We start from the raw sequence: 144,179 nt of genomic DNA, 5'->3' as shown, positions 1-144,179 counted from the left end.
AAGGCGGAGCAGGACAAAACGGCGGAGATGGTATTAGCGGAGTGGCATGCGGAGCAGGATGCCGCTTGTACTGGTTCACCGGTAGCTACGCCCGCTATCGGTGACACTAGTCGGCCCTCGAGTCAACCGGCCCAAGAGACATTAAGTGGCCCAGATTCGGACTCGCCAATGGAGGACTGTGCTTCCGCCTTAGTAGTTGTGGCTAAGGAGTCCTCCGATTGGTTTGATGAGACAAAACACGCCACTGATCTCATTGACTCGAGCGGCCCTTCCACCCTGCCCGCAGTCGCCTCCACTATACCGGACACGATGGTCGCTAGTGGACCTCCTGTTCCTTGTGACGAGGAGCTAAGAGGTCTGCTAGGTCGTAGGAAAAGGGGAAACACCGCTAAGGGCCTGAAAAGAGCCGTATTGGGAAAACATCGCAGGTTATGACACCAGACACCTTATCCCTCGTCACCCTTAATGTGAATGGGATGAGGGGTACCCCAAAAAGGCGACGGATTTTACAGTTCTGCAAGTTGCTCCAAGTGGATGTGGTCCTTTTGCAAGAGACCCACATATCTTGTGAGAGTGATGTTCATCTTTGGTCCTTGGAGTGGGGAGGAGGCCTTTATGCCTCCTTTGGATCAGGGGCATCTTGCGGGACTGTAATTTTGGTGTCCCCAAAACTGTGTCATTGTGTGGGAAAAGTGGAGAAAGACCATGAAGGTCGGGTGGTGTGCATACACTTAAGGCTCACGCGGGGTGAGTTGGTGGTTTGCAATGTGTATGCCCCCAACCGGCCAGCATGTAGGAAAAATTTCTTCACGGTGTTGCCATCCTTTGTACCGGGTAAGGCAAATTGTATCCTTGGGGGGGACTTTAACTGTGTCCCTCACTCTGCGTTAGATAGACGTTCGAGGAAAGAGTCCCCCAATTGTACCACCGGCATGATTGAGCTAGGCTTGTTTGTCAAGCACCGAGATCTTGTGGATGTTTGGAGGTCCCAAAATCCCCAGGTGGTTACTTGTACGTGGCATAAACCAGATGGAACAGTTTCATCCAGACTCGACAGGTTTTATGCCCCGCGCAAGTTTCCTCGATCTCGGTGCTCGATTATTTCATGTCCTTTATCTGATCATGACGCTGTTGTTTTGCGCTTGCAGCTGCCGGAGTCCTTTCATGTGGAGAAGGGACTTTGGCGGCTGAACACGGAAATTGTTAAAGAGCAAAACTTCAAGGAGCAATTTGTCGAGAAGTACAGAGGATGGCAGTCCCTCAAGCCTGCTTTTCCCAATGCGTTAGTCTGGTGGGACGAGGTCAAGTCCCTCATCAAGCAGTTCGCAATAAGGTATTGTGTTGAGAGAGCTCACCAACGGAGATCCATTCCTTGTGCAATAGAGCAAGGGATGGTTCATCGTCTGATCTGCATGCACTCGGAGTGTTTCTCGATGAGAAACTGCACGGAGCCCGAGTGCGTGCCAGAATCCAGTTTGTTGAAGCGGACGAGAAGCCCACTATTCGTTTTTACCGGGACGACACCAAGTCTGTGGTTGACCGCAGAATAAGGGCAGTGTGTCATCCTGGTGGGGTCGTCGTGGAGAGCCCGCAGGCAGTCCTAGGGGTATTTGGGTCGTTCTTTTCGAACCTGTACTCCAGGGCTGCTGTTAGCGAGGATCTCCAGGAGGACTTGCTGTCTGGTATAGACAAGGCCCCCCCTGAGAGTAAAAATGATAGCTTGGGCTCCAATCTCTCCGTTGGTGAGCTCTGGACAGCGGTAGCAGCGATGAAGAAGGGAAAGTCCCCCGGTCCCGATGGCCTCCCGGCAGAGTTCTATAGGACCTTCTGGGAGGTCCTCGGTGGGGACTTGAGAGATGTGTTCGCTACCGCTTTCCAGTTGAATTACATGAGCCAAACACAGCGGGTTGGAAATATTGTTCTCCTCCCAAAGTCAGGAGACCCTTTGGACCCTAGAAATAGGCGTCCAATAACGCTGTTAAATGTGGACTACAAAATCCTGGCCAAAGCATTAGGAAATCGCTTATCGGACGTGATGCCGGATATTGTAGGTCCTCTCCAGACTTGTGCGAGGCAAGTGTATTCAACATAAACTCGATGAAGTCCCTCATCAAGTTCGTGATTTGCCATGTGCACTGGTCTCACTGGACCAGGAAAAGGCCTTTGACATGGTAGATCACGACTTCCTGTTCAGAACCTTACAGTCCTTCGGATTGAACTCCGTATACATTCGTTGGGTCTCGTTACTATACAAGGACGTCACAAGCATTGTCACTGTTAACGGATTAACTTCTGGTCCCTTCCCGGTTCGAAGAGGAGTCCGTCAGGGTTGTCCCCTCTCCCCGTTGTTGTATGTTCTCTTCAGCGAAACGCTTAGTACCTCGCTGGACAGATGCTTTGGATTTCGACCCTTCAACGTACCGGGTGGGGCTAGAGTTAAATGCGTGCAGTATGCCGATGACGTCACTTGTATTGTGTCGGACCTCGCCTCCTTGAAGCCTTTATCGAAGGTTTTGACCACCTTCCAAGAGGCTACTGGTGCCAGACTGAACAAGTCCAAGACCAAAGGGCTGCGATTGGGAGGTTGGCGCGGCCAATCTCTCCCGTTCGATGCTACTTGGTCAGATGTCATGATCAAGGTAAATGGCATCTGGCTAGGTTATGGTGCCCCGGAGGCCACCACTTGGGCCGAGAAGGCTGATCAGGTGGAGGCAAGGCTCGACACATTCAGTCACAGGTGGCTCTCCCTCCCTGGGAAGGTTACAGTTGTAAATAGGTTTATTGTTCCTCTCCTTTGGTATCCTGGTACGGTGATCGCCGCACCGGATCATGCCTTGGTGCGACTGGAGAGGATCATTTCATTTGGGGAAAGCGCAAACCAAACCTTGCGAAAAGGACCGTTCTGTATAAGACCCCCTTGAGCGGTGGGCTTGGTTTTGTCCACCTACCATCTAAACTGCGCTTTCTCCTCTTGAAAGGTGTTTTTGTTGCTTTTGAAAATCCTTCGTTTCCCTTTGCTTTTTTTGTTAGGTACTGGGGTGGGTTTCTTTTTCGACACCACTGGCCCGGATCCTTTTCCAATAACCGGCCAAAGGCGACACGCCCTTCTGGGGTCTATACTCAGATTGGTGACTCTCTTCGTAGAATCAAAGAAGAGGGTGGGCCACATGTTCTGCTGAACGTGGCCCCCTCTGTGTTATACCCATCATTGTTTCGTTCAATGCTCGCGCCTGTGTGCCCGTCGGCTTGCTGGACCGCCATCTCTCCAGATGTGTGGCGGTCTGTGTGTTGCAAGTCACTAGATAGCCGTCTCAGGGACTTGGCGTGGAGGATTGCACATGGGGTCCTCATCACTAACCATTTTCGCCTAGTCAGGTGGCGATTAGGTGATGGGATTTGTCCCCGTGTGGGCTGTAAAGCCATCGAGACTATGCAACACCTTTTGCTGGAGTGTCCCTTTGTCCGGTTGGTGTGGGATTGGTTTCACGCCTTCGTTATTGGTGTTATTGGTCGCACACAGTGGGCCATTAGTAGTGATTTTGTTTTGTATGGTTTGTTGCCCCCCGTGTGCCCAACCTGGGTTAGGGATCTGCTGTTGTTGTTTGCCGCTGTCATCAGGAGACACATCTGGAACAGCAGATGCCGCCTAGTTTTCGACGGGGACGTCTGGAGGGCAGAGGATGTTGTCCCCCTCGTGCAGAGTGACATCAAGTTGCGCATGGAGGCGGACCATGCACGGCTTCCCGACACTGCCTTTCGTAGACGCTGGCGCAAGCCCGTCGTCTACTATCGGGACGGCGTACCCCGGATGAAATTTTGAGTTAATTGGTAGGTGTGGGGGCTGTGTGGTCGTTACATATTATAGGTTGGTTTAATTTTTCTCTTTGTGGTTTGGGGTTGGCTTTTTGGGGCCTGTTTGTAGTGTTTTATTTCTTTTGCTTCTGTTGGCCTTTAGGTCCGTGCCCTTTTCGCGTCACGTTAAACGCTGCGTTAGTGGGAGATTGATGGGTTTCAGTTGTTGCTTTACAGACTGGGTTTGTTTTTGGTTTTGTTGACCTTTGGTCCGTGTCCGTTTCTTAGCACGTAAAAAGCACAAGCAGCCAACCTTAAAATTACCTATTACCTATAAAGTTCCAACATAAAATACAAGCTTTGGCCAATGTTGGCCCATTGTAACAACAGCATATTGGACTAACATTGATTTAACGTTGGCCCATTGTTATGACGTGTTGGGCCAACCGTTATACTACAAGCAGCCAACCTCAAAATTACATTTTACCAATAAAGCTCCAACATTAAATACAACCTTTGAACAATTTTGGCCCAATATGTTGGCCCATTGTAACAACAACGTTTGAGCTTAACGTTGGTCTAACATTGGCCCATTGTGATAACAATGTGTTGGGTTAACGCTGTTGTAATGTTGACCCATTGTTAGGACAACGTTTTGGGCCAACCGTAAAACTACGAGCACCCAATCTTCAAAATATATTTTACCAATAAAGTTCCAACCTAAAATACCAATGTTGGCCCAACATAATTGTGCTATCTGGGACATTACATCTATTCCGCCAAACATGTTTTTTTCACAATACAGCAAACAAAAATAATGCGGTGCAACACAGCAACCGAACAAACTGGAGGGTGTACCCCATATCAAATAAAGCCCTGCCCTACCGACCATGAACGGTCTCCCGTAACACGGTCGGTCCAGGTCTGGAACCACTCCCATAAGTTTACTACAAAGCAACAATGCCAAAAAACATGAGCGGTACTCTCTAAGCTGTCACAGCCGGTCCTTGGGCACAGTCCATCACCCAATCGCCAATGATATCTTTTTAGGTTGGTCACCAAGGCACTGTGTGCAATTCTCCATGCAAGATCACGGAGCCTGCAACCATTCAGCCTTGAATGCACGGAACGCCATACTTCGGCAGAATGACGTCCCTGGACAAAAATTGCATTCAAGGCCCTATCCCGCAACGAACTGTGAACGAGGGCCGGCTGTGACAGGTCAACAGGGGGCAACTCAATCAGAGCGGAGCAAATGACACGCACCACCCTGTTTGGAGTACTACTATGCGGTTCTCCGCAACGTATGTTGACTGTATCCTTTCAGTACGCCTAATCTATGTCAAACCGAAATGCGTACTCGCATGTTTGAATGTATCACAGATTATGCAAAATTCACTACTGTTCTCGGTAAAAAAATAACCTTTAAACTGGCCTAACACGGTACCAGCACAACACTGAAGTACGTCAATGTGGGAGATGCACGCAAGGTACGTGCAAAATGCGATCTGCTTTGAAAAGAAATGAAACTGACCAGAGCACGCTTCGATATTTCGGCTACATTTCTGTCAAACGAACCATTGGATTCGTAATCTATGTTGAAACGAGTTATGCTATAGTCCAAAATATGGTCATCTATTTTTACTTATTGGGCTCAGTACGTCAACTGACTGTAAACAGTTCAACACAAGTGAATATGCTAAAACTGTAGTAATGTTTCACCAAACATGCAGATATAGATATATATATATAAGCATGTATTCAATATTCGGTTACAAAAGTGTGACATCGATGCTCAAAAATGAAAAGCATTGGATTGTTATTAGGGCACTTTTATTTCAAAGTTGAATACATAGAGAAAAACATCAGCAATTATGGACATAAAATTTTGGACCATTTACTCTTACTAGGTGAAATGTTAACGCGTGTGACTCGGTGTCCTAAAAGTATTGGAATTTCAATTTTCTGAAGACTTACATAAGAATCAAAGATGATGAAAGCAAGAGATTGAAGCAAGAACAAATAATAAGAAATTGTCATTTCTGTAGTACCCTCTTCAATTTGAATAAACATGAAAAAAAATAGGACACCATAACATACGTTAACAACACAATGTACTACATATACAATAATGAAAAAAAGAAAAGTTTGCCAAAGACAGGATTTAAATAGCATATTGAAAGGCACAATGAAGGTGTTTGCCCTCACAAAAGTTACTCAATGACACAATAAACTGTCCCTAAATATAATAAAAAGCTGTCATGGACCTTGTTACGTATGTGATGGTGGACACCAAAATACAAATTAGACGATGCTCTGAAGTAATATCATCACACTGATGTTATGTTGGACACCAAACTGTAATGAGAACATGCTCTGAAGTCATATCACCACACTGCTGTTATCATGGACCCAAACTACCACCATGACACTACTGTTATGATGGACACTGAACTATGTTGAAAAGATGCTCTGAAGTACTGCCATCTCACTGCTGTTATTATGGACACTGAACTATCATTACAAGATGCTCTGAAGTACTACCGTCACACTGCTTGTTATGATGGACACCAAATTCTTTCGAAAAGATGCTCTATATTGCTACTCTGAAGTACTAAAGTATTACAGATACAAGTCAAACGTAAACCAGAATGTTAAATGACTTAGTGATTCCATGCCGAATATGAAAAGGGACTTTGGATTTTGCAACATCCCATATTGCTGACCAGAAATGACCAGAGGTGCAGTGGTATTGAAATATTGATTAATGCATGCCTTTACATATAAGGATGAAGTTCAAACCATATTTCACTTCCTAAGTGATCATATTTATTCATATTTACTTCTAATTGATTCAAGGAATCTTAACATCTATGAAAAACAATAGCGATCAAATACTTGCCAAGGGCTACATATATAAAAATTTTAGAATTTACCAACTTCACTTCTTGAGATATGGCATTTAAAACGATTTTAGACAACTCTGTCGAACTCAAATGACCTTTGAAAAACAATAGGGATCATCTACTCACTAAGATAGAGTGTTTATGAGCCGAGGCATCACACACAAGGAATCACAAATAGTTTCCTCAGGTTTGACATCAAATAGAACATATAAAAAGGATCAACAATGAATAACATGGGAGAAAAATGGCTTTAAGTAACTCCAAAAGGGATGAGAACAGAATTTGGTTCAATGTTTAACTGCACAATAGTTTGAAATTTACTCGGTGAAACTTGAAATATGATTTTCCTTATTTAAATTGATATGGTTCTACTCGAAGATGGTTTTCGATGATGGTTAAATGTGACTTCTTAAAGCGAAACTGTTCCCTTTTGTTGGCGAGATCAGGAAAATCTATCTGGCATACCACATTTTCACGGGGTTCCCAAGAAACATCTCTTTGGGCTGGCCAATTGTAAAGGTTGTCACCGCATCTTTTCATAAAATTGACATGGATGTCGTCTTCAGATTCTTGAAGTACCTAAAGTATTGAACAAGAAAGGAGCACAAGTTACATTTATATGAGAACGTAATGGTTTCTTACAAAGAGATCATGGTAGTCCCTGTTTATAGAGTATAATTTTACACAAAGTTGTTTTAACCGGCAAAGAGATTTTGTTTTCACATCGTTTTCAACAATTACTGTTAATACTCCCTTTCACACAACATATAGTTGCTAACCAAAATATTTCCTTTTTCAAACTTATTGGATAGGCAGACTACATTTCACTTGAAGTTTACAGCTGGTAGTTGAAAAGTACCCTTTTTCTTACCTCTGCCAAGTACACATTACATGACTGTTTCCCATACAGTTTAACCGCAACAAAACTGCCTTTCGCATAGGTATAGGTAGGCTTGGTTTGACCATTGGCTTCACTGCTGTGAAATAAAAAGAAGAGACAGGAAACCTACAGTAAGTACAGTTACAGTGTGGTTGTATCATCACTTGATGGTACAGAAGGTATACTTCAAAGAATCAAACTTATATGTTTATTCACTTTTACTAACCTTGTTGCATCAGCTTCTTGACCATCTGCCATTTCCAGACTCAAACCAGATTTCAGGGCATAATTACTTCTCTTTCCAACAAAGGTGGCATCCTTACAATTGACATACTTTCCACTAGTACATTCTGAACAAAAACAGCTTCTTTCACATGCAGTAACAACACTAGGTGCTATCCCGATAAAACAATGTAGGGCTCTAGTTTGGGGAATCGGCTTCAGGTCATTGTTACGAACCATCCTAAAATCTGTTACAACTTCTCCTTGCCTCACAAAGAAGAAGGTTCTCTTTGCATGTGAATGTTCTTGGACATCTCTGGGAAGTGACAAGAAATTCTGACCATACTTGAATAGATCATGGGCATCACGGATAATGACTTGTCTACCTTTGACAGCCACTGCAGCACATTTCTTCAGAACCCCAATCTCTCCATCACATGGGCCCTTGCCATGCCGGCTACCAAAGAAATGTTTTTCGACAGGAAATCCGTAATCTTTAACTCCATATGAGGCATCATTGAAAGAGCTTTTGTTCTTGTATTGAGAACCAGCTCCATCAGAAAAATGAATCTCTCTATTAATTTGCACTCCTTGACGAGAAATGTGTTCATTCGCTAGGGTTACAAAGTGATGCACAGCCTTATGGTCATGAGATCTATCATCAGAAATAAATACCATAGACTCTCGTGTTACTTCTGAGCACTGATCATCTGGGCAATGATAATAGGCCACTATGGGATGTATAGTAGCTTGTTGGTAAGACCAGTGAGCAGATTGAGCTTCATCTTGGAAATGGCAGTTGTAATTCTGGCCATAATCCATGCAAAATAAAACCCATGAATGAGGGAGATTATTTCTCAATTTGTCAAACTGCATTGCTTGCCATTTAGCGTTGACAAGGTGTTTAGAAAATGGATCAAGCTTTTCTTTGAGGACATCAGTGAGGTCAGACAGAGAGGCTTTTTTCATTAACAGTCCCATTCTTTTCCCCTTTTCCTTCATTTCTAATTCCCAAGACTTCCATTCAACTGGGGCATGTCCATGAGCAGCAAGAAGAGAAGCTACGTGGGTGTCCATTCTACCAATGCCGCACTTTTCACAGGTCCTGTCAATACATTCTTTCCTCGGAACATTGTTCACGTAGTTGCATAGCGTCAGATCAGATGCTGCGTACTTGTCATGAATGATAGCACCTTTATGTCCATAGTGGAGAGCATTCTTATTGAAAGTTTCAAGAAGGAATGAAATGTTTACACAATACTCACAGAGACATTGCATAAGCTGAGTCTTTGAAATTGGTTTTGTCTTGGCAGGCCTTAGCTTGTGGAAATGGCTGAAGGAAATGCGAAATCCCGGGTTCTCTCTCTTGAAAATCGTGAATGCCTGTGCAGTTGTACATTCCATTACTCTTAATGGTGTCTTGCCACGAACTGGCATTTCACGAGAAATATCTCCACGATTGTAGAAATCTGTGGCCACTTTGGCTTTTGTTGTAGAAAATGCATCGGTCCTGTGCTTTCTTAAGTTCTGAAAGTGTGGAAAATGTGGCTTCTTCAAATAGTTCCAACTGAACCCCAGCTGTTTGTGAGCAGTCCGCTTGTTTACTTTATTCTTGATTGCCGTGGTTACATGTAGGAGATGACGAAGTTGCGAGTCCCGTTTGGTGCGAGTCTTCTTTAGCTCTTGGACCACAGACTTCACAGAATTTTCTGCTAGAAAGTCGAGCCTCTTCTTTTGTGATGGGCTTAGCACTAACCTTTGCTTTAATGCAGTCTTCTTCCTTGGGGTGGCATTTTTCACAAAAGCACTAACCACTTCTGCAAACTTTTCTGGATCTTTTGGCAAAATGCGTAAAGATCGTGACACAGCTTTCCTCTTAGCAGTAGATGAGGTAAATCCATTGGTTGCTGGAACTGTCAAACTTCCAACTGGTGTAAGTGCTGCCTTCGTGGCTGCATACTTAGCCCTGCGTTTTTCGTTCATTCTCCTTTTAGCTTGGGAAGACATTTGTGCTCTTTGCTTTTTCTTTGATAGGCACCACTTCTCTTTCTGCATCTGTCGCTCAGCCCTTGTGACCTTTTTCTTAGTTGCTTTAGTCGTGTTCTTTCCTTCACCTTTCTTCCTTTCTCTATACCTTCTTGCTCGCAATCTATTCAACTCTCGATCATTTGTTTTCCCATCCTCACTGCGATTTAACCTCCACAGCTTTGCACGGATCTTTTCATGGTATTGATGGGCATCATTCTTCTCTTTGGACTCCTTCAACCTGAGTCGGTATTCCTTTTGGTATTCAGCCCCCGTTTTGTTACATTTTGGTTGTAAACATAAAATTTCCTCTGACAGAGAAGGGGGATTAACCTTTGTACCTGGTCGCAGTTTCATTTTGGTAACTGTGGGAATTAATGCAAAGGATTGATGTGCTCAATATAATGCATCAACATGCAAAGTGTACAATTGGTCACAGCTACCTTTATTAAGAAATCATGCTAACATTGTTTTCACACTTTCAACCTATGATGAACCCAAATGACCTGAAGCTGAAACATTCTATATGCTTAGTACTGGTTTACTGACTACCAAGTATTGGATCAGTAATGGTCTGGCTACATAAAGAAAAAGTAGTTTCTCATCACCACATTGCTCAGATTTATACTAGCACCCCCCCCCCTTTTTTACCAGCTCTCTACCGACGACTGCGACACTTCTTAAACATCAAGAGGAACTACTCTAAAAGCTTGGTAAAGAAGGACTAGTGATTTTGTTTTACTTTTGGAAAAAAACACTGCAAGGTAACACAACCGATAAGGAACCTCTGCATATGACATCTTTTGCTACTACGTATTTATTATCTCCAATATTTAGGGCTTGGCTTTATCCAGTCAGGACTATTATCACACCTGCACCAGAAATATGCTGTCATGGTTTACCCAAAAAAATTTAACCCCACCCCCCCCAAAAAAAATCCCACCTTTCTTTCTGAAAAACGTCCATGCGAAAAACAGTTCAACTTTTGTGTGCTTGGCCGTACATTTGTCACACTGAAACACCATAAGTTACTGCGAGAGCAGTTCACGATAAACGTTTTGGAAAAGTACGTAGCCTAGCAGTTTGTTTACATGCTATATACATCGCTTAACTGGACCCAACACTAATCTAATGACAGGTCAGACGGAAGTGTCTTCACTAACGTACGTTAATTGTCAGGCTGCTATCTTCTGCCCTAGAATTGTAGTCTTAATTTGATGGGCTTTCAAACATTCAGAACGATACAAAATGGTAAAATAACCGTGCTTTATTAGAATTGTTTTGTCCCCTAAGTTACAAGAAGATGATGAACGAACTTTTTAACGTTCGTTTGTTTGGACACAACAACGCTGTTGTCTAAGCATAACGTACGTGAAGAGGTGCTTCTTTTCATCTTAAAATTGATATACTTCATTATGTAGGTGATGACCGTTAACACAAAATCACATGATTACTTGAAAATTATATGAGGAGAAAAGTTTTTTCGCCACACTACCTCGAAAATTGGTGATAGTTTGAAAAATTTACGTACGTGATGTTTGACACCATTAATGCAAGCGATTTCGGTGTCTAGACATAACGTACGTGAGCCTAGGCCTAAACTTCCATCGCAATTCATTAACTTATCATGATTTTGCCCAGAAATTACAAAGTTCCTTGCTTAAGTGAATAATACATCAAACGACTGAAAAAGCTAACAGTTATGTTTCAAACATGTACAAATTCCTAACAAAAAATGAAATGCGTTTAACGTATTTACGACAGGACACGAAAAACATTTGCGCTAATGGTGTCTAATATCACGTACGGAACGACGAGAGTGTAATCTATCTTAGAATACCTGGCGATTTATTATAAAGAAAAAGCTGCCCTTTTCCAAAAAAATGTATGCACAGTTAGAACGGCTAGCGTTATTCTAGGCCAGTTTCTGGCAGTTTCTTGAAAATTATTTGAAAAACTATAAAGCTGTCTTACGTGCGTTATTAAGAGACACGATCAGTGCGCAAGAACTCAAGAAAAGGTGTTAGCAAAAATTACGATTTTTTGACAAATTTTAACACAATCCTTCCATATTTGTGGAAGTATACAAAGATGGATATCTTACCTTGCTCTCCTCATCAAGATTGTAAGCAGATGGATGACATGTCTTGTGGTTTAACTGGATTTTTTTTAGCACCGAAGATATTTTTAACGTACGTGATACGATAGTCAAACCAGGACTACACACGCAATGTTACACCTATACAGTTGTTTTATAGTTCAAGCGGACAAGTAAGTGTAGCGTGGGTTACCATCGATTGATTGAACGTAGATTGCTGATTTATCAATAAATTTCACTGAAGGCATGTCGTAGAACAGTGCCGTTTAACGTACGTGACGATTTGGACACGAGAGTTGATCTGAATTTTGCGACATCGATTATTAATCGTGCTTTGCGGGAATTTTCGTGGAAGTACTACTAGGGTTTATCTATAAAGCGTGTGCTCATAGAGATGAACTCGGTAGAATTCCGACAGTGAAACAATACGTGAACATGCAAAGTAAACGTACGTGACGCACTTGGACACCAACCATCACGTACGTTTTCAAGAATTACCTGTGCATTTTATGACATGATAATGATCAGCTGCAATCAGGATGTGTACTGATATGTATAAAGTAGTGTGAGTTTCGTTGAATTTTGCAAGAATTGAACAAAGGAATAACGGAAAGTGAAAAATATATCGCGAGGTTTGAAACACTTTATTTTATGTCACAATTTGGGGTCGAAGATACATAAGTGATGTGAAATTAAATTATACATAATTTTTTTGGGAAACTTCGAAGTTTTATGATATCACATGGAACACTGTACTTCCCACAGAGGCGAATTTAAATCAATAAAATGTTAAACAGAAGCTTTTATAAGCCTTGTCAAAATTAAGTACAATATCTCTCCAGTATCAAATAATAGCATATATATATATATATATATATATATATATAGATAGAGATAGATAGATATATAGATATATATAGATAGAGATAGATAGATAGAGATATATAGATAGAGATAGATAGATAGAGATAGATAGATAGAGATAGATATATATATACAACCAACTGAGCACAGTTAGCTTTTTTTTCAAAAACAATTGGGACAAATTGCCTAAAAGGCATACACCTCTTTTTCCTTCTAGAAGTAGGACTTTCCCGTTAAAGGATTGTAATTTGTAGCCGCTTTCAGCCAACCTTGACTGTGGAATGGGATTTGCCTTAATGTGAAAAGTTCCCTCCTGCACTCACACCTTGAAAAATAACATTCATAGAAACAGTATTGCTTGCAAAGGTTGTAAAGTTAAAACTCCCCTTTATTTAACGAATAATTTAACTGAATTTCTGTTACTAAATATACATTTTAACATTCGAAACCATAAGATAAAGAAGCTAAAATAGTGAAGAAAGGCTTATTTAAAATGGACATGGTATAAATACATATATGATGCATTACACTTATTACTTATCTAATAGACTGAAGGATACTGGTGAACAATTTGCAATTGGGATTTGGTTTTCAACAAATAATACAGAAACAAGGCAAATTTTTGAAACAACTTCACACAAGCATTTTAAGCATTGTAATCAGGTGTCCCTTTTTGTGTATCGGTTCCTTCTCTCCAATAGGGTCCTTGATGGGGACTTAATTGTCCTTCCTGATCCTTTTTTCTACAAAACTAAACTAAACTGTATGTACTGTATGTACTGTAACTGTTCCAAACTTGGTTTATCTCCCCGATAGCTCATCATGGATCATGGTCCACAATCATATCGCACCAAGAGAAGAAAAATCAATGATGAAGTGTTAAACTACAAACAAACAATATTAGATGAATCTTGCTGGCAAAATAATTTCTCTGGACCAATAGATAACACCAGGAAGGACAATGATAAATCTTTACATATCAAGGAAAAAAGGAGCCAACTGCAGCAGTTGCATAAACTGGAACAGTTGTCTGAAAATGGTGTTGCTGATGGTGTTCACAGTGATTTGTTCCAGACCTTTCACTCAGATGTTGATGAACTATATTCTGACTCAGATGGTGAAATTGATGGAAGTGATGAAATAAATTCCACACTGAAAATTGAGCTTGGGCAATGGGCCTCAAAGTATAATATTTCTCCTGCTTCACTCTCTGAGCTCCTTGTCATTCTTCAAAATGACCATCTGTCACATTAGAGTAGATAGGACAGTGTATTTTACTATTGGTAATGATAAGCTTGGTCATCTTTTGCATGAATGAACAAGCTGTTGTGTATTAAAACTTTTAATCCAGGGAACCAGACAGATCTAGTATAATGATGCTGACTAGGTAGTAGGAATGTGTCAGCATTATAGGGGCAGGTATGAATAGGGAAGGCTGGAATGTCCAGGTGATCCTATTGTCTGCGCTAATAGATGCGACATATTTTCTTTACAATGGACTAGCTATTACATGTATAGGCTAGTGCTGAACAAACACATCACTCTTAGCTAAAACACCATGCTGTGAGAGTCATATGATTTCTATATGTATATCTCTTGGTAAGGCGCCCGATTTAATTTTCCGTTGCAACACATGGCATGGGATTTATTTCACTTATGAAAACCTATATAAGCCGGGAGGCCAAAATGTTGTGAATTTGGATTTCATCATTTGCAAGAATTGTGTTGGGAAAAGTCGCCTGGGTACCAGAATCTTGATAGAGTCTGAGGAGGGCAGCTGTTTGTTGGCAGTATTGGATGCTGACCTGTATCGCTACAGCTGTACTACGGGGCTTACCAAGGGACGTCAAATGTGATATAATTGTAAGTAAAACTTTGACATAAAGCATGTATTTACAGTAAACATTATTTGGTTAAATATTGCTGTAAGGGAGAAACAATGTAAAAGGGTTTGTAATTGTTCTATGAAATTCATTTCCATGTATGCATTATTTATGGCATTTAGGTAATGAAAGTATAGCATGCATGAAAAGAGATAAATTGTGTTAAATTAGTGAATTTACCGTAATGAAAGATATTATTTTAATGTGCCGCGCCTAGTTTTGAAGTTGTACGACATGTGGCATAACATTATTCTACAAGCGTATAAAAGTAAAGTTATTTTTACGTTAGAAATGAGTTTAATGTAATTATAAAATTATTTAGGTCAACTTTTGCAATGACCAAAATGATGTATAATTTTTAGTAAATGATTCCATTTACTAGCGGCTTGAAGTTATTATTTTGGAAATATGAAAATCATCTCAAAATTGGTTGAAATGAAAGCATACATATATATATTGCATTGTGAATTGGAATTCAAAATATAAAAGTTTTGGGTTCTTGCTTATTTAATACAGTGCCACTTTTATATCCGTTTGGGATTCAACGAGAATAACGAGTGACTTTCATCTTACTGGGATAATCAATCCACACTGACTGGTGTAACATCTTATACTACTGAAGAGCGGTAGAACTTTATGATTGTAACATCTATAGTTACGAGAACTGTCTCTTACTGAGAAGCATTGGACACTGGAACATCGTGGAATTTTGAACTTTAAATATTGTGTTCACAAGTAAACTTGTTCTCAACTACTGGTAATATCGTATTGTAAAATCAACACTATTGAGGTATGAGTAATTACGTAGTTTTTCTGGGGCAAACAAACTACTTTAGTATTGAGTAAATCATACGTTTTGGAAAACAACCAAATTTTGTCTGAGCACCTAAAACATGTTAAACTCCTGTAAATGGTTTCAACTTTGTGAAGTATCTCAATTCCATGCTTGCAGCAGGAGAATATTAGAATCCATGGTATTATTGACTTAGAATTATATTCATTTATTTATTTAAGAAAGAAGAGACTTTGATGAATTAAATTTGTATTATTAAGATTACTTGGATGTCTTTGTGAATTACTTAATTGTACTGTGTCTTTATATCGGTCGGATAGCCTCCATTCGAACGCGCTAAATTGTACCCCGCTCTTGTAGGTGACACCATCCTGACCTTCCAAAAGACCCTAGAACTTTACTACGCACGCAAACCAAAGTGGACACAGCAATTGTCTCAGGGGGTCAATATTACCATGTTGGGATTGAGAATGGAATTACCTCTAATTTGAACTCAAGACAAAAGTCCCTGAGTTGTAAATACAAAACAATAACGATGCATGTAAACTGATGGTTTACCTCTATTCAAAAGCTGAAACTCGCAGTTTTGGCCCATATTAGGTATGATCACTACATGTGAGAGAAAGTGTCCTTTTGTGATTGGCTTGTACTATGGGAAAAGGAAACCAACTGATTTTGAATTTTGGAATGAATTTGTAGCAGACTACAAAAATGTTGAGCAAAATGGTATTCAAGTTCAGGGAGAAAAGCTTACAGTGGTTATGACAGCAATCATATGTGATGCCCCTGCATGAGCCATGGTCAAAAACATGAAGAGTCATAGTGGCTACAAAGTAACTTTCCCAGAAACAGAAGCAGATCATCGCACTGACCAGTCATTTAGAAATATGCTAGATGAAAATCATCATCTATGGGAAACTCCACTATCCCAACTTTCATTGGGTATGGTATCTAACTTCCCTCTAGACTACATGCACCTAGTATGTTTGGGAGTGACACGCAGACTGGTGAAGCTTTGGTTGAAAGGTCCACTAAAGACAAGACAGAGCCCTCAACTTATCAGAGAAATTTCTGCAAAATTGCAATCGTTGAATGGTGCTCTACCACGTGAATTTGCTCGCCAACCTCGATCTCTGAATGAGTTTGAACGGTGGAAAGCCACAGAGCTTCGGCAATTTCTTTTGTACACCGGTGCAGTTGTTCTTTACAGAATCATTCCAAAGCCATTTTAGGAAAATTTCAGGCTTTTATCTGTTGCTATGTTTATATATTTGAGTCCAATCAACTGTAGCAGTTACTCTCAGCTTGGTCACCAGTTAATTTTTACTTTCATCAAGCACTATGCAACTCTCTATGGCAATGACATGATTACATACAATGTACATGGACTTGTGCATTTGAAAGAGGATGTACAACAATATGGTGCATTGGACAATGTATCCTGTTTCCCTTTCGAAAGTTATTTGGGACAGATAAAACGAATGGTTAGGAATGCAAATTACCCCTTACAACAAGTTATTCGACGTCTTTCTGAAAACCATGTAGCATTTCCTACTAAAAGCAAAGAACTTTTTGAGTAGCCCCACAATGGTGGACAGATTCCTGAGACCATGGTAACTTCCTCACAATACAAAGTACTCAACCTTCCAGATTGCACTATCAAAATATCTATGGGGGACAACTGTGTTAAAATTGGTGAAGAAATTGTTCTTGCCAGAAACTTCTTTGTCAGCGATGGCACCAAGTTCATCTTATATGAAAAGTTTTGTCACAAAGAAATTTTTTTCACATATCCACTGGATTCCACCAAACTTGGCATATTCAAGATCAAATTACTCAGTGGGAAACTAGAGTATGCCCCAATCTCAAGTATCCTGGAAAAATATGTCCTTATTCCTCGGAAGAAAAGCTTTGTGGTAGTGCCACTCCTCCATTTTTGAATTTGTACCGTACCTGATCATGGCTATTCATTATCATCATTACTGTCTTTCAGCATGTCTGATACTCAAACTTTCTTGGTGTAGGAGTCATTCCATCGCAATGGAGAACTGGCAAAAGAGAATGCTTCTGGCCACCATATAAATCTTCCACAAGGTTTGAGAAGGCAGTCAAGTCAGTGGAAGCCCCGCAAGCATCTTGGACGAGACATACCATTCGGGTTCTGTCAACAACAGGTATTGTAAACAACAATTAATTCAAATGAAAGTGTAAAATGATATGCAATAACAATGTTTCTTTCATTAACATTATGCTTTGTGGTTACTTTGATGGATCAAGGTGCTACAAAGACCACAGTATCTCACTGTATAGTGTTGTACATCTCCACGACGTACGAGATTAAAACCTTTCATTTACAGATAGGACCATACCACTGTATAGTGTACAGTAGTTTACTACTTCATCACAAATGCCCACTATCAAGATTTTTTTCAATTGTTTCATTTCTTCAGGTTCCTATGCACGGGCAATGATATTATTGACAAGGGCTGAGGAGACTTCAGACTTAGCTACTGAAAATGAAGATGAGAGGCCATCAAAACGCAGAAAGTTGTAAGTGTCCAATATATAAATATGCTAATGTTCGATTTAAATATACCAAGCAAAACTGCTACAATAATAAATGCAGGTTATACTGTACATTCCAAAATTACCATCATTGATCTTTCTCATAGAGATGCTGACAGTGAACATACAGTACAGTCTCACTCAAACAACTTAAACCAAAAGTGCCATCCTTACTGACTTAACAAGTATGAAACTCAGAAAGTTCAGTAATATTTTATGAACTCTAGCTCCATATTTAAATTGACCTATAATCAGCTTAAATCATATCGGACATAAAAATCCCATATGTTTAAATCAGACACAATACTCTCAACATGGATGTTATGGTAAAGGCAATTTCTGTGATGTACTTACTCAATGTCTATTTCCTTTTCATACTCATAGGCAAAATCGCCGGTATGTGTCTTCCTCTGACGACACAGAAGAAGAAGCTGAGAACTTCACCCTGCCTCCACCGATTCAGCCATTGGTTCCCCTCACAACGGCATTGACCTCCAATATAAATCCTCAATCACAGAGGCCAAATTTTCCTCATGCTGTCGTATCACCAATAAGTGCAAGGCACTCTACCGGGTCTACCCAGTCACTAGCAGGGTCCAGTCGGAACATATCTCCCATGTCAACCCCAGATTTGATTGTTAATGGTGTGTAGTACCGTAAATTTAAACAAAGCATTGTACATGATCTGCATTTGTAAAGGTTCAAGTACTGCTATAATGCACATTTGTTTGACCTGCTGACCATGCACTGGTGACTGGTAATGTGGCAACCGTGCAAGCTATTACTCCAGTTACTGTTTACTAAGGCTAAATATTTCTCTCTTTTTCTTAATTACTGTGCTTCTGTGCCAGGAATGCAATGTATATACAGTACCAGTCTGCTATTCTCACATTGCACTTCCACTTCAAAGTGACTACTTTTAACATCGGATGTTGCTTTTACGAAACTTTCTCTGATTTTGTCTCTTAACAGCAACTCAGAAGAAGATCCTTATGATTTTGGCAGAAATAAAAGCTGAAGTAAGGGACCTGAAGCGCCAAACAGTTGCAAATTCCCATTTAATTCAATCCCTTAAGACCTCCCATTTGGATTTGGAGGAACTGCCAGATGATGTAAACTTGCCCCTTTCATCTGTTCCACTTCTGACAGCTCTGGATGAACTTGCCCGGACTGATGTTAATGTGGAGAAACGTTTGGTAATTGCCCATACTTTGTCCTATGTAAGAAGGAAAAATACATACACTATATATAGATAAATAGGTTGTACTGTATGAAATAAGAACTCACCACTTACTAAAATAGCTTAGCAAATAACGAGGGTGCGTAAATTATGAAATATTTAGCAGACTCGTCAACTCTCCCGGTTTTAGCGGGAGACTCCCGGTTTTTACCCGCATCTCCCGGTTTCATATTCTATTCTCCCGGTTTTTTAATGTTTCATCACTTGCAACATTTCTGAAAATAGCCAACAATTTCCTAGAACAAGACAGACAATCGGTTAAGTCTCAAGCTTGATGGGACTCTATCTAGCATACTAGCCATGAAGTTACAGTACCCAGAGTCCACTGTTCCCTGTTTCAAATGGAAGGCTACTAAAGAAACCCTGTAGAAAGCGAAGTCAGCTGCTGTAAACTACAACAAGAAACACTGATTGGAAGATTCTCTCACTGTATTGCATAAGTAGACTAGGGGCCTATACTTATTTAGGAGTATTTATATCATTTCAGTTGAAAATGACGAACCTGCCGATTTTCCCCTTGTGCTCCCTATTTTTTGGCCATGAAAAATGTTATTCTCCCTATTTTGGGCTGAAACAGGTTGACAGGTCTGATTTAGTTAACCTTTTCAATTGAGCTACATTAGCCTAGTCATTTACCGAACCTTACACGTACTATACTATTGAAAAACCTATACTACAGTAATACATACCTTATCAATGGTACTGTAGAACCTTGAAAATTGTAGTGCCTGCACAGTAAAGTATTCGTTACTCGATAGTAACGGCATGACTTCTTGCATTGTTCTTGCGAAGTCATAGAAGTAGTTGTTGTCGTTGTACGTATAGACAAAGTTGGACAGTTCACGATATAATTTGGAGCATTATTACTTTACACGAATACAGGATGTGGAATAAGCTATTGATTTATGGTAGATTGTGTCACTCACTGTCTCGTGCACGTTTCTGGTGTAAAATAAGCATGCTGGAAAAAACGTCAAGTTGGAGCTAGTTGGAGCATAACGCAGTCCTCAGAAAATTCTGGCTTCCATGAAGACTCAAAGATTCACAACTGTTTTCTTCGACATTTTGACACTGTCGTCAGTAGGTGGGCAGATCTTGTCCGTGGCAGTAAGGAGGATGCTGCAGGAATTGATCCAAAATAATGTAGCCATGTGCATCAATTGGACAGGACAAGGGGAGAAGTTGGCGTTTAAGGACCTGTTCCTTCTAAAAGTTTTAGAAAGTTCGTACAATTTATTGAATATTTGCTTACTTTACATTATGTACGCCTTACTTTTGGCAAAGCTATTTTCCCGTATCTATTTGCTTTATTGTAACGAGAACGTCCCCGGCATCGCTTTCGATTGATAACGGACAGATCCACGGCCAAGAAATTCATATGTGCTTCACCTTCAATACTAAGATTATAGCATATGCTATAATTTGGGGCCAATACAGAATACCCTAAAGCCCGCAAATGAACTGACGAGCTTGCTCCGGTACGTGGGAGCTGCAACATGGGGAGCGAAACTCGTGGCTCACACACTCAGGAAAACTACAGTACCTGGAATTTGCTGGTTTATATGGTTGAAGTTCATATTAAAAGGACGAAATTCCCTTTTCTCTAAAATATACACACACACGATGTATTATTATGAAGAACTTACCTGCATGTTCTTTCAATGTAAGGAACTAAAAGTTTCTTTTTGACTTTCTTAATTGTTTTAACTGTAGAAGCTATAAGGAAGAACCAACCAACTTCCAACTCCACTGCAGTGGAAATACAAAGGGAATTTGTAAAATTCTTTAAAGGAGCCTCTGATAGAGAGGGGGAAAATAAAAGCCATGTATACATGGCTTTTATTTCTGCAGATATATTAAACTGTTACCCTTACATTGTTACACTCTTCATAATTTTCTTGTATTGCAGAATCTGCTATGTTCCTCACGTCAGTTACAGCCATGGATTCACTTCATGCAATTGAAATCTCAATTTGTGCAGTTTAATTGTTACGATATGCAGAATCTGTATCATATACTGTATCTCTCCCCTGTGATACTTTTTGTAAGAATATTTGGTTGTCATACTGAGTTTTCCCTGAAGAGAAATACTCTTCAGTCGTAGTCGTAGTATTGTTTAATTACATGTGTATTTAACGAAACTCTAGCTCATAATGAGATGTAAAGGCCAACAATGCGAGGTACGGAATGATCATGATATTCCGAGCAAAGGGTTCAAGTTCTCCAAAGTCCCTGATATTAATGCCCTGGTATAAAAAATACAAAATTCGTGTCCCTGTATTACCAAATAAGTGGTGGCCGGGAGGGAGGGTGAAACGTTCCGTTTGTAAAAACATGTTTTCTCATATCGTATCAATCCGGTTGCAAAGTCAACATATAATGTACTGAATTTGCTTTATTCTTGTTGAAACAGCTTTGTGATGGTCCCACAGTATAATTAAGCAAAACATGGAGGGAACGTCGAGCGTATTGTTCCTTTCTACACTGTTTCTATTTCGGCGCACTGTGGGCGTCTTCATTAGATATTATGATGGCAAGTGTTTTAATAAATTTGCTTCACTCTTTTGCTTTATCAAATAATTAAAGTTAATTGTTCATAAATGGCTAAAACAAGGAAAATGCATTAAATTCATAAACTGTCACAATGTTATTTCAATGCTCCTTGTCTTATGTTTTTATTAAAATTTTGCTTTCACTTAACTGTCGTTATATCTGGAATACAAACTTCTAAAAGTTTTGTTGTCCCCTACAGTGTTTCCGGATATTCAGTTAATAAAACTTTTCGAAAATGTCCCACTTAAACGTCCCACAAAATCTACACACATGCAGTGACTAGTTTCCAGCTGGAAATGTAATGCGAATTCCATATTTCATCAACCGTCACAATTTTTGAAAATAATCTATTTGACTATTACAGCGGGGTCTCAGTATAAATATAAAGTATAAATGGAAGAAAAAAATAATTGAAAGACATCGGCATACCACCGACAATACACTCAGTATACGACTGTGGACGAGCCTCGAATTGCGGGCGGTCCAGCGGCGTGCCACCCCAGGGCTGCTGATTTGCCGTCGGCCAGCCGCCGGCGGGCCTTCTTTGAGCCGCCGGTGGCCCGGCGGCGTTTACGCCCGCGGTCCGCCGACTGCCAAATCTACGGCGGCCCGCCGGCTTGCTTGCTGGGCAATACCAACGTAGCTGTAGACCATATATACAACCAGCTGCAGCAGAGACAGAATGTTCAGAAGTACTATTTTGACCAACATGCCAGAAGATCAGAATTGCCTACACTATCCAATGGGCAGAAGTCCAGAATTTTGGGTCCAGGCACAAGATTGTGGAAGCCTGCTACAGTTGTTGCCAGAGCTGGAGGTGAACGATCTTACGTTCTCCAGAGCCCAGAGGGGAGGTTGCTCACACGTAATCAGCAGCATATCAGACCTGACCTTAGCGAGGCAGAGCAAGTCACAGAAAACAGTGAAGACATCCCTAACAAGGCAGATAATACCGACACAGATACACTGACTACAACTGGTGTAGATGTACCACCATCCATTCCCAGCATCTCACCTCAACAAGAGAGCAGTCCTCGACAACCTCCAGCCATGCGACGAAAGCGTAACATTCGAAGGCCAAGGGGGCTTGAAGATTATGTGATGTAGTGGCGTATTTCATATCCATGTGCATTGGATTTGACCTTTTCGTTTTTTATGTGAGGAAAAGAGACCAAGGAAATGAGAAAAATATTGTTTTATCAGGGACGTCATCCTGTCGAAGTATGGCGTTCGCTGCATTCAAGGCTGAATGGTTGCAGGCTCCGTGATCTTGCATGGAGAATTGCACACGGTGCCTTGGTGACCAATCTGAAAGGTACCACTGGCGATTGGGTGATGGACTGTCCCCGAGGACCGGCTGTGACAGCTTAGAGAGTACTGCCCATGTTTTTTGGCATTGCCCCTTTGGTTTTGAACTTGTGGGAGTGGTTTCAGTCCTTGACCGACTGTTTAACGGGAGACCGTTCCTGGTCGGTAGGACAGGGTTTTGTTTTATACGGATTAGATCATCCAAGTTTGTTCCGTTGCTGTGTTGCAGCGTATTATTTATGTTTATTCTGTTGTAAAACAATTATTTGCAGGAATAGATGTGATGTTGTTTTTAGGGGGAAATTTGCCGGTTGGCAGGCAGTCCTGGAGGCGGTGAAGTCTGACATTCGCCTTCAGGTTGAAGGCGATTTTCGCCGTTTATCTTGGCCGGCCTTTTTTGGACGGTGGTGTGCTGGGGAAGGGTGTTTTGTTTCGCTGCGTGCTGGTCGTTCTTTTGTAGTTGTTTGAATGTTGGGCGTATTGTCTCTGCAGGTCGGTGGGCGTATGTACTTTTTTGGCTCGCTTGACCTGAGTTTCGTTTGTAAGAATGGGATGGTTCGGTAGTGCCGTTTGGCCGTGACGTTTTGTATCCCGTACGACGGGTCACGTAAAAAGCACTAAATATTCGTATATGACAGGTGCGTTAACACTTATGTATTTCTTCATCCAGCTCGCGTCTGAATGAACGTTAAGGCCCACCCACATTGTTTTAACCGCGCCTATATGTCCAATCGGTTACATCCCTATGTTCCGACGTCTCTATGTTCCGACAAATTGTTTGGACTCATTTTTTTCGGACCCATTGTTTTGTGACCCAATTTTTTTCGGGCCCATTTTTTTGGACCCAATTTTTGGACTGTTACAGGCTCCCATAGTTTACTTGTGTGGGTATTCATAAGCTTCTATACTCAAACAAAGGACGGGTAATTAGGCTATAAAATTTCTGTTGTGGTTGGTTGAGAGGGTTAAAATATCTTTTCAGGGGAATTTCGCGCCTGTGTTGTTAATATAAATGTAAATATAGATTAACAACACAGACATACTGTATATACTTGTAAGTTACCACCTCACTTGTATGCCATTATCCTTGCGGAAAATTTCACACCATGACTGCATGTGGTCGACCAAATGCAGTGATGGTGTGTTTTGTTATATTAAAATTTAATAGTGTATCAGAATTTAATATGTTTTCAACAATTTTCACTCAAATTATTAATTTTCACAGTGTGGATGCAACAGAAGCAAATGGTGTAGGAAAAATTGTGAATGACGACCATGTGTCACCAAATTAAATCATTGTCCCGGTCAATGATATTCCACATCGGTGCTTGTTCGCCAAGAAGGATATTGCACCTTACACAGAACTGACACTTCATAAAGGTGTAAAGAGCCTACCATGAAGAAAGAAAAGTAAGTTATTTGTTTAATGAATATAATTTTGCAACACAAAGAATGCCGTCTCCGACTGGTATATTATTCAGAATTCCTCAAGTGTGAAAAGTCCATTATGGTTTGTTATCATTGAAGCACTAGACTTGTCATTGTATAGTAGTTTAAATGACAATAGTACAGTTCTACATGGTTACCCACTATAAAAAAATTGTAACAAAACCATTTATTATCTGCCCCTAGGGACAGTTTAAGACTACACAGGAATCAATCAATGCAGATGAATCTGAAAGGCTGCCAAACCAATTCACAGCTGGTGTTCATGAACACGGTGAACATCCATCTCTAGCAGGCCACACATTGTGCGCTATCAGATATGTACAGTACACCTATATATAAATTTGAAGACCTACAAAAGAAATATTGAGCAATAAGTATATGGCAGTTCTATAATTACAGGAATGATGACAGTCCAAATAACATGATGCAATGAAACAGAAACATGTATACTCGTATAATTTTAAGGAGCCTAGAAGAAGGTGAAAGTTGGATCCACACCGTTCTCCCCAAGTCTATGATGGCGTTTCATAACTGTACACAAAACTAACTCCACCAAAGAATTAATGTGTATCTATGTATATCTTGTATATGTTAAACGAGATAGATAAACACTTAAAGGTGTGTTTTGTTGTAGAATGGAAACGAGAACTATGAAGCTTCATATGACGATACTTACAGCTCTTGTTGCCAGATATACACAGTTGTGTATACACCTTTGAGTAAAGACCTTTGTGGGACAGACATAACTACATGCAAACAAATGTTACTCTCAGCTCTTGTGGGAGAAATCATTTTAGGTGTGTGTACATCATTGTTAAGCAAAGCCCTTTGTGGGACAGAAATCTAACAACATATACTGTATAATCAGTTTCTGCAGCTCTTGTGGGCCAGATAAGCATCTTATGTTAGTTGTGTGAACCTTCAATTATGATAACTAAAGGCCTTTACGGGACAAATATAAGAACATACCCGTATGCATTATGTCACTGCATCTCTTGTGCAACAAATATTTCTACATTAAGTTTAAATACAAGCAACTACTGTACTAGTATGTCTCAACACCTATGTGGACCAGTGATGTAAGATTCGATCTGTTACTTACCGTGACATTTTGAAGAAGGATGAAATGAATAGAACCACAACCCCCCCCCCCCCGCGGGCCAGAATCACACAATTTAGGATAAGTACTTATCCTAGTGGAATTATTCATTGAACAACTCACAAATGTCTTTTTATTTCTAGGTTGCAGTGCAGTCCTGAAGGCTCACAGGAAGAAGCACAAAATGAATCTCAACGCCCTACAGTGATGATTCCTTCAGTCTCAGTTATGGAAGTAATTTTACTGCAGTTGTTCATTCTGGTATACATTGCAACTGAATTGTTCTTGTCATTCTCAGTAGACATTTTCCCATTTTTCAAAAGCATACCAAGTTAAAAAGACACTGTGATGAGACCCAAAAATGTCTACCCCGTGAAGGTCTGAAGGGGGATGATAATTTATCCACACCCTGCTAGCAACTTTTGTGATGAAAAAAATTAATGCTGCAATATTTGTGTGTGTATAACTTTTATTTCTTAAACGAGATAGATATACACTGAAAGATGTGTTTAGTTGTAGAATGGAAACTAAAACCTTCAGGAACGAGCTGTCAAGCTTGATATGACGATACTTACAGCTCTTGTTGGAAAGATACACACAGTTGCATCACATACATCAAATAGGACTTGTTACTTATATTTCTTGTGGCACAGATGATTGTGTCTAAAACTGTTAAAAAAGACATTTGTGTGATAGAAATATAGGTCTAAACCAATTGATGTATCATTGCTTATAACACACTTTGAGGACAAGTGACGTCCTCACTGCCACTATACCACATTGATGGGCAGGTTCCTCCAATTCCCACTAACTTTCTCTTAAAGCAAATATGTGGTCCACATTATAACACAAAAGTTAGCATTATATAGTGTGAGGATACATGGAAGACTCATGATTAGCAACGGAACTTAGCGATATTCTTCAAAAGGATGAAATAAGAAATATGTCAAAGTAGAGGGCTATAAACATATACCAGATTGCAAAAATTGTTTTACACTCAAATGCTGCTACCCTCATACAGGAAAAAATGAAGAAAAGCTCTTTTGGGGGAAAATGGGTTACTGTAAGGTTTTCTTATCCTGGTTATTGCTTCAAGTCACAGTTAGCTAGCTCTTTATGATTCAAAATTCAAGACTTTTTAGCAGTTTCAGTCATTTACAGCAGTTTTTAAGTGGATCTAACGCTCTTCAACCAGGCTTGCAAGAACACTTGGTAGTTTTGCCACCATATCTCCATTTACTTTTTCTTTCCACTTTTGATAATACTCGTTGTGCAATCTTTTACAGTTCCAAAAATACGTAGATGACAATTGTTGCTACAACATAACGCCATAGAAAATATATTTCAAATTCTAAAAAGTCAGTCAACCACCGGTAAGTTTACTTGGTTATTTTGTAATTTTTTCCCCTGTAACCAATGGCTGACTCAGACATACATCCCAGATAATAAAAACGATCCTCTTGAGCACAAAGCAACATGACAGCTATCATAGTCTATCGGTAGAAACATGTTCCCATGTTCCAATTCTTAATTAAAGGTTCCCACACATATTATATTATTTCAACATGATAGCCGACTATTTGCAACTAACTTGCAGTTATGGAAGTTACAATTTTCCTCAGTGTCTGTACATTGCTCTGTTTTTGTCCATGTATAGGAACATTTGCTTAAAGGGCAAGTGGCCTCAATTTCAAGCATTTCATTTCTGCTAGCAAAACCGTTGTCCATTTCCAACTATCGGAGATTGAGTAGCAGGAAGCGGATCCACCTGCACATATCTTACAAATTGTTCTTGTATCGGTTATGAAACATCAGGTAACTAAGCTTCCGCATACAACTCACTGTCAAAAGTGGCCTTTGCAGAGTTTTTAACTGGTAACTGCTGGTCTTTTGAAATTCAGTTCCCTTCAAATAACATCATTATATTACCTCATAGACAGTAATTGACTGCATCAATATTAAACTGCTTTGCTTCAAGTTGGCATAGATAGTTCATTGTGTTCCCTGTGAGTGGTATCACCGGGGAGGGAGGTGAGATGCATTGACTTTCAGAGCATTGTTACTATCACCATACTTGTTTTTTGACTTATGTTCTTGTACATAAAATTTCTTTCTTTAAGAATCGGCTGAAGACTCTTGCTTATTTGAACCCGCACATTGAGGTGCAAAGTAGTTCATCAGATTCAGAAGTTGAAGATGTTCATCCTGACTACAGTCAAGATTCTGACAATGAAGTAATGATTCAAGTAATGATGAAGATGAAGAGGATGATCCAATTCATGAGATGTGTAGACATTGAAGAGAAAATGGAACAGGAAACAGTTGTTTGTTTTCCCCAAAAATTAGTTACCACATTGCCCCCACATTTAGAAAATAAGCACAGTGACCAACCTTTAGCCTAAAAGGCCTCTTTGCTTCCCAAACTATTTAAACAGAGAAGCGAAATCATAGCTGAAATTCGCCCAAAAAAGTGAGCATGCACACCATTATAGTATTTTAGGAAAAGGGAGAAGGTGATTTGCTAGTGTAAAAAAGACCTGAGGCAAGTACTTCCAGAGATCAATCTGAATTTGTCCCATGTCCATCTTGCCTAGGTTATTATGCAAAGGAGACATTTATGGCGACATCGAAAAACCTGTGCTAAAAGTAAGCTCCGAAGAAATACGCAGCACCAAAATGCAGCAAACCCCGTTCATAAGTGTGCTTCTCAAAGACAAAGATTTTCTGGCCAACATGTGCATTGATGAACTAACAGCATTAATCAGGTAAGATGCTATTCTTTGCCTATTTGGCATGTACTACGTAAACTGGTGCCGGCTACTTAAAACAGGGCAACCAATATATTTGCCAAAAAATAAGGGAACTGGGCGACTTCTAAAGGCAACAATGCAGATGAACCCTGAAGTAAAGTCAGCAAAGGATCTCATTAACCCAAAGTTCTTTGATGTTGTCATTGAGGGGGTTAAAGCGTTTTTTGTTTTCATAGATGACTTGCAAGAATTTGAAATACCTTCTTTAGCAAGAAAAATGGGCCATGGGCTAAAAAAAATGGCTGAAATTCTTGGTGCTGAATCTATCAAGTCTTCAAACAAAGAAAAGATGGCGGCCTTCGAGTAAAGCACGTGAAGAGACCGTTCTCTCGTTTGTATTCAGATTTCATTGATTTGTATCTCCGTTGAACTGTCGCGTTTTACGTTTTTGAGGAGTTGCCTTCCTGCTTCCTGGACTGATTTGTTCCGTTAATTTTTAAGTTTCGGTTCGATGGAAAAACTACCGGCTACAATCCTAGAGAGTTGCCATCACGTAATACTATTCAGCCTAAGCCTATACTCTGTTTCTATATTGGCTCAACGTAGGGCGTCATCCAATACTATATGGAACATGTACAGGACTATGTACTAGACGGAATAATCTAATCTTCCATACAGTTCCAGAAGCTCCTGAAGAATCTACGGAGCATTTAATTAAAGATATACTCTCTACGGTGATGGAAGCTGGGGATTTCGAGTTGGAACGGGTCCACCGCACTGGTAGACGGATAGATGGGAGTCGGGCAGATGGTAAACCAAGTCCAATTCATGTTGGTTTTGTGCGAGCTCAAGATCGGGATCAGGTTTTGAGAGCGGCCCCTTCCAAACTGAAAGACCAGCGATACCGGGGCGCGTAATTTTTTTCCCAGCACGAACGTGGGCATCGGCCAATCAAATCCCTGGATTCCAAACATGTGACGCTTTTTGCAAAAACATGTTCTGAATCTTTTTTCCTACTTTTCACCCCAAATCCTGCAATTTCCTAGAAACTGTATCCTTAAAGCACTTTCTAAACCATAACTCTGATTTCAAACGAATTTGTAAATTCCTGAAAACCTGAAACCCACGTTCGTCCTGGGAAAACAAAACGCTACCGGGGCGGAAAGATTTCTGTTTATGACGACGTATCCGTTTCTATTCGAGATACCCGAAAATCGCTGGGGGAGCAACTTCCTGTCATACACCACAGGGCCGGCGTGAAGCATGCCTACATCCCTTGGTCGTTACCACCTTATATTACGGTTTTAATGGAGAATGGAACTATGCAGAGGGTTACAAACTGATTCGATATACGGATAATATCAGTTCTGCTACGAGTTTTCCGAGATATCTCGTGCTGCTGTTTGTGTGATGGATATTTCTGTAAGTATTTATTTTCAAAATGCTCTTGGAAGGTTCTGTCGACAGATGGATTATTATCCAATGGATGATATTGAGACTTTAAACGAATGGCAGGGGAACTGACAATTTCATCTATGAATTGTAGAGGACTACATGACCCAATGAAGCGTAATGGTAGCCATGTTTATTGTCTTCATGATATTCATTGGGACTCGCTAATTAATGTTGGATGATATTTCCCAACAATGGGGATCTTTAAGTGTTTCATTGCCCCAGGTTTTGTAGTAACTCCCGGGGGGTTGTTCTCGATTGGTGCAATTACCTGGACGTCAATATCCCCCAGTCACGCCATGCTATTCTCAATTTAATGAATGATTATAATATCTTTGATGTGTGGCGGACTTCCCATCCGGGTGTTAAGAGGCATACTTGGAGACCAAAAAACTCCGTTGAAACAAAGTCGATTGGATTATTTCTTGGTGTCTTCGGGGTTTTTCAATTGCTTTTCAATTATAGAACTGATCACTCGATGGTAAATGCTTCTTTAAGAATTAATCCGATTGTTACGGGAACAGGGTTTTGGAAATTCAACAACTCATAACTGATGGATGATCAGTATAGTAGTGTGGTAAAACAGTAATAGATGACACAGTGTTTCAATATGCCTGTATTCTTTATAATTGTGATGAGCTGTTGGATATTCCCAAAAATGAGGTCTAATGCAATATTACTCATGAACTGTTTTTTTAAACATTGCTCATGAATATTAGGGGCAAAACTATTTCTTATTCGTCATTCAAAAAGAATATCTTTATGAATATCTTTTGAGAGAAATTTAACGAGTTGAAAGGGCTTATTCACGTGACATTAGTCTGGGTCATTATTTGTATACATTAGGAAAAGATCTTCAGGAGTTGAGAGATAAACGATTTAAGGGTAATTTAGTGAGATCTCGAATGCAGTGGGTTGAAGATGGGGAAAAAAAACCTAAAAATCCTTTCTTTATTGGGGAAAACGTAATTATGTCAATAGATTAATTTGTATTAGACTAATTTGTAAAATTAATAATCATCAAGGTAAAAGATGTAAGTGACAGTGGAGGTATACAGGATGAGGTATATAATTTTGATAAGGATTTCTATAGTAGTAACGATAATACTTTGGATGATGCTAGCTCACAAAACCTCTTTAGTCACTGTAATCTCAACAGCTTTCTTCTATTGTTATGATTAACTTGGAAGGCCCCTTGGATTATGTAGAGGTATATGACAATTTAAAAAATATGAAAAATAAATTACCAGGATCTGATGGGTTCACAGTGGAATTCTATTAATTTTTCTGCAATGAAATTGGACATTTTTGGATTCGTAATTGGGCGGCAAATTTCATTACTGAATGTTTCTTATAAGATTGCCTCTTCTTGTATAGCTAATCGTGTCAGAAAGTTTATTTGCGACTTCATTTCCCCGGATCAGAGTGGCTTCATTAAGGGTAGATACATAGATAGCATTCGTACTATCTATGACATAGTGTTTAACCTTGAGGACCCTAGCCCAGATTTTGTATTTGCAATCGATTTTGAAGAAGCTTTTGACAGTGTTTCTCTCTGTTTTATTAGACAGGTTCTTAGTTTGTTCAACTTTGGTCCTTCTATTCTCCGTTGGTTTGATGCTTTTTATGATGAAGCCACGACCTCGATTTATAGTGAACGGCTTTGTCACGCGGGGTTTTCCCTTAGGTCTCCCTGTCTCCCTATCTCTTTATTCTTTGTGCTGAACTTTTAAATCAACTGGTATGCAATGACAAGAGTATTTGTGGTATAACTATCGGTGACAGGGAATGTAAGTTGGCGCAGTACCACCTGATACCACCTTTTTCATTCACCCAGATGAGGTTTCTTTTTGCAGCCTCGTCAATGAAATTAAAAAATTTCGTTCCATCTCTGGCTTGAATCTCAAGTTGAAAAAATCTTTACTGGTTAGTATAGGATCATTGAAAGAGTCCACGCTGTATTTTCACAGTCTGGAGAGGTGGTCCCGTTTTGCTTGGGATTATTTTCAATACTAAGCTAGAACTGATCGGGCCCAGAAATTATAATAACGCATTCATAAAGTTGAATATTATCATCACTATTTCGGCTAAACTTGACTGTCGGATAGAGTTGCTGTTGTTCAATCTCTTATCCTTCCCTGTTTCAATTATTTTATTCTTTCGCTCCCAAGGCCAACAGAAGTTTTTATTTCTGGCGTTAGTGCCTTGCTTTTCAATTTCATTTGGAAGAAAAAGCCGCATAAGATTAGTCGTTATCAGATTTGCCAGTCATACCCCGAGGGAGGGTTGAGAATGGTGGATTTTGCTTAACACTGTACCGCTTTAAAGGTGTCTACATTTGAAAGATTTCTTCGTAATCCAGTCACCATGTCTAGGTGTATTCTTCTATAGAAGTATGGGATTAACGTTGCAGATTTTTATAAGAATGTGTGATTGTTGGCTTAATCTCGTTAGCCGACGTGTTGACAATCCATTCTGGAAAGATGTTTTGTACTCCACTTGGTTATACCTGAATAATTTTTTAATTCACCTCATGTGGATGGTTCGCTTATCTGTAGTCTGCCAATTTGGAATATCTCCCTGGTGACGATAGGGGATTTCCCGGTTGTTTTTGTCATTGGGCGCTGCATGGCGTACTTTTCATTGGTGACTTGATTGATGAAAACGGACATTTTCTTCCTTTCATTCACTTTATTGACAAGTATCCCATCAATACCAATGGGAATAACATGGCCTTATTCGGTCTGTAAAAACCAGGCTGCGAAGTATTACAGATGCCTGTAATGAATATGGGTAGTTTTGATTGTAAATATGTCTACAATCATTTCCTGTATTCTTAATACCGCCCGTGTAAATTGTAGTGTCGTAATAAACATGTAATACACTTCGCGTTCCATAGTCCTAAACATATATTACACACTTGGCGTGCCATAATCAGTTAGTAAATATGGCGTCCAAGTTATAAGTAAAACGAGTACACCGTACTGTCTTAAACTGCAAATCAATATCTTGAACTGTGTCTTTTATTTAACAACTAGTACTCTACATAAATATTACCTCAAATGGACAGAATCGTTTAGTCACTAGTGCGGATTGGGCCTTGTATTCTACAGTCCCTTTTAACTCTAGTAGTGATATTTACATTCGCTGGTTTCAGTATCGTATTCTTCATAGAATCATCCCGACAAATTATTATTTGCAAAAGATTGGTAGTGTTGCATCAAATATGTGCACTTTTTGCCTGCTTAATCTCGAAATAATAGAACATGTTTTATCACTGTAATTTTCTTCAGAGAATTTGGAAATTCTTTGAAAACAAATTCATTAATGTTGATATTCAAATTCATTTGGATATTTCTAAAGTTTTGTTAAGGGGCGATTTTCACGTTACCTCAATTTAATGCTCATTTTGATAAAATGTTAAATTTATAGTTGTAAGAAAATCAACATTCTTCCCACAGTGATTGGCACTGTCAAATATGTGAAAGATTATTTTGTGATACAAAAAAATGATTTTTCAGAAAAATATGGATGAGTTGGCTCCCTTGGGTGTACATTTACGTCAATGTACAAGAGAAAGCGGCAAATGATTTTCAGAGATTGTTTGACCTTAGCTGGCCGTCCATGCAGTGGCGTCGCGCCCATTGGGGCTCGGGGGGCACAGCCCCCCCTCCATTTTGTCAAAGGTGTCATAAAATTTTGTCATAGCTGCTACAGCCTCACAGGTACAGTCTCTAATGTCCATGCGTACCGATCAGCAGTTCCACACTTACAGGGGCAAAGCGTCACCAGTCGTTGAATCGATCGGTGTCGAATACAATGAAAGCCGGTGCCGTCGACGAAATGTTTCCCGACAACTGGATGAGATGTGGCGTAACGAGGCACAGATCTCGGACAAAGATCGGTTGAAGATCGAGGTGTATTTCGATGCCACAGATCGTTTCACTACTGCCTTAGCGACAAGATTCAGCTCGCATGCGGTGCCACTTCTGTCGGCAACGGAATAGCTTGTTCGCCCTGTCGTTGAGAAGGAGGCGTTGGTAATTCGTTTACAGTAGTTTTATCCAAAGGACCTGCAGATGGATATAATCTACAAGAACCGATTATTCTGCAGGACTCTCGAACAAGATGACACCGTAGATGACGCAATACTTGCAGATATGCAAGGCATTTTTCTCCACATGTTGGAGAAGGGAATGTTCGACACATTCCTACCAGCTAATTCTCACCCTGCCAGTCACTTCCTGCTCATGCGAGCGCAGCTTTTCGGCGTTAAAGTTTGTGAAGAATTCGTTGCGGACGAGCATGTCCCAGTGACCTGATGGTGCTGGCCAAGCAACCCGACCGCGCGAAAGCGTGCAAGCAGACTGCCATTGACTCATTTTGGAACATAACTCAGCGACTTGAATGAGAACAGTGTGAGCAACTGAATTTCTTGTAGGGCCTACGAGAAATAGGGCTTATGTTGACTGCTTGGTAAATGCTTGTTACTTGTTCATATTCAGTCAATCGAAACAGTTAAGTAATTACTGGCTGATAACTAATAAACCAAATGTGCCATCAACGCTGCCATCGTTCAACAATGTTATACATACGTAGTCCCAGAGTAAGTGCAACCCGGTACCTTTGCCAAGGTCAGTAAATTTTCCATGAAAAAATGGCAATTTTTGAAAATTCTTTTCTAAGCCTGTAATAAAGTTCGGAAAGTTAACATAAATGTAGTGAACAGAGATTATGGGACTCCATGTGAACTTCTTAAGTAATGCAATCAGTTTCGCTAAAAGGTCCACCAGGATAAATTTGCCTCATGATCTGATAGGTAGTTTGGAAAAAATGAATAATACTAATCATTTCAAATACAGTCACAATTAACGTGGGAAATAATCATTTTGTTATCGCTACTTTCGCTTTTTTGCCCATGTGTTCAAACGGCATAGCTTTTTCTTCACCAAGTCAGCACTTCTCACGGGCATGGGCGGCGATCATGGATCAGCCAACACAAAAATTGTTTCCATTTGTTAAATTTGGAGCGCTTCTGGGAGACGAGGAATTGGTAAACTAAGGAATAAATGGCGATCACTTCCTTCGAGAATATTTCCCAAAACAAAGCGACATCCGTTTTGTTTGTTTGTTTTTTTTTTGGCCTATTCTGATATGAGCACGTGCTCAGTTGCTCATCTAAACGACTATGTTTTGCTGACGGTGTGCTCTTTGAGTCACTCATTTGCTCTTTGCTCTTTGAGTCACTCATTTTGTGCTCGCGTGCTCATCACAGTTAAGGGTGTGATCTAAACAATGCACTTTTACCCTCATGACATTACCAGTCTGTCATGACGAAATGAAGCTCCTATCTAATCTCCCTAAATATATGCGCCTACTAACCGTAAATAAAACTAGACCGTCCAAGTGGAGACATCCTTTTTTTGGGAGATTTATCCTTAGTGAATATGCACGTTACGAAAACGGGTAAAAACAAATTAATACAAAATAGACACAGACACAGAATGCATGTTTAACGGAGAAAGGCTCGCTCTTTCCGGATTATTCAGTGGCCCTAAAAATAGCCGTTGAATTTGATCAATCTCTTTCAGTTCATAAACTAACGACCTCTTTGTTATACATAAGGCGTGTCCAGGATACTAAATATACGCTGGTCTCGTTGTGATCATGAACACAATGGGTATAACTTTATACATCCTCCTACCAGTCATAATTATTATTTTCTTAATGAGCGAAGGCTTATTCGTTATCCATGTTGTCGAGTACCATTAAACATACAGATAAAAATTCAGCGACCTAAAATAAGTATGCTGATCGTTTTAATGCAATAGCCTATGCCTGCGCGAAGATTATCACTAAAGTAACTAGGATTAAAGAGGAAACATTCTGGTCACTTTCCCCCCTTTTATTCGTTACCGGTTTTCAAGTGACCATTCTGTACGTGGAAATTTCATGCAGGCTTTTGTTGAACAGGATGGCATATTGCCTTTAATCAATTTAAAGACTTAGACCTTCTTCCTCCCCCTCAATTAATCTTACCGGAATATCACTAAAAAGTTTCCAATAATATGGTGGTTAATGAAATATAATGGAAAATGTTGCTCCTACTTAAAACGTTCAAATCCCCACACGCGTTGACCGAGTTATAGGAGACAAAGAATTTCACATTCGTTCACTTCACGAATATATATCAGTAGCTATATTATAGTATATTGAACAAGTCTTAATCGATTCGGATATCAAAATTCTATTAATATACCAAAAGTGTGGGCCTATACTAATATACCTCTCATTGCTGAAAACTCGGAAGAATATGATTTCAAATAAACCTGCTTAATGTACTATCGTGCGATCTCATATATGTACCGTACTGGTGGGCGATCATGACAGAAATTCTTAACTGATAACAAATTGGGATTGCATGGGTGCGATCATTGATGGCTACATCTCAGTTACAGGGAATACATCTTTCCGGGGTTACAACACGGGTGCCATCTTAGGGGGTACATCTATGGAACGCCAAAAGGACCACAGTGACATGTACCACTACTAGTTTCACATGTACTACTACTAATTTGACATGTACTACTACTAATTCGGAGTGTACTACATCTAAAATGTCGCGTACTACTACTAATTCAAAGTGTACTACATCTAAAATGTCGCGTACTACTACTAATTCAAAGTGTACTACATCTAAAATGTCGCGTAATACTTCTAATTCGAAGTGTACTACATCTTGAATGTCACGTACTACTAATTCGGAGTGTAGCACATCTAAAATGTCGCGTACTACTACTAATTCAAAGTGTACTACATCTAAAATGTCACGTACCACTACTAATTTAACATGTACTACTACTAAATTCACGTACTACTACTGATGTCAATACCACTACCCAGAGCCTTATATACAGAGAGTTGCGACAACTCGGGTCCGGGAATTTTCGATCACGTGACCTCATGGCCTCATTTTGGGCCAACTAATTCTGGCGATCGACAACAACGTACGTTCGAGCAGTCAACATCTGCGCTGCCATCACAGAATGCCTGGCTGTTCAGCGTGGGGCTGTTCGAATCGTCCCGAAAATGGGTGAAAGCTGTTCAGATTCCCAACAAACCCAGATCGGAGGAAAACATGGGAGGCGAAAGTAAACAGGCTTCAGTGGAAGGCGAACTCCAATCACAAACTTTGCGATGTGAGTACTTCACCTAGGCCTAGTACAATGAACTAAGATTCGTATCACTAGGCCTAGCCTAGTCCATAACCAGGACTGTGGGTTACACCACACAGTCCTTACAGCTATGTATGGTGCACTGTGCAGTGTACGTACATACACACATAGTTAACAACACAGAAAACAGAGCATAAATTTCAGGCATGAAAATGGTCTATTTTTAACAAGTTCTGATGAAGAGAGTTGCGATGTTGGGATGTGCATAAAAATATCTCTGCAAAGTTTAGTGAGTATATTCCTTAAATTGAAGGCTCCAGCGTGGCAAGACAAATCGGGGATCTACGAAGCACAGTGTGCAATACAAAGCACCAAGGGCTAGCCTAGCCCCCTAATGAAAAACTGCTTGGCTCCATTGAGTCATGAGCTTGTTTGGATTATTATTTAGGAAAATTTGGGTGGCGATCTGGCAGACCATTGAAATGATTAATCATTCTGCTTTGCACTTGATGATTTGAATTGAACTGGTCCAGAACTCCACTATCTTCTATGAAATAATATGGAAAAATTAGGTTACTAAAATATCACTGTAGGCTAGGTAAAAATATTTCCTAGAACATTGTGTCCTGTTAGAGGATAGCAGGTAAAAATAACAGAGTCAACTGGAAACCATAGGCCTAATTAGGCTCAGGAATCATGTTTGTCCATGTCATACATAGGTACGGTATACAGATCCTAATTCATATTCTTACAACCAGGCAGTTCCAAGCAAAAGAGGACATAACCCAGGAAATTCAATTTGACTGAGCCTAGGCCTATCATTTTACCGTGGTTGGCGGGCAACTCCCCCCCCCCGGCAATCCCCCCTCAAAAAACGACTCTAATTTTCGACTTCTGGCAACATTTATGCTTCTGTTGGGGGCGGGGGTTGTCCGGGGTGTTGTCTGGTCACGATTACCTTATCCATTAATAATAGAAGCCCATGCCTAGTAATAGAGGCACAATTGGTATTTTGAAGAATTTCGGACTTTTTGGATCCTATAGTATATAGATGCAGCTTTTTCAAGTTATTAGACATAAAATTCGTAGATAAAAGCCTGACTCTCATACAAAAATATTCTGAAGTAGATCTTTTCAAATTCCAGCAGCAGCTTAGTTCTCATAACGCTGAAATATCATACTTACATATACCATATGTTTGCGATGTGAGTTCCAGATTAGTGTAAATTCCTTACAGCACCCAGTTTGGGTCATATTATGGTGGTAAAGTCCTGTCAGCTGCAATTTATGATTCGTATTTCATACATTTGAAATAAAATTAGGTCATACCCACATTGTGACAGTGGCTGAGTGAGAAATATTCAGCCTAGGCTTCTGTGATGAAGCCTTATGAACCTTCTTCCAACTGCCACGGTATAACACTTATAGAACTGCCCACCCACTCCTCTTTTTCAAAACCAAGGTCAGAAGAGTAACTGCAGCAAATTTCATCTTCTATGACGTCTGTCACTGAGAATTTATTCTGACCGACCTGGCTGGTGGGTAGAGGCAACCCCCCTCCCCCCATGCCTGCCTAAATGTCATACTGTTCTGGGAGTGTTCCAATCTAAATGTACAGTATTCATAGCTATTTTGGGTAATGTGCAACTAAAAATTCCCCCCCCCCTCCACACTCGAACTACCGGTTAGTTTCCTGGTGTATATATATTAAAGTTGCGGGGCCTATCACTGAATAAAATTCAGCATCAATATTTCCCTCCTACAGGCCCCCATCTGACTGATGCCAGCGTACTCCAGGAACCGACCACGTTCTCTGAACCTGGAGGAGAGGGAGGGATTCATTCATTTTTTCCCCGACGTGGCATATCTGACCGACGAGACCAATTGTGATACCCCGAAACAATCCCCCTCCCCTGCCCCACATGTCACCTTTAACCCTGCGCTCTAAATTTTGAACACAGACAAAATGTGATTGGTCCATTTAGTTACCATACCAAGCAATTTTCAAAGACCTAGCTTCATGATTCTGTGCACCATGTCAGTACCAGTCACATGTTCAAATATCAACTTCATCAGCCATTGCTAGCTCAAGTTACAGTTCATCCCAATTTTTACCAATCACAGGCTTTGTTTGGTTACCATGGCAACAATGGAAGAATGTACATTATTCCGCAACTGTGCAATATGTGTTACAATATGATATATTACCAGTCATAATACAATTTTACCGTACCAGAATATCAACTGTTGAATTTGGACTTCCAAATGTGCCAACCTCATCCCCTTGAACTTGAGCGCAGCCAATCCCTCCCCTCCCGTTCGACACTCGACGCCCTACTTACACAGCCTCGGCGCATAAAAGCACCACAACAAAAATAAAACCCAGAATCCCGCTCACACTTCTACAATGCCATCGAAAAATTCCCCTATCCACCTTGAATGCCCATTCCCACACATACTGTATGTTGCCCATTTGGCCCCAAAATGGCGCCCAAATTTCAGTTGTCGTAACTCTCTGTATATAAGGCTCTGTCACTACCTCTAAAACGGCAGCTACTACTACTAAATTGGAGAGATGGCGCTATGCTCAATCTGTGTGCCGAAGTACGCAAACTTTTCGACGACTTTGACCCAATGACTACACGCGAGAAATACACCTGCATAAGATCATAACACAATTAAATGTTCAAAATGTCATATGAAATAGATGAAAAAGTGGAGGAATATGTGAAGATGGGTTTCAAAAATCGACAAATGGCAGAAATGTTGAGTGTCAGTGAAAATACTGTGAAGAGGAGAAGACGTGATTTACAGCTGAGAAAGAAAGACTTAAATTCAGAAAAGACTGGTGAGGTGCTACTGTTAATGTGGTAAAGTTACGATTTCTAGGCTATTTCTACATGCTAGGCCAGGCTTCGGCTAGGCCTATTCTCTAATTTAAATGATATTCCAAAACTGTTACTTCTTTAAATTATATACAGGTCTGGTAACGTATGCATTTTAGGTGTTCTACAAATGGCCTGGATATAGGCGTAATAAAGTACTAGGTCATGGATTAATTCCGAGCATAACTTAAGAACCCAAACATAAGTTACCGTTTTAATTTAGATTTGGCACAGTTATGTGTGTATGCAGAGCTTAGTATGCGTAGGACTAGGAGTATCAGGCTTCCTGTAGAAATGTTCCCGTTCTCCTTGCCTATACATTACTAATACTTTAAACACCATTGTCTGCGACCATTGGGCATCACAAAAATAAAATCCAGTGGTAGCAAAGCAACAAAATTTCGAAGCCCCAGCAGGTGGAACCATCGATCCCCAAGAACGTGCTTAATATAGCTTCAGTTTTTAACTCTTGATATTGTTATACACACTATTATTCACAAGCAGCAATTTCCCCATCATTGAAATGTCAAGAATGCTTTTGATTCCCCAGCTGTGCCTTACTATATGCTATTTTCTTTTTGCCACAGACCTTAAAGGTATAAACTGTAAAATAGTAATTTGAATCAACAGAGTATTGAAGAATATGTTTCTTCATCATTATTTTAATGCAGATGCACAACTAGATGACATGGTATCGGAAATACTACTACAGAGTCCAACGCATGGGGAAAAAATGGTGTCAGGTGCATTGGAAAGCAAAGGAATTTGTATTCCCAGAGAAAGGATTCGTCAGGCAATCAGAAGAGTAGACCCTCAAGGTTTCTTTAATTGATTTATTAGAATTTGGAAAGAGGTTATACACCGATAAAGGCTTAAATAAGACGTAAGATGATTAAATTGAAGGTTTGATGAAGGAACCTCATGCACACCAATCCTACAGGCCCCTCAAACAATGCGAAAAAATCCTGCAAACAAATTATGAAAAGGCTAGGAGAAACAAATTAGTTTATTTCATATCATATCATGCTTTAATATCACCAAATACAGTGAAGATAGACCTATATGTCATAGAATGAATGTAAATATGTAAAAAAGCAGAACTGAGTGAAAGGGATTGCTCTTTTAAGGCAATGTGACTTAACAGAGTAAACAAAAGGGAAAAAATGGTCACAGGGCTGGACATATGATGTCCTATAGCTCACCTCCCTCTAGATGGGGCCTGCTGCTAGATGAATATATAACAATGACAGAATGAATGTGTCATATATCCTATATTTTTTTTAATGATAATTTACTGCCAGGGCTTGACATAACCGGTGGCACCGATGGCAAAAAGCCACTGTGCTCTCCATGTTTGCCACAATGCCCCTGAAAAAGACACCCAACCGATGGCTAAAATTTGCCACCATGCCCTTTGCAATTGGTGCCCCATAACACTTTTTCTTTAGACGAAAAATGCCATCTTGCCCTTTCTCCGATTCTTTTTTGCCACCATACCCCCATACCCTTCCCATTTGCCATGATGCCCTTCTCCACTAGAAACTACCGACTTTTGCCATGCCCTTTTTGAGGCTTATTTCAATTAGGCCTGTCAAATGTCAATATCAATAATATAGTACTGTGGAATATCTGTTCATATTGTGGCATTATCTACCATTTTAAACTTCTCTCCAGGTGTTGAAATGCGGAGGAAAACCGCACTGAAAAGGAGGGAATATAGTGTAGCAGGGCCAAATGCACTATGGCATATTGATGGCAATCATAAGCTTATAAGGTTGGTTTACATTGAAAGTAAGGTGGTATAAAGAGGATTCTCGCAGCACACCCATTCCCCACACTGTCCCAAAGTAGTTGTGTCTATCACATTTTGAACTAAATGCAAATTAGGCACCATTGTTAAGTCACAAGTTTGAGTGATCCCATGTCATTATCAATAAGGTGAAGTAGAACCACCCTTTCAATAAGTAACCCCATTTGACCTCAATTGTTAAATGAAATAAATTGATTTGAATTTTCAGTGCTTGGCACTCAAAACAACAAATGTCATCTTCTCACTGTTTGACCTAAGTATTTAGCGTGACATTAATCCGAAGACTACTGACAGGACATTCATGTAGCCCTGTTTCACCTGTACTTTCCTTTAATTAACAGATCCTTACCATAAAGGTATCAATAATCATATATGCAGTATATAGAAAATGTATGTACCTGGTATGGGACTATTGCACCTAATAAGCACTGATGATGTAACATGGTAATGGTTTTCATTCCAGTGATTTCGCTCTGCCAACCTTTACAAAATAAATATTGGTAATACATATTCATCACAGCCAATCCAAAGTATTATACCAAGCAGGACATCAAGTATATTCATGTACAATATGCACTGCTAAAATAACATGTTGCAATCATCTGGGTTACACATTCATGTATATGCACACAATATACTGCAAAAAATGTTACTCCATTATTCAATTTTCCAAATTACATGCCTGTAGAAATTGCAGTATTAACCAAGTCTAAACATTTAATTTATGCTTCCATTTGATTAAATTACAGGTGGCGATTTCTCATTCATGGTGGTATAGATGGGTACAGCCGAATACCTGTTTTTTTAGTGTGTTCAACCGACAACAAAGTTTCTACTGTCTTGAAAGCTTTTCACGACGCTGTAGATGAGTATGGTTTGCCTGAGAGAGTCCGGTCTGACAAGGGTGGTGAAAACATTAAAGTCTGCGATTTCATGTTAGCACATCCTCTCAGAGGCCCAGGGAGGGGAAGCTTTATTGTTGGAAAGTCAGTTCACAACCAGAGGATTGAACGACTTTGGCGAGATGTTTTCAAGGTGAATGCGATGTCAATTAATAAAACTGAGATTGTTTTATTTGTCTGAACAATACTTAGAGATACCTGCTGGCAGTTACCTACTCCAGCCGTGGTATTTTCAAATTTGCATGGGTAGATAAATTCTGCAGAAGAATTAAAACGTCTCGCACGTTGCAGGAAATGGCATTTCCAACGCGTCAAAGGTATGCTGTATTGGCCCCAAATATGCCAGATTTTAAAATATGGTCACCTTTGGTTCAAATTCTTATACTGTTTTTCTTACCACCTTGGAGGAAATTGTACTAGATTGCAACAATACAATAAGCTCTACTGTTGAAATAATTCATGTAATATGAGATGTATTGTAAATTTGACAACATTAATATGTGTGCAGTTTATAACCAATCCCGAATACCTTTTCTTTGTACAGTCATGCTTGAGTGTCTACTATGACTTGTTTCATAACATGGAGGATGAAGGGATGTTGGATTGCTGCAGCGATGTGGACCTATTCTCCCTGCACTATGTGTTCCAGCCAATTATAAATAAACACCTTAAGGCTTTTAGAGAAACTTACATTCATCACAAAATCAGAACTGCTGGAAACCAAACACCACTGCAGTTGTGGACGAGTGCTTCCAATAATGGCTATCCAATCGATTATCTTAACGATGTGAGTCAGTTGATTGCTTCATTAATTTGTACAATTAGGTAACATCAAGTTCAATATAAATTGAGTTGGCATATCAATATGTGTGAAAACGAGATTGATATATACGCAGTTTTGCACATGTAAGAAATACAAAACCAGTACGTATTCCAATGCACTGGATCTCCCATGCAACCTTTTTCTTGTTGTGTATCAATTTCAGAAACCAGCATAAGAGTGCAACCAGTTAAATATTATCATTCACACTTATTTACCTTTCATTAAAACTAGCATGATTTAAAACATATATGTTTAGTTTAGTGTAGCTGTGACCAAGAAAAAAGTGCGTCCAATTGCGGTCACAAGAACAAGGTTGAAAACCATACATGCAGCTAATGTTTATGACCCACAACATATACTACCAGTGTTACAACATATTTGGTCCAACTGTGCAGACCGTCACCCGACACTATTGGCTTGAGCTGTGCAAGGTTTCTGGCTGGACTAAATCTGCTACGTTTCGTATTTAACGTCTGACTGGACAAAGTTTGCCAGGGGCTTTCGTCTGCATAGATTTCATACCATATTAGTTTTCCAGACAAGATGCTAATGTGACAATTCCGACTGAGTGAATTTATGTGCAGGACTGATGTGAGTGCAAACTGGTTAGAAAGGTCTGTAGACACCTAAAAACAACATTTCAGTAAACGACGCAGTGTAAAATGACCGAACCATGTAGCCCTTCCCGGTTCAGAGAGTGCTACTAGCACATCACACAAAAGGCATATAACTTGAGCCTATACGACAAGGACTGACACCTGCTCAGTACGTATTCATACTACCACACAGTAAAAGGTGTAGAAAATGAAAGTGAAGTGATCGTACTGGCATTTTGCGTTGAAGAATGAAATAGACGTACCATGCACTTGCGATTCAAAACGAAGTGATGATCAAAACAAAAATAAATGTTGTTTTCCACTTTTTGTCCTAGCTATATCAGCGAATAAAATTATCATACAGTGCTACAAACTAGCAACAGCTGCAATGTGTTGGTATTAGCAAGGAGCTGCAACTGTCACATTTTATCGATTGAGTGTACTGTGAACTTTTATAATCCATCTTCTTAAGAGTTTCACAAACACCTGCATGGACAACATGTCTTCAATCAATCTTGTAGCAGCCTGCAAAGTTGTGTTTAAATATATGCTAATAACATTAAATTGGATTAAGTTACATTGCATACATACTTCTGAGTGAAAGACAGGATTATTGTCGGCTACATGTTAATTTCAAAGAGCATAGTTTAGCCTGCAGCTCCTTCTCGATCCATGGTATTAACAGGGAGGTGTTATTTAAATAACACCTCCCTGGTATTAGTAACCCACGTTTCGATATACAACTTTCCACGTCACATATCTCCTTTAAGTCTAAACTCCTTCGTTTCATATATTGTTCATTCCAATGCATTTATTGTCAATACAAGGTTTTTTCACTTGATAGGGCAGGAGTTTGTTCTTTTACACTTGATTTTCATTTTCAAGAGTTTGAGATGAATCTGTTACATGTCCACAAACCTTTAATCCAGTGCAATTTTTCAATAGCAATATATGATATGAAAACATGTTGATATGGTTACTGAACAAACCCATAATTGGACTTTCAGCATATCGGGTGATCAGATAAGATTTAATTTTTTTCTTTTATACAGGATGAGACTGTTCAATATGGAGTTGAAGATATTGAGGGTGGTGAACATGAAGACCACCAGGTGAATGTTCCACAGACAATTCACCTTTCAGCTGAACAGAGCAGAGAACTTGAAGGACAGTTCAACAGATTTGAAAATCTCCAAAACAAGAGTGAAAGAACGGCATATTTTAGGGCTGTTAGAGACTTTGTGGTATCTCTGTTTTAGAAATCTATTGTCAGTGAACATCATCAGATTTGTTCCACATGTATCAAATAGGTAACAATTTATAGTGTAAACATTTTGCTATCAGTCATGCTGAATCTGGGCCCCAAAAAAACTAGTGATATTGAAGTTATTATTAGTGTTTGGTACTGATCATGTATGCATGGTGTCATGCAAAAATGTGTCTAGATTTATAACACAGTGCCGATCTCTTGCTCTTTAATTTCCAGGTCCCTCAGAATGCCCTTTATAAATTCTTTGATTGACTTCGCAAGGCAGAAAGTTTCTCATGCCAATTTTTTATTGTATTTATAGTATTTCACTATCTTGTCTTGTTCCTTGCACTGTAAATTTCGCAGAATAACACATGCTAACAACTGGTTCTGGTCTTAGTTGTGAATGTCAGTAGACACATATTTGTTTTAGCTCTCATTTGTCACTTTTAGCAGTGAGGTCATCGCCATGCATGCAAGTGTTGATTTGTCATTAGATTCCTTCCCCTTTTACCAATCAATTCCCTCTTCATGACGTAGCAGTGTTTTGTTTATAAATTGGACCTATGGTGTGGAAGCACATAAAGATTGTGTGAGTTTGTGCGGCTCCTACAGGACTATGAATGTTATGTCTATGAATGTTCCCTTTTTAATCAATATTCCCCTTCCGATGAACACCCCCCCCCCAAAAAAAAAAAAAAAAAAATTGGTACAGCAGCACTGTATTGAAATAAACATGTTTATTTATACAAGGAAGGTGGTGATATGCATCTGTAGGTAAGGAATAGTGGTATTTCATGGACATTTCCAAGATAAAAAGGAATTACTTTACTGTTAATACTTTCATCATATTCTTTGTTTGCACACCAAAAAAATTGTAAACTTGCACCCTTAGATGCATAGGAAGAAATTTTCCTATACACCTATCACATTTTCAGGATATTCTATGTGGGAGGGCACAACATTTTTGAAAGTGGACCTCAGCAGGTTAGCACCACATGTTAGACACAGGAGTGTGTCACAGGAGTGTGTCTAAAGTCATATGTGCCCCCATGACAATCTTGAGAAGTTACCAAAATGATGACCCCTCATCATAGGCGTACGGGACCATTTCAGTTTGGGGGGCAGAACTTTTTGTGCCCGAAAGTTCCCGTGACACTATCTAAGCGGAGCACCACCATCGGTTGGCGCGTAGCGTACAATAAATCTTTTGGCAAACAATGCCTCTCAGATTGCCGGAAACGGCACTTCTCAGGCCTTGCAAGTTGCATGTAAACATTCTTTACTTTATTATCTCACGTTTTAGAAATTTACAAGAAAAAATGGTAACATCACTTTGAAGGGGAAAAATGGGACAATATATTTTGTAAGGTCCTATTTAGTTACCTTATTTATTATTTGAACACAGTACTCAGCTACCTCCAGAAAAACATACATTGTTCAACGATTCGTAGGTGGGATAATGTCGCTGTGTCGGGTGAGACTGCAATTTGTCTGACAAAGAATATGATAAACCTGTACTTCTAGGCTTGTAGACACTCCCCCCCCCCCACCGCCATCCATGAAAAAGAAAATGTTTCTTATATACACTCATGTTGGGGATGTCCAGGTCAAGGGCGGCTGAAGCACTTTTAATCTGGGGGGGGGGGGGCACCGACATCAAAGGACACTTTGCAGAAATTCGATTGGACTGATGCAGCCTAATATTTAGTACCCTTTATAACTCTTATTGTATTATCTTATTTGCGTATACACATCACTCCATCAACGCCCCCCCACCCCTAAATATGCATACCAGCACTGCAATATCCAATGTGCAAATTGGGAAACAAGGAACAAGTTTTCTTTTGAAACAAAATGAGGTGAAATCATGCTAGTTGCTAATGTAGGAATCTTCCAAATAAGAGTTTTTTCTTGTTAATATCTTAACAATTTTTTTACATTCGAAATAGCTTTGAGTTTGACCCACAGAATTTCATTAAAAGTCACAGGCTTAGCCAGGATTTGCAAAGTTGTATGCACGACTATCTGAGCGGAGCATCACCATCGTTTGGCGCGAAGCGTACTAGAAAATTGTTGGTTTTTGGTTCCTTGCTGAAAGCAAAGGAACCTATGTATTCAGGTTGGCGTGTGTGTGTGTGTATGTGTGCGTTTGCCCTAGTATACTTCAGAGGACTCGCATTTGACAACACACCTTCACTGCGAGGACTTCAAGACAAGCGAGGACCTAAACACACGTCCTCAGAGGAATTTATCATTAAACAGCCCCGAGGGCCCCGAGGGACCAAAAATGAAAGTTTTAAGAAAGTCCTCAAGAATGCAGTAATATTGAAAATCTGTGTGACAGCCTCGCACACTTTCGCCGGATTATTCACACACTATAGGTGTTATCTGTATAGCGCCCTCTATTTTGTGTTTATATTTTGTATGTTGTGAGTGACAGTTATGTCCTCTGTAAGAGGGTGTGCGACCAACTGTGACACGTTATACGAGGAGTGGTATGAGTTGTTATGTACATGTAGAAATCTCAATGTATGTTGGACAATGTTGTTGAGCAATGTCAGCAATTGCAGTCCGTACATATAAGCCGTTTTTAATTTTGTAATTAGCTTTTGCAATTTTGGAGTTGAGTAATTGAGACGATTAATCTTTCTATGCTTCTTACATATATAAGGTCCTGGAATGAATAGTCATACGTATGTAGATGTGTATAGGATGTCATTTAATCCTTCCTAATCCGTTTTTATTAATGATCTTTGTGCTCTTTATTCCATCAATGTGCATTCCATGTGGGCAAACCTTTCTAAAACACACATGAAGAGTAAACAATAATACTAATATATTATTGAGGACCTATTGTAAACGAAATGTGTATGGTAAACTTTGATTCTTGTTGAGCGAAATAGGACTTATGGCGGGCTTAAGGTAAGAAGAAAAATAGCATTTTGGGTCACTTTGGGTCCTCGTATGAATAGTCATCCGTATCTAGATGTGTATCTGATGTAAGTTCCTATCTTTTACCCAGTTTTATTTACTACTGAGTTGATCTGTTAAAAGGATAAACCGTTTTAGTCTTTACTCTGTCAATATGCACTCAATTCTTACATATAATAAATATTCACAGCTCTTCCAGGCAGAAGAAGGGACATAACACACACGTAGAGTATAAGATAAAAATATATTAGTGAGGACCTATTGTAAAAGAAATGTGTAAAGGCTAAATTTGATTTTGTTAAGCGTAATAGGACTAATCGTAGGTTCAAGGAAGGAACAAAAAAAGGTGATATAGTTTGGGTCACTTTGGGTCCCCGAATGAATAGTCATCTGTATCTAAATTGTGTATAAGATGTCAGTTCCTTTTTTTTACTCAGTTTTATTTGCTATTGAATTGACTTGTTATAACGATGAATCTTTCTAGTCTTTATTATGTCAATATGCACCCATGCATGCATATTATAAATATTCACAGCTCTTCCATGCAGAAGAAGGGACATAACACACATGCAGAGTACAAGATAATCATATATTAGTGAGGACCTATTGTAAAGGAAAGTTGTATAGGCTAATTTTTTTTTTTTTTGAGCTGTTGAGCTGTTAAAACGATAAACCGTTTTAGTCTTTACTCTGTCAATATGCACTCCATTCTTACATATTATAAATACTTACAGCTCTTCCAGGCAGAAGAAGGGACATAACACACATGCAGAGTACAAGATGATAATATATTAGTGAGGACCTATTGTAAAGGAAAGGTGTATAGGCTAAATTTGAACTTTTTTTCGAGCTGTTGAGCTGTTAAAACAATAAACCGTTTTAGTCTTTACTCTGTCAATATGCACTCCATGCATGCATGTTATAAATATTCACAGCTCTTCCAGGCAGAAGAAGGGACATAACATACATGTAATATATTAGTGAGGACCTATTGTAAAGGAAATGTGCATATAGGCTACAATTTGATTTTGTTAAGCGATAGTACTTATCGTAGGTTTAAGGAAAGAACAAAAAGAGTGATTTAGTTTCGGTCACTTTGGTTCCTCGAAATTATAGTCATCCGTATCTAGATGTGTGTCTGATGTCATTTCCCATCTTTTTCTGGGTTTTATTGACTATTAAGTTTAGCTGTTAAAATTATAAACCGTTTTACTCTGTGAATATGCACTCCATGCATGCATAATATTTCACAGCTCTCCAAGGGACGTAACACACATGAAGAGTTTAAAATAATATTAGTGAGGACCTATTGTAAAGGAAAGGTGTTTAGCCTAAAATTTGATTTTGTTAAGCGGAATAGAACTAATCGCAGGTTCAGACATTCGAACAGTCGGGACTTTGAAATGGACAGTCGGGACCTGAAAATGGACAGTCGGGACCTGAAAGTGGACACTCGGGACCTAAAAGTGGACAATCAGGACCTAAAGTAGACAATCGTGACCTAATGAAAAACGACAGTCAGGACTTTACAAAATGTTTTAAAAAAATGCTTCCCCGGGGGTGGGGGATCGAAATTGATCATATTGGATACACCAGCACCGACAAATTTGCGCCAGTTTGGTGAAAATTGGAGGGGGGGGAATTTAGGGGTGGGGACCCCCAACCCCCATGAAAATCTTGGGGGGGCTTCTGCAAACTTTTTTCTGGTCCTTTACATCATACCGATGACGTCATATAAATTTCAGTTCATTTGCATATTCGGTTAATTATGGAAAATTCATTAACCTATTTGCTTACACTAAATTACTATATAAGTGGAAATACCGACTTTTATACTTTGGAGCGTTACCATGGTTACTGGTTCAGTCTGATTACCCCCATCGTTTCAGGGCACCACCGCTAGGGTGTCCGCTTTCCAGAATAGGATAGAACGTCTAGGTGTGTTTCTTTCCCGTGGTGATAGTGAGGTCATTTTGAAAAAAAAATCCGAAAAGGTCATAATAATTAGTGTTACTACCCCGGTATGTACGTGAAAATCCCGACCCTTCTACTTTGGAGCGTTACCATGGTTACTTGGGTGATCCAATTGCAGCCATCTTTTCAGGGTACCACCGCTAGGGTGTCCCCTTTCCAAAAAAGAATGAAACTTGTAGGTCTTAACCTAAAAAGTCCAAACAGTCAGCCAAAAAGTCTCCGTAGCTTGCGCCATGGAACGCCCGGAAGGCATTTCATGCCACCACCACCCACCACGCCTCCGAACCGCCAAAATAATCTCAGATTCATAATCAGCGCCCATAGTAGCACCAAATTAGATGTGATTTGTTTCTTTTTGGAGACACCCCACTCGGGCCCCTGCCCCCTCCCTAGATGTTTTGCCTCTCACTGCCCCACACAACACCCAATTCAATAATAAACTTCTGATTCATGATCAGCGTGTCGCAAACTACCAGAAAAGATACACATTTACCGTCTTTGCGACAAAAAGTATTTTCACCTAAAAAAAATATTTTTTGCCAAAATTGGCTCAAATGACGTCACATGGGTTAATCGATGCCCAGGAGCCCAAATCTGCAACTCCCATGTCCATATCTGCTTCCGTTTTGAAAATACGGGGTCCCAAAAGCTCCTGTAAACATACGTGTTCTTTATATAGGCCTAAGTGCAAAATTTTGAAAAACCCCTCTTTCCACCCCCCCTCCTGTCCTCTCTGAAGTACTCATCGACATCTCAAGTAGACGTGGAGTAGAAGACACCCCTGTTTTTGTTATACACCAATTTCGTGTAATTATCTGACTGGGAAAGGCTTTTCGTCTATATGATTTCTATTTCCGCCAAAAATAGGTGTTTTTGTCTTGAAAAGTTAAAAAAAGTACCACTGTTGGGTACCCCTTCCTTTCCACTGAAAGTACGTGACAGGGCTGAATTTTTGCAATGTAAAAGACAAGAATCGTAGCTACGTGTAGACAACCCATACGGTAGCATTAATTTTCGGGAAGGGGTTATAGTCTATACGTTTTGGATGCCCCCCCAAAAATAGGTGTTTTTCACCGGTAGTATTTAAAATAACCCTAAACAAGGACGCCTGCGACGACGGCAACATTTGATTAGTTTTTTTACCACCTTAGATCGAATTGAAATCAGACAAAGTTAAAATCGATGGAGAGCACCTTCTGTGTTCTTTTATTACCGGAAGTCCCGTTCCCACCGGGTCCCTGCTGCTGATGAAGCGTGACGTCACATCGACCCTCTTTTTCACATGTTTGTACCCATATCTCAGCAACGAAACATCAGATCACTTCTTAAATAGCACCAATGGATTCAGCATGTCCGAAACTATTGGGAACAATATTTTCATGTAGTTTGCGCGAGTTCGAATTTATGACGTCATCTGAGTTCGAATTTTATGACGTTATTTTTCGGCGGCAATATGAAGTTCACCTGATTTGCCTGAAATTCCAGATTTAGTTAACACTAATAAGAAGAGATTATATAAACGCCGTTTGATCTGCTTCCGATCTTTGACTGATTTTTAAAATATTTTTTAATACTTTCTTATGAATATTTATTAAAAGCCGCCATTTTATGTAATATTTATGAAAAAAATTGAAACTCACAGAATCAATAGAAGATGTCTTGAATTATTTTTGCTACTATTTATAAGGCAATCGATGATCGATTTTTGTAATAATCGATGATATTGCGTTTTATAACGTCACTTCCGGTCAGAAAAAATAGCCCCAAAAACGGCACTCATTTTGTACAACCTAAAGTGATGAGTCTTCAGTGTAAGTTACAGGTCGATAACTTCTTCCTCCGGTCTCAGAAACGCACCACTAGGTAAAACTTTAAAGCGCCCTCATTCCGGAAGTAAACGACTTGAAACAAGTTTAAGATGATCACGTAATAGTACCCATCGAGTTACATCCCGACACCAATTTATGTCCCGAAACACCATATCGTGTACACACAGGAAACGAATATGCTAACCCCAAGCTAACTTTGGGGTTAACTTTGGGTGGCAGCCATCTTAGATTGGTATGACCTAAGGTAAAAAAAAAAAACCCTTTTGACCATTTTCGGTGGTCCGACTTATCATATCCAATAAAAAAAAAAAGATTTTTTATGAATTAAATTTTTCACCTCTGCTTGACCATTGACCCGATGACCTCATGGCCGAAATTTTCACGTGACTGTTCCTTATGACGTCACACGTCATCGTTGCAAGTTTCGTGGAAATCGGCCACTCTCACGATTTTTGACCATTTCTGGAAGGAACGACATTTTTGACCTTTGACCCCCTATAACACATGAACCGGTAGTGATATATACTTGTCCTTTCGATATGTTAGTGCCCTATCGACCCTAAACATCCACAAGAAATTTGGAGGTCAAAGGTCAAAGATTACGATTTTCGACCTTAACCCTATGGGGAGTCATTTTCCAAACTGAAGCAGTAAGGTAGTATACCAAGTCATTTGCATTTTTTGGCTCTGATAAATAGTAATGTGACCCAAACTGACCGGAAGTATGGGTGGGTGTACCGTGACATCAGTTCAGCCCTTTGACCAAATATCGCACCCCTCGATCCCCCACTTTTGAAGATAGACCCCAAAAAATGAACACTCGGGACCTGGAAATGCCCAATATAACATATATAACATAACATAATTTTTTGGTCACTTCCGGTCAACTTGTATATGATTTTTTTCTCACTTTGGCATACTCCACGCGCCTAGGCGCACCTATTATAATTTTTTCATTGGGGGGGGGGTGGGGCATCAATTTTGATGTTATAGGACCTCAGGTCCCAATTGGCAATTTTTAGGTCCCGAGTGTCCACAATGTCCTAATTAGGGTTGAAAGAAGGAAAAACTAGTGACATATTTGGGGTCACTTTGGGTCCTCGATGGAATAGTCATCCGTATCTAGTCTAAATGTGTATAAGATGTCAGTCTTTATTCTGACAATATGCACTCCATGCATATAATAAACATTGCCCGCTTTTCCGTAAAGAAGAACGGGACGTAACACACATGTAAAGTATAAACTAATGGTGAGGACCTATTGTAAGGAAAGGTGTATAGGCTAAAATTTGGTTCTTGTCAGGCGAAAGAGGATTTTCGCGGATAAGAACACAAGAGCGATGTATCGTTGCAATCAAAGTGGCGTGTAGAAATTTCTTAATCACTTATGAAGGAACTTTCATTAAATTCAGAAATTACTTAATCAATTTAAAATATCTTAACCTGTGTAGTTTTTTGACTTCATAAGTCAATCAAGACAATACTTGATTTGTGATAGTTCATCGGGTAACTTACCACAGAACATCTTTCTATTGTCACATGTTGAGCAACGTTCACCTACTTGCTATGGTATATGCTTGCAATCTAATGCCTGTATACTCAAGGTTTGCATTGGAGGGGGGGGGGGGTGGGAGAGGGAACCCTGAATGTATATACATGTCTGACGATGCACAACGTGATTCCATACTCTCATTGCTGTTGTGCATATCGATCTTCAATGTAATGATACCGTATATGAGTTCAGTGTCTGCTTCTCAAGTAATAAATTAGTAACCTGGTGTTTTTTTTTTACATTTTAAGAAGAAATCACTGAGGTCCTCGAATGAATAGTCATTCGTATCTTGATGTTTATAAGATGTCAGTTCCTATCCTTTACTCAGTTTTATTAACCATTGTGTTGAGCTGTTAAAACGATGAATCTTTCAAGTTTTAACTCTGTCAATTAGCACTCGATGCATGCATGTATTGCCCGCTCTGCCAGTCAGAGGAAGGGGACGTAACACACATGAAGGGGACCTATTGTAGAGGAAAGGTGTAAAAGGCTAAAATTTTATTCTATTCGGACGAAAGAGGATTTATCGCGGATATAAAGGAAGAACAAAAAGACAGATAAATATGATTATTAATGAAAGTAGCGTGTAGACCATTGAGTTAAGGTGTTAACACGATAAATCTTCCCATTCTTTATTCTATCATACTGAAGCCATGCATGCATAATATTATGATAATCGCCCGCCTTTTTATTCTATAAATTAATGTAGCCACACAATCAGTGGCGTAGGAAGGTACTTTTGAGTGGGGGGGGGGCTGAAGACTGATGGCCGGCCTGGGGGAGGGGTCTAAGGGGAGAGGGTGTTCCCCTCCCCTTTGGATTTTCTTTGCATTTCCAGGTGGCCTCAGATGCAATTTGGTGCAAAATAGCACACTCAGTCAACACCCACTCCATTTTGTAAATAATTTTGCATTTTCACCTGGACTTAGATGCAATTTCGTGCTCCAAATGAGATTTTTTTTCACATTTGGAAATGAAAAAGGGGCCTTCTGACTTGCGAAGCGGGGGGGGGGCGGAATGATACTTCCGCCCCCATATTTTTCACTGGGGGGGCTGGTGCCCCCAGCCCCCCGGTTCTTACGCCCTTGCACACAATCATCTCAATGTGTGTTAAATAAACGTAGTCTACTGCTTTGGTTCGAAGTAACACAGCCCAACCAGCTAACCAAGTCTTTATACTTCATGTTTTTGTCGCATTCAGTTCGTTGTAGATGGTCCATAGCCTAGACAGTCTTTGCAAGTGAAAAAAGAAATGGGACTGAAGCGAGATGTCGTCCGTTGTGTATTATGTACTTGTGGCTTTGTTAATAGTTTCTCTTGTGCTTGCTTTAATTGTAATTAAGTTATTGTGTGATTTGGAATCCATCCAGCGAGAAGGATACTCTGCGATTTTCAACACAACTGGGCCATATGTAACAAGAACTGGTGACAATACTAATACTTGTATGACCAGGGATATTATGAACAGTCTTGAAGACGGAGAAATAAGCAGATCAAATGAGGAGGTGACGGTGGTTATTCGCGAAACGTCTCTTTAACTCAAAAGTTAACTCTGCTAACTTGTTTCGTCGGTATCGAGCATTTTTACTTTATCTCCAGTAGCGATTATTCTTCGAGTGTTACGGGGGACTGCCGGGCTGTTTGTCATTGGATCTTTGCAATCGTAAAGACAGTAATTTGGTCTTAATTGTTTGACCGAATTTCAAGTATACGTAAGTCACATTTTAGGACTATACTAATTGGCTATAAGTGTCCGACATTTTTCTTTCAACTCACTCGTCGCAGTTGTTACATAGTAGCCTGCCTATAGGTTTAGTTTAACACTCAAATATAGCAGACTAACGTAGATATCACGTAGGCCTACGTACTGTAAGCTTTTGCGGTTAACAGGTTACTTCAACGACAGTTGGGTCGCGTCTTAAAAACATGCCTATTTAAACAATGTCAGTTGCAGGTTTTCTTCGTAAGAGCAGTTATATCTACACATCCAGGGGGGGGGGGTAGGAAGCTTCCAAAAAGAGTGTGTCACTTAGAGATATATGATGTGTAGTATGCTATCAATACTATTATATGGTGCACAATAATTAAAATAAAATATTAAAATTAACAAAGGCTTAAGATATCCAACAGACAGTTCTTCATCAAAGGGGCACATTTTATTTGCCAGTAGGGCACATTTGCTATTTGGAAAATAGTGGGGGCACGTGCCACCCCCCCACCCGGCTCCTGACCCCTGTACACTTCTTTATTCATTCCTTTGAAATCAGAAAATAAAAAAAAATAAAAAAAGTATAGTACCCCATATAGTATTTTTTCTTCTGTGCAAGTTCAGTCCCATATCCTCTCCCACCCCGCTTCGAAAGCGTATATGCACGTACAGTTAATTCATAAAAAATAAAGAAGGCCTATTTATCACCTAACGAAAAGGCAAATTAACCATTTTCCACCATTTCTTTCTGTGGGTAGGGTAAACGGGACCTTGAAGATGCTTGCTTGGAGGGTACCTAGCTTAGGAATATTAAATGACAAACGTTCTCTAGTGGGCCACTAAAACCTTTGATGTAATGCAGACAATATCCCGTCATATCTGACAAGTGAAAAACATTCGAAAAGCTGGCTATGGATTTAAATAATTTTCGCGCCATTTGGCAACTTGAACAATTCAATTCATTCATAGTGCATAATATCATGCAGATAGAGCATGATGCATATGCTTGCGTAATGTTTCACTGCGTATACCAGTTTTATATACAATTGAACTGTACAATATACTCAAGCTTTCACCCCTCGACTGCCTTACCGCCATGGCACTGTCATAGAAAGTTTTTACTACGTAATCAGGTACGGCATTTGCAAGTGAAGTTTGTTGGTCATATCTAGCCATACTGATTTAGAGGTATTTTTCGATCTGTGAATCATAAAAATTCAAACTTTGCACCAAAGTAACGATTTTCCAACACTTATTATTATTCGATGCTAAGTTAAGCTTTAGCGTATACTTACCTCGGTAGGCCTACTCAGAGTCAGACACTTAAATAGTGTTAGTACTTAGTAGATTACTACTATAACTATACTACTAGGCGTCGCAGTGCGCGATATGCAAGTTGTAAGCTTGGCCTAATGTCATTGTCAGCGCCAGGGGGTAACTTAGGCCTTGGGCTATCCAGAGGCTAATTAAATATTGTAGGCATACCATCGTTTACTAATTTTAGCTGTTGATTCGAGTGTGCAGGACTGGCTGATCAGTGGTCTTTGGCTATCACAGCCAGCAAGTAGCAGAACATGCGAAATTTGTGGCAAAAACAGAGTTGTTACAGGATCACGATAAATATTTTGGAATATATTTGGTTGCAAGCCTGGAATGGCCAGCCGACTCTTCTGCTGAGCAACATAAAAAAAAAGATAAAAAACTTAGCGGAATGAAATACAGACCTAAATGGTTAAAGGTCCTTAATATAAATATTGTAAATATTGAATTGATTTGAATATTGGTTAATGCTTGAAATGGATAATTTTCCAAGCAATCAATCCATTTCTCCTTCATTCACAGTTTTACTAATGCCACTGACGAGAAGTTCAATTCAGCGACAGGGGCTTAGTAGCACCCCTCGTGAAGACGCTGAGAGGGCATGCCGGGCCGGCAAGGATAATGATGGTTTTTCTGTCATATTTATAAACGATTTCATAGGTATGTATTTATTTTGCAGGTGTGACAGATTAAAGGTACATATCAAACACCACTCCTTTACCTACAGTCGCTATTCAGGATGGAAAGCATGCTTTTCAAACAGGTTCACAAGGTGCACAGTTCTCTATGCAATAAAAGTTCAACTTCCTTCCCTCTGGGCCTTATATGTTGCAATTAAGTTAAATTAAATTTGATGACAATGTGAGGGAATTAATTTTCCAACCAACTTCTTATTGTAGATGATTTTTTGCATACATGGACCTTGACTGTCTGCTGTGAAGTTTTTCATAGCTGCAGCTGTACTTTGAATTGAGTAGGCCTGCTTTATCAAACTAAAAATGAAGAATATTATCTTGCTCAGGCAGCTCAAGTATCCTCCCATAATTACCTTCATTGTCATGAGTACAGTAGTGCACATCCCTTGTGGTCAGCTGCATGGTCCCAGGATAGATTCACGATTGTATAAGCACAAATCATCTCTATTAATACACCAGAATTTAGGATTATGTTAGCAATTGAGTTTGACTGCAGTATTATGAGTTTAGAGCACTACATTTGTAACGATTTCGCCATATCTTTGTTTTTAACTTGTAGGATCTGGCGTCTTTGTAGCTAAAGATGTCCGAAAGGGAAGCTTCTTACTAGAATACAGTGGAGAGCTAATAAGTGCACGTGAAGGAAGAGAAAGAGAGAAGAATTATCCTCCAGAAAAGGGGTCGTTTCTTTTTTTTAAACACAATGGAAGTACAAAATGGTAAGTACGTGCGCATTTCAACTTAATATGTAACATTTAGTGTTTGGCTGACAATCGGCATCGGACCGATTATCAGGCAGTCTGTGAATAATCGACATCAGCAAAAATCTATATTCCTACCGATTATACAAACCCAGTTGTTACTTTTCTGAAACTACCATGATTGTATTCATTAAAAATCACTAGTTTACTTCAAACTGCATCAGGACAAAATAAAATTATTATATGTTTGTTTCATACCCCTTTAATCCAGAAGTGGAGGGATTTAATTTAATCATTTAGCAGTGTGTACCTCTGTATGATTTATTTTGGTATTCATGTATAAACTTTGTACATTAGGATGCAGTGCAACCACTTACAATGAGCACATGTTCTGCAATACATCACAGAGGAGTGTTGTGGAGGGAGCCTTGCATTGTATGTATATGTGCCTAGCCCTAAGCCCTACATAGCAAACTTGAGGCTACAGTACAATTTCAAAGTAACAAGATGAAGCCTACACCACGAGCAGGGTGATATAAAAGACACTATGCAGCTGAAGTTCCTTTACCACATTCTCGATAAAGGATTGCCAATCCCGTCCTTGTGAACTAATCAGTAAAAAAGTTAATTGCCGATTACGGTATAATCAGTCAAACACTAAGTAACAATTATACCGGATTAGTAATATATATACGTTATCTGTTTTACGCTATTTTGTCTGAACTTGCAACAACTTCAAAGTGATGGTCATCCTACTAGATATATTTTGCATTGTTTCACTATAAATTATTGAATAACAAGGGTGAATTACTTGTATGACAGGCCTGTATGCAAGATCTTGCAATGAGAGGGGAGGCGAGGGGGGGGGGGGGTTGGTGGGTGATGAATTTTTAGGAATTGACCTGTTCCTGTTCACTATCTAAGTGGAGTGCCACCTTCAGTTGCTACATAGCTTTCAAAGAAGATTTTTGCCAAATAATATGGAGCGATGTAAGCTTCATCAAACATTTTGTATGTTGAGATCTCATATTTTAAGAAATTTACTGGTAGGAATTAGGGCAATAACCATGTATAAATAATAGTGCGTTCTGATGCTAGCCATAACCTTTAATTCTGAGGGGACATAATATGGGCAATAAAGTGGTGTATCAATATTTTAGAAAGTTGAAATTGGGTCAGAATTCCTTTTTTCTTATGACAACACAATTGTGAAAGCTAAGCAACACATGCTCAGGGGAAGAAAATAACAGTAAAGCATTGGGGGCCCACAACTCATGCATCTGGGTGCCACCCTTAAATCATGTAGATACCTGAAGCAGAAACTGATTGTTTGGGATATACACCAAAAAAAACCAAAGGAACTTGAGTTGGTCTGCCATCATCTGGGATGGTCTGCCATCGACACAATTGGTATACATTATCTTGTTTTACAACTAATAGTTGCAACCTGCAGATGTCCATTAGGGTGAAAAGAGTAGGGCATTTAGTGTTTATTCGTGACAATACGAGTGTCTGACTTTAATAATGGCCTAAAGAAAATCATTCCTGCTCCTTGCACACTGACTCAGAAATTGGGGAACGTCAAAACGGACAAGTACAGGGACATAGTACTAAACTATGCAGCACAAAGCATGTTTCACCTTCTAAGGACTACTCATTCAGCAACACAGTGTAGAATTATGTTGAAAAATAAAAACTCATAATGACTTGAGTATGCAGTTTACAGAATCCATTTATACTGCAAGTATGTGGAGTGAGACATCCTCATATCTAGAAAATATACATCTCAGCCCAACCCTTCTAAGATAACTAAAGCTCTGAACACTATTGAAGACACCTGTTTATTCCACAACTTGCACATGTACAAGCTGAAACTAGGTCTGATGTTGTTGTGTGATAATAGGTTTGGGTTAATGTGCCAAATTTGGTTCATGTGTGTACATATCTACATAGCATAAATTAATTTTGCATCATATAGCTTAGGTCATAGTAACTAAGGAATGACTGATGTCATTCAAGGTTTAACCTGAAAATATACAAGTTGCTATAACTTTGCATCCACAAGTACTGTGAAGTACATTGTTCTAAATATTGTCATGATGTTGTTGAGAGATAACAAATCTGTGCTGATGTATGATAGATTTGATTGATAAATAAAGTGTGGCTCACAGGTATGCTATAACTCATTGAGGAAATGACACCTGCAGTCACCTGCAGATGCTATATAGTGAATAGAAGAACCCTGTCATTGTTGGTGCACATATTAAACTAGCATGAATACGGTGGGACCTGTCACGAGGTCACTTAAACAGCTTCAAATTAGGGCTTCTTTACATATGCTGACATGTTCAATCTTTCTTAAGGACTTCAAGTATGCCAATGATCAATTTAGCAAGGAACTACTCATTGCATTGATTATTGCTATTTTTATGTTTGTAATTCTGTCTTTGATGAAGATCCAGCTAGGATTCAGAACAATTGTCTAGGCCTGTTGCAGTTTCTTAAATAGAGTCCGAGCTGAGCACGTAGTTTGGCTAAGTGAAATATTGCACTCTCAGTACATGACATAGTTTATTGTGGAGAAAGCTTGTAATATTGTCGAGTGTCAGTCAGGATAGGCAACTTGAATCATGCATCTCTGATTTGCAATTCCTTAACATTTATTGTGTATAATTCTTGTCTTTTCTCTTGAAACTATATTTGATAGTGTTGATGCCACAAATCACCCAAACAGAGCAGGCAGGATGGTTAATGATTCCGATGAGCCCAATGCCAAAATGCAAGTCGTACTTGTAGATGGAAAGCCCCACCTTTGCCTGTTTGCATGTGATTCAATAGAGGAGAACGATGAAATACGTTATGACTATGGAGTGCCAGATCTGCCATGGAGAAAACAGGTTAGTACCACTATGTGCCAGTTGAGAGTTAGTGTGTGTAGACTAGACCAAAAGTACAACCTTTGTAAATTGTATATGAAGGAACCTCAGAACACTACACCTAACTTGCCAATTCAAGGAGTGTGTGAGGAGTCATGTATTGGTGTTGTAAGTGATCACTAAAAGGTATTGTAGTGAAAGCAAACAGCAAGGTAAGATCCATGTTGGCTATAAACTGAATCTTCTAAAGACATTTTTCTGGGAAAGAAATGGGCATAGCCAAGTTTCTCAACCATGAGAATTAGTATATGTCTGTTATAAGTGCATATTGGAAAGACCCCCCCCCAAAAAAAAAAAAAATCTTCTAATTTATGCACCTAAATAATGCTCATTATGTAATGTCAGTGTTGTAGTAGAGTCCAGTAGATAAGAATTAAAGTCTGATTCTAGCTAGTCCAAGTCCAGTACAAGTTTGAGTCCAAACCAGACCATGCGATTAAGTCAGAGATAAGTTTGAGCCATTGGCACCTGAGTCCAAACCTGGAATGACAACTCATTTGAGTTGTCATATGCAGCTGGATAATAAATGGGAGGAGCATGCATTGCCCAAAAAAAAGACTTAATGGATGTATTGATTTTCCCCTTACTATATGCTAAATGTTACTAGTCATAAATGTTTTCATACACTTTCTTATTCATCAAAGTGATCTTGTCGACATACTGAATCTCTGCAAAGCTGACAAAAAATTATCTGACGGTGTTACTGTAGGTGACAAATTGAGTACTTTAAGACCCATCTTGGCAATTTGCATCATACTTATCAGGAATAAATATTTGTTGACATTATGTGTGTTAAAATTCACCTGTATAGACCTTACACTCAGAATTATCTGCAGGCCCTATAATTAACAAAAATTGTGAGTTGTCCTTCAGACAACCTTCTTTTTGAAAATTGGATTGCCAAATTAACTTTTGATCGTCCGAAAAGAAAAGGCAGAAAGACAACTTATGTTTTCTTTTGTATTGAATTATCTATTTCAGAAAAAAAATGTTGGTGTGCTTTTTTAATAGAACACTACTTTGGAACCCATTCATAATTTGTTTGCTCAGAATGAGTTTTTGTCCTTTGCTATGAATTAATTATACCCCAAAATTATGTAATATTGTATTCTTGAATGAAAGAATATACAAACATACAGTTGGCAGCATAGGATTAAGGATTGGCCACCTACTAAAGACCTTTAACATTTACTGTTACTCACCCAAAGACTCATGCTTGCTTAATAGCATATAACTTGCTCAAGAAAAGGACAGCTTAGCTTCATCTAAAATATTGGCAGTATATTGGCATTGTTTAAGACATTAGCCTAAACCCTCAAGACATTACTTACAAAGGTTATGAAGATTCATGAGCATTGCTGCTGTAGTTTTAAACCTAGTGTCTGAACAAATCAGTGAATCTGGGTGAGGTTTCTGCAGGAGGCATGGCTTTCCCTTCCCTTTCATAATATGTAGCTGGATGGATGGAACATTGTGCACAATTTTAGGGAAATGTACCAGTGCTAGTTGTGTATATCTGAATATAGGAGTGACTTGAACCTGACGGATGGGTCTAAGGGGAGGGGAATTTCTTTTGGAAATTAAGCCGATAGATGCAATATGGTTCAATATTTTTAGTTTTTCCCAGTGCAGTTGTTGTGTATTTGAGTAGTGCTTAAGGGGAATGTGAACTGATTCTCAAAAGAGCAGTAGTTACCAGTAAAAAACACTGCCAGTTTGACAGTGAGCTGTAAGTAGAAGCCTAGGTATAGCTCTGATAAAAATTCATTATTGATACTGGAGAAATTCCATAAATATGTGCATGTCAATGCACTTGCTACTCAACCTCCAGGTGTAGGAAAAAGAAAGTGGTTTTGCTAATAGAACTTTTATGAGTTAAATTAATTTCAGTCATATTTTTCTATTTCCTATTCTATTGAAGATGCTCCATATGGAACACACTGAAGCCAGCAGAGTCCAAAGAGCTGAGGGAGGAGTATCCCACAGCATCGTACATGATGATGAGGCTGCATCAATGGATGTGTACATAGACACGATTACCAAAGTAATAGATGATTTAAGTGAACAATTGAAGTGTAATTGCACTGCAGCAAATCTAGATGGAGAGAGACATATGCTTGAAGGAGATGGCAGAGATGGAGACCACAGGAGCTTCAATAGAAAATCAAGTGCTAAAGTGCAGAAGATTGCAGGAGGATTGAAGTATCCTACCAGATGCAGCGAAGCAACAAATTTGAACAAAACAACTTATGAGGTTAGGCCCACAAATAAGGAAATTGTTCCCAATAGTCAATGTGGAATTAACAGAAGTAAATCCACAATGGGAGATGATGGTTCTTCAACTCAACAAACTACAGCAACAAAGGTGCGTGAAACAAACCCTAACCAAAGTGATGGAAATAGGCTGAATTGTTCTACTAATGATTGTGAAGTGGGAGTTACATGTATAACTGATAAGCCAACATATGAAAGCAAAGTTCAAAGAAATCTACATGAGATGAATAGTGATAAGTCGGCTGGACAAAATGATAGTGCTTCAGATAAGAGGAGCAATGACAAAGAACATGATTTCAACATATGTCATAATGAAAGAGGGGTTAATATTTCATCCAGCAGCACAGACACCACTGACACAACAAACATTGGATATCCAGTTCTTCACAGTACTTCAAGGAATGAGATGAGGGTTCCCGATACCCTACTTGGGATTGATAGCAGTGGATTGCCTGAAGTTGAATCAGACAACAGCTTGGTCAAAAACCGGGACCCCAACATCTGTCACAAGGAAAGAGGAATAGTTTTCATCAGGCCAGACTGACACAACAAAGATCGTAAAATCAGCTCATCTTAGTAATGCAAGGAATGAGAAGAGAATTCCCAATACTCTACATAGCATGGATAACGGTTACCTGCCCGGTGATGGAGGTGATTCAGACAACAGCAGTGATGAAGACAGCTATCACAAGGAAAGAGAAAAAAGGGTTTTAACCAGCCAGACTGACACAACAAAGATCAGAAAATCAGCTCGACTTGGTAATGTAAGGAAAGGAGAAAACACAACAAATACACTGTGTAGCACAGATAACAGTGGCTTGCCCGAAGTTGATGAAAGTGATTCCGAGAACAACAGCAGGGATGAAGACTGGGAACCTGAAATCTGTCACCAGGAAAGAGTTCTAACATCAAACAGCAGTGACAAAACAAATGTCATAAAACATGGTGCCGCTCTTCAGGGTAATTCAAAGAGTACAAGAAAAGTTCCCTATCCTCTGCGTTTTATTAAGAACAGTGGCTTGCCTGAATGTGATGAAAGTGATTCAGAAGACAGCTGCGATGATGACAGAGACCCCAACAACTGTCACACGGGAGGAGGAATAAAGATTGTTGATGAGGAAAGACTTCCAAATCGTCTGTGTGAGACATATAACAGTGGCTTGCCTGAAGGTGATTCAGACAACAGCAGTGATGAAGACAGCTATCACAAGGAAAGAGAAAAAAGGGTTTTAACCAGCCAGACTGACACAACAAAGATCAGAAAATCAGCTCAACTTGGTAATGTAAGGAAAGCATGGGCGGCGATCCTGGGGGGGATGGGGGGATATATCCCCCCCATGAAAATGGGTGGAGGGGATGTAATACACCATATCCCCCCCACCAAATGCCAGGAATAAGAATATTTTCATGCCTTCATTTATGCATCATCGTGAATGTACGGCTCTTTTTAGCTTCATTTCTCGCCTATACCATAAACGCAGTGCGATCTTTTCAAATAAACCGTCTTTATAAAGCAAGAATAGTTGACTGTAGGCTTCATTGGCCCTATAACAACAAAATGTATTATTGCGCCCACGGTATTGATATAGTACATATATGCACCCTCATAGTATTCATATAGGCCCTATAGTAGGCCTACACACGTACATGTTCCCTCGAACAGCTGAGAATCTCATGTTACCAGGGTAATGCTTAATTAGGGTTCGCCGGACCAATATTCACGGCGCAAAAAAAAAGGAGAAAAAAGTAGCACTAAGAAGAAAAAAAAGGCAAAAAATAAAGAACCAAAATGAAAACATACTTCAAAATGTGTTTCAGAAGATTAATCGGGTACAAAAACAGACAAGGGAGAATGCACAGAAGAAAAGCTCGGGAAGTGCCATTTCCTGCAATCTGGGAGGCATTTTTTCAAAATTTTCTCCATTACGCTACGCGCCAACCAATGGTGGCGCGTAGCGTAGTTTGACCTTCCAAACGTCCCCCACCCCCCCGATAATTATGGTAGATGGCCACACTCTGATCTTCCATACCAATCCCAAATAGCTTCCGACGCCCCTGTTAATACACGTACGTTTCACCTGGATGCCCTAGCAATCGGTACCTAGGAATGTAACTATGTGTAATTGTGTATTGCATGTGTATAGGCCTATATAATAGCCTGCATGAGGCCATTTTCTTCATCGAATAATATAAAGAGCTCTCGAACATTCTAACGTAGCGCCTGAAACAAGATTGACAGGGGCAATTTTCCCAAAATAACACCCGAAATTAAAAAAAAGTATTTTGGATCCTGATTATGAGATATTTCGGACATGAAATCCCTATTATAAAGTTGGGTATATGCCGCTTGGAAACCTCGGCAAGTGCCGTTTCCGGCCATCTAGAGGGTTTGTAAATCCCCAAATTTTCTTGTACGCTTCGCGCCAACTCATGGTGGCGCTACGCTTAGATAGTCAACAAGGTCATATCCCCCCCCCCCCCCCACTCGGAAGTACGGATCGCCGCCCATGAAGGAAAGGAGAAAACACAACAAATACACTGTATAGCACAGATAACAGTGGCTTGCCTGAAATCTGTCACCAGGAAAGAGGGCTAACATCAAACAGCAGTGACAAAACAAATGTCATAAAACATGGTGCCGCTCTTCAGGGTAATTCAAAGAGTACAAGAAAAGTTCCCTATCCTCTGCGTTTTTTTAAGAACAGTGGCTTGCCTGAATGTGATGAAAGTGATTCAGAAGACAGCTGCGATGATGACAGAGACCCCAACAACTGTCACACGGGAGGAGGAATAAAGATTGTTGATGAGGAAAGACTTCCAAATCGTCTGTGTGAGACATATAACAGTGGCTTGCCTGAAGGTGATTCAGACAACAGCAGTGATGAAGACTGGGGACACAACAGCAATGAAAGTGTTAGCAGTTTTCATGAAAGTGGATCTGAAAGGAGCAGTGAATCTGCATGTGAAGAAGAACCCACAACAGCTGAAGCGCAACCATTCCACATTCAAGAATCAATTGTTTCATCTTCTGTTTCAGCCTCACAAAAGAGAAAATCAAAGAAGCATTCTGCAAGGTGCCATGGGGCAAGAGTGTCAACTACTAATAATACTAGCGGTCAAAGGAAATGGGACAAAAGACACTACTGTCCGTATTGTATGGAATCATATGCCAAACTGCCCAGACATCTCTTCTCCAATCATGGTAGTGAGAAGGACGTACAAGAAGTCATGTCATTTGATAAGAAGTCAAAACAAAGAAAGAATTTGCTAAATCTACTTCGAAATAAAGGAAATCACGCCCACAATATAGAAGTTATTCGAGAGCAAAGAGGTTATCTGATACCAAGCAAGCGACCACAGTATAATGTGCCATCAGATACCTACATTCCATGTGATCAGTGCTTTGGGTACTATATGAAATCTAAAATGTGGAAACATGTCAAAAACTGTGCTGCACAAGTAAAGAAGAGGAAAAGGGGAACTAGGCACCAGTCTAGATGTGCTCTTCTCTTGCCTGTTGCAATGCCAGTTGAAGATTCTTTTCGGCAGATTCTAGGTACCATGGTAAATGATGATATCAGTCTCATTTGTAGAAACGACCGTCTTATCCTTACCATTGGGCAAAAGCTTCATGAAAAAGCTGCCACTGAATCCCGTCAGTATATCAGTCAGAAGATGAGAGAACTTGGAAGGTTCCTCAAAGTCATGCAAGTAGCACATCCTGACATCTCCTGCCTGGAAGAATGCATTTCTCCCCAGCAGTATGACAATGTAGTCCGAAGTGTTCGACAGTGTGCTGGATATGATGGTGCAAAGCGACAATACCAAACACCTTCTTTGGCATTGAAACTTGGTCATTCTCTAAAGAGATGTGCAGAGATATGTAGATCGAATGGCATAAAATTGGCTGACAATGCCATGAAGGAACGTGCAGAAAGATTCCACGATCTGTGTTGTCTGGAATGGGCTAACAATGTGTCCTCACATGCTCTGACAACTCTCTACAGGAACAAATTTAACAAACCAACAATACTACCATTGACTGATGACGTCTGTTTGCTACATCGCCACCTATCCTCTATTATGGCAGATGCATCACAACGAATGCAGCAATCTCCAGACAGATTAGCATGGTATCAATTAGCTGAAGCAACCCTTGCAAAAGTGATCTTATTCAACCGAAGGAGAAGTGGAGAGGCAGAGCGAATGTCTCTTAGTGACTACCAACACATCGAAAGACACGTCAACACTGACATCTTTGATGGGCTTTCCAAGTGGGAGAAAAATCTGTGTGAACGATTGAAAAGAGTTGAAGTTCGAGGAAAACGGGGGCGGAAAGTACCAGTACTCTTTACACTAGAAACAGGGCAATGTGTGGATATTCTTGTGAAAACCAGAGAGGCTGTAGGTGTGAGCAAGGAAAATGTGTACTTGTTTGCCCAACCAAACGTTGACTCGTTAGCTTCCTTGCGAGGACATGATTGCTTAAGGAAACTTGCAGCTCAGTGTGGCGCCAAGAACCCCTCAGCATTGACATCAACAAAACTAAGGAAGCAAATTGGGACAGTGTCACAACTCTTTTGCCTCAAAAGAAATGAGATGGACATATTGGCAAACTTTCTTGGCCATGATATCAGAGTTCACAGGGAGTACTATAGATTACCAGAGGACACCCTTCAGATGACTAAAGTAGCCAAAATACTGTTTGCCATGGAGAAGGGAAACATGCCCCAGCCAAATCAGGCTCTGGATGATATGGAGCTCTCATTGGATGGTAAGCCAAAATCACAATAGGCTTAACGTTTAAACATCATGTGACTTATCAAGTGGGGAATTTCAACATATTCTGATGGTACCAGAATTCAGTGAACTATTTCTGCACATTGTTGTGGTCAAGAACATTTCATATTCAGAAGTGTGTATTAAACAGTGAACGCAGGCCAGACATGTATTTAAAGTGTGTGGTGATCAACAGTGCTGTTTTATATCTTCACACATCAGTTGAAGCTAATTGTAGTAGGTTGATTTTATAGTCTCTTTATTCCAACGATAAGGAAAGAAGTTTTTTAGAAAATTTCTGAGAATTTAAATTGATTATTGAAAGCTATTCCTCTCCATGCACGTAAAATAATTTTTCTTTCATTCAAGTCTCATGTTTTTCAGAGGTTTTAGAGCTTTTGCTTTAATGTAGATCCGTTGGATTAATTAAGGGGTACTTTATAGTCAGATAAAGTCATGTTGTACTTCACTATGACAAGTTAACATCATATATTAAATTGTGACCTTATCTACTTGTGATTTTAAGCATTGCTGCATACACTTCAGTTATCTTTTCCTTTGAACACCTGTTTAGAAAAGAACTGTCATACTAATTTCCTTACAACCGTGCTTGTTTCACTGATGTTTCTCATAGTCACCCATCTCTTTTCACATTCAGATAATATTTTCCCTTTTAAGGAAAAAGTATGCTTGCATCAGCAATAAAAATGAGTAACTGTTAGAACTGGAGTAAAAATAACTACCAAAACATTGGTACATCTTTTTGTTTTTACTTCCAGATTGCAGCTCTGATGATAACGAGGGCAGTGATGAAACAATGGAACCCCAAGTGACCAAGAAGAGAAAACGTATGTTTGTTTTTGAAAGGAACAAGCTTTTTACAAAGTTGTATTGCATGAGGAAAATGTTGCTGGTTTTACATGCCAATATGTAACAGCATTAAATGACTAACACTCTGATCATGGTATTATTGCAACTATTCCATTTTCAAAATCAACAACTACCACATACAGGCATTTTCTCTGTCACCCATGATATTTACCTGTTGAGGGCAAGCCCAGGGTTTGGAGTTATGAAACCCTGTAAGTCATCTATTGACAGTATTTCTGTGGTTTTAAGGAAAGCATTCTGGTGTGCTTTAGGAACAATTCTTTGAAGAGTACATTTACAGAAGAGTAAAGGGACGTTGACATTTCCATTTCCACATCTATGTGCTGCCCACATTATGTTCAAATCATGTTGGGTATTTGTGTGTGAAATTACTCTGATGTTGCACCCACTCATTAAAGTAAATCCATGTCTGCTGCCTCTGATCGAAAAAGCACTTAGATCATAGACAATCGACTTGCAATGTGCTACCATCTCAATTGAGCTTTCCTATGAGATAACTCCTTTGAACCATCTGGAAATTTAGATAAGTGTAGCTCCATATTTTATGCAAGAAAACAAACTTGGAAATGTCTATAAGTATATTGTGTTGTTAGGATTGTTTTTTAATTGTAATTTTGTCACTCATCTCTTTTATGCATTTGGATCACAGTGTTTGATATAAAAGAAGCAAAAATGGTTGACATAGGAAACAAACATAGTAAAGATAAGCAATATAACAAATTGTATATCTTTTCACATGTGCATACAGATTGCAGTTCAGATAGTGGTGATGAGGCTAAGAAGCCCCAAAAACTCAACAAGAAGAAAAAAGGTATGTCTGTTTTAAAAAGAAGACTTCTCCTAAAGTTACTTTCTTAAAAAAAATTGAACAAAACCTGGTAAATATGTGGAAAACCTGGTTCAAACAGTGCGCATCGTGTTTCCTTTAGTGCTTAGAAAAATATGCAGTTTATGTTTTTTTAGGACAATATTTATTAATTGCTCCTCTTCTTTGTTCACATTTTATATCATAGTTAGGATTTAGAGGAAGAATAGTATATTTTAAAAATATTGGTAGAGATGTCAAATTTTATGTTTAAATGAGTAAACTCAGAGTGGGAAAATAATGCTTGTGCCACATATTCAAATAATACAATTCAAGGTGCTCTTCTTGGAAGCACTGACATGTTCTCCTACATTTTTGTATAAGTAGAACTGGGGATTCACAGTGCCATGCGCCCTCTCCCCCACACTCCCCCATCTTAAAGGCATTTAAGACTCGCCACAAACCGCGCTCTGAAAAGTTAACTTTCCGTTGCTTGCAAATGACGTTTTCTTCTTGTCGCTACAAAATGCAGACAGTAATGAAACGTCATCCCTTGTTATCTTTTATCTAGACCTGAGATGTCCACGCTGCTATGTACACTGTGTTGTGGGTATTGACTGTAGTTGTATGTATTGACTGTACACTATAGTGTCTAATTACCGACAGTAACAAGCTGTGTGTGTAATTTGTTGGGATCTATGGTAGTGCATGTCTAACACTTCTGTTACACCTCATTCGAAACTAGGTCAGGTTACAGGCATGAGACGTTTCTTTGTGCGCGAGTCTTCACACCCTAAAACTAAATAATATCAAGCTTTTTCAGTTTTTGTTTTTTCACAAAGTCATTTGTAAGTGAAGGGGGTGTGTCTGAGGGGGCTGATAGGGCCAAAAAAAACGAAAAAAAAATAGCACTTAAAGAAGGATTGATTAATGTTTTTTACTTTTTACAGGTGGAAGAAATTTTTGGAGTGAAGATGAATCAGCCAGAGTTAAGGAATATTTCAAAACAGATATCAGACTAATGAAAGTCCCTGGAAAACTGAAATGTCAGATGTTTCAGAAGGAGTATCCACTTCTGAAAAATAGAGATTGGACCAGTATCAAATTTAAAGTCTATAACATAATACAAAAACGACGGAAATCAACTTAATTTTCTCTTCGATGTTGCACTAACCCAGCGCCACAGGTATACTAGTATGTAACTTAACTCCTGATATATTCCTTACTTAATAACTGTAATTACTGTAAATATGATCTGTTCAAAATTTAAACTGTTGTTACATGATGACCTAATGCTGTGTTCTTTTTGCATATTTTCGGACATCATTTTATCTTTCTTTTCTTAACTTAAGTTTGTAATTCATTGGAACGAATGAAGTTTCATAAATACAACGGTTGAGAACTTACTTCTGTGCATTCATATGAAGTTGCTTTGTGAAACATCTAGAAACATGGTAGCAAAGCGTGGTAGAAGAATATTCCATCTTGTTGTAACTTGACTTCCTTGGACAATCGGAAACTGAGTTTAACTGTGATGTAGGACTGTTTGATGAAGCTTATTAAAAGGGCATTTCTTTCCCTTAGGCTGCCTTTAATGTTTCGTGTATACGGTATCCTTATACAGTAGTTACACATGTGCGTAATTAGCCTACTGCAGGAAAAATTACAACATACACAATGATACAGTATGCTATACCTTGTAGGCTATGTCATTAATTGTCAGTGTTATTTAATACTTCATAATAGTGAACATACTGTTACTGTGTTTAGCTAGTACTGTACATTTTACGGACCCGGGTTTCCCAGATATAGTCCCATGGTATATGCTTGATATTATGGTCTAAAGTAAAGCAACCTACTTTATAATATGCCAACAGTGGCATTTGTCACCACAGAGCTAAATATAGGCAGAATGTTGCGCCACCACCAGTGATTTGTTATGCCCCAAACTGCCAAAGTGTAACTTAAAATAAAACATTAAAAAAACCGTCAGCAAACTGCATATCCACTAACACTTGAGCCGGTGTAAGAAAATGTGTAAAAGTAAGTCTGCCAGAACTTATGATCCTAGCAGGATCTTCAGAGGCTAAATGACACAATGAAGAAGATCCTGCTAGGATTGAAACGTCGGTCCAACTTACTTACACGAAGTCTACCTTAGTAAAACTTGTGATCCTAGTTATGTACATGCATGGGGGTGATGGGCAATTCCCCCGAAAAACTCAGGAAAAAATCTCTAGTAGAGAAAATCAGTCTGAAAACAATTGTAATCAACATATGCAGTTGAATTTCAAATTAAACGGACAGACTACATTTCACCTTCATGCATGCTTACATTTTGTCAGTACTGCAGTAATTGTTTATCTGAGCTCAAGGTCTTCTGTTGATTCTCTACATTTACTTATGCACAGCAAAAGTGTGAGTGAAGTTTATTGTTATCATCATATTCAAGACTGTCAACTAACTTACTCTAATCCAATCCCTTACAAAAGAAAATCAGTATATGCAGGCTGAGGATTTGTTCTAACTGCCATTAGCAATCAGAAATTTAGATATAACAGTATAATGAGAGCAGATTAAGGAAAACCTTAATGAACACAAACAGTGTAAAAGTATAACACTTCCATCGATAAACATGATCTTTGTATTACAGTAATGGCAATGTACTTTGTCATATTTTGTCAAATTCTTTGATAGTTATACTACCTGCCATCAGACGACCATGACCTTTAAACCATTAAAAGCCTGGTAGTTCTGTAGATCATACAGATTTGTGGGTTCTGCCCTTAGCATTGTGCTCTGAATGGTCATGTGTCCGCCTCCTAGTGTTCATATTTTTTTATATTTTTTTTATTATTTATTTATTTATTTATTTATTTATTTATTTATTATTTATTTATTTATTTATTATTTTTTATTTATTTATTTATTCATTTTTTTCTTCTAGTGTTCATAATTACCAAGTGCATTTTGCTGTTGAAATATACTTGCTTTGAAGTAGACAGAGGCATAAAATTCAATTTTCCAAAAAAATAGTCCAATGATTGTTGTTAGTTAATGTAGCTGTATTTGCTATGGTAGTGGAATAGTCAAAGTCACTGATCTCGGAGTGAAGAGCACAAAGAGAATATTTGGTCACACATCAAGATTCTTATCCATAGTTTTCTGTTTATTGGTTTGATTTAGTTTTGTTGTTTATTGGCTGCTGTGCAGAAACTATAAAAGGTGTTTATCTCACAATTGTTTTTTTTTTTCATTTCTTCCTTATTCTTTTCTCTGTATTCAACAAATGTCATTCCAGAACTCAATTAACATTCCACTATTTGTGAAATATCTTGAATTATCATGTGGATCATTTATATGCCCTTTTAAAGAATCATGCAACTTTTCTCAGGATACAGTCTTTCTCTAAAAGTAGTGCAATGAATTTTGTTGGTATTATTGTATCACTATGGAACAAAAAAAAATTAACTGCAAAGCGAGCAAGAATTGTCGTACCAGGGCAATTCACTACTCTCCTTACACGGTATGTTTGGCTCCCAATAGGCCTATGTGTGAACTTGTTGATCCATGCTTAATGCAGCCCACTTTGCGCGTCAGCTAATTACCTGAAGGTACCAGTTCATTGACCATGTTAACCCCCCTCCCACTTCCCTGTACTTATTATTGTAGTACGCATGCGCACTACAAAATTGGTGTTACTAGTCCTCTCCATCATCTTCATGGCTGGCTGATGAATGCCAGCTGAACATACACTCTTCATTGCATTGTCAAATTCACAGGTTGGCTGTGCAGGAAAAATCCAGACTTGGATTTGCAATGAATTGTGGTGGTGAACAGTTAATTCTGCACACGTAAATAACATAAATCTCATCGCGTAGCTTCTTCAAAACTTAAAATTCTCTACTTTGGTTCGTTATTCTCGAATTGAACAAGACAGGTAACATTTGAACGCAGTTAACGACATCCTGCAAAATTGTTAATCGTATTATCTGCAGGGGCGGATCCAGGGGGGGGCCCGGGCCCCCCCCGTTTTGAAAATCCTGATATTTTTTTACCGCGTTCGAGGGAAAGGGCCCCATGCGTGATCAGTGGCGTAGCTACGGTGCGCCTGAGGGGCCGAGGCCCCCACTGGGAATGGGGTAAAAAAAAATGTTGTAAAAAAATAAAAATAAGTGCGATTCACTTATATTTTTGTTCAATAATTTGGGAAATAGAGTTACACAATTATCTCGTCTGCATCCGGCAGAATAAGAAAATACAATATCTGTAGTAATCATGAGAATGATCACAGCATGGCATGGCAATGGTCGATGCGACGATTGCGACCATATACCACGAACCTTGTTGTGCTGCGCGATATCGATATCTGCTGAAAATATGTTCAGTGCTTCCTCCTAGCGCAACAATCTATCAAAAGATTGGCTCCGTTTGTACTGAGCCGAGGTATCAGGTTTTCATATATTGCCTCGAGTCAAAAGAATATATGCAGGCGCGGATCCAGAGGGGGGTCCAGGGGGTCCGGAACCCCCTGCTCTTAGCCAAAAAAAATAGAGAGAAAGAAAAAGAGAGAGAAAAAAAGAGAGAAAAAATAATTAAATTAAACGCCAATGTTAAACATGTAGGACGTCAGAAAAGCGGTTATCCTCACAAGTCATCCAGGTGTGTCTTTTCCGTCAAATGAACTATAGTGTGCACGCGTGCTACACGTGCCAAAAATGCCTAACGATCTCAATTTTCAGACCGAAAAGTTTCAAAATTAAGGTGGTGTTGGAATTTTTTTCACTGGTGAGGTTACAGAGCGGTAGGCTGCTAGGATGCGCTAACGAATTTTTCATGAGCAAACCCCTCACCCTTCCAGAATCCTGGATCCGGCCCTGCATCAGAGGGGATTGGGGGCTAAAGGCATTATGATTTTTGTATCATCTCAACTCATCTGATATGTAATATCATAGATTGTTTTTTTATCGCTAATTGAGAAATTGCAGACATGAGATCCATATTTTCAGGCTAGGTACATGCTGCTTAGAATACTCGGGAAGTGCCGTTTCCGGCCATCTGGGGGGTTTGTAAAGCCAAAAATTTTCTTGTACGCTCCGCGCCAACCGATGATGGCGCTCCGCTTAGATAGTCTTACGTTCAGGCGCGGCTGGACCAGTCAGACCCCCCCTGTCACAAATCCTGCATCCGCCCCTGATATGTCATTGAATATTCCACAAAAACTTTTTTTTATGCCCACGAAACTGTCGAAACACTATTGGTAGAGATATAAAATATTGGGAATTCTGAAATTCCTGCAAACATGCGGCTGTGCCTGTTCAATACTCACTACTGTATCGCCTTTAAAAAATGATGAGTGGAAATAGTTTCTCCTCTCCAGGACCGTAACGTATCGTGGGTATAGAGTGCGTCTGATATACGAACGTACGTAGTACGTTCGTACGTCTATGATGATATGCACTGTACTGTACTGATAAAAACATAGCTGAATTTCACTCCATGAGAGTGATCACTGAGCACATTCCGGTATAAGAGTGAATTTCCACTCCATTGGAGTAAATCTTAACTCCTAATAGAGTTATAGTCACTCATATTAGGAGTGAGGGTTAACTCCAATAGAGTTAAATTTCACTCTTAATTTGAAGTGCGCCTAGTGATCACTCCAATGGAATGAAATCCACTCATTTGTTTTTAGAGTGTTGCTAGATATATGAAGAAGAAATTTACATACCAATACATGTTATCGGTCATCGATTGACACAAAAACCCAATAAATGGCCTAATTAGCACCGAGCCACCAATGTGGACCATTACCGAAACATCGATGCGTGTTAGTCTTCCATCCCCTTCCTCTAATGCTATTTAAGTCCACATGTGGGCATATCCTGCAAACCTACCGGTAGCCCACAGGGGTTTGAGTTGGGAGAAAGGCCTTGACAGCTTGAAACGACAAATGATGCCAACTTCCCTCAAGTTTAAAAGTCTGGCGGAGTTGGCAAGGCCAGTCAGGATGAAAGAGAAAAAATTTTTTGGCATTTCTGCCACCAAAGTTGCACATCTTTTTGGTTGCTATTTTGCCTCACAGGTGCCATCTCCTGCGATCTGGGGGTGCTGAAATTTCACATTTTCTCTGTACGCTCCGCGCCAATCAAGGTGGCGCTCCGCTTAGATAGTAACCTCCGGCCCCCCCTCACAAGAAAGAACAGCCCCCCATGGCCCCCCATTCAAAAAATCCTAGCTACGCCACTGTGCGTGTAATTTTTTGTAAAATAAATTTGCAAAAAGAGTACACCATCATTCTGATAAAGTGAAGGTTAGAGGGGCACTCTGACTGCATTAATAGTGTCCATCTGGAATGGGGCATCCAAGATGAAATGGCCTGGAGTAGCCTGGTAAAAAGTAGTTTGCATCACCACCTCCTCCCCAAAGACGTAAATCCCAGCTCATTGCTCGAAATTGCAAATATATGCCCGGCAAACCATGAATACATGATATATTGGAAATAAATTTTACTCCATAACTTTCACGAAAAGTAGCACCAGATTGCACCGAGGACCTCCATATTTTGTGAAATTTTCCAAAGGGGGAGGGGGGCACCCACTCCCCTTAGACCCCTCCCCCAGGACGACGATTATGCATTTCCCATCTGGGGCCCCCCCCTTCGGCGAAATCCTGGATCCGCCACTGATCTGTACTACTTCAGCTTTCGCAACATAGTCACTTGTAAAATTATTATTGTGGCATGGCATTATTATATTCTATATGGCCGTGTATGGCATATATTACGTGTTTAGGATGATGAAAAACCAGGGCCAGGAAGTCGACCAAGCAGTTTTAAATAGACCGGAGGTAGTGACAATTGCAATGATAGAATATAGACCTACGTGTATTCGTTAGATTAATCGTCCTTTAGGCCTTCGGATGTTCCGTATGCTCTTAAATTTTTGCTAACTAAGCGAGGGTAACATTAAGATGTTAAATTTGACCAATACTCTGTGTATCCTCTGTCACGTCCGAAATAGACATGATTCGTGAATGACAGCTTAGTTCTGATGGTTTTAGTCATCATTTCTTCGTTTATATTGCAGGCATATGCTGGCAAGAGAACTGTTCATAAACATTGCACAATATAGCCTAGCCAACTAACTGAGTTTGACTTTCGCCACACACTACAATGACAAGTGTTTGTTTACAAATACAGTTGTTCTAGTTGAACACGAGCACCGCCGTTGAAATTTTACAAATTCAAGGTACGATGACAGAGTTGCCGAGACTACAATTGGACCAAATGATGGTGGTAGGTTATGTCCTCTGTAGTATAATTTGACCTGGTAGCAATAGCAAGACCTCGAAAAGACTTCACAAGTAGAGAAGTGTTTGACTGTCCTCGAAAAAATAGTAAAAATGTAACGACTTTTCCTGTAATATTTCAAGCTTTGCAATAGGTCTTCAGTATCGGGCATACATAATGGACAGCGTTCTACAGGTATGTCATGTACAAACACTGCTAAGTAGTGGTCCTCGAAAGGAGGTGCTTTGTTTAAGTCCTCAAAAATATAGCCATGCGCGTATGTGTGTGACGCTTAAGCTTGTATGCACGATAACTCAACAAGGGATTGACTGATCATGATCAAACTTGGTGGGTGGGTGGCCCATAGTGAGTAGATGAACCCTATTGTTTTTGGTGCCCACAAAGGTCACCAAAGGTCAGTTATGGTCCAAAAACCCAAAATACTAAAACTGCAATAACTCCCAGTGCCAATGTGCGACAAGGTTGATATTTTGGGACAAGTTGTGAACTGGTTAGGGCAATATTTTGAAACTTAACGGTCATGTGATCTGAGGTCACCAAAGGTCAATTAATGTTAAAAAACTAGTATTTTTGCGATAACTTGAGAACGAATTGTCCGTTAGGGTTGGGAGTTGCTTCAGTGTAATCCAATTGTCGACCCACATCTGGGTGACCCTTGACCTCAATTTGACCTTTGGTGACCTTTTCATGTTTTGGGGATTTTTACAGTTTCGATGCTATTTTCAGATGTCAAAGGTACCTTCCGATCATAAATATGGATAGGTTTGACCCCCGTGTGACCTTTGTGTGCGAACTTATATGGGGTCAAAGTTTTCGGTCAGAGCTAGGATGGCTGTACAGACTTATCGTGTTGATTTTTGGAATCAGCAGATCAAACTACATTTGAAACCAAGGTCAAAGGTCACATTAGAGAAAATGTGCTTAGTTTGGGAGAAAACGGGCGAAAAAGAAAATGTTTGGTTTTGATGCTAGATTTGGATATCAAAGGTACCTTCCGATCAAAAATGTCAATAGGTTTACCCCAGGTGACCTTTGTGTGTGAAGTTTTATGAGGTCAAAGTAAAATTTCAGACATTTAGTGCAATAATTCCCAGTTCCAAGGTGTGACACGGTTGATATTTTGGGACAAGTTGCAAATGGTATAGGGGAATATTTTCAAACTTAACGGTCATGTGATCCGAGGTCACCAAAGGTCAATTAATGATAAAAAACTAGTATTTTTGCGATAACTTGAGAACGAATTGTCCGTTAGGGTTGGGAGTTGCTTCAATTTAATCCAATTGTCGACCCACATCTGGGTGACCCTTGACCTCAATTTGACCTCTGGTGACCTTTTCATGTTTTGGGGATTTTTACAGTTTCGATGCTATTTTCAGATGTCAAAGGTACCTTCTGATCATAAATGTCAATGGGTTGACCCCCGTGTGACCTTCGTGTGCGGAGTTATACGAGATCAAAGTTAATATTCACACATTGAATGCAATAACTCTCAGTTCCAAGGTGTGACATGGTTGATATTTTGGGACAAGTTGCAAATGGTATAGGGGAATATTTTCAAACTTAACGGTCATGTGATCCGAGGTCACCAAAGGTCAATTAATGATAAAAAACTAGTATTTTTGCGATAACTTGAGAACGAATTGTCCGTTAGGGTTGGGAGTTGCTTCAATTTAATCCAATTGTCGACCCACATCTGGGTGACCCTTGACCTCAATTTGACCTCTGGTGACCTTTTCATGTTTTGGGGATTTTTACAGTTTCGATGCTATTTTCAGATGTCAAAGGTACCTTCTGATCATAAATGTCAATGGGTTGACCCCCGTGTGACCTTTGTGTGCGGAGTTATACGAGGTCAAAGTTAATTTTCAAACATTGAATGCAATAACTCTCAGTTCCAAGGTGTGACATGGTTGATATTTTGGGACAAGTTGCAAATGGTATAGGGGAATATTTTCAAACTTAACGGTCATGTGATCCGAGGTCACCAAAGGTCAATTAATGATAAAAAACTAGTATTTTTGTGATAACTTGAGAACGAACTGTCCGTTAAGGTTGGGAGTTGCTTCAATGTAATCCATTTGTCAACCCGCATCTGGGTGACCCTTGACCTCAATTTGACCTCTGGTGACCGTTTCGTGTTTTGGGGATTTTTACAGTTTCGATGCTATTTTCAGATGTCAAAGGTGCCTTCTGATCATAAATGTCAATATGTTGACCCCAATGTGACCTTCGTGTGCGAAGTTATACGAGTTCAAAGTTAAATAATATTAATGAGGTCACAGGTCAAACGTCAAAAACTCCCAAGTTGCAATAACTTAGCTACTATTTATTGGAATTTCGTCAAACTTGGTATGATGATATTGGTAGATAGTCTCCACACACTGATGTGTGTTGCAATTGATATCATGCATGTTTTTAAGGGGGGGGCTAGCATTATTTCGTTATGAAAAGTTTGTATGCACAATAACTCAACGAGGGAATGACCAATCATTGCCATACTTGGTGAGTGGGTGGCCCATAGTAAGTAGATTATCCCTGTTGATGTTGGTGCTCATTTCATGAATATTAATGAGTTCATGGGGTCAAACGTGAAATACTCCAAATTGCAATTACTTGGCTACTATTACTAGTCGGAATTTCGTCAAACTTGGTATGATGATAATGGTAGATAGTCTTCACACACTGATGTGTGTTGCAATTGATATCAGGGCTTAGCATTACTTTGGCAAGAAAAGTTTGTGAGCATAAATTACTGTTGTTGTATTAGGGCTTTGTTAGAAATTTCCCTATGAATGGAACTAATGAACAGCAGCAAGGAACCATGAAATGTTTTCATTCTGGTTCAAACCTCTCAGATGGCCGGAAACGGCCCTTCCCAAGTGTTCATTCTGGTTCCCTGGCCTCTTGCTAACCTGAGGCACCTAAATTTTTATGTAGAAAAAAGGCACATTTTTAACCTGAGGAAAATTGGGGGGCACGTGCCCCCGGTTCCGCCGCCCTTGGTCCAGGTATACAATTGACTAGTTAGAAAAAAAAATGATCGTGCAAAAAGCGTGGTAGCTGCCCAGATGAGCTGAGCTTACGGTGGTGTTACACGGAAATATTCGGGCATCATGATGATAAATAAATAAAGGAAATCATGGAATTGTTGGGCAAAAATTTGAAAAAGATTCAGGCAAGCTACTGCATATTTACATATATATATATATGTATATATATATATTTGCAGAGGACAAGAAATTAGGGCAAAAGTCCTGAAAAATTCAGCCAGCCTAAGAGGAGACCCAAAAAAATCTCTCCTCTTAGGCTGCCCGGATTTTTCAGGACTTTTGCCCGAATTTTCTTGTCCTCTGAAAATTTGGGGGGCAGTGTGCCCCCCCCCCGCCTCGTACGCCTATGCCCCTCATGGAACAAAAGGTGCACCTTGGTGCAACTTTTTTGAACAGTTTTTTTCTTATCTGCAATTTAAAAGTACTAAGAGTATAAATAGAAAACAACATGGTATATCACTAAGAAATACAAGAGGATTTGAACTTATGTATAAAATGCTGAGAGCATTCAAATTTTCCCAAAACCAGGGGAACAAAGAATAGCTTCAACCATGAGATCTGCAATGTGGTCGATATCATTTATCCCACGTGGGAGGTGTAGTTCAAGGCCACACGTGTGTGCTGTTGGATATGCCTTGAATTTTTTCCCCTCTGAGGCAGTAAAAAAATGCACATCAATGCGCTTGGTGAATCCATTGGGGGGAATTGCATCAGCACCAGTGCAGAATCGCAGGATGTGATGCAGTCCGATAATGGCATGTGACGTGCTTCCATCGTCGTGAATGACATCTGTACCACATTGTCCAGCTGTGTATATAAAGGAATAAACATTTGTAATACATTTCAAATCAAAATGCATTTTTTTCAAGCACAAGTTAATCCACCTTTCCCCATGCATTACGCATAAAGTTTATGGGATTCAGCCCAGCATCTCCTGTCTTCAATTAAAAATGAAGGTAATTTTAGCCAATGTTAAACTTATTTAAAAGTTGTTAATATATTGCTACATTTTTAAAATTTAATGTTGCATTCCATGTTTAACAGTTTAAGAAGCCCCCCCCCCCCACCCCATGCTTGTTACTACCTGTGTGGGATTTAATTTACATGCATTTTATCATTTAGCGTTTTGCATTTATTTTTTTCAGTGCAGCAAATTAGTGAAGAGTGCATGTACTCAGGCTATATTAGAATGGTCAATTACTTGTGTATCAGGGAACCTACGGTAGCAGCTCTCTGGTGTGAAAAAAATTACATGCTCCATGAAAAATTATACTTAGATTATTTTAATTGATGCAGTAACCTTTCCCAAACATTGGTAACTTTTTTATGTTTGGAAAGAATGGTAGGGATATCCGTTATGATAGTTGTGCATGTTTTTGCGTGACTAATGTACATTTGTATGTGTTTATGGCATATGTTGAACATTATGGTCTAACGAGTTTGTACCTTCGCATCTCATCAGGAATTGTTCAAACAGTATATCGAATCTTCCTGCTGTTCCAAGTCCAGAGTTCCCTCAGACCAATTTGGCCTAAACAACTTCTTGAGATCCAAGAATTTTAATACTTTGGAATAAGATGTAAATAAAGAACGGAGAGGTCCAGGGTCTTCCGCAACCATCCCCCAAAATCCACCAACAGCTTCCAACCCTTGCTGAAACTGATCTATTTCTGCTTTGCATCTGTGGACATACAGATCATAATTATAAGAACAAAAAACTTCGTTGATATAGGATACAATTTATTACAAAGTTTGAGACATTCTCAAAACACTTTACACCAGAAAAACTTTTGGTTTTCCATCGCTACTTAATTGTTCTTTGGCCAAAAGGCGTTCCTCATCCCTAATTTTAAAACAGAGACTGGTGAATTGTTTCAAGCAAACAAATGTAATCAGACTTCAATGGTGAAATTTCTGAAACGTGGGGTCTCCTATATGCTGAAATGAAATCACTGGGTTTTTAAAAAATCCCCAAAAGACTATCCTGTACATGGTTTACATGTATACAAGTATGTGATTTCTCTGGCTATAAGTTGAATGTACACAGCTTAGACCGTCATACCTGTAAAACAAATGCTGTTTGAGGAGGATACGTATTTTGTCTTCCTTTGTCTCCAGTGTCATCGTATAGATACCACTGCATCCGTTGTTGGCAGCCCAGTCACCCATTGTTGCAATTGCATCTGCAACCATGCGATCAGAGGTGGCATTTTTAATCTGAAATTGAAGTTTTTAATAACAAATATTCACAATTAAGTTGTATATGTTGTATAATACAAGGGGCATATTTAGTGTCTGAAACTGTCAAGGAGGGGGGGGGGGGGGTTAGTGGATCCCTCTCCAGGATTATTTGAAAGCAATGTTTAGTAGTGGAAAGAGAACTCCAAAAAGGAATCATGTTATCTAGGCGAAGCGCCATCATTGTTTATGTAGATATCCTTTGTTTCCCTAATACAGCATGTCAATTAATTATTTTTCATATAGCAGCAAATTAATTGGCATTAGAGTACATTGTATCATGATCAGTGGTTAATAACTCAATTAAAACCATACACCATGTATTACCATGTTCAACCGAGACGACACATCTCCGTCAATCACATCATCGATCTGTATGTCTTCCTCTGTCTTTCTGCCAACCATCATGTCATACAGAGTTGGGTGAAGCCTCGAGAAACCTGGTCCGCCATGGAGTATACTCCAAGCAACAACACTCCCCGCCAGTTTGTACTTTCCCTTCTCTAGGAGACTTATGTCATGAGAAAAGTATAAACGGCCCTCCTTCCTCTCAAAGACACCCAGGTTTGATAACTGCTGTGTAAGTAGTTTAATATGGAAAAATAGACAGGTGTACATTCTTCTAGACGGGTAGTTGAATATGTAAATAAGGCTTGTAGAATATAAACTATTAATGCATACATACAGCTACAATGAAAAACATATATGATTTTGTGTTGCATGGAAGATCATTGAATATGTTGCGAAAAAGGTAATTATGGCATATGCCCATTCAATCCTCCACAAGATGAAAGTATATTTATTCATAATCTAACACATTAGTAATAATAAATTCATATCAAACCTGATCGAGCTCATCCACTGCCATTTCTTTTTTCCTGTCAATGTTGTTGGCATGCTTTTGCTATTTTTTCAGTTGGCTATTTTGTTGTCGCTATTGTCCTCTTTCCTTTCAGGCCTTTTTTCCTTATTCATTTATTTTTTACCTATTATTTTGGTGATATTTGTGATTTCCCGAAGACAAGTTTTTTGTATTGAACTTTATGCTTGCTTGTATCCTTCGTAATATGATATACTTTCTTGTACATTTTCTTTATGTTTTATAGTCTCTTTCCCCTCCACAGGGAAGATAGAGAATAGTAACAACTAAGAGAATCTAAACCTTTTATATAACAATGTCAAGAAAAATAATTGAATTAAGCCGATATCCTGCAGCATATTGGCAGAAATATTAAGAGTGTAAGACAAAAACATCCGTAAAAAACTCCCTTTTCGGTCCGCCGAGGTCCACTGCATCCTCTTTAGAGAAATGAATTACAGGTTCATTTAGGAAGGAAAATCCACTCTGCTTGACCACCTCTGTGGCACTCCTTAGAATCTTCTTCCTACGTATCACAACAGTCAATTTCTCAGACGTTTCCTTCTTTACTTGGAACCTTTCAATTACTTGTTGCATTTTAGCCTCCATGGCTACATTGTCACTGTGGACATGTGAAAACAATGTTAACAAAGCTTCAAAGTAGTTGCATACAAGGAAGACTTTAAACCATACTGCAACCGAAGCTATTCAAATAGCCTAAAATGTGTGCATAAACCATTGTACCACATTACATGACTTTTTCTTTCACCAGCTATAATATGATTTTATGTACCAAGTATTACTTCCATCTACATGGTCTGAAATCTTGCAAAATAATTAGATGGCATTGTTATTCAACTACTGAACAATAAACTTTACCTTGTACTGTCTAGGTCCCTCAGACTTTCTTCCATTACAGCTTTTATGTCCTCATCACTTTCATCATCTTCGATGGGCTCCATTATGCTGATGTAATCTGACAAATATCTAGGATAAATGAACCATGACAAATTTCCTAACTATTCACTTTTAGACAAAGGATATTGCTTTTACAACAGTTAACTGCATGGGCTTCCAAAATACCATCTGAACAAATCTTTAAAATAAGTTTGTAACATTGGGGTCTTGCTACGTCCGATTTGTTTTTCCCTAATCAATGAGTAAAACGTCCAATGTACAATGATGCCAATTAAGCTCAATTGATTTGTGAAATGACCTACATTTCCATTTCCTTAGTCATATATCACTATTTGTTAGTTCATTCATTTCCTTTTACTGAACATGGACCAATCAACCATTTTTGGACTTCTTGCCTTAACGAAGAGCTCTACAACATGTTATTAGTATTCATAGTCACAGTAGAATTCTAAAACTCTCTCAATGCAAATTGAAAAATCCTTTTCAAGGGGGTGCGGGGGGGGGGGAGGTTGGGCTGAGTACATACTTTGCGCTTCGGCTAGGGCATTTTGGGGAAATTGTTTCTGTGTGAGAGTAAGTATTCTGGAAGGAAATTAGGCAAATCTGATATGTTTTGTAGCAAAATGACCATACCATACAAACTTTCAGTGCAGACTAACCCCCCACCCCCCCTTACGTTTCCCTACCCAAAAACTCCTATCATATCTTATATGGGTGTCCTTACTTTATGGACATCATTAGCAATTCAACAGTTTATTAAGCCACACTCACCATGATTAATAATCACATAAGTGTCAGCGTCATCCCCTCATGACTTATCTTATAAGATGCATGTTACTTGGTTCATAGCTGCCATGATATTAATTCCACAGCACAAATGAAACAAGCTTAATTGACATATGATCACTACATGTACACACATTGAAAGACAAAAAATCAATATATTCTGTCTTGATCGATAATCCATCAACAGCATCGATGCTCTGGTGCTGCAATGCATGATGTTATGTTTGTTATTTTGTGATTACAATATGAACTTGAACAAAGGACAGTGATATGTCTGATTACCTTAGACTCTGTACATCTAGACCAGTGCACTGAAGATTCATCAGGGTCTCCATTAACTAGTATTCAAACATATTATACTTTCAATCACAGGTATTAATTGGCAGTTTAATTTACTCCTATTTGGACAAGGAATGTTCAATAGTAATTGCATCTATATAATACTTACTTGTCAGCAGAATTCCAAGAAACCTCTGATGTGGATGGCCCTGGCATCTGGTTTCCTCCACTGTTAAGTCAAATTGAACTATTCAAATTAGACATATGATAGATCTCAATCATCCCAGCCCCTCAATAAGCCCACAGATTTTGACAACCATTGTTTAAACAATTTAAAAAAAAGATGGTTTAATTTTCGTTTAATATGCTGTTTGTACCATTTCTGTTTTGCAATTACTAACTTTTGTACAATTTTTAATCCTTTTAATAGTGTATTGTAACATGCACTTCTTATCGCTTGTACAGATGTGTGGAGGTTTAATAAATTCTAAAGATGTATACTTGTTGTTGCACACATTTGGCGCATTCAGGCTAATTAATACTTGTAAACACCCTTGGAACCATGCATACAAGGTTATACTGCCACTATATTAAAGAGGCCATGACACGAAAAATCCAACTCATCGAGAGTAACTTCCTCTGAATCTATGAGAAAATCTATGTTCAAAACTATCCTCAACACCTTGAAAACCTCAAGGACTAATTAGTAATTAACGTTTTAATATTCGCATTCGAAAATAGATATCTGAGAATGCGATTTCACAACAAGACAATGATGACGTCATGTTAGGAACACACGTGCAAAGCCCAGGCATGTATCGGATGCGCGACGATCATACCGTTCCATATACAGTACACGCACATTTACACTGATAGAACAACCACTGTATTACGCTATATCGTTAGTAATTTCGTTTTTTTTACAACTGTTGTAAACTATCCGAGAGAAATGCCGGACCGTTGTGTTGTTGAGGGCTGCATAAATATCATTACCCATGCAATTAGCCTTCATCCATGGCTGAAGGACGAAAAAAACACGGCGATTATAACCAAGTTAGTGCACAACACCAGCGCCGATTTCACTGGGCCTAGCCAGTATGCAGCTCCGAATGAAGCGAACACTTCACGGAAGCATACTACGATCCCTCCTTTTTGTTATGAAATAAAACAAATGGACTTTAACGGTTCGACATAAAAGAGTCATTCTTCTGTCAAGTAATCCACAAAAAACTACTCTGAAGACCAGATCGGGGAACAGGAAACCTCCAATGGGGCAAGTGGCGATCCTTAGGAGGAAGCGCGCTGAGCACTAGTAGTACTATAGTATTAGCGTTACTACACTGAAGTCGCAATAGACGAAGAGATTTTACTGTATCATCTAAATTAACACCCCCTTCATTGCTCTATTGTATTCTAATAAGCTATGAGGTTAGCTTCAGAAGCGATGGGTTACATCTTCTTGTGAACAAATCTCAGTGCCCCAATTTATTTCTGGAATATGCTGGATCAGTTAGTTATAGCAATAATTTCTTATTCCTATTCCAGGAAAACCATTTTTTATGTTGTGGAGGGAGTGGGGGTAATGGGGATGGGTCAAAATACTAGGTAGGTAAAAAGATTTTATTCCAAAGGGTGTTTAATTAAATCTCAAAGCGATTTATTTTAAAGTCACAGAGCCAAAAATTCACACAACATAGTTCAAGTGTTAAATCATTGAACAAAATTTGGATATTTTGGCTTCCAGATTAAAGGTACGAATCAAACGTCTGGGAGGTAAATGCCCCTAAAAAGGTCAATGTCCGTTCCCTTATGCACATATTATATGACATCACGGTCACGCCAATACTTGTGTCCAAATGCTTCAAAACATGCCTTTTCTTTCATTGTTGATGTTGGGTCTGGAAAATAACCTTTTCATCCTGAATTAAAAGTCTTGAATTTCAATATATCAACACTGAGGGAACCCTGACGGATTGATAATCCAACACAATCGTAGTTTAGAAAAGGTGTTTCTGGAGGAATTTCTCAACCAAGGCTTCCTATACAATGAGTTTTCTCCTGGCAACTTGAATCCAGTGTAATGACCATTGGCTGGAAAATCACTTCTGATCCTTTGGACTGCACATGATGGTAGCACAACCCTGACGTGTCTTGCTAGGAACCCCAAGTATCATTGAACCTGTTGACCGTAGGCTATGCATCTGTACTGCCTGGGAAAAAATTTATTAAAGTTCAAAATGTATTAATGTTGGCCATGATGTCCACAATAACAAGCAGGCATACAATGTACAGTTATGATTACATTTGTTGTGATTTTACACCTTCCGTGTATCATGAAACATTCTTTTGTTTCAGAAAATTGATTTGCAAAACTCCAGGCCAAAGTACTAGCCAAGTAATAAAGAGTATGAAATAACACATATGCCTACCTAGCATGGCTGCATAATGCAACTTACATCCCCGAGCCAAACTTTCAGTATGCAACCTACCCTACTAGTACTACACACTCTACATATGGGTTGTAAGTTACCGTAACACAACGCACAATACGGTTTAGGGTGTTCCGCGAATTCCAACAACACATGCACAAAATGGACTGGATTTTGTTTTTAAATGCTTCGTTAATAAATTCTTACCACGTTGTATGTTCCTTGCAATGGTTTCGAACGGATGTCTTCTTCGATATGTTGTGGAGCTTCAATTTCGGCTCGTTTAACAGGCTCGAACTGATACGGTTCTAACACCTCCGCTCCACCCTCAACGTTCGGTTCAATATTGGAATGATCATCGCCTTCACTCTCTGCTTCGAATATGAGAAAGGGCACTCTAATTATAGCCCAATTTCACTGCCTAGTGAAGAACCATTATCACTTTGAACTTCGGTTGCCGCAATTGGTTCTGAATCCGCCATTTCACAGGAAATTTTGATTTGATATCGCACTTGTGATCGGTGTTTTGTTTAGTAACTACTAGTGGTATGTGTACTTGTCTGCTGTGTACGTGAATGGTATGTTCGGAGGATCGTAAAGCAGCGACAACAAATGTGTTCAAAACGTGACGTCACATGACGTCATGCGAATCGGAAAATTTTCGAGTAAACAAAGTTTCAAACGCCGAAAAGGGTAAATTCATTCTCAATTTTCTACTTGAAAAATCAAGTTTTAAACTGGCAGATTGGTTGATACATGTTCTAGAGAACATTCTTTGATGGATCCCAAAAATATAGGACTTTGAAATTTTCGTGTCATGGCCACTTTAAAGGTTATTGCCACAATATTATTGAAGGCCAAGACAATTTCATGTTTTTGAGTTTTGCTACTTTCCAGGGCCCAAGCATGCTTTTGGGGTGTAGGAACTTTTTGTCCATTATGACATGCCTGAATCAAACATCTCTGCATTGAGTTATTGCACACTAGCCTACATACCAATGACAATACAAAGGATCCTTATATTCAGACATATGGGAACCAAACAACAGTCTCAAACTCAAAATCCAATTCACATGAATTAGAGCATGAGGAAATTTCACAGATAAGTCAAAATGACTGACATGGTTGAGTAATTGGATTATTTCACAATTTTATTTGAAGTTCTGAAGACAAAAGCTTTGACCCTTCTGCCCTTGTTCCAGAATGTCAGTCACTTATGTATGATACATACATTGCCTGCCTTCTTAATTTCACCAAACATGCATCTTCACTCTCCATCATATTTTTAGCAAATAATTCAACAAAAATCACATAAACTTCAAACTAATCAACATCCAAGGAACATTCAACAGTAATTGCATCTATGTAATACTTACTCATCAGCAGAATTCAAAGAAGTCACTGATGAAGATGTGGATGGCCCTGGCACCTGGTTTCCTCCACTGTTAAGTCAAATTTAAATATTAAAGTTAGCCATATGATAGATCTCAAACATCCTAGCACCTCCATAAGCTCATAGATACATTAACAAAACTTGCAACTACCCTTCTTGAGACATTATGTCTATTAGAAGTTTAGGCAACAGCTTTGCTGACCTTAAATGTCCTTTCAACTGTACAAAAAAACAATATTGCACATCTTCTAATCATAGTGCATCCACATGTCAAACATAAAAGTAAAAGCTTCCCTCCTTGGGATTTTACTGCAAATTCTTGCAAGTTTACAACCATATTAATGTATTGTTTTGAAGCTTTACATTCAAAGAAGGAATGTTAATAAAGAAAAGATATTGATTTTTTGTATTGATCTCCCCAGAAGATTTGGGGTAAGTATTCCAAGGTATAGTATCTCACTATGAGAAAATGGTGTTTCCAATTAAACTGTTGCACCAGTTGCGGATGTATAAAATTATGTATCTCAATTAAATAGTACAAAACTCACTGAGATTTGGCTGTAGAGGTAGTTAGTGCAAAGGATGGCATTGACAATGAAGCTGTCCCTGGTGGAAATTCCACTTGAATTTTTGAACTGGGTTCAACTTGAATTTTCTATACGGAAATTGGCCCAAATTTGAAGTAGGTTGAACTGGGGTTCCCAACTGGTTCAACTATGTTTTACTGGGTCCAACTGGTTCAACTATGTTTAACTGGGTCCAACTGGTTCAACTGTTTCACTGGGTCAACTATGTTTTACTGGGTCCAACTGGTTCAACTATGTTTTACTGGGTCAACTATGTTTTACTGGGTTCAACTGGGTCAACTATGTTTTACTACTAATATTTTTAAATAGGTTGAACTGGGATTCTCAACTGGTCCAATACTCGACCCGGTTGGGATCCCCCTAAGGGTTTAAATTTAAAGGTTATTTGGTAAAAGAGCTCAGTATTACATATGACAATTGAATAGATAAGCTTAAATTCATGAATAGAAGGATGCCAACATATGTTGTTTGTAGAACTAAATATATTAAGAAAATGTGAAACCTACTACAATTTAAAAAAACATGACATTGAAGAGTAAAATTTGTTGAAACCTATTTAAAAAATACAAGTAACATAAAAGGCAAGGTGAAATATACTGGCAGGAATCTGAGCAAGTATAAGTTATGAAATACATAAGTGAGAAAGACATGACATTGTGAGAAAGTTGATAACTTATTTAAGAAATACAAATAAAATAAACGGCAAGGTGAAATAAAAATTCAAAAATAGGCAAGGTGAAACATGCAGGAATCTGAAGTATGAGTTATGAAATAAATAACCCTATAGTGTGAATTTGAAAAAAGGTACTTAAAGATTAAAAATATGAATGGAGTGTAACAGTTTTTTACAAGATATTTAAGAATAATATACTCTGGTCCCAAAAGCAAATGTATATATAATTTAAGTTAAAGCACACCATCGTGGCAAGGTGAACATCTCAAAAGAAGATAAAACATCCATCCCTCCCCTCCCCTCCCTAGATATTCTAGCATGTCAGACTTTGTTTTTATTGGTCCTTTTTCCTTTGTGTCCTGTTCAAATCCATTATTTTTTCTGTTATAAATGTTTTAAACTGCTTTTGCTCGATGGCAAATTCCTCCTTAGAAAGGTTCTGCCTCTCCAACCGATCTTCATAGCATGCTACAAAAGGAAAGAAAAAACAGATGGTGTCAACCAGATGTTCATGATTGACTAATGAAAAAGGTTTACAACTGTAAACATATGTATACGATAGAGAAATAAAAGTTTATGTTTGTACTAGTACAAACATAAACTTATATTTCTCTATAATATATATATATATATATATACATATATATATGTAATACATACATCATAGCTCCCAAGTTTGGATTAGTGAGATGTGGGTCCCAGGGCTGCCAGAGTAGATATTTACACTAAGCAGAGTGCCACTATGTTGGCAAGTAATGCATCTCAGTACATGTTAGACATACATGTATCAACATTTTTATTGCTTGTTTAACTCATGGTTCAAAAACAGTGCAATATTATTGTTCATTTTTCACTAAAGTTATCATTGCTTTATACAACAAAGAAATTATGTTAGTGCATAATGGATAACATCCACCTTTACATTTATTATCATCAAGCTAGCTAGGATAACCACATGTTTGTTTATTTCTATAATATTATTTATGCACCAGATTTGAAATGGAATATTTGAGATGTTGCACATATATATATGTGTATGTATGGCAGGTTGCTGGTTGGCATTTTGACTCATGCCCACTTGCTCAAAATTGCATTTAGTGTTTTGCCTAGCCAAAAATAAAGAGAGTGGGTATTTAAGTTCAAAACCTCTTATTTTATGATAAGTATTGGCAGGGTTGTAGCTAAACAATGGTCAGTGGGGGTGGACCGACACAGTTTGGCACGTAGTGTACCACAACATTTATTTACCAACAAATGACTCCCAGATTGCTTGAATATATAATATAACTCCCATGTGACTAACCGTTTTCACTTACCTTTCATAGTGTCCAACTTCACTGGGCTTAGAGGTGGCTTCGCAGCATTCCCTTTAAAGCGGTTGCAAGCTTTCCCATCGACGGACTTGTCTTTTAGTTTGTCAGACCCCCAAATTGCCACGGCCAGATTCTTGACAAAAACAATTTTTATTTTGCAGTTGAAGCATCTCCCATGTCTTCACTGGTAACCAAACCTGCAAAAAAACATGAAACAAAATAGGCTGAGCTTTGGAGAAAAAAACCTTGTGCATTGTCATTTGATATTGATTTTATATTTGCTTTGAAATAAAATCACCCGAAATTACATAAGAATTATGTTCGTAAAATGCTAGATTGCATGAAGTGCGGGCCGACAATTAAACCACGCAACTAGTGCTATCTTACCACTGCATTTGTTGCTACAAGGCATATAAGTACACCGGAAATACACAGCCCTAGTTTGATTGTGATTGTTTGGTGTAGTTATCTGACTCACTGACCATACTGACGTGCACAAGCATACTTTGTTTGTAAGCCTTTCAAACTCTAACAATAGTTATAGAGTATATGATCACTTTTTTCCAGAGGAAGAATAATTGCCTCAAGTGTTACATTCTGCCTTAATGTTGCTTGAACATTTTTGCATTACCTTATCACCAGTGGTTTTGTACTTAGAGGGGCCATCACTTCTTTCCATCCCACAAGTTTCCTCTTCAGGGACAATTTCGGGTGAAGATGGTGCAATGGTAGTGTGCCTGGTTGGTACTTCCTTGGAATTTGGTGGATCCTTGACATCTGATAAGGAAAATGATAAAAAAAATATTTATATTTAATTGATATTTGAATAGATTTATGGGTGCTGATCATGGTGTTATGTACAAATGAAGCCTTACTTGAAATTAGATCGATAGTTTAATGTTCATAATGTTCAGTGTAGGGCATCCTCACATTTGTAGCATAAACGTGTATGCTGTATACTTCACTAATAACTTTCGCAAAGTATATCATTATGCCAATAGGACACTCCATGTTTGAAACAACGATGAAGGCAATTGCGTAAATTTTGAAATATCTCGGAGCCTCTTTTGATGGTGACATCTTAAATTGGAAACCTGTTATTGCTTTTTACGTGACCCGCCATGCGGGATACAAAACGTCACGGCCAAACGGCACTACCGAACCATCCCATTCTGACAAACGAAACTAAGGTCTAGCGAGCCAAAAAAACCTACGCCCGCCGACCTGCAGAGACAAAACGCCCAACCCCCCCCCCCCCCACTGAAACATTCAAAAACGTACAGAAGGACGACCCGCACGCAGCGAAACGAAAAACCCCTCTCCAGCACACCAGCGTCCAAAAAAGGCAGCCCCAGATAAACGCCGAAAATCGCCTTCAATCTGAAGGCGAATGTCGGACTTCACCGCCTCCAGAACTGCCTGCCAACTGGCAAATTTCCCCCTAAAAACCAAATTACACCTATTCCGCCAAACATGTTTTTTTACAATAGAGCAAACAAAAATGATGCGGTGCAACACAGCTACCGAACAAACTGGAGGGTCTACCCCATATAAAATAAAGCCCTGCCCTACCGACCATGAACGGTCTCCCTTAACACGGTCGGTCCAGGTCTGGAACCACTCCCATAAGTTTACTACAAAGTAACAATGCCAAAAAACATGAGCAGTACTCTCTAAGCTGTCACAGCCGGTCCTAGGGCACAGTCCATCACCCAATCGCCAATGATATCTTTTTAGGTTGGTCACCAAGGCACCGAGTGCAACTCTCCATGCAAGATCACGGAGCCTGTAACCATTCAGCTTTGAATGCACCGAACGCCATACTTCGGCAGAATGACGTCCCTGGACAAAAGTTGCATTCAAGGCCTTATCCCTCAACGAACTGTGAACGAGGGCCGGCTGTGACAGGTCAACAGGGGGCAACTCAATCAGAGCGGAGCAGATGACACGCACCACCCTGTTTGGAGTACTACTATGCGGTTCTCTGTTGCTAAACAGCGCCGGGACCCATCGACGCAGGTGCAAACCGCCCCAAAAACGTACAAAATATGAACAAGGCAGCCCTGGGTCAGTTACCGCTACAAACAACTGCTTAAATAACAAAAAGGTCAATTTACTTCCCAGATTAACCACCCCTAGGTCCCCCCTTCTCCAGTTTTTGGTACAATACCGCCCTCTTGCCAAGCTCTGTACCCCCAGACCATATGAATGAAAATATCGCCCTCTCCAACCGTACCAGGACTCGACGCGGAATAGGGTACACCGCGCCCGGGTACCACAAGATGGGCGAAACGAAACGATTAATAACAGTGACTTTCCCCAAGATCGAAAGCCAGCGGGTGCCAAAGGTTTCGAGTCTGCTCTGAAATACCTCAGCCCTCTTGTTCCAGGTGACATCACAAGGTGCATCGTAGCCGAACCATATACCATTAATTTTGATATTCTGATCCGACCACGACGCACCGAATGGTAAGTCTCTGTATCTCCAGCTACCAAGACGAAGGCCCTTTGTCTTTTCTGGATTAAACTTCGCCCCGGTAGCTCTCTCAAAAATAGATAGATCCTGCGAGAGTGCGCGAAAGGAGCCGAGACTCGAAACAATACATGTCACGTCATCTGCATATTGAGCGCATTTCACTTTGGCACCCCCTGGCACAACGAATGGAACAAGTTTGGAGTCCCTTTCCAAAAGACGAGAGAGGGACTCGCTAAACAAAACATAAAGTAATGGAGACAGAGGGCACCCCTGGCGCACCCCCCTCTCTACGTTAAAAACATCCGAAGAAAACCCATTTACGATAACAGAACTGAAACTTTGTTCATACAAAACAGAAATCCATTTACGAAAATTTGGGTGCAACTGAAACGTCTCCAATACATTCATTAAAAAACCGCGATCCACCATGTCAAAGGCCTTCTGCTGGTCCAGAGACACCAATGCACATGGCAGATCACGCTCAATAACAAAGTCGGTCAAGTCGCGCATCAACCACAAGTTCTGCTGGATGCAATGACCCTTCACTGCACAAGTCTGGAGATCACCAACAAGATGCGGCATAGCCAGTGCAAGGCGGTTGCACAAAGCCTTAGCCAGCAACTTGTAGTCCACATTTAACAAGGTGATCGGACGCTTGTTATGGGGATCCAAGGGGTCCCCAGACTTTGGCAGCAAAGTAATCATGCCCAGACGTTGACTTTGGTTCAACAGTCCGTTTTGGAAGGCGTCCTCGAAGACGGCTCTGATGTCGGGTCCTATTATTGCCCAGAAGGTTCGGTAGAACTCCCTCGGAAGCCCGTCCGAACCCGGGGACTTGCCATTCTTCATCTTCGAAAGCGCCTTCCAAAGCTCAACAGTGGTTATTCTGCCCCCCAAAATATCATTGACATCGTGGGGAACGGTTTTTGAGATTCCCCTCAATAAATCAGACTGTGCCGACAAGTCGACATTGCCACGCGTAAACAAACTCGAATAATACTCTTTATATACGCGGACAATGCCGTGAGGGTCACTGACCACGGTCCCATCGGTAGCGCGCACAGACGGGACGCGTCTGTCACCCGCCGATGACATAACGGACTGGTAAAACCTCAGTGAAGGGCGCGCCTCGGCTTCCACCGCTTCGACACGGGCCCTGACGCGGGCACCGTGGTACTTTTCATCGAGATACGTCTGCAAAGCGATGACTGCCGAAGGGTCGCCAAACTTCAGCTCCGCGCACAGCTTCGAGAATTTTTCTCTTCGACGCCGTGCGCGGGTCACGCAATACTGAATTGCGTAGCGTTTGATGCGCAACTTGATATTATCCCACCACTGGGATGTAGAAGCAAAGGCCGGCTTCAATGTTTGCCATCCTTTGTACCTGGTCTCGAAACCTTGGCGGAATTCTGCCTCGCCAAGAATCCGACAGTTAAGCTTCCATAGGCCCCGCCCGATCGGGAAAATGGAAGGCAAAACAAAATGTGCTACCACAGTGTCATGGTCAGAGAGCGGACAGCTGAGCGTCTCGCAACCCGAAAATTTAAAACTTACGGGCGCATACACTCGATCTATCCTGGAGGCATCTTCTCCGTTAGGCCTCACCCACGTATACACCGTACTACACGGGTGTATACGCCTCCAGACATCGGCTAAAAGGTGTGCGGAAGTGAATCTGTCCAATTCTGTGATCCCAGCGTCGGGACTAGCAGACACAGAAGCCCCGAGTCTGTCAAGACCCGAGTCTGGGACACAGTTAAAGTCTCCGACCATGACACATGGAGCACTACCAGGAACAAAGGAAGGCAGTGTGTTAAAAAAAATCTCGTCTAGCAGAAGGCCGATTGGGAGCATACACATTGCAAAGGGAGATGTTACCGTGTGGATACTTGAAAAGAATGCAAACCAATCGGCCCTCGTGATCCGTCTCCACCCTAGTGGCACAACCCGCCTGACGAGGTGACAGGAGGATGACAGTGCCACAGGATGAAGACGAACCAAACGAAGCATGCAGCCCACCACCCCACTCATAGGCCCATAGAGGGACATCTTCCAAAATATGTGTTTCTTGTAGGCAAACGCAGTCGACTTCCATTGAAATACAATATTGGAAAATGCGACTGCGCTTGCGATGATCCTTTATGCCATTGACGTTCAAGGTGGCAACTGAAAATGTATGGGCCATGAGAGGGCAATGGGGCAAAACTACGCCGACGTCGATTCTGTAAGCTTCAAGCGCGCTCTAGACGACGTATCGTCGTCGGAGTCGTCACTTGAGGCCGACCTTTTCAGTGAGGGTTCCCCCATCTCGTCGTACCAGCTCGTCCCAGTGGCACGTTTCGGCTCGACGATCACCGAGCCTCCGGAGTCGCTGTCAGACATAGCCTCCGGAGACAGGACGACCGAGTCGTCGTCAGACAGTCTCCGGATCTGGCGATACCGGCGGCGGACTGGGGACGGAACTGGACGGGTTGATGGGGGAAGCTGGTGGAGACCCCGTGTCCGCTTCGCTGTGTGGTGGAGACGGTGCGGGCACGAGGTTGATGGGGGAAGCTGGTGGAGACTTTCTCGGTGCGGGCACGGGGTTGGGGTCTGCAACTACGGGGGAGGGTGAAGGAGGTGCGGAGAGTGAATCCTCACCCGTTTCCCCCTCCTTGCGTGGAGCTTCCTCCGGGTCAGTAGGTGCGCCAGAACTTGGCGCCTTTGCTTGACCCCCACTCTTTGTCATAAAGACATAAGAGGAGGGACAAGCGCGAAAGACATGTCCCTCCTTCCCACAGAGTGAGCACACGACTTCGCTTGGGCAAGCAGAGGTATCATGCCCAAGACGAAGGCAGCGCCCACACTTTTTATTTGGGCAGCCCTTGGCTTCGTGCCCGGTCTCCCCACACCTGAAGCAGGTACAGGGCTGACCGGGGTAACGCACGTGAGCTTTATGCCCGGCAATAAAAAGGAAGGAGGGAGGTCGATCCGAACCTGTCGGTGCCCGTTGAACACCCCAGGGGCCTGTGCGTAGGAGCACATTTGAATAGCCTTGACAGCCCCGAACCGACCTAAAACAGTTGCGACAAGTTCTTGACGCACCTCGAATCCTACGTGGATGACAGTTACCCATACGGAAGGGTTCTACCCGATGTTCCCGGGGTTCAATGTTCCCAGGGTTCGATATTCCCCGTTTTCGTGTTATTTCAATGGCTGACGATGAATACGAGGTTCGTTGTTCCCAGGGTTCGATGTTCCCAAGGTTCGTTGTTCCCAGGGTTCGATGTTCCCAGAAATATCGATGTTCCCAGGGTTCGATGTTCCCAGGGTTCTGTTCCCAGGGTTCTATGTTCCCAGGGTTCAATGTTCCCGGGGTTCTATGTTCCCAGGGTCCAATGTTCCCAGGGTCCGATGTTCCCAGGGTTCGATATTCCCATGGTTCGATGTTCCCAGGGTCTGAGCCTGTCCCCGAGCACGGTCGGGCAGCACCAAAGCGGACCCTCTTAATTCTCGGCCTCGTGGAACTCCGGACTCTCAGGATGCTCCTATATACTGCTATAATACTATTTGTCATATTTGTAACGTTTGAATTATCTAAAGGATAACACAGTTAGTGACACTCAACTTAAGTAGGCTTAAGTGAAGAGAGTATACTGGTAGACAAAGTAGTATTTCGCATGTACATTTCAAAAACAGGGTGAACGCAGCAGGTTACTGCACATTTTTACAAACATAACACTATTATCAAATTAGGCTTACCACATAGGACAATTTGACTCGGATCACGTTTTTCGAATGCAACGAAATGGCAATGATCGTGATTGTTTATCATTAGAATTAGACCCACTTAACGGAAATTAAAGCAGTAACTGCATACAACACAAAACGCATAGTAAACACGAAAATAATGAACAGAGTGAGTTGCTCTACATTGTCAACGTAGCATTTTTTTTAATAACTATCAAATTAATGACATCATGCGTCCTGTTTGGGATAACTATTTTGAATTCTATGCCCTATAGTGCTCAGTGAACTCGTAATTGTTTTTCGTTCCTAGGCAGTTAGGATCACGTTTAATCTGTCGGAGAGACAGTTAGAAACAAAATCACACCAGCCGAATGTACTGGTAATATGTCACTGCTTGCCGACTAAAAAACGTCAACACAGTAGGAATCTACTCGCCAGCAATCACATGTAGTGGCCCGTTACCGTTTTGACACTGCGCTTAATGCCTGGAATTAAGGCGTCGTTCGAGGATGAGCCACTTCCTCTTTCGGCGTGGTGGCGCTACACCCCGATCGACGCTCTGGACATCTTTCAATAGGCTGTTCAACGGTCTTATGAAGGTCCAAAGGGTTGAGTGAGTTACTGCACATTTTTACACACATAGACACTATTAATATATGATGCTTTTCTATCACGTAGGGCGTTTTGACTTGGATCACGTTTACGAACGCAATGAAATAACAATACATGTGATTGCTTATCATTATAATTAAACGTTAACGGAAATCATGCAGAGCTGCTAACTGAAAAAAGAAAACAACAGCCTCGATAAAACGGAATAACCAACAGAGTGAGTTGCTGTACATCGTCCACCTAGCCATATAATAACTATAAAATAAGTCACAAGAGTCGTATATACGCGTCCTGTTTGGGCTGAGTTTTTCGAATTCTACATAACAGTGAGATCTATAGTTCTTGTTCGGTTGGGATCTCGTTTAATCAGTCGAAAAGAAGACTTAGTAAACACATTTACACCAGTCGAATGTACCGTAATGTGTCGCTGCCTGCCAAATTTCAAATGAAATCGCCAACACAGTAGGTGACTGCTCGCCAGTAATCCTGCAGTGGCCTGTTGCCGTTTTGATACTGTGCCTTTAGTCGGCGAAGGCGACGTTCGAGAATGCGCCACTTCCTCTTACGTCGTGGTGGCTCTTCACCACGATCTGCAGCGTCAATTTTTGCTTCAACGCGGCTCTGTACATCCTTCAACTGTCTGATGAAGGGCCAAAGGGATGGGTGCCTCACTATCATTCCATCGTTGAACTGACGGTGATAACCTGTAATCAAGAAATAGTACGAGGGAAACTATCATAGGGTCATACGCATGACTTTGATATGAGCATGTTTGCCAACTACGCAGTGGATTTTTCAAGACTCGAGACATGAGGTGGAATAAGCTACTCCTCGGCTATTCGCCTTTTCACGTTCCCACGATGTATGCAGAGTAAGTTCAATATAGGTTTTAACAAAGTTCGTGTAATATTCTGATCATACTACTTTGTTAACTCCTATATATGAGCAATGGATGTTAATGAGTATAATAATAATGTTAATGATGAATAATTATTCTTATATAGCGCTTTACCCCGCAATTCACCATCGAACACTTCACACAGTCATTACCCCTGATCATTGGAACCAGGCACGCACTCCAACAAAACCTGAGAGTAGGCTATATAGCAGCCCAAAGGCGCACGGTATACTAAGGTTTCTTACAGGTTCCCAATTAGCATATGGGTGGAGAGAAGCAATTCGCTGAGATGAATACCTTGCCCAAGAGTACTAGGTCACCACGCTCTCCAATACCAATACAGCTCTTCATGTACCGAGGCGTCTTGCTTAGACAACCTCTGGTGGGCGTGTGGCCTACCACTGCCGCACCCCTTTTGTCCGGATGCTACTTTCTCACCAGCTGCTCGACGTCTCGATTATCTCTCAAAATTATCCGTTGTATAGTTGTTCACAACAAGGGTGCCGGACCCACGAGGACAGCGGGCAGCTAACCCCCCCCCCACGCCCTCCTGCCGAGGGACAGCAAGTTGGCCTCTCCTTCCTTAGTAGAAGCAAAAAGCGTCAAAACTATTTTGGATGTTTTCATTTGCAGTTATTTCATTTGGTCGCAGCTGGAGCACGAAAGGTCGCGTCCCTGTGGCTATGTTGCTCCTGTTGTTTAGAAAACACTTGTAGAGCTTGTCAAGTGTCTTTTTCAGCAATCCGGTACGCTATTTTTCACGAAAAATTCGTGTGCGCTGCGCACAAACCAGGGGGGGGGGGGGCTGGGTGCATCGCGAACTCATGTTAGCTTAACCATACCCACCCCAACGTGGGTCTGTGACTCATACGGTTTATCCATTTCCACCCTTATAAGCGCAATTTCCCATTTTGCAGCTGAAATTTTCTGTTCGCTTCGCCCGCCACATATCTTCCGGCTTCATATGAACTAGACAAACGCAGTATATAAATCTTTGACCTCTCCGAAGGGCCCTGGAAGAGTGGAATATTACACTTCCAGGCGCGGGTCGGGCTACTCCGGCGTCACCCCTCCTCCTTTTCCCCCCAGAAGTAGCCATCACTTTTTGTCTTAGCCCCTTCCCGACACTCCAGCTTCCAACGATAGAAGCATTTCGACACATCCTCCTCGTACGAATATGCTATTCAGGCGCGTGGTACGGCCGAATGTGAAGTGACACAGTCGAAATGGGGATCTAAGAATTATACCCCCAAGATATATTTGTATTTTTCCATATTTGCTGAAAAGTGGTACGTCAGCTGTCGTACCTGCCGTAGCGGTTCCGACGCCTCCGCGCCTATGGCCAGATCCCTAACCGAACAATGGGTCTGCAGTCTGTGCGGTTTTCGATTTTTTTTTTTTGGACTATGTACTGCCTGTTAATCTAGTTGCTCCTAAGTGTTTAGCCAAAACAACATTGTCCCTGTTAATTCGTAGAAGGCTGGGGTAGGGGAATGGGCATCTGGAAAAGCTGAGTGATAAATAGGTCGTATATTGAGAGCCCAACTATCGGTCGATCGGCTAATCAGAAATTCGATAGCTTGGCGAGCTTGCTTAAATAAAGAAATACGAAATTTTGTCCAATTTCTAGTCTATCACAAACTTGCAGGCCAGCCCCAACTGATTATTTCAAACGATGTGTTTAAAACTCGCCTCGATCAATATGTCCATATAGCCTATCCAGTGAGAGGTGCATGGGGGTAAGGGTCCGGTTAAACGTTTGAACGCCGTTTTCCGATCGCGGCTTTTTCGACGCACCGTCACTCGACTTTTAATGAAAATAGGACATTATGAGTACAATAATTAAGGTTTTTAAGGTAGCAATTCAGGCAACAAGACGACAATCCACGTATCTTAATTACTAATTAGGCACAATAATATAGCGAACATTTCGTGTAATGATTGCTGAAAAGAATAACACACATGATCAGTATTCGTGGTCTTCAGAAGTTCAGATCACTGAATTGGTATAACTCGGCCTTCGGCAACATCGTAACTTTTGAAAAAACAATATATTTCTCTATCACAAGATTTGAAACAAAAACTCGCCTAACTTAACAAATTTTACCCGCCTTTCCTGCTTACTCATTAAAAGTCATGTTAAGAAAACAATTACGCACGCACGTGTTGTGCGATGGATTGTAAAAATCAAGTTGAAACTGGTTTGAGCAGCGTCCGATTTCGGCGACGTCACGTGCCACACAGTACTTTACATTTGATACAAAAGTTATTTCTACAACAGCTTCCCAAAATTTGTGTCGCAATATAGGTTCAGTTTTAACCGCTCAGCAAAGTACCATTCATAATTTGCATATTACACCAATATTTACACCCTGCGTCCAGATGGCGAGAAAATGTAACATCATGTTCAATGTGTTGTGTCGTTCCCATGGTGCGATGAACTTGGGCAAGTTCGAATGTCAATGACGTACTTATGTTCTGTGACCAAAGTTTTACGTAAGCGGAGCGAATTATGGGGCGGCTCGTTGATTGTGAGGAAGCACTTTTCTAAGCATCAATATTTGTGAAAATATCGTAAGGTTTTTCAGATATTCTCTTTGAATGTCCCCTCCATATATCTCTCTTTCTCCGTCCACTCAAAGCTCGACATTTACGCTAATTATGTTAGGGGAAAAATTATGTTATCGATAATTTTTGAACTATTTATCGTGACGGTAAAAAGCTAATATCGCCCGCAATACATGCACAGTATATTACCATGAGTGTGAACAAATGGCTGTACACGTGCGGACCTGAGAGAGCAAACTGGCCTTGTGTTGTTAATGTTATTACGGTACTTTATAGAACGACCATTTGCGTCTTTTGGGGTCAACATACTTTCACACGGGATTTCACCATGCCATTGATCGATGTACACGGGTGATATGTCGCAAATGTAAACTGAGAAAACGAAATGACGACACTATCATGAGTTCATGACTATTGGCCTAGTACTATAATTATATTGAGCACATTATTCATGCCTAAAACATCGTTTTCTGTTTTATATTGATAGTTTGCAGTACATTACTCAGTTTTTTACATATTTTTAAATAATTTCATGTTTAAAATATATTGGAAATTTGTCGAAAATATTTCCGTTTATACGTTTTGTGATTTTCTAAACGGATAGTGCATTTGCGGCCGGTTAAACGGTTAACCGTTTAAACTCTGCACCCCCCATTGGGGGGGTGCAGAGTTTCCCTCATTAAAAGCTGTGGGGCACAAAACGGGGACACTGGCATCGGGAACTATTCTTCGTCTAAGTATGATTACAAATGAAACTCACTTTCAACTCGGTTGTTTGTACGTGTTTCCATGTCACGATCGTATACGTTCCAAAGGGTGATAGGATATTGCCCGTTGATATAATTGTTTGACACATAGTCGAAGAAGTCGGCAAGGGCCGGATACAGATGCATTAAGCGAGCGGTCGAGTTTCTTCTTCTTAGCAAGTCGAAATTCATTCTCACCAGAGCCCTAGGCAAATATCCCAGCGCCATCAATTTCCTTATCACCTTCTTCAATTGCTCATCTTACCGATAGGCTCTGGCCAGACCAAGATCCTGAACATGCTTCCACATGTTATTCGTAAAATGAAAATAACACCCGCCAATTTCTATGTTTGGAAATTCGGTTCCGACTGCTGATATGATGGCTTGCTCGAAGTCACAGGTCATGTTAGTAGGGCGCCATCTATGCCGAGAAACCCGCCTCACTTCTCTACGAATGACGAAGAGGACTCTTCTGTAATCGGCCACGGTACGATTGGTCATCAATGCTGTAGCAAGGCATAAAGTATGGCCTTTATATATACCGATGATGTTGAAAACTTGTCCGAAACGTTGCGTCCATGAAAAAATGCCGACATCGTCGCAGCACCCTTAGATTATCTTCTGTAGCAAATATAGCTAGTCCCCAATCATTGTCTTGGTGCACGAGGAACTGTTCGTTATTCCAAGTTTCAGCCCATTGACCGTTGATATCGACATCATCAATTGAATCTGGTATTTCAGGAATCATACTACTACGTGATCTATGAAGCTGAGAGCGTACGCTTTGGAATTGAGGCACTTGCGGGCGATCACCGCCTCCTTGACGAGCGACTCGCCGTTGCTCATTGGCAATCTCGCTTTCTTATACTCTCTTGATCGAAATAGTTGGGTTCCTATCAAGTTCGGCCCTACAACGGTCGACGAAACTTCTCCTGTCTATGACGTCGTCGTCTGGTGGGTGATTGTGTTCTTCTCTTACTCGAATTTGAATATCTGGGTTTTCGGCAGCTTTGTCAAATGTATTGGTGAAAAGCTTCGAATGGCACGGGCGTCGCCAACATCGCCAAGTCATTTCGAGCTGCTTCCGGTGATGAAGTTGGTATCGGAAGCCCCCTGAGGCTAGAATACGACCACCGCGTTCACCCTGCACTATCTTTGCTTCATCCATGTTAAGGACATACAGAACTCAAACAAGAATAATTGGAAATAACAAAGTGCAGATTATACAAACAGAGCTCGGGAACTCTCCAGTCTTGGCTATACTGTTACAGAAATTTGACGTATAAGTCTAGCAGATTTCTTTCTGTTAATTTGTTTCGTTCTGTATTGAGCTCGGGCTGTTTACTATTCTTATTTCGATTTCCCCGTCTCGGGCCCCAGACCTTTAAAACCCTTTTCTCTTTAGATCTAAGGAAGCTCACCGTGTTTTCCCAGCAGTGTAGACAGTTTTCCAAAACAAAAAGGAAGCCGCTTCCTGCGTGCGCGCGCTTCGGCATACATCAAAAACATAAAAGAGGGTCACCGAGTTCAGCTATTCAAGCTACTTGGTATAAAAGGGTTAGATTATTGTTCGTAAGAGGCCGTTAGTATCCGTCAATGTTAGATCGACCGTGTCAGTGAAGTGAACCAATCAACGTTAGTATATTTGTTTATCTGTCTATCTAGACCAAATATAATACTAAAGATGCCGTAATTAGTGTCTAAAACGAAGACCTCTAAAACGAAGATCGAAGACAGAAGACTGGTGAAATCTCTAAAACGAAGACATCTAAAACGAAGACCGAAGATAGAAGACTGGAAAAATCGAAAACAAATATAGAAGTCTTCGTTTTCGAGATTCGCAGTATAGGCAAATCTCGAAAAGGAAGACCGAATAACGAAGACTTCGATATTTCAAGCTAAATTCTACTCGTATCTGCAACGATTGGTAGAATGCTTCTTAGACGTTGATTTTCCAAAGAAGATGAGACAGACAATATGAAAAAAAAAGATCAGGAAACCTGACAAATAAAGTCAATGGTGGCCTTAATTTTGAAAAAGCCGTAATAGATTACAGTTGTACGGATGCTCATAAGCTTTAATGCAATGCTCCTTACCACAAACTAATGGTTTATTAATCCCCAACCCCTGTCCCCAGGGCTGACACGGCCATTAATAATAATAATAATCAGCAGTTATTTTAACGACGCTTAAGCGACCACAAATGTGGGAGAAGCCCGCAAGGGCTTATGTATTACAACTTACATGTCGGGTGGCTTCCAATTCAACATTTTAACTCAAATTTGGAATCTTTTCAATTTATAAAACCTTGTATGATCTACTCGGAGAGTTTCATGACCATTGTATGTGTTTTAAATGATTATTATTGCAGGTGTTCGTTATTCGGTCTTCCTTTTCCAGATTTGCCTATACTTCAAATCTCGAAAACGAAGATCGAAAAACGAAGACTTCGATATTTCAAGCTTAATTCCTTTTGTATCTGCAACTATTGGTGAAATACTTCTTAAATGTTCATTTCTCAATGAAGATGAGACAGACAATATGAAGAAAAAGAGATCAGGAAACCTGACAAATTAACTCAATGGCTAATTTTGAAAAAGCGGAAAGAGATCACAGTTGTACGGATGCCCATAAGCTTACATGAATTTGCTCCTTACCACGTAACCGATGGTTTATTAATCCCCACTCCCCCGTCCCCAGGGCTGACACGGCCATTAAACATTGTATGATCTACTCGGAGAGTTTCATGACGATTGTATCTGTTTTAAATGATTATTATTGCAGGTCTTCGTTATTTGGTCTTCCTTTTCGAGATTTGCCTATATTGCGATTCTCGAAAACGAAGATCGAAAAACGAAGACTTCTTTATTTGTTTTCGATTTTTCCAGTCTTCTATCTTCGGTCTTCGTTTTAGATGTCTTCGTTTTAGAGATTTCACCAGTCTTCTGTCTTCGATTTTCGTTTTAGAGGTCTTCGTTTTAGATACACCCAGAATTACTTGTGGTGTTACCCTAAAATTTACAAGGCTGGAGCATTATTCTAGCTCATAATTTAATTCGGTATATTGAGAAAGATTGACGTAAAAGTACTGAAAGGTAACCTAAGGCTGAAGCTCGACCATCTCCCTATTTTGTGAATATGTGTATTTAAGACCCGAATTATACCTAGGTTTCAGTACAGCTTGCACTATTTGCGAGAAACAGCCCAGCTCGCACTGATTTGCGAGATACAGCACAGATCACAAGTAGCGGGAAACAGATCAGCTCGTAGGAATTAAGACGTTTAGGGTTCGCTCGCATATTGCGAGTTATTGTCAGAGGCTGCGAGGTTTGGTCTACACTTGTATTTCTTTTGGTACTGCTTTACTTCCAATAGAGTTGTAAATGAGTTAAGCCATGTATTATGCCCAAAGATTTATTGCTACCATTTAACTCATCTTAAAGCGAATCATCATTGATTGGAGGATTAATTGATGTACTTCATTAACCGTATGTAACAAGATAAAGTGTTTTCATTTTAACAAAGTATTTAGACATTACTTGAACTCTTTGGCTGATTTTTCGTGACTCTGTGTTCCGACTTGACTGAATAGAATTCGGTCGGCGTTACGATACTCCCTTGTATTACGAATCGAACAGTAACGCAAAACATACGGACCTAATCGACCGCTATAACAACATAGGGCGTGCAAGTCAATTAGTACAGTAGGTGTCCGAGCGGTGCATTGCGCAATCGAGTATTTCCCATGTCAAAGGTCTAAAAGTTACGGGAACTTACACGAGACAATGGATACATCATCAATATGACGGAAAGCTTAACTTTTAGTGTTGCTGGACAATTGGAATGCAACAGTACATTCAAATCATGGTAACTGGAATGTCAGTTTAGTTAATTTGGAATGTAAAAAAAATTACCCCTTTAGCATTCGACGAAATGCAGTAAAAGTCCTGAAATCCAGGAGAGTAATAAATGTTCCGTTTCACTGAGGTAGCGATTCGGCCAAAAATGTTTTGATGGGGTAGGAGGAGGGGGAATTTCTCTTTTTGTGGACGATTTTCCCCCCAAGAATTGGGATTTTTTTTGGCATTTCCAGGTGGCCTCAGATGCAATTTGGTGCAATATAGCACACTTCAACACCCACTCATTTTGTAAACTTAATTTTGTATTTTCACCTGGCCTTAGATGCAATTTGGTGCTCAAAATGAGATTTTTTTTTTCTCTGGGAGATGAAAAAGGGGTTTTCTGACTTGCGAAGCGGGGGGGGGGGCGGAATAATACTTCCGCCCCTCCACATTTTTCACTGTAGTAGTATATAGCATTTGTTGTTTTACGTGAGAATAGAGGATCGATATTGAAACATTGCACTACGGTTAAGGGCCTACTAACGACGCTGAGGGTGAATTCTACGCGTTTCTGCATGGTCTAATCTGACTATCGGAGCTGATAGTGGTGTCGGTGGCGTAACAAAAGGGTGGATGGGAGGGGCGATCGCCCCTCACTATACAAAGGGCGCAAATGGAAGGTAGCCATTACGAGAATATAGAGGAAAAGACAAAAGGACAAAGAAAAGAGATGGAAAATGACGTCAAGTGGCGGCAAGAGTACGGTATATATAGGCTACTCAAATTGAATTGAGCGGTATGGTGTAAGCAAGCATCAGAGGCTTATATGAATTCCTTGCCAACTACTGTAGGCCTACGTTGACAATGGTGGTTTTGCCCATAAGTAGTATATTAGTCCTTGTAATCTCCGTCACAGGCGTACGAGGCGGGGGAAGGGGGGGGGCTGCCTCCAAAAAATGTTGAGATCGAGAATTCGGATTGAAAACGACGAACATTCGGGCAAAGACTTGGTAAATTCGGGCGGAGATGAACATAGGCGTACGGGACCCTTTCAGTTCAAGGAGGCAGAAAGTTTCTCCCGAAAGCTACTAGCATTTTATAGCAGTTCATGTGTATAAAGCAAACCGTAAATCACTTTGAGCGAGTAGCGCGAAACTTTTGCACATTTGAAATTCGGGCACTCAGTCGACAATTCGGGCAAACTTTTCAATTTTGCTGTATCTCTGTACAAATTTCACCTATTCTTTGCCCGAATTCGGTCGATCCATTCCCGAATTTTCGTTTTCAGAAACTTAGGGTACAGTGTGGATTTTCAAAAAGATTGTGTGTTGCTGGGATGGGATGAGCGAACAAACATGCAGTCCGGGCCAGTAAGATAGCTACAGGGAGGGGCAAAACAACATGACCAAGTGACAAACAAGATTATGAGTGTTCAGTGGAAATTTTACTGCTGTTTTTCTACAAGCACCATTTTGCGTCTACGAGCCCCCAGACAAATCTCTCGGTATGCGCCTGGTCCGAGCACCCGGTTGTTCAGCCTCAGGGGCCGCACGGCGAGTTACTAGACCCCTCCCCTGAAAGCACCAATTGTGAGGCCACTGAGTGGCTGTCAACACTTCTGTGCGGCTCTTACTGAACAACGTCCCTTCGGGTGATTTTTGAAGAAAAAAAGGGACATCAAACCCTGGGAACATCGAACCCTGGGAACAATGGACCCTGGGAACATTGACATAGCCCCATACGGAACGTTCGTATGGAGTAACTGTGAAACCTTCAACCCCACTCAGCAACGTGACACCCTTCTGCCGGGTCACGTCACTGGTAAAACGTAGATCATACGTATTACGACCCTGGAGAGCTTGTAAAGCATCAACCTCTCCAGGCACAACAACACCCTTACTCTTTAAAATACTAAAAACTTGCACCGGTGGAACCGCTTGTTCACCGGTGAAGGTCAACTTAACAATTTTAGAATCACGGCGCGATGCCATGATACCGAAGGTGGCTAGGCCACAGAGGAGTAACAAAGACAAACTATAAAGACAGGTTTAAACTTAAAACGATATACGATAACTATATACGACAAACGCACACACCCGCCTGGCGGGAAGTATAGCACAGTACAGTAAGGTAAGGTAAGAAAGTAGCTGTATCAGATGGAGAGCGAGAGCGAAACACGTCTGCACTCCACGAAAGCCAACTCAAACTGATTTGCACAGATATGGTATACATAGGCTATGTACATGTAACCTTGTTAGGTACAATTACAAAATGCTTGTTAAATAAGTGACAACTTACAAATTAATAAAGCAATACTACCTTTCTTTTCACAATGTGGGCAGCTCAGTTTTTCCAACAGTGCTCTCTGCAGTCGGATGTTCAAATCCTGCACTTCTTTCATCTTTGCCCCCAGTTCCTTGTTTCTTGTCATCAGCTCTTGGTTTTTCATCTCCAGACCATGGCATTTCCTCTTCATTTCTGGTTCGTCTCCAAAAACAGCACTCCTTTTTCGGCACTCAAGCCGTTTTGACAGCAATTTCTTAAGAGAGCTGCTCTTAGCTTTTTGTTGTTCCTTTTTTTCTCCTTCTAAAAAAACATAATGGATTCCAAATTATAATTTATCAGCTAAATCAACTTGATAATTTTGATAACAAGTGTTAATAGCATATATATAATATTTCTACATGTGGATAATAATAATTTCAAATGTTCCCATCAAGTGCCATTGTTTTAAATAAAATATATTTTGATTGTGTGATAAATGTGGTAGACCAAAGACCAAAATATTGTTTACGCCTTTTTTAATAGTACTTCGAACAGCACATTCACATATCTATCACTCTATATTAACACATACAATTTGTATTTTAGGCAGTGTTGTGAATATTAAAGACCATGAGAGTGTACATGTAAACTTTTGGTAAGCACACAGTGGGCCACCAATCTGCATTTACTTATCAGACACTTCTTTCTATAAGTTCATATCTGTTATTTATTAACAAACATCTAAAACAGATTAAAGTCCCATTTGAACTTCCATACAGGTACAGCTAGGGGTTGGGCAAAATAATGTACAAAGATAATGCATAGAAGACTTTTTTAACCAAGTTATGCAAAACATGGTTCTGGCAAATCTCCGAATTTGATTGATTAAACTTGTACAGGGAATGGAACTAAGTGGGTTACCTTACGTTGTGTGATTCCTGGGGATAAATGAATCATTGGGCTTTAGCAGCTTACTAGTTGGTAAAACCTTCAAATATTAATTATAGGCAAAACAATAAATGTTGAACTATGAAATCACTTCTAATCCCACCAACTGTAATAGCATTTGCAAATGTGGACAAAGAGAATGTACTTATTTGTAGCGTCTCATAAAGAAGACATTGAACAATAAAATATTTACCCTTGCTTTCCCTGAATGTAACATTTCCTGTCGTAAAGATGACGAAGCACTTTCATCTTCAGAGGAGTCCTCCACTGATGTGTCAAAGACTTTGGACACTTTGACACGTGTGCCTTCTAACTTCTTCTCTAGCTCCTTTCTTGAAGCTGTAAACAAAAAACAAAGAATGTGACTATTTAGTGTGTAAGATGGATCAAATGGTAAGCAGGGATGTCATATCGGAGGGGGGGGGGGGGATGGAGGGAGGAATTTGGAAAAATAAAACCTAAATATCCACCCAGTAGTTCTCTAGCTATTATTTACCCCCTGCTTTTAACACCCACACCCCTCCCCTCCACCTGCCTTCTTCAATTAAATTCCAAAATGTACTGGTTAAAGTACATTGTTCAAACATGCATAAGTTAAGCGACAAAATGTTTATCCACAAACATATTCCCTGTGTGGTTTACCGTTTTAGTTAAAGCCTCTTTACTTGTCAACACTCTTTATATGTTAAGCTAATTATGCTGTGTTGACCGAGGCTGTTACTATCTGGTGTTCAGCTATGGTGATATGGATTAACTAGTGTAGGTGCACAAACAAAAAAAGGCAAACTAAGAACAGTTAATTATACTATGTAAATTGCATTGGACACAATAGCCTATATGCATATAGACTAGCCAACAGTTTGAACAAGTACAAATATAACTTACCTGTCAACAATAAAATTTGTGCCTTGTACCATGAGTCCTGGTCCTGTAAGTTGGAATCCATCTCTGTTTCATCGTCGCTGTCAATTGCCAGCCATTGTACCATATATGCTTTGTTCGGTATAAAGTCTAGTTCATGCTCCGGGTGAAAGTTCTTAATGTGATTTACATTCACAATTTCACGTTCCTGATCTTTAAGATACCTAATGTATGCATAAGAAATTGCCATTATGCCTTATTAACTAAGCTAGGCCCCAATAAGCTAGGCAACTAGTGATATAAAAAGTTATGTCTAACGTTAGTGGAAACAGGTTTGTTAGGACTAGCTTATACAATAGTCCTAGGCCACTATCAAGTTTCAGTTCAATTAAAATCTTTATGTTAAAAAGCACGTGTAAAATCAATTATAACGTTACAAGTATGTGTCAATAATATAAAGATCACAAAGAAGGAAACTCAGCCGCGGTAATAATTTGAAATTGTTGATAAAATCTGTTACAAATGCGATTCTGCGAGGCTTCTATTAACGTGGGTTTGCGGTTTCGGAATTTATAAATTTAGCGCTAACGCAAAACTAATGTCAAAGTGCAATTCAGTCGGATCATACCATTCTGCACTAGGAAGGCATTTTGCCTACCAATTGTTCAAATCGCCGAAAAAAGTATAACATAATTAATTTTTAAATTTCATGAACAGTAAACGTATTTTATTTTTATTTAATACGGTACAATAGTTTAATCGTTCAATCAAAACTGTGATAAATATGACCAAGATTTATTTCCCCCCCCCCCCTCATAAATTGGCTAATTTAGCAGTTTCAATATATTACGATACGGTTACTGCTTACGAACTTTGATAATAACATTCCCGATACAATTACGCCTAAAATAAAAGCAGTCTTGTGTATTTTTCATCTGAATTGCGATTCTTGCCTGGTCGGCTATAGGTTTATTATTTTGCTACTTTCTTCGAGAAGTTATCTCATCTACGTGCAGTTATGTAAATACAACATTTATCTATACTTTTATTGAACTGTAATACGGTTTTGTTGCGTCGTATTGACATTGTTTGGACATTGGTACGATACTGTATATGTATATACATTGATACTGCTAAACGTGTAACCCTAGCCTAGCCGGTAGTACGGAAAGTCTTTATACACCGTGCATATTTTTTACGTACAGGCGTCCATTAAATGTACCTAACGAACTTCGTTGGACTCATACTAGCCTAATTCTAGGCTAGGCTGGTCTCGGTATGCACAAGAAATATTGACAAGTTCGAATCTTGGATATCGCTGTAGGCCCTAGACAAATGGATCCAAATCGAGAAAGGAATAGGAACAATGTTTCTGTTAGACCTAAGAAAAAATATAAAGGTTACTTAGAACCTCAAAATTCTAGTGATGAAGAACCAACCATTCCTCGGAGGGCCCTGAATCGTTCTAAAAAAGGCAGCAAGACTCTCAAGAAGGGACAATTACAAAACAATTGGTCCAGAGATTTCAACTGTTCCAGTGAAGATGGTAGACCTAACGATGATGTCCATAGCAGTTACGGTGAAATGGTAAGAAAACTTAATCAATATGATATTGATACTGTAGGTCCGAATTCTCCAATATTTATTAGGTCCAGACCCAAGTGTTATGCTTAGGACCTGCCATGTAACTTATTTCACATGAAAAGGCTTTTAGACATTTATTTCCCCTTGAAATCAACTAAATTGCCTCACCAAACAAAAATTTACAAAATGACATATTTTTATTTTCGGCCGTTAGAATGCCAAAATGATTTTTATTTTCGCCCGTTGGAATGCCAAAATGATACCCTACTTTCGTGTAGGTGCAGCAAACATTGCCTGTGATGATCTTTACCTGTGAGGGAACTCTACCTGCAGCGAACTAATTTGCGGTGAACTTCATTATAAGTGACTTGTATTCGTAATTACCTGTAAATAGGCATACATATATCCTGTAGGCATTACAACTAAGTGTCCCATGTCAAGGATCATTGGGTTTGGGTGCAGAAAAAAATTGTTCCTCATGCAGGATAATGAAAGTAAGATTGCTACCGTGGTGATTTTAAAAAAAAATGAAGCGGCTAATTTTAATTATTTTTGCAGTGTTGTACTCTGTGCCACATTCGCTTGGCCTTATATCAATTGCCATACTTGTATATTTTTCAGGGTTCTTCATCTGCTTCTGAAGGGAATTGTTCTGGAAACAGATAGTGATGTCCCAGCAGATGATGAAGCAGCATTCCAGGCAGATGAGACACTGAATGAACCACTTTTCCAGGGACCACAAGTAACAAAGGCTGAGGTAATCCTGATGGTCATGACTTTTGTGATGCGGCATTGTCTGTCTACAGCTGCCATGGTGGATCTTCTGCATATTATTAGTAGCATATTAGGAAGACTTGTTATACCAGCATCAAAATATATATTTGAGGAGTTATTTAAAAGCAATTTTTTGAATTTATCATTTCATTTTTATTGCAGTTATTGTTTGAGCTTTGTTAGAACCTGGCAAGGCATAAATGTAGGTGTTGTCTCTTGCCCACATTGTCAGAGAGATTGCAATGTTGGAAACATGCAAAATAGTAACTTTTTCATTACATCTAGTCTGAAGCATCAGATAAAGACTTTACTTGAAAGGGAGGACATAACAGTGAATCTGGCTTATAGGTACAACAGACATAAGAAACAGGACGGAAATTTGGAAGATATTTTTGATGGTGAAATTTACAAAAATCTTGAAGAAGTACATAATTTTCCAAATAACTTCACATACACTTTTAATACACATGGAATGCCAGTGTTCAAGTCTGCAAGTTACTCCCTTTGGCCTATCTATATCATGATTAATGAGCTTCCACCAAGTTTAAGAATGAAAAATTGACTGCTTGCTGCAGTATGGTTCGGCCAAAAAGGGCCTCGTATGAATATGTTTTTAGAAAAGTTTGTAAGAGAAGCAAGAATTTTGGCTGATGATGGTGTTCAGTGGGAAAATTAGGGTGAAATAATTAGAAGCAAATTCTACGGAATTTGTTGTTGTGCTGATGCCCCTGCCAGGGCGGCTTTGCAAAACCGCCTGCAGTTTAATGGATACATGGGCTGTGGTTTATGTTATCATCCAGGGCGAGCAGTACACTGTAAAAACACCTGGGTCATTTTGTGTGACCCATCTGCTGAGTCAGCCATACTGTACCCAGAAATGGGTCGTATTGGTTGAGTTATTACGCAAGATTGTTTGAAATTGTGAAATAGCTCGATGAAAGTTTGACTTTTTGCACTGGGTCACTCTCAAAGACTTTTCTCATTGGATAAGTTATGTCATGTGACCACTATCAGCGTTTTTGCATGACGCCTTTCGTAGACGACAGCTGAACACCGTCACACAAATCTACAAATCAAACGTAAATTCAGGACCAAGAAGGCAGTCTAAGTTGAATCAAAAACTTTGATGGGCTCTGAAAATGGACACGTTTATTAGTTCATCCTTGATGACTGGGTTTGCCAATGTAAATACCAATATTCAAAGGTAAATATACGCCAAAGTATGCTGACTAGTTCAGGCCACAGGCGCTCGCAACGTTAATTAGTTAAATACTATATTATAGTATGCCATTGTAGATATGATGATAGGCTAGGCCTAAGTAACATGTTATTAGTGCTGCGAGCGCCGTGGTTCAGACAAGCCCATAATTACCCTGATACAGTGATAGTGATACTGATAGTGATACATAGATAGCTGTAATGTTAGACCTAACGTTTGGTCTTTGATAAAGCATAGGCCTAACCTCACGACGTAAGTTTAACTAAATATAACGTTAGAGGCTAAGACTAGTATAATGTTACTTGTTAATAGCTATCTTGCTGAACAGAGAGTTAACAGTGCTATTAAATGTAGTAAAACAGTAGCATAATCAGACTTTTTAGTGGGGGTGGGGGAGAGCTGAAGGGTAGCAAGGAGTCTGTGCAAGGGGAGGGGGACAAGATATGGGGAAGGGGTGTAAGGGGAGGGATAAAATTCTTGTATTTAAGGGGTGGACAAGATGTAAAATGGTTCATCATTTCTATCTTACTAATTTACTTTTAATATGTATGTCAATTTGGGGCGAATGGGGGTGACCAATTGGGGGCTTTTCCCCTACTGGGTTATGCCACTGCAGTGAAATATGATATACTTCAACAAACAGTCTTTGCCAAGACTATAGTCGGTGTAATTGAACAATTGAAGTTAACTATATATGTCCTATTTTTATCTGTGGACTATAGGTAGCATGGTACACAAAAGCCCATGGGAAACATCCTGCTACAGGCTATGCTACAGACTATCTTGAGGAAAGATTGCCCGAAAACGATCCCATGCCTTTAAGAAACAAGAAGCAACACCGAAAGAAGTAAAGAAGCCTACACCTGTAAAGTTCAACATAAAAACAGATCCAAAAGGTACTAATACCATTATCTTGAACAGTCTACATACAATATACTCAGTAAGGGATATGGGTCAATTTCTTTTAACTGTGTAGGCTAAGTAACTGATATTCCTACATCCTCAGTCATTCCTACTGGTATGTAATTAAATCGCATAAAATGTCATGATGATTTTTCACTTATAACAGTCAGTTGCCAAGTTAAGTTGCTTGAACCTTAAACTTAGTATGTAGGTAGCCCTTTGTGAGTAGATGATCCCTCTATTTTTTTCATGGAGGTCCAAGGTCATTTGAGGTCAACAGAATCTTAAATCTGCTATGGTAATGATTCAAGTGAAAAGATTTGCTAATTATTTCAACTAGTGACAACAGAATTAAGTGTGCATTGAAAGCAGCAATTTATTTTCTTTCTTCCAAAGGTTGGGACCAATCTTCCTCAATTCATGGAAGATGAGCTTAAGCAAGATTGAACTCAAAAGCAGCCATTCGTCCTTGCATTTGGTGATAGAAGGTATCCGACTCAGTCATTTGTGATCATCGAAGGGGTTGCTCTGCCAGCAACAGATTTGATTGCAGCTTTTGATATGTTTCAAATCATTGTACTTGTTTGACATAGCCTACCCCTGCCAGTGTCAAACAACCTGGGAATTTATACACAAATTCCTCATTAAGGTTAGTGAAGGGAAAGGAAAGGTTTCGACATCCCCTTCAGTAAGAAGCCTGCGTGCTTTTTTACGTAGTCAGTAAGAGATAAAAAGGTATGTTAACAACTTTGTCAAAAGTAGTGTTTAATATGATTTATTTGGTTTTTTATACATTGTAACCTTTTAGCGTATAATTTTCTCAAAACACATATAAGGGATATGAACATATCTCCTGTAAACCTTGGGCAGTGCAACATTAGGTTAACACTTAGTTGATGGTCATTAACATGATGGGATGATTACATGAGGTTTTTCTAATTTACATAATGTGACAAAGTTGTTTGCTATTTATGTTTGCATGTTATATTACCTTGAACAAGGGTTTTAGTTTCATTTGGTATTTGTTATCGTTAAGTTTAGAGGGACAAAAGAAGCAGAACTGCCTCACAAACAGTGGTGCAAAACTAGTGTTCTTCCATACATCATATGTGCACAACTAGCCAACAGCATGACCGATGTACATTTTTTGCCTGAGCAGCTGAAAATTTAATACATATTGTAACATATTGGTGGTGCAAAAATATTCATTCACAGTGTTTCCATTTATTGATGACTTTTCAGTGATTATAAGTCTTGTACTGTATGTTATAAACAAGCTTTGCCTCATTTAAATCTAATGCTGTTTTGGTACAAGAACTACTGAGGAAATTATCACCTTTGGGGTATGCTTGCAAGATTTTATTAATTGGCAGCTGGCCATAGGGTTTGTCTTGCCCCACCAACCCACTGCAAAATATGTTTGATATTGTCTTTGACTTTTGACCATGACAAAGCCCCCACCAAACATTGAGCTTTCCAAAATATTTGATTTCTTACAGCCACCATTTATGTACTACATGTCTTCTTTGTATACCTAACATTTTATACAATTGATAACTATGGAATGTTGTTTATTTATATTCTTTAAAAACAATTAGAAATGCTAGCTAATAATCAAATTACTACAGTGACTAAGGATACAAGTAGAGAGTGAGTGCATGCTCCAGTCTCGACTACAAACACTGCAGCAAACCTAGCTGTGAGATCAACAATTAAAGTCCTTCAAGTAGTACAGAACATATTCCTCAGTGAACTAAAGTTTGCGCACATGAATAAATGATCAGTTTGTTTTCAGTTAAGTATGTCAGGATTTTTAGGAACATTGCTTAATTTCCAATGATTCTCAATTGGTACATTAGCCTTAGCCTATGTTCTTGTGTTCATTGTTTGTTTAGTTTTATGGGTATCACATTACTCTGATTTTTACTGTTACTATGATGTTCTAGTTGGAATAAAACAAAACGAATATCGATAATTATATGTGAACTAGAAGAAATTGCATGCTTTCATTGTAACACCACTTTGTGATTTGAATAAATTAATTTATCTTTAGGAATCGAAGTCTTATGTCATTTCTTTTATAGACTTCCTGCAACTGCAAATGTAAATTCAGCTTTGACCCATTTACGTGGTCAATTTTTTTGACCCAATCTGCTGGGCTGGTGGAGATTGCACTAACCACTGGGTCAAAAGCTGGGTCAAAGTAGCATATGGGTCAAAGTAGCGTATGGGTCAAAATAACCCAGTTTTAGGTCAGATGTCAAATGACACAGATCCTTGGTCAAATTGACCCAAACCTGGGCTGGTGGAGATTCCACTAAGTTGCTGGGTCAAATTTGGGTCAAAAAATGACTCAAGTGTTTTTACAGTGTAGAGAGGGTGGTCAAGTACCCTGTTGATGTTTGTGATCATGCTGAGCGATGTGATGATGAAGTGCTGGAAGACATGATGAAGGCTTTAGATGAAGGTCACATCATACGTGGTGTTAAAGGTCCAACACCTGTAATAAATTTGCCAAAGTTTCCATTAGTCTGGGGTTTCCCTCCTGATTTCATGCACTGCCTTCTCCTTGGTGTAGCAAGACAACTTGCTGAACTTTGGTTTAGTAGCCCAGCAAACAGTGTCTATTATATTGGTCAACCAAATGTTTTGAATAGGCTTCATAAAATTCTCAAATCAATTAAGGTTCCATCATTTGTGTCTCGTATGCCACGACCAATTACAGAAAGGAAACACTGGAAAGCCATTGAGTGGTACAACTGGTTATTTTATTTTTCCATCCCATGCTTGCATGGTGTTTTACCAGAGCAGTATTTGAGACACTTCTACGCACTTGTTGAGGGTTGCTACATCTTACTTAAGTCCCTTAGTCCAGAAGATGTCAATGTAGTGAAGTGAAATTTTGTTGTGTGCACCCGTTGTATTTACATGTATTATGTAATATGTCGGAATAGCCAGTTTGTAGCGTTAGTTGTTTCCACATGTTTTCTTCACTTCTGTACACGGTGTTGTATGGCGAACATCGTCCCTGCAGATCTCCGGGGCTCGCCTCGTAAACCCCTTACTATTTTGGTCATATGTAATTAATCTTGGGTCGTCAATAGCCCAGAGAATATCCATATCTTTACTATCTGGAGTCCGTGAGGAGATGTCACCCTTCTCAGAGGCAGGATGCCTCAGGTTTTTGAATGGTTGGCTTCTGGCTCGAAGTCATTGGTTTCCAAGATGGCGGACCTACTACAGTATATAGCGAGCTGGCTGGCGAGAGATAGTGTTATGAAATAGTGATACCATCTCTTTGATGTTACCGAAACACTCCATCGAGACACCTTACAGGCCTCTTATGTATTTATCTAGGTCATGGATTCAGTTTTCCCACGAGAAGTTTTTAACTATCTTATTGAATCTTGGTACAGGGCCTTTTCCCAAAATAGATTCCATTATGTCTGTGGAACATTCAAGAAGGTTCTCTCACGTGGTATGGAAGTTTCCATAAGAAAGGGGATGGACTTCCAAACTCCCAACCAATCAGGGCAGATCAGTGCCAGCGCACTTATTTTTATATCGTTAAGTTAATACAGGATGGTCAGGTTATTGGCTGCCTACTGATTGTGCGCAGTGAGATTTTATAGAAGTAAGGTTTAAAAGGGCATGGGGCCGAAAGTTTTATCACTCCGCCGAAAGTTCATCACTCCCTCTAATTGTTTAATTGACGGAGTCAAGTCGAGTCAAATCATTGTAATTTAGTTTTATTTGTAAAGAGAATCGACAGAGAAGAAATTATACCGAATCATTAATCAAATCCGATCTTGTCAAATTGTTTTTCTGTGAACTCATTGTTTTCTTCCGTTCGAGACATCTCCTGAAGAAGCATAAATACGGCATCAAGATATCCCAGTACCTTTCTATCGCGAGTCCCGATATAGTTTTACTATCGGAGCCGGGCTCGTCACAATATTAAAATAGTCTCGATGTCCTTATTTTCGATGTCCGCGAGCGTGGAGAGCTTCCTGTACCGCGAGCGAAGAGTCTTCTTCTTCTTTATCGCGAGCGAAGTGACTTCAGTGTAGTAAGAGTTTAAGTCATACATATTATTATTGTTTAAATGCCGTACGTACCCTTATTGTAAGTTGATGGAATCGTAGTTGTAATTGTTGCTCCTCTGGCTAGGTTGTACTTGACCGTACAGAGTACGTATGTTAGGTTGTATTTGGACCTTGGTCCTATGAGTGCTTTTTACGTGACCCGTCATACGGGATACAAAAACGTCACGGCCAAACGGCACTACCAAACCATCCCATTCTTACAAACGAACCTCAGGTCAAGCGAGCCAAAAAAAGTACATACGCTCACCGACCTGCAGAGACAAAACGCCCAACCCCCCACTGAAATATTAAAAAACTACAAAAGGACGACCAGCACGCAGCGAAACAAAACACCCTTCCCCAGCACACCACCGTCCAAAAAAGGCAGCCCTAGATAAACGGCGAAAGTCGCCTTCAACCTGAAGGCGAATGTCAGACTTCACCGCCTCCAGGACTGCCTGCCAAGTGGCAAATTTCCCCCTAAAAACAACATCACATCTATTCCTCCAAATAAGCTTTTTTACAACAGAACAAACATAAATAATACGCTGCAACACAGCAACGGAACAAACTGGGGGATCTAATCCATACAAAACAAAACCCTGTCCTACCGACCAGGAACGGTCTCCCGTTAAACGGTCGGTCCAGGACTGAAACCACTCCCACAAGTTCAAAACAAAGGGGCAATGCCAAAAAACATGGGCAGTACTCTCTAAGCTGTCACAGCCGGTCCTCGGGCACAGTCCATCACCCAATCGCCAGTGATACCTTTTCAGATTGGTCACCAAGGCACCGTGTGCAATTCTCCATGCAAGGTCACGGAGCCTGCAACCATTCAGCCTTGAATGCACCGAACGCCATACTTCGACAGGATGACGTCCCTGTACAAAAATTGCATTCAAGGCCCTATCCCGCAACGAACTATGAACGAGGGCCGGCTGTGATAGGTCAACAGGGGGCAACTCAATCAGAGCGGAGCAAATGACACGCACCACCCTGTTTGGAGTACTACTATGCGGTTCTCTGTTGCTAAACAGCGCCGGGACCCATCGACGCAGGTGCAAACCGCCCCAAAAACGTACAAAATATGAACAAGGCAACCCTGGGTCAGTTACCGCTACAAACAACTGCTTAAATAACAAACAAGTTAACTTACTTCCCAGATGAACCACCCCTAACCCACCCTTCTCCAGTTTTTGGTACATTACCGCCCTTTTGACAAGCTCTGTACCACCCGACCAAATAAATGAAAATATCGCTCTCTCCAACCGCACTAGGACGCGACGCGGAATTGGATACACCGCGCCCGGGTACCACAAGATGGGCGAAACAAAACGATTAACTACGGTGACTTTCCCTAGGATCGAAAGCCAGCGGGTGCCAAAGGTTTCGAGCCTGCTCTCAAATACCTCAGCCCTCTCGCTCCAGGTGACATCACCAGGTGCATCGTAGCCGAACCATATACCATTAATTTTGATATTCTGATCCGACCACGACGCACCGAATGGTAAGTCTCTGTATCTCCAGCTACCAAGACGAAGGCCCTTTGTCTTTTCTGGATTCAACATCGCCCCGGTAGCTCTCTCAAAAATAGATAAATCCTGCGAGAGTGCGCGAAAGGAGCCCAGACTCGAAACAACACATGTCACGTCATCTGCATATTGAGCGCATTTCACTTTGGCACCCCCTGGCACAACGAATGGAACAAGTCTGGAGTCCCTTTCCAAAAGACGAGAGAGGGACTCGCTAAACAAAACATAAAGTAATGGAGACAGAGGGCACCCCTGGTGCACCCCCCTCTCTACGTTAACCTCCGAACAAAACCCATTTACGGTAACAGAACTGAAACTTTCTTCATACAAAACAGAAATCCATTTAGGAAAATTTGGGTGCAACTGAAACGTCTCCAATACATTCATTAAAAAACCGCGATCCACCATGTCAAAGGCCTTCTGCTGGTCCAGAGACACCAATGCACATGGCAGATCACGCTCAATAACAAAGTCGGTGAAGTCGCGCATCAACCACAAGTTCTGCTGGATGCAATGACCCTTCACTGCACAAGTCTGGAGATCACCAAAAAGATGCGGCATAGCCAGTGCAAGGCGGTTGCACAAAGCCTTAGCCAGCAACTTGTAGTCCACATTTAACAAGGTGATCGGACGCTTGTTACGGGGATCCAAGGGGTCCCCAGACTTGGGCAGCAAAGTAATCATGCCCATACGTTGACTTTGGTTTAACAGTCCGTTTTGGAAGGCGTCCTCGAAGACGGCTCTGAGGTCGGGTCCTATTATTGCCCAGAAGGTTCGGTAGAACTCCCTCGGAAGCCCGTCCGAACCCGGGGACTTGCCATTCTTCATCTTCGAAAGCGCCTTCCAAAGCTCAACAGTGGTTATTCCGCCCCCCAAAATATCATTGACATCGTGGGGAACGGTTTTTGAGATTCCCCTCAATAAATCAGCCTGTGCCGACAAGTCGACATTGCCACGCGTAAACAAACTCGAATAATACTCTTTATATACGCGGACAATGCCGTGAGGGTCACTAACCACGGTCCCATCAGTAGCGCGCACAGACGGGACGCGTCTGTCACCTGCCGATGAGCTAACGGACTGGTAAAACCTCAGTGAAGGGCGCTCCTCGGCTTCCACCGCTTCGACACGGGCCCTGACGTGGGCACCGTGGTACTTTTCATCGAGATAAGTCTGCAAAGCGATGACAGCCGAAGGGTCGCCAAACTTCACCTCCGCGCACAGCTTCGAGAATTTTTTCTCTTCGACGCCGTGCGCGGGTCACGCAATACTGAATTGCGTAGCGTTTGATGCGCAACTTGACATCATCCCACCATTGGGATGTAGAAGCAAAGGCCGGCTTCAATGTTTGCCATCCTTTGTACCTGGTCTCGAAACCCTGGCGGAACTCTGCCTCGCCAAGAATCCGACAGTTAAGCTTCCATAGGCCCCGCCCGATGGGGAAAATGGAAGGCAAAACAAAACGTGCTACCACAGTGTCATGGTCAGAGAGCGGACAGCTGAGCGTCTCGCAACCCGAAAATGTAAAACTTACGGGCGCATACACTCGATCTATCCTGGAGGCATCTTCTCCGTTAGGCCTCACCCACGTATACACAGTACTACACGGGTGCATATGCCTCCAGACATCGGCTAAAAGGTGTGCCGAAGTGAATCTGTCCAATTCTGTGATCCCAGCGTCAGGACTAGCAGACACAGAAGCCCCGAGTCTGTCAAGACCCGAGTCTGGGACACAGTTAAAGTCTCCGACCATGACACATGGTGCACTACCAGGAACAAAGGAAGGCAGCGTGTTAAAAAATTCTCGTCTAGCAGAAGGCCGATTGGGAGCATACACATTGCAGAGGGAGATGTTACCCTGTGGATACTTGAAAAGAATGCAAACCAATCGGCCCTCGTGATCCGTCTCCACCCTAGTGGCACAACCCGCCTGACGAGGTGACAGAAGGATGACAGTGCCACAGGATGAAGACGAACCAAACGAAGCATGCAGCCCACCACCCCACTCATAAGCCCATAGAGGGACATCTTCTTCCAAAATATGTGTTTCTTGCAGGCAAACGCAGTCGACCTCCATTGAAATACAATATTGGAAAATGCGACTGCGCTTGCGATGATCCCTCATGCCATTCACGTTCAAAGTGGCAACTGAAAATGTATGGGCCATGAGAGGGCAATGGGGCAAAACTACGCCGACGACGATTCTGTAAGCTTCAAGCGCGCTCTAGACGACATATCGTCGCCCGAGTCGTCACTTGAGGCCGACCTTTTTAGAGAGGGTTCCCCCATCTCGTCGTACCAGCTCGTCCCAGTGGCACGTTTTGGCTCGACGATCACCGAGCCCCCGGAGTCGCTGTCAGACAGAGCCTCCGGAGACCCGATGACCACCGAGTCCCCGGAGTCGCCGTCGGACAGAGTCTCCGGATCTGGCGATACCGGCGGCGGACTGGGGACGGAACTGGACGGGTTGATGGGGGAAGCTGGTGGAGACCCCGTGTCCGCTTCGCTGTGTGGTGGAGACGGTGCGGGCACGGGGTTGATGGGGGAAGCTGGTGGAGACTTTCTCGGTGCGGGCACGGGGTTGGGGTCTGCAACTACGGGGGAGGGTGAAGGAGGTGCGGAGAGTGAATCCTCACCCGTTTCCCCCTCCTTGCGTGGAGCTTCCTCCGGGGCAGTAAGTGCGCCAGAACTTGGCGCCTTTGCTTGACCCCCACTCTTTGTCATAAAGACATAAGAGGAGGGACAAGCGCGAAAGACATGTCCCTCCTTCCCACAGAGTGAGCACACGACTTCGCTTGGGCAAGCAGAGGTATCATGCCCAAGACGAAGGCAGCGCCCAGACTTTTTATTTGGGCAGCCCTTGGCTTCGTGCCCGGTCTCCCCACACCTGAAGCAGGTACGGGGCTGACCGGGGTAACGCACGTGAGCTTTATGCCCGGCAATAAAAAGGAAGGAGGGAATGTCCTGCTTGAGGTCGATCCGAACCTGTCGGTGCCCGTTGAACACCCCAGGGGCCTGTGCGTAGGAGCACATTTTAATAGCCTTGACAGCCCCGAACCGACCTAAAACAGTTGCGACAAGTTCTTGACGCACCTCTAATCCTACGTGGATGACAGTTACCCATACGGAACGTTCGTATGGAGTAACTGTCAAACCTTCAACCCCACTCAGCAACGTGACACCCTTCTGCCGGGTCACGTCACTGGTAAAACGTAGATCATACGTATTACGACCCTGGAGAGCTTGTAAAGCATCAACCTCTCCAGGCACAACAACACCCTTACTCTTTAAAATACTAAAAACTTGCACCGGTGGAACCGCTTGTTCACCGGTGAAGGTCAACTTAACAATTTTAGAATCACGGCGCGATGCCATGATACCGAAGGTGGCTAGGCCACATAGGAGTAACAAAAACAAACTAAAGACAGGTATAAACTTAAAACGATATACGATAACTATATACGAAAAACGCACACACCCGCCTGGCGGGAAGTATAGCACAGTACAATACAGTAAGGTAAGAAGTAGCTGTATCAGATGGAGAGCGAGAGCGAAAACACGTCTGCACTCCACGAAAGCCAACTCTGATCCCCCATGTTCCCTTGGTCCTATGAGTTTATAGCGTGTGTTGTGTACACGGTGTAGATCAGTGGTTGTGTATTGTTAAGCACATGGGTGCTAGTAGTATTGTGTACCTTTATACTGTAGAGTGACAGTACCGGTTAGGTTGGATTTTAGTATACTGTAGAGTGACAGTAACGGTTAGGTTGAGTTTTAGTATCCAGAGAGTTATTAATAGTTACGTGTATTGTACTGTATTGACAGTTGAGTTGTATTGAGAGATTATTTATTGTACCCATATTTCTGTATTGTACTGCTCGCAGTGTAAAGAGCGTATACGTATTTGTATTTTGTATCTTGAACATGATTGTTACTGTTGGTCACTATAGAGTTGTCTCAGAGCTTGTCCTTCTAATCTTAGCCTTTATGGACAGCTATGGAGTGCCAAGTCTCTTGAGAGTTTGTGGGTTCAGGAGGTAGAAATTCCTGCTGTCTAGGAACCGTACGGTGGAAAAGCCTATAATGAGTTGCAGCGGCAAGTGTTGCCCTAGGCTGGCCATTACGAAGGTGTTAAATTCCTCGCCTGTTGGCAAACGTTTATTATTATTTATGCAAATTATTTCATAATGTTCACTTTACATTACGTGGATTTAGTATTTATGGTACAGATAGAGTTCTGTAATTGGTATTTCACAGTTGGAGCACAGGTTCTGTGAATATTTCATAGATTGAGTATAGGTTTTTCCCCGAGTCAGGCTAGTTTTAAATAAGAGTAAAGAGTCCTTTCAGCCATTTGAGTATATAAAGCCATTTTATATTGTCATGACTTATTGAGCCATTGTATATTGTTCATTTGTATATTTTCATTATCATTTTCATAGAGTTTGTAATAAAAAGTCAGTCGTTGTTTCAACGCAAGAACACTCTTGCCTCCTCATTGATCACTTAGCGAAGCGAAGCGAAGAACCCTAAATTCGGTAATTTCCCCCGCCATCCGCGGTTCGCTTCATCAATACAGCTGATATTTTATTGTTTAATTTTGTAGGTCATATGCAGTTTCTTCATGGGGAAAAAGCAATGACTTCCAATGTCCACTCATTAGTCCATCTTGCAAAAACTGTCAAAATGTGGGGACCTCTTTGGACGCATTCATGTTTCCCTTTTGAAACAGCAAATGGAGAAATCAAGAATGTCTTAAAGGGCAATAGGGGTGCTTTTTACGTGACCCGCCGTGCGGGATACAAAACGTCACGGCCAAACGGCACTACCGAACCATCCCATTCTGACAAACGAAACTCCGGTCAAGCGAGCCCAAAAAAAAAACATACGCCCGCCGACCCGCAGAGACAAAACGCCCAACCCCCCACTGAAACATTCCAAAAACTACAAAAGGACGACCCGCACGCAGCGAAACGAAAAACCCCTCCCCAGCACACCAGCGTCCAAAAAAGGGGCCATTGTTTGGAGCAAATTATATGGTATCCGACAGAATCAAAGCCTTCTGTAAGGAAATGCTTTCTCCGCGAAAGCTCAAGCCAACAGAATTGATGGATTCAGTGGAATTATATGGCGCAGGCTCTGTTCAGCTATTAAGTAATCCTGAGCAAAATGCTTTACTTGTCAATGAACTTGAAGTAGTAAATGAAGCAGTGGTATATAAGCGTTTGGGTAAAGATGGTATCATATATCATTTACAGGGGGCTATGTCAATGTTCCCAGGGTCCAATGTTCCCATGGCTCGATGTTCCCAGGGTCCAATGTTCCCAGGCCCCAGGGTTCGATGTTCCCAGGGTCCATTGTTCCCAAGGTTCTTTGTTCCCAGGGTCCAATGTTCCCAGGGTCCGATGTTCCCAGGGTTTGATGTCCCTTTTTTTTTCAAAAATCACCCGAAGGGACGTTGTTCAGTAAGAGCCGCACAGAAGTGTTGACCTGAGAGTCCAGAGTTCCACGAGGTCGAGAATTAAGAGGGTCCGCTTTGCTGCTGCCCGACCGTGCTCGGGGACAGGCTCAGACCCTGGGAACATCGAACCATGGGAACATCGAACCATGGGAACATCGAGCCCTGGGAACATCGAGCCCTGGGAACATTGGACCCTGGGAACATTGAACCCTGGGAACATTGGACCCTGGGAACATTGGACCCTGGGAACATAGAACCCTGGGAACATCGAACCTTGGGAACATCGAACCCTGGGAACAACGAACCTTGGGAACATCGAACCCTGGGAACAACGAACCTCGTATTCATCGTAAGCCATTGAAATAACACGAAAACGGGGAATATCGAACCCTGGGAACATTGAACCCCGTGAACATCGGGTAGACCCCATTCACAGCAATACACCAAAGCTACACGGCGCAACTGCACAATGTTTTACTTGTCAAATGGACAGGTTGGAAGGATCCAAAAAGTGTTATGTATACAAAATGAATGCATTATTTTGTATACAATGATGTACTTTGTCCCAGATAATGGTTTTCAAGACCCACAAAACAATACTGATGTTTTCCACATAAAGTTGTGTGCACATCTTTCTGAAAATGTCTCAGCAATTGCAGCAACTGAACTGTGTGGAAGTTGTTTTTTAGTTGATGTTGGCGAGAGGAGTTTCATATGTTTCCCAGCCAGCTATGTGGCTTTATAGTATTGCACATATATATTTCACAAAGATAGGTACACAGCACTAATTCATTTAATTATGTGAACTTAACAACATTGTTACTTATGATTAAGAACAGAGAGTTAGCAACCATTAATTATATCAACCATATACAATACACATGCTAACACACACAATAAAATGGGGGCCTTCGCCTTCTTTTTTTATGTCTAATGAAACCCTGGGTAGAACAATCCATGAGCAGGCTTTTGTTCACATGTTCTACATGTTTTGGGCCAGAAAGAGTTACTGTACATATTTTACCTATGGTCAGTGCAGTGCAATGACAGCTGTTCAGCTAGAAAGTTGCAATCTACAGGGTTTCACTCAACCATGAAAGTCATGGGGATAATTCATTTAGGGGTGCCTGATGCTGCAGCCTTTCATTGTTAAACCTAAATCTTTATACTTCATGCAATATATAGTTTGGACATGGAATATTACTTTTTCCATCTTACACTGTATTATGATATAACAATGTGCAAATATATAGTACATTATATCAATGATTATATATTATATAATATAGAATAAATCTATATTATAAGCTATATACACTGTGTTTTGTTTATATTATTTTTTATCATTTCATGGGGGAGGTAACTATCAGTACTTTATTACAAGTTCTTAGATTAGAACTAGGGCATTGGAATATGTCACTACCTGCATATACTGTATACATATATAAGTTGATCGGTGAATTAACTGGTTCCTCATCTTACCATTAAGCCAATCTATCCTACTTCATGCGATACAGTTTGAACATGGAGTATTACTTTTTTCAACTTATTAAGATATTACAATGTGAAAATAAATAAAACATCATATCAACGATTTTGCATGATAAAGAATCAAACTATATTATAAATTGAATGCACTGTGTGTTTTGTTTATTTTGTATCCTTTTATGTGGGAGGTAAATAACTATCAGTATTTTATTGGTAAAACATCATTACAAGTTCTTAGATGAGGACCAGGGCATTGGCATTGGGAAATGTCACTAGCTACCTGTATATACTGTCAATTAATTGGTTCCTGTTATTAACATAAAGCCATTCTATCCTAGTTTTAGTTGTATATCTTCTTCATTAAAAATCTGTAAAAACCAACAGCCTACTTCAAACCTGTGCAAAACCAGTGAACCCTTGTTCAACCCCAGCTAGGCAGGTTCACAAGTCAACAGTCTAAACCCAGTTGGGCCAGTGCAAAACCAGTGAAACCTAGTTCAACCCAGCCGGGCAAGTTCACCAGTCAACAGTCCAAACCCAGTTGGGCCAATGTGAAACCTAGTTCAAACCCAACAGGGAAATTTCACCAGTCAACATAGTTTAAACCCAGTTGGGCCAGTGTGAAACCTAGTTCAATCACAACAGGGCAAGTTCACCACAAAACACAGTTGAAACCCAGTTGGGCCTGTGCAAACCAGTGAAACCTAGTTAAACCCCAGCTGGGTCAGTTCACCAGCCAACATAGTTCACACCCAGTTGGGCCAGTGCAAAACCAGTGAAACCTAGTTCAACAGGGCAAGTTCACCAGTCAACATAGTTCAAACCCAGTTGGGCTAGTGCAAAAACCAGTGAAACCTAGTTGAAGCCCAGCTGGACCAGTTCAAACATAGTTCAAATTCAGTTGGGCCTGAACAAACCCAGTTGAACATTGTGTAAACCCAGTTGAACCTAGCTCATGTACAGCATAGCCCAGTTGGAACCCAGTAAGACCCAGTTAAACACAGTTAAAAACCAGTTAAACATAGTAGGCCCTAGTAGAACCTACTTCAATTTCTACTAGGGGTTGCTGACACAGATGCTGGTGAAGAGGAACTAGAAGAGTGAAGAATAGAACTTATTATATTTCTTTGGTCAAATTTCAAGGTAGTCTGTATAAGCCCCAATAATTACTAGAAGTTTTCATAAAGTACATTCATGGAGGTCGTTACTCTCCATATTGTTCTGAGACGTTGAAAATGAACACACAAGATAACTGAATGTTATGGTGAGTTTAAATTTCCTCCAAGGTGGTAATAAAAACATTTGAAGAATTTTGACCAAGGGTGACCATATTTGAAAATGTGGCATATTTGTAAGGATGATAATCAAAAAAATATCACAAACTACTTGTAAGCCTCCAAGATTCAGTCTGTCTGTTAGTAAATACTATTGGTAAAATCATGACGATATGTCAGAGACTATCTGTAAAAGTCAGGACAAAACTCGAACGGTTCATGAGATGAAGAAAAAAAAAATATTCAGAGAAATATGCCAATAGACTGCAATTAAAGACCCTAAATGGAAATCTTAAAAAGATGTATTAATGGTCATCATTTGAAAAATACAAAGACATCCTTTTCTTCCTTCTTTTTTTTTTTAAACATACCTTTTATCCTTCAGACTCATTAATTTGCTATGCAAATTTTGAAAAAAACAAAATACCTATCACTTTTGCATGATATCACATGCTTCCGCAAGTCTGTTTGCGGAAAAAGTTGGTGGCAGAGCAAGCACTTCTCTTGAAGATGATTCACATCTGCTGCTGGTGTCTGTTAAGTGAAATAAATAACACATTTTTTAGGACCAATTGGTTGAAAATGTTAAATATTAAACTATTTGGTAAGGCCCATGCCTCTTCCCCTAATTCCCATGCCATCCGCTGACTTAACATATTGCTTCTCAATTTAAGTCACAATGACTCTTTAATGAATTCATCCTGTTTGGGGTGTGACCCAGATATAACATAATTGTGTATGTACATTTTAGTGTGTATTGTTTACTTGAACATAGCAGAGTGAGTTTAAAAGCACTGGTGCAACTCAACAGTATATAACTCTAAAGCTTGTGAAAGAGCAGCTGGAAATATTGATGGCTATCAGTTCAGTCATTAGTCATGTTGTTCTGATGTCAATTAGTGATCAATTTTGTAACTGACAAGTAGCATACATCAATTTTTCAGTCTTGATATGGACTTACATCATTTTGAATCAATGTGCAACTTCAGAGCATTTAGGGACACTACTGTCAGTCATAGTGTCCCTGCATATATCATCATTTTAATATGCTCTTCTTCTGTACATTTGGGACAATACTGTTAGTCTACATATCCTTACTTGTAGTGTCATCATATTTTAACATGAACTTCTTCACTACATTTGGGACAACACGCTCAGTCACAGTGTCCTTACTTACACTTCACTCATATTTTAACAATTCTCTTCTCCAATCTTCATCAATACCTCACACCCTGAGCATTGAACTACTCTAAAAATTTATGTGTCTCCTGACTTTCCTAATAGCCCTTTACATTTACAATTCACTTTTTCTGTGCATCCGGGTTTTTTTGGGCCTCGTCATTTCCTGCTGTTTTTACTCTTTTAAATTTTGACCATATATTCTTAAATCGTTATCAAGCCATATTGCATATTTCCTTACACATTTTATTCTCAATTAAACTTATAAGACTGCAGTATGCAGTCTGTTTCCTATATCAGCTCATGAATGTTATATGTATGATACTGTGAACATACAGAAATTACTCCCTATTAATTTTAATTTTCTCTTGTTCAATCTTGGAAGAGGAAGAAGAAAGGGGCTAATATGAATTGGTATGGGGATGGCGAACAATGTAATGATACACCTATAGTTACTGCTTAACCACTTTAGCTACAGAAAACATGCATAACTCACATTTGATAATTGGAACAAGTCGAGCACTGATAATATTGTTAATGAAACCATTTGATCCATCCTTATTCAAACATGGGTCAGTTCTTTAACTGTAATATTTTCATTATATTAATTTGTGAACTGTAATATTTTCATTTCCTTTTCTTTTTATTTCCCTTTTTCAGGGAGTCTTCTACTTTGTTAAGCCAATATACAGTAGGCTTTTTAGAAGACTTCCTTTCACAATGTATATATTCATGTGATAAAACAAATAAATCAAATCAAATTCGAGAGCCCAGGGACCCGGATAGTTAGACAATTCCGGGTCAAAGAGTCTTGACTCATCTGGGCTCAAGTATTACAAATTGCAAAATGGTGTTAGACAATAAACAGAACATGTGTTTCAATTTCAAATATTCCACTATGATGATTACATTATACACAAACATGTTATAGAATCTGTCTCACTTCAGCTAATATCAATACTGTTTACTCACATCCACTTTTTCAAGATTGAGGTCCCGTTGGATTGGTCTTAAGTAGACTCGTGCCTTTCCGCAAATTGATTTAATTTGCTGTGCTCCAAATCCTCCAGCTGGATAAGGAATTGCCTCAAGCACTTTCTTGAGAGTATTAGCTTTGAGGTATTCGAAGCCACCACCATCTTTTAGTTTTGGATAGGCCAGTAACACCTTCTCCAATACCTCATGAGGACCATCATCAGAGCTGAGAATAACTTTCTTTTCACCCAATCCAGCCTCACCTAAGAAGGTCTTAGCCATATTGGACGGTGTTTTTTCTGAAATCAAAACAATTATCATTCTTTGTTCTTTATTCTATTTTTGTTAAAAACTCCAATGAACTAAAGCCAGAAGAAAGACAGCTATTTAAAATGAAACCAGATGCATCCCATTATGTAATAAATTCAAAATCAAATCATGCAACAGTAATTTTGTATTGATGACACACTGCATAAAATATTGGATTTGTATATACCACACATGAATCAACTCATAAATTTGCTTCATAATATAACACCTGAGATATATATATGCACACATATATATATGTTATATATATATATATATCTCAGGTGTTATATTATATGTGTATATATATATATATAAATGAAAATCGTAATGAGTTGGAAAATCAAGAACAGTGAAAAAACTCAGCCTCCACCGGGATTCGAACCACGGGCCTTCCGCTCTGTACGCGGACACCCTAACCACTAGGCTATGGACGTTGATTGTATGTCCAGAGGTTTGAAACCGGTAAGGAAGGTCGTAATTTCACTGTAGGCTTTTGTCACCTGTATTGAACAATACTAGTTCTGTTTTTGGTGACATATTTTGCCTTACTCTAGAGATCAAACATGATGAAATCATTTGTGATTCCCAAAGCCGGATCTCGAAATACTCTCGATACTTTGAACATATATATATATATATATATATATACAGGCGTTTTGTTTCAAATATTGGGGGCACATTTGCTGGGTACAGACGCCAAGAAAATGTCTGGTTTTGATAGCCCCCCAGATCACTGGAAATGGCACTTCTCGTGCTTAAGAATGACCAACAAGATGTACACTATTGCCTGAGAACCAAGTTTTTCCCAATAGTTTTTTTCCATCCATAACCATTTTCAAGAGTGTCACACATCCTTTTCGACTTCATCGCATCTCCTGTGATCATTGCTTTCGTAGGTTATTACTATGTTTACGGCCCACAATACCCGTCAGCCGCACTGCTGAAGGTTTTAAGCCCATTATTTGTGCAGAATTTGAATAATAAATTCACTTCAAAACATACCCATAATGTTGCACAAAATTTCATCAGTCTATCAACAACAAATATTCTCAGATAAAGTTAACGGGAATGTGACAAACATTCCCCCTGGCATATCAGCATATTGTGGTAATGACTATACAGTATATAAAGTCTGAGGATTTTGGAATGAAGAGGTCATAACAATAGCATCTTACTAAATGCATATACCATGAGGCATATAATTGTTTCATGGTCATACCAGGGAGTTGTTGTAACTCCTTGGTCATTATAAGGTGGTAGATTTAAACAGGAAATGACAGACGACACATTCCAGAATGGTTTCATGTCCTTGTGATTAATGATTATAATGGGATCCTATAGACCTGCAGAAAGACAGTGAGCTATACCATATGGTTAACCAAATTACCCTGCTCGGCAATACTTGCTCATGTAACCACTACAATGAGGCTATATAGTAGCAGTGGCATATACAGGGGGTGTAACAAGCACATATTCCTACATTGGCACCTCTAAGAAAGAAGGAGAAAAACAAACAAAACAAGGACTGATAAGTGTTTCAAAAATATTTCCTTATATCAATCTTAACTTGACAGATGGAACAGTGGCATTTAAGCTGGGTGTGGATGCACTGCTTTTTTTGCCAGTCAATAGCCTAGGCTATACTGCAGAAATAGTAAATAAGCTAATGAGTCCGTATGTGCTCGACTGACCAGATCTGACCGAAAATGTTTTATTTTTGTTCTCTGAAACCTCACAAGCAGGTCCTTGTTGAGCGATCGAGGGTTGACCCCTTTCCCCGCTAATTCCCATTACTTTTTTCTTGTTTTTTGTCCATCGATGAAACTCAAGCCGAATGGATGAAAACTAGGCCCTGAGGCCTCTAAGGGGCTACAAAACGATAAAACCACCAGCCTTTGGACCCGACGCCTAAAGGCAAATTGTTGGCAAGACAGATTTGTGGCAAAATAGGGTCCTAGTTTTGCAGGTCCTACAGTAGGTCTTAGATCTTAATTTTGTACACACCCTGAAACCTGCAGCCTATAGTGTGCCATGACTCATGAGACAGCTAGTTCTTTGCAAACATATATATTCGCCAAGTATTTTTACAAACATAATACAAATACTATTAGGGCCTACAACTACTTACAAAGATCACTTCAGAAAGACAACAGAACGTAATGCTCAATTGCCTCCCACCCCTTTTTTCGCTTTTTCCATGAGGTCCAACCACGGAACAAAGAGGAACGTTCTTCAGCAGCTATGAAAAAATGTAGAATATAGAATATGAATTATTTTGACATTCACCACTCACACACACACACAAAAAAGGTTTCTTTCTTTTTCATGATGGTTATCTTGAACTCTGTGATATATTTCAAATTTTGATTAATGATATGTGAGATTGCAAACGTACCTTAGATTTTTTTAAAGTATGATTCAGAGTTTGAAGTTTCAAACATATGTTTTATTCTAGCAGGGCAGTTTCTCCCATTTTCAGTAGAATCAGTCAGATTTTTCACGCGCTAAAACTAAACAGTATTGTATAATTGACTGACTGCGATTTTGTATTGCCTGGCAGGTCCACAATGAAACTATGATTAAAAATTAAACTAATAGGCCCATATACTGATAAAACAGTTACAATGACAACGATGTTTGGGTGATGTGGCAAAGATTACAAATATGTCATTAACTACACAAAAGCAATTATAAAAACTGGTGAATACCAATTACTGTTTTCAATAACTTGTATTTTCCAAAAAAGAAAAAAGTTGCCTTGAATTAATGACCACATAACTTTAAATGAACTGAAAATGTAGTGTTAGGAGTGAGAGTGTCTCAATGTCAGGCAATTTTCATTACCGTACCTGAAGCAGAACTTGATGATGCTTGAAACTGTCTGAAATTTCTGCACCTAGCTCTCAGTAACGCCTGCTTTCCGATGGAGTTTATTCCTAACTGATGCAATTGTTGAGGGGTAAGTTCTTGAACCAAATCTGGCGTGATCTATTTCAATGAAGAAAAAGAAAAGGGTGCATAATTAGGGTTAGTGCTAATTTCAGTGACCCTTGTATAGAGGAAAATAGTGGCATAAATTACAACAAAAACAACATTTAAAGTGCACATATTTTCGGAAATAGCAACTCGATCCGTGTTTAGCGTCAAACACATGTATAACAAACTTACATTTTCACATCTGAATTTTCTGATTACATCTTCAACACTTTGCAATCCGAGGCGACGTAATATGCTCTCCATGTTAAACTGTAATGGAAAAGAAATAATACCCTTTCAGGCTCATATAAATGACAACTAATAAATTGAAAATATGGATTGAACTAACAGGTCTACCTTCAGCTATACCTAGCCAAGTAAATGGAACACCCAAGATGACTAAATATTCCAGTGAGGTAAATTTGCTCCAAGGTAATAAAAACAGTTTAAGAATGTTGACCAAAGGTGACCATATTTGGATATCTGGCAGATTTGAGGCCAATACAGCATACGTATTATATTAACTTAAGTATAGCTTATAGGCCTAATGGCTAGTCCTATTTGCTTTTGACAAATGACAGTGAAGGGCTAAATTAGGTAGGATCTAGCAAATGCCTACATTTTCTCGGTTTGTTAGACAAGAAATGTCTTAAAATATCCCCTACATGATTTTAGAGCCTACATGGGTACAGTGTGCAGTGATGTCGATTGGGTACCTTGGCCTCCGTATTTGAGAAAGTGGTCAGATGCTGGGGGTACACTCTCGCCCGTCGGATGGGGGCGTTAAATTGCGGTCCCGTGAGCAGGAATGGGAGGGAATTCACACCCCTGCCTCGTTATCCTCTGAACACTTATCGAAAAGAGAAGGCTTGAATAAGCCGGTGCTCATCCACGATGTAACACGGATATGGTCTCAAATAAGCTACTGCAGTGTAAGGCTTCCTGATCCTTGGGTCTCTAAACTAACAATCTAAACTAATCTAAAGTAGTCTAGACTAAACTAATGTGACGCTTATATTTAAATTGACATTTGTGCCTACAATTTATTTATGCAAGTGTCGTCAAAAAGAGAACTGACTGTCTTGATTTACGGCTCAGCAAATATGCGTAGTACTACAGGCTACCGCAGCAAATACGTGCGTATTTTCTCCAATTTGCGACCATTACATAGATTACGCAGATGGATTTCTCGCGTGTAGTCATTGGGTCAAAGTCGTCGAAAAGTTTGCGTACTTCGGCACACAGATTGAGCATAGCGCCATCTCTCCAATTTAGTAGTAGTAGCTCCCGTTTTAGAGGTAGTGGTATTGACATCAGTAGTAGTACGTGAATTTAGATGTAGTACACTTCGAATTAGTAGTGGTACGTGACATTTTAGATGTAGTACACTTCGAATTAGTAGTAGTACGCGACATGTTAGATGTAGTACACTTTGAATTAGTAGTAGTACGCGACATTTTAGATGTGGTACACTCCGAATTAGTAGTAGTACGTGACATTGAAGATGTAGTACACTTCGAATTAGAAGTATTACGCGACATTTTAGATGTAGTACACTTGGAATTAGTAGTAGTACGTGTCAAATTAGTAGTAGTACATGTCACCGTGGTCCTTTTGGCGTTCCATATACATCTATTATGGCAATCAAGATATGGTGACCGGACAACTCCCCCCTGGACAATTCCCACCCAGACAATTCCCACCCCGGACAGTTCCCACCCCAGACAATTCCCCCCCGGTCAATAACCTTCCCGGACAATTTCACCCCGGACTATTCCCCCCCCCCCCGGACAATTTCCCCCGGACAATTTCCCCCGGGCAATTGCTATGGCGCGAGAAAGCGGAATATATACATACAAAATATATATGCTGTAATTGCGAAATACAAACATGGTTAACTTCAAAAATACATTTTAGACATTTGTTTACACATATATATTCCCTGAAAATTATATTTATTCCCTTCAAGTATATATTTATATATTCTCCACGCGTACAGAAAGTATTTACTTAATAACAAATATGTATTCTGTGCAAAAATATATATTCTCTTATAGTAAATATTCTGTCCAAAATATATATTCTCTAACACAAAAAATATTTTTTCTCTGCCAAGAATATATTTATTCTCTAAGAGAAAAAAAAGGTATTCTGTGAAGAAATATATATATCCTTTTCAAAAAGTATGTGAATTCTCTGACCGAAAAATATTTTTTGTCTGTACAAAAATAAATTTTTATTCTTTGTAGGAAATATTTTCTCTAATAACAAAGTTCTATTCTGTGCAAAAATATATTCTGTAAGAAAAATATATATGCTAAACAAAGTACGGTGCTCTGTAAGTGCCAACTGAGATGTTTTGTTGTTCAGTAACTTCAGTGACCAGCTTATTCATCATATTGCTGTTTTCTTCACATCCACTTTCTTTCCGTTGATGTATAGAGTCCTTGCAGAAGTGCAACAAATTATTGAAAGACTGTGGTTAGAGAAAAGCAAATAGTGGAATATATGCTAAGTCTTAGCCTAGTGTAAGTAATAAGTATGCTGTTTAGAGTAGTCTAACGTTAACATCACACTACCAACTATCCTACTAAAGCGCTATATCTGGACGCAATGATTACAGTACTGCTGCTATACGTATATGTTACCTATGTTATACCAGGGAGCTGCTACTCTAACAGCTCCCTGGTTATATGATATGTTAATGGGACTTTTAAGCCGGCTAGATACAGTAGGCTATGCTGTTGATCGTATCGTCGTAATATCATATGCAATGAGATGTCGCAAAACCACTAACTTAGAACTGCATTTCGGTTCTGAGCAAGAAAGTGCATTGTACTTGCACACTTATTGCCAATATAATGAATAAGCTGTTCACTGAAGTTACTGAAATACCAACATCTCAGCTGGAACTTACAGAGCTCCGTACTTTGTTCAGCATATATATATTTCTTACAGAATATATTTTTTGCACAGAATAGAAAGGCCTACCTGACATGTCAATAAAACATTGTATCCTAATTCACAAGTCAGTAATATGAGGCATAGCTTCGGCTTTTGTCCACAAACTTTCAGTTCTGTTACCAAATTGTTGACCCTTATTATGGCCAGCAAGAAAAGACGAAACTTGGAATTCATCGGGGGTGTTGAAGAAATTGGGAGGGTGGCTGATCAAGTCTCTAGTCAGTGGCAAAAATATTCCATTTGGTCCCCTATCCCAGCTTGTAATCCAGGAAGGCTACAACTATCCTCTGTTGTCTGAATTATTTAAAGTAATGGTACACCTTTTGCACGCAAAGTAAGGCTTCCAAGCGGCAGGTTTAAGCAAATGCAAGTATGTTGGAGTTTACAGTTTGTGAGTTTTAGATTCTACGGATGCCCATAAGCTCATTTCCAATGCCAATAGCCCCCTATTCGTACGAGGCGTAACGCACATGTTATCTGATAGGCTGGTCGGTGGGAGATACTGTAGCTTATAAACAAGGTTTCCACAACTTGGCGTCTGGCGACTGAAAATGACCTTTGATCTCAATAAAAAAATGTACTGAACGTGTAACAACTACATACTAAATATGAGATTCGTTCAACATTCCCTTCTTGAGATATCGTGTTTACAAGGTTTACACTATTTGACCCCTGGTGAACCCAAATGACCTTTGACCTCCACATTAAACTAGAGGCTTTTGCTCCTAAATGTGGTCCCCTACTCACGAACTTAAATATGATATTGGTTTAAGCTTACATCCTTGAGATATCGTCTTTACAAGGTTTTTACTATTAGGCCCCTGGTGACTCAAAATGATCTTTGACCTACCCACAAAACAAAAGGGTTCTTCTACCCAATGGTGTTACTCATATACACCAATATTAGATTGGTCAAAGCTTCACTTCGTGAGATATCGTATTTAAAAGCGAGGCGTTACACCCCCCCCCCAACACACACGCATACACACTCTCCGCCCGCATGAATGCATAGGTTAGATTGTCATCGAAACCAAAACTGAAATCTCTTGTTGCACACCCTCATTTTTACTGGAATAATAGCCTTAACCCCGCCTACATCGGCTGTCAATCAATCGTCGAAATTTCCGAGGAAGGGGATTGTCCGGGTGGGAATTGTCCGGGGGGCAATTGTCCGAGGGGGAATCGTCCGGGGGGAAATCGTCCAGGGGGGAATTGTCCGGGAACCATCAAGATACATCCAAAATTAGGATTGCACCGGTGCGATCCGGGGCCCTCTATACTACTGATGCACTAATTAAATATTTTTGAGAAGCAGAGCATCTATAAGTATAAGCTATCAAAGAAATCTGAATGTCGTAGGGAGGTACATTTTCAGGATGGTAATAAAAACAGTTTAAGAATCTTTACCTAACGTAACAGCATACATTTTTATGTTAGCTGACTACTAACGAAGCGTATTGGTCGTTGAAGCGACACACGTGTGCTTTTTACGTGCAAAGAACAAAACCGACACGGACCAAAGGTCAACAAAAGCAAAAACAATTCCAGTCTGTTTAACAACCACCATAAACCCAACTGAAAACCCACAAACAGAAATCCAACAGAAGGCCAACAGAACCAAAACAATAACGCTACACAAACCAGCCCCAAAAAGCCAACTCCAAACCACAAACGTACACACGCACTTTTTCGGAGCTCTTGCAATTCGTTAATGATTGGAATTTCTGGGATTTTTTTTTTCACCAAAACACCTTGTGATTCGTTTAGTTGGTTATTTGGAGTTATTTTTTGTCTGTTCCTGTCATTCTGCATGTTTTTGTGTTCAATCTGTGCTGTTTTTGTCTTGTGTCAGTGCTGTCCGTGTTTTTAGGTCTGTAGCGTCAGTGTATCCTATCGTTTAGTGTATAGTCTATGTTGAGCCTAAGCTGCTAATCGTGACTATCGTTTTTCCGTGTTCGCGGGTTTTTCTGTGCCTGAGTGTATTCGTTATTATTGTCTGTAACTTTCATTCTGCATGTTGTTGTGTTCAGTCTGAGCTGTTTTTGTCTTCTTTCAGTTCTGTCCGTGGTTTTAGGTCTGTAGTGTCAGTGTATCCTATCGTTCGGTGTATAGGAGTCACAAAACATTATTCAGTCTTGGTACCACGAGTTGATGTGTCGACTAGCATCAACTCGGGGTAAAGTTGTCATATGTAGTTTGTTGCCAAGATTTCACAACAAGGTTCCGTCGGAAAAGATTGTAACTTTAAATGGTCTATTGTATAGTCTGTGTGCTAACTTCGGCTTCACTTGTTCGCCAGGGATGGTTTGCACTTAGCTAATACTGGGGCCTCGTTGTTTGGTAGGATGCTGAACAGCTATGTTTAAACTAAACTGGGGGGCTATGAGGTCAGGAACAAAATTGGATAAGGATTATGTTCCTAGTGGAGGCGATTATAGGAGTTTTGAAAGCAAGAAAAGTGATAGTCATAGTTCTAACTTTAGGAGGCATGCTAAGGTACATAGTTTCAGGGATAAGCTGAAGATTGTCTTTACCAATGCTAGAAGTATTGGAAAAAAAATTCGCTGAATTTACTGTGCTTCTTGAGGATCTCAAACGGATGTGTTTGGTATCACCGAATCTTGGTTAAGGGAGGACATTGATAGTGCTGAGGTTTCTCACCCGGGGTATGTTGTGTATCGTCAGGACAGAAGGGATACTCGTAATGGGGTTGGTGGGGGAGTTTTACTGTATGTTAGGGATGACATTGTAAGTGTTCAGAAATCTCAGTTGCAAGGGGCTTTTGTTAATTCTGTCTGGTGCGAGCTGTCCACAAACAACTCCAAGAGGTCCAGGGACGTTATCACTGTGTTATAATATTGGTCGCTTTTCTTTTTACTGTTTGTGGTTTGGGGTTGGCTTTTGGGGGCCGGTTTGTAGTGTTTTATTTCTTTTGCTTCTGTTGGCCTTTGGGTCCGTGTCCTTTTCGCGGCACGTTGAACGCTGCGTTAGTGAGAGATTGATGTGTTTCAGTTGTTGTTTTGCAGACTGGGATTGTTTTTGTTGACCTTTGGTCCGTGTCCGTTTTCTTACCACGTAAAAAGCACACGGGACGTTTATCACTGTGGGTGTGGTGCTTTTTACGTGACCCGTCATACGGGATACAAAACGTCACGGCCAAACGGCACTACCAAACCATCCCATTCTTACAAACGAACCTCAGGTCAAGCAAGCCAAAAAAAGTACATACGCTCACCGACCTGCAGAGACAAAACGCCCAACCCCCCACTGAAATATTAAAAAACTACAAAAGGACGACCAGCACGCAGCGAAACAAAACACCCTTCCCCAGCACACCACCGTCCAAAAAAGGCAGCCCTAGATAAACGGCGAAAATCGCCTTCAACCTGAAGGCGAATGTCAGACTTCACCGCCTCCAGGACTGCCTGCCAACTGGCAAATTTCCCCCTAAAAACAACATCACATCTATTCCTCCAAATAAGTTTTTTTACAACAGAACAAACATAAATAATACGCTGCAACACAGCAACGGAACAAACTGGAGGATCTAATCCATACAAGACAAAACCCTGTCCTACCGACCAGGAACGGTCTCCCGTTAAACGGTCGGTCCAGGACTGAAACCACTCCCACAAGTTCAAAACAAAGGGGCAATGCCAAAAAACATGGGCAGTACTCTCTAAGCTGTCACAGCCGGTCCTCGGGCACAGTCCATCACCCAATCGCCAGTGATACCTTTTCAGATTGGTCACCAAGGCACCGTGTGCAATTCTCCATGCAAGATCACGGAGCCTGCAACCATTCAGCCTTGAATGCACCGAACGCCATACTTCGACAGGATGACGTCCCTGTACAAAAATTGCATTCAAGGCCCTATCCCGCAAGGAATTGAGAACGACGGCCGGCCGTGACAGGTCAACAGGGGGCAACTCAATAAGAGCGGAGCAAATGACACGCACCACCCTGTTTGGAGTACTACTATGCGGTTCTCTGTTGCTAAACAGCGCCGGGACCCATCGACGCAGGTGCAAACCGCCCCAAAAACGTACAAAATATGAACAAGGCAACCCTGGGTCAGTTACCGCTACAAACAACTGCTTAAATAACAAACAAGTTAACTTACTTCCCAGATGAACCACCCCTAACCCACCCTTCTCCAGTTTTTGGTACATTACCGCCCTTTTGACAAGCTCTGTACCACCCGACCAAATAAATGAAAATATCGCTCTCTCCAACCGCACTAGGACGCGACGCGGAATTGGATACACCGCGCCCGGGTACCACAAGATGGGCGAAACGAAACGATTAATAACAGTGACTTTCCCTAGGATCGAAAGCCAGCGGGTGCCAAAGGTTTCGAGCCTGCTCTCAAATACCTCAGCCCTCTCGCTCCAGGTGACATCACCAGGTGCATCGTAGCCGAACCATATACCATTAATTTTGATATTCTGATCCGACCACGACGCACCGAATGGTAAGTCTCTGTATCTCCAGCTACCAAGACGAAGGCCCTTTGTCTTTTCTGGATTCAACTTCGCCCCGGTAGCTCTCTCAAAAATAGATAAATCCTGCGAGAGTGCGCGAAAGGAGCCCAGACTCGAAACAACACATGTCACGTCATCTGCATATTGAGCGCATTTCACTTTGGCACCCCCTGGCACAACGAATGGAACAAGTCTGGAGTCCCTTTCCAAAAGACGAGAGAGGGACTCGCTAAACAAAACATAAAGTAATGGAGACAGAGGGCACCCCTGGCGCACCCCCCTCTCTACGTTAAAAACCTCCGAACAAAACCCATTTACGATAACAGAACTGAAACTTTCCTGATACAAAACAGAAATCCATTTAGGAAAATTTGGGTGCAACTGAAACGTCTCCAATACATTCATTAAAAAACCGCGATCCACCATGTCAAAGGCCTTCTGCTGGTCCAGAGACACCAATGCACATGGCAGATCACGCTCAATAACAAAGTCGGTCAAGTCGCGCATCGACCACAAGTTCTGCTGGATGCAATGACCCTTCACTGCACAAGTCTGGAGATCACCCACAAGATGCGGCATAGCCAGTGCAAGGCGGTTGCACAAAGCCTTAGCCAGCAACTTGTAGTCCACATTTAACAAGGTGATCGGACGCTTGTTACGGGGATCCAATGGGTCCCCAGACTTGGGCAGCAAAGTAATCATGCCCAGACGTTGACTTTGGTTTAACAGTCCGTTTTGGAAGGCGTCCTCGAAGACGGCTCTGATGTCGGGTCCTATTATTGCCCAGAAGGTTCGGTAGAACTCCCTCGGAAGCCCGTCCGAACCCGGGGACTTGCCATTCTTCATCTTCGAAAGCGCCTTCCAAAGCTCAACAGTGGTTATTTCGCCCCCCAAAATATCATTGACATCGTGGGGAACGGTTTTTGAGATTCCCCTCAATAAATCAGCCTGTGCCGACAAGTCGACATTGCCACGCGTAAACAAACTCGAATAGTACTCTTTATATACGCGGACAATGCCGTGAGGGTCACTAACCACGGTCCCATCAGTAGCGCGTACAGACGGGACGCGTCTGTCACCTGCCGATGAGCTAACGGACTGGTAAAACCTCAGTGAAGGGCGCTCCTCGGCTTCCACCGCTTCGACACGGGCCCTGACGCGGGCACCGTGGTACTTTTCATCGAGATAAGTCTGCAAAGCGATGACTGCCGAAGGGTCGCCAAACTTCACCTCCGCGCACAGCTTGGAGAATTTTTCTCTTCGACGCCGTGCGCGGGTCACGCAATACTGAATTGCGTAGCGTTTGATGCGCAACTTGACCTCATCCCACCATTGGGATGTAGAAGCAAAGGCCGGCTTCAATGTTTGCCATCCTTTGTACCTGGTCTCGAAACCCTGGCGGAAATCTGCCTCGCCAAGAATCCGACAGTTAAGCTTCCATAGGCCCCGCCCGATGGGGAAAATGGAAGGCAAAACAAAACGTGCTACTACAGTGTCATGGTCAGAGAGCGGACAGCTGAGCGTCTCGCAACCCGAAAATGTAAAACTTACGGGCGCATACACTCGATCTATCCTGGAGGCATCTTCTCCGTTAGGCCTCACCCACGTATATACCGTACTACACGGGTGCATATGCCTCCAGACATCGGCTAAAAGGTGTGCCGAAGTGAATCTGTCCAATTCTGTGATCCCAGCGTCGGGACTTGCAGACACAGAAGTTCCGAGTCTGTCAAGACCCGAGTCTGGGACACAGTTAAAGTCTCCGACCATGACACACGGCGCACTACCAGGAACAAAGGAAGGCAGCGTGTTAAAAAAATCTCGTCTAGCAGAAGGCCGATTGGGAGCATACACATTGCAGAGGGAGATGTTACCCTGTGGATACTTGAATAGAATGCAAACCAATCGGCCCTCGTGATCCGTCTCCACCCTAGTGGCACAACCCGCCTGACGAGCTGACAGAAGGATGACAGTGCCACAGGATGAAGACGAACCAAACGAAGCATGCAGCTCACCACCCCACTCATAAGCCCATAGAGGGACATCTTCTTCCAAAATATGTGTTTCTTGCAGGCAAACGCAGTCGACCTCCATTGATTTACAATATTGGAAAATGCGACTGCGCTTGCGATGATCCCTCATGCCATTCACGTTCAAAGTGGCAACTGAAAGTGTATGGGCCATGAGAGGGCAGTGGGGCAAAACTACGAAGACGACGATTCCGTAAGCTTCAAGCGCGCCCTTGACGACATATCGTCGTCCGAGTCGTCACTTGAAGCCGACCTTTTAAGAGAGGGTTCCCCCATTTCGTCGTACCAGCTCGTCCCAGTGGCACGTTTCGGCTCGCTGATCACCGATTCACCGGAGTCGCTGTCAGACAGAACCTCCGGAGAATCGATGACCACCGATTCTCCGTCAGACAAAGCCTCCGGATCTGGCGATACCGGCGGCGGACTGGGGACGGAACTGG

General features: G+C 40.4%; 7 protein-coding genes and 1 long non-coding RNA gene across 9 annotated transcripts; 4 read left to right on the top strand and 4 right to left on the bottom strand.

Annotated features, from left to right (window-relative positions):
* Nucleotides 1–6,279: 6,279 nt before the first annotated feature.
* On the bottom strand, nucleotides 6,280–9,940 carry LOC139954786 (uncharacterized). The gene is made up of 3 exons (XM_071954718.1): nucleotides 7,805–9,940; nucleotides 7,570–7,675; nucleotides 6,280–7,277 (listed from the first exon to the last, which is right to left on the bottom strand). The coding sequence occupies exons 1-3, from the start codon at nucleotides 9,853–9,855 to the stop codon at nucleotides 7,047–7,049; spliced, it is 2,388 nt and encodes a 795-aa protein (XP_071810819.1). The 5' UTR covers nucleotides 9,856–9,940; the 3' UTR covers nucleotides 6,280–7,046.
* A 7,539-nt stretch (nucleotides 9,941–17,479) lies between these two features.
* On the top strand, nucleotides 17,480–20,052 carry LOC139984897 (uncharacterized). The gene is made up of 4 exons (XM_071999018.1): nucleotides 17,480–17,637; nucleotides 17,914–18,013; nucleotides 18,413–18,672; nucleotides 19,001–20,052. The coding sequence occupies exons 2-4, from the start codon at nucleotides 17,931–17,933 to the stop codon at nucleotides 19,282–19,284; spliced, it is 627 nt and encodes a 208-aa protein (XP_071855119.1). The 5' UTR covers nucleotides 17,480–17,637; nucleotides 17,914–17,930; the 3' UTR covers nucleotides 19,285–20,052.
* A 21,725-nt stretch (nucleotides 20,053–41,777) lies between these two features.
* LOC139954815 (uncharacterized) lies at nucleotides 41,778–45,423 on the top strand. Its single transcript, XM_071954772.1, has 4 exons — nucleotides 41,778–42,105; nucleotides 42,499–42,784; nucleotides 43,196–43,438; nucleotides 45,123–45,423. Exons 2-4 carry the CDS (start codon nucleotides 42,683–42,685, stop codon nucleotides 45,327–45,329), a joined length of 552 nt encoding a protein of 183 aa, XP_071810873.1. The 5' UTR covers nucleotides 41,778–42,105; nucleotides 42,499–42,682; the 3' UTR covers nucleotides 45,330–45,423.
* A 9,271-nt stretch (nucleotides 45,424–54,694) lies between these two features.
* LOC139985214 (uncharacterized) lies at nucleotides 54,695–64,912 on the top strand. Its single transcript, XM_071999478.1, has 4 exons — nucleotides 54,695–57,296; nucleotides 57,891–58,050; nucleotides 60,740–60,929; nucleotides 62,890–64,912. Exons 1-4 carry the CDS (start codon nucleotides 57,104–57,106, stop codon nucleotides 63,784–63,786), a joined length of 1,440 nt encoding a protein of 479 aa, XP_071855579.1. The 5' UTR covers nucleotides 54,695–57,103; the 3' UTR covers nucleotides 63,787–64,912.
* A 15,508-nt stretch (nucleotides 64,913–80,420) lies between these two features.
* Nucleotides 80,421–82,741, bottom strand: LOC139984247 (uncharacterized). 2 transcript variants are annotated; one of them, XM_071998073.1, is made up of 4 exons: nucleotides 82,645–82,741; nucleotides 82,142–82,296; nucleotides 81,526–81,760; nucleotides 80,421–80,886 (listed from the first exon to the last, which is right to left on the bottom strand). In XM_071998073.1, exons 1-3 carry the CDS (start codon nucleotides 82,723–82,725, stop codon nucleotides 81,538–81,540), a joined length of 459 nt encoding a protein of 152 aa, XP_071854174.1. In that variant the 5' UTR covers nucleotides 82,726–82,741; the 3' UTR covers nucleotides 80,421–80,886; nucleotides 81,526–81,537. The 2 variants fall into 2 exon arrangements, with proteins under 2 accessions (XP_071854174.1, XP_071854173.1); XM_071998072.1 differs by lacking the exon at nucleotides 80,421–80,886 and having other exon boundaries at nucleotides 81,251–81,760.
* Nucleotides 82,742–83,548: 807 nt separating this feature from the next.
* LOC139954720 (uncharacterized) lies at nucleotides 83,549–109,998 on the bottom strand. The gene is made up of 9 exons (XM_071954638.1): nucleotides 109,832–109,998; nucleotides 108,745–109,011; nucleotides 92,186–92,331; nucleotides 91,558–91,751; nucleotides 89,530–90,709; nucleotides 88,965–89,030; nucleotides 85,329–85,388; nucleotides 84,056–84,163; nucleotides 83,549–83,798 (listed from the first exon to the last, which is right to left on the bottom strand). The coding sequence occupies exons 5-9, from the start codon at nucleotides 89,568–89,570 to the stop codon at nucleotides 83,549–83,551; spliced, it is 525 nt and encodes a 174-aa protein (XP_071810739.1). The 5' UTR covers nucleotides 89,571–90,709; nucleotides 91,558–91,751; nucleotides 92,186–92,331; nucleotides 108,745–109,011; nucleotides 109,832–109,998.
* Nucleotides 109,999–111,834: 1,836 nt separating this feature from the next.
* LOC139954719 (uncharacterized) lies at nucleotides 111,835–126,018 on the top strand. Its single transcript, XM_071954637.1, is given in 6 exon segments — nucleotides 111,835–112,086; nucleotides 112,727–113,665; nucleotides 117,338–117,865; nucleotides 119,031–119,034; nucleotides 125,176–125,457; nucleotides 125,855–126,018. Coding segments are annotated over 6 exon segments (2,169 nt in total).
* Nucleotides 126,019–128,615: 2,597 nt separating this feature from the next.
* LOC139954951 (uncharacterized) lies at nucleotides 128,616–131,206 on the bottom strand. Its single transcript, XR_011788244.1, has 3 exons — nucleotides 130,971–131,206; nucleotides 129,247–129,353; nucleotides 128,616–128,637 (listed from the first exon to the last, which is right to left on the bottom strand). It is a non-coding gene; the product is annotated as an uncharacterized lncRNA (long non-coding RNA).
* Between the last annotated feature and the right edge of the window lie 12,973 nt (nucleotides 131,207–144,179).

Source organism: Apostichopus japonicus, chromosome 17, assembly GCF_037975245.1.
Source record: "Apostichopus japonicus isolate 1M-3 chromosome 17, ASM3797524v1, whole genome shotgun sequence".
Classification (NCBI taxonomy): Eukaryota; Metazoa; Echinodermata; class Holothuroidea; order Aspidochirotida; family Stichopodidae; genus Apostichopus; species Apostichopus japonicus.
The sequence above is the reverse complement of the archived record's forward strand: the minus strand, read 5'-3'. Positions and strand labels throughout refer to the sequence as shown.

Bases quoted from the DNA above. Each gene is read 5' to 3' on its own strand.
- LOC139954786 (XM_071954718.1), bottom strand. From the start codon at position 9,855: ATGCAGAAAGAGAAGTGGTGCCTATCAAAGAAAAAGCAAAGAGCACAA. The intron at 7,676-7,804 runs GTTAGTAAAAGT...TTTATTTCACAG, and splicing joins CAAGAAGCTGATGCAACAAG to CAGTGAAGCCAATGGTCAAA. The intron at 7,278-7,569 runs GTAAGAAAAAGG...TCAATACTTTAG, and splicing joins GTAATGTGTACTTGGCAGAG to GTACTTCAAGAATCTGAAGA.
- LOC139984897 (XM_071999018.1), top strand. From the start codon at position 17,931: ATGATATTATTGACAAGGGCTGAGGAGACTTCAGACTTAGCTACTGAA. The intron at 18,014-18,412 runs GTAAGTGTCCAA...TCATACTCATAG, and splicing joins CCATCAAAACGCAGAAAGTT to GCAAAATCGCCGGTATGTGT. The intron at 18,673-19,000 runs GTGTGTAGTACC...GTCTCTTAACAG, and splicing joins CCCAGATTTGATTGTTAATG to CAACTCAGAAGAAGATCCTT.
- LOC139954815 (XM_071954772.1), top strand. From the start codon at position 42,683: ATGTTAGCACATCCTCTCAGAGGCCCAGGGAGGGGAAGCTTTATTGTT. The intron at 42,785-43,195 runs GTGAATGCGATG...TTCTTTGTACAG, and splicing joins TTTGGCGAGATGTTTTCAAG to TCATGCTTGAGTGTCTACTA. The intron at 43,439-45,122 runs GTGAGTCAGTTG...TCTTTTATACAG, and splicing joins CAATCGATTATCTTAACGAT to GATGAGACTGTTCAATATGG.
- LOC139985214 (XM_071999478.1), top strand. From the start codon at position 57,104: ATGCTTGAAATGGATAATTTTCCAAGCAATCAATCCATTTCTCCTTCA. The intron at 57,297-57,890 runs GTATGTATTTAT...TTTAACTTGTAG, and splicing joins ATTTATAAACGATTTCATAG to GATCTGGCGTCTTTGTAGCT. The intron at 58,051-60,739 runs GTAAGTACGTGC...TATATTTGATAG, and splicing joins CACAATGGAAGTACAAAATG to TGTTGATGCCACAAATCACC.
- LOC139984247 (XM_071998073.1), bottom strand. From the start codon at position 82,725: ATGATGGTTGGCAGAAAGACAGAGGAAGACATACAGATCGATGATGTG. The intron at 82,297-82,644 runs GTAATACATGGT...CTTCAATTTCAG, and splicing joins TGTCGTCTCGGTTGAACATG to ATTAAAAATGCCACCTCTGA. The intron at 81,761-82,141 runs GTATGACGGTCT...GTATGTCCACAG, and splicing joins AAACAGCATTTGTTTTACAG to ATGCAAAGCAGAAATAGATC.
- LOC139954720 (XM_071954638.1), bottom strand. From the start codon at position 89,570: ATGCCATCCTTTGCACTAACTACCTCTACAGCCAAATCTCA. The intron at 84,164-85,328 runs GTAAGTATTATA...CATTTATCCTAG, and splicing joins TCTTGGAATTCTGCTGACAA to ATATTTGTCAGATTACATCA. The intron at 83,799-84,055 runs GTAAAGTTTATT...ACATGTCCACAG, and splicing joins AGGGACCTAGACAGTACAAG to TGACAATGTAGCCATGGAGG.